The following is a 141,532-nucleotide window of genomic DNA, read 5'->3' as shown; positions in this document are numbered from 1 at the left end:
GATACAAACTTAAATCAGTGTCAACAGCAAAACAACATCCAGGTCAGACTGTATCAACAACTTGACGGTCATTCCTGTCTTGAGCGCCTCAACTCAGCTGATGGTCGAGCTAGTGAGGATGTTGGATCGGACCTTTCATATCTCGGTTGGACGAACCACTCGCCCGCCCGACCAGTGATAGTGAGACGTTGACCGTCTTGACTTTGACCTCTATTGCGGCGAAGACCTTTCCCAAGATGGATCCCTCCTTATCATCATATCAACACCTAATTTAATTCACTTATCATTCATCAAAATTTAAATTAGATTATTAGTAAAACTACACCAACAAAAACTTATGCCTTTACAATGGTTGATATTAAGAATTCTTACATAAGCCCACCAATGTTTACATAAAAAAAGTTGCTAGGTTAGCCTTTCGTAAGTCTTAGAGGATAACGTTAGAATATCCTTTCGTTCGGCACAATCAACATAGTTAGTCGTCCGTGACAAGGAATGCCCTCCGCCATCGTCCATACTAGATATCGTATTATTTGATAAACTACTTTTTTTTAGTTAATGTACCATATGTGAAACATGCTCGAGATGGTAGATGAAAGTTTCTTCCTAGAATTGGAGCTTTAGTTGATTGTCTTATTAGCTATGTGCACCCTCCCCTCTAACAGGAGCAGGTTCGCGATTAAACAATGACCGAGGTTAATGACCGCTCATGATATTTTAACAAAAGCAAGATGCTCTACAAGTTGCAAAAGGAACTCGAACAATAATTTATCCGATTATGAATTAAAATAATAATTTTAAGTTATGGGCTCGACTAATGATATTAAACTTTTAAACAAGTTGAAAGGGATGAATCAATTTTATAAGGAAGAAAATTTAGGGATGGGAAAATGACAATTTAGTAGTTGTCGGTGGGACTGGAGAGTAGAGAGGAATCTTTTTTGCAAATAGATGCCCGAAGTTTTGTTAATGATTAAATTGTTCAAATTGTAAATCTGTAAACATTGTGGGTTCAAATGCAAAGTCTGTATCGGCCCAGAAACACGAACCGTTTTCCCAACCGGACCTTATTGGATTAGGCCGGTCCTGAGCCCGTCGTCTCGCTCGCTCGGCCGCCCACAAAACGGCAGCGTAGGGTTTCGCGACGGCCGCCCGAAACCGGTGAATTCCCCAAATGGCGATGCTGTGTTTGGCGAAGACCGCGATGCGCCGGGTGGGGGCGCAGCAGCTGGCGGTGCGTTCCTTGGGGTCCTTGACGTGCGCTTCCTCGTTGGACGCGTCGGTGGCCGGGTTGGTGGTGCCGTGCGGTCGCGGGGACAAGAAGACGGAGCGAGGGAAGCGGTTCAAGGGTTCGTACGGCAACGCGCGGGGGAAGAAGAAGACGATGATCCAGCGGATCAAGGACAGGGTCGAGGTCCCCAGGTCCACCCCTTGGCCGCTTCCCTTCAAGCTCATCTGACGTCTGGCTCTGGGTTTCGTTCTCCAACTCTTCTGGATAAGATTTCCCATCTTAGTCTTCTTCTTGCCTGTGTTACTTCATCAACTATGATATTTTTCTTCAGGCTGTTGTCCTGATTTCTTCTAGCATCGGAGAAATTTCTCTGCTTTGTTTTAAGAAATAATTCATGACTATGAGTAATTTGAATTTCCTTCTTTATCGCATTCTGGTACGAAGTCCTAAATGATCCCAACCTGAGTTCATCATAATATCTTATCAAAATTCTTGGTGAAGTACACGGTGATTAGAAAACAAATCATATCCGATAGGAACAAGTCTCACTGAGTGTACGCTGAAAGAAAGAGGAGTTTGTTCTACTTTCATAAGCATGAAAACACCAAACAGTTGAGTGATATCAAATTGGTACTGACTCTAGAGGGGCAAAGTTTGGAAGATGGTTTATTTGATTTATATATATTTCCTTGAGCAATATGGGGGATAGATTTGAAGAAGTTACTTGATGAAAAACTTACATTCTTGCAAGGAACTATGCTTTGAATCTCACTGATTGTTTCCTTATTGCTTTAGCATGATTATGCTGCTGCAAATGATTTTTTGTGCGCGCACATGTTTATCATAATGACTATAGAGTGATATCAAATTGGTACTTGACTATAGAGGGGTAAAGTTTAGAATAAGATGGTTTATTTGATTCATAGATTTTTCCTTGAGGGAGTTACTTGATGGAAACCATACATTCTTGCAAGGAACAATGCTTGAATCTCCCTCATTGTTTCCTTATTACTTTAGTATGATTATGATGCTTCAAATGTTTGTTTTTTGGTGTGTGTTTATCATAATAAAGCTTTACTCACATGCTTTGCAGTATGTTATGGCATGCTGTGTAAGAGCCAGATAGGAATTTTCATTTATCCAAGTTTCAAAAGGTCTGTTGAGCAAAATCAACTAAGACCCTTCACTCCATGACTCTTTCTCCTGGGTAAAGTTAAGCCCATCTGTGTTAACAAATGAAATGGCCAGCATTCTGAAAAAGTGATTCAACTCTTTTAGTCATTCACAGCTTACCTCCTCTCTATCAGTTTTTCTATGCCTGTTTGTTAGTTATTTATCCTCCAATAAGCCTTTCTTTGCTATTCTGTCCTTTCAATGCTATCTTTCTGGTTTATTATTCAACCAAATCAGCTGAATCTTTGTTATAACTCGTTTTAAAGCATACCTACTTGTACAACAGCCCTTTGACTGCCTTTACACTATTGATCCAACTTAATTATATCTTTAAATTGTGGTGTTCTGAAGCAATCTCGTCAAAAGTATCATCAATAAGAGCTTTTAGTTTTTCAATTGTTTGCTCTTTTTTTTTTAATGTTTCCTCATTACTACTTCGGCTCAAAGATATCGTTGTTTCTTTGGTGTATAAAAGGGGAAGGTGGAGTCTTTCTTCTTCATGATATATGAATTAATAACAGACTTCTTCCTTTGGTAGTTTCGTATATCTACAAGGCTACAATTAGATACTAAGGCATGTCTTGGTTTGTTGAGTTTTTTTTTTGAAGGTTTACATGGTGTTGAAGGGGAACAAAAGCCATGTTAGACTCTGATCACCGATCTGATTGCTAGAACCGTAGAACGCATAAAACAAAGTAACTAATTTCTATCGGGAAAAATGAAAGGGATGGGCCGACAGTAGTAGCAGTAGCATTGTAGACTTGTAGTCGATTATTTGAAGATTACGGCAAGCGACGGCTGATGCGGTAGAGAGCGAACACCGAACTCTCTCCTTCCTCTGGCGTTTGCGAGGCCGCCGTCCGCATCAACGACCGAACGCTCTCCTCCACCACCGTCGCCTCGAACCCCTCCCGCTTCAGCGCCTCCAGACACTCGCCCACACCCGGCCTCACCTCGGTCGCCGCCCACCCCGTCGTCCCCGCCCCCCAAGCCGCCCTCATCGTCCTCCCCAGCCCCTCCATCTCCTCCGCGTCGAAGAACACGTCCGACATCAGCACCACGTCAGCAGCCTCCGCCGCTTCTCCCCACCGCAGCTCCCGCACCTCTACCCGCGCTCCTTGACCGTTGGCGGCGACGCTGGCCCGGAGGCCTTCGAGAAGCTGCCCGACGTCGGTGAGCACCACGCGCGCCGCGCCCATGGAGGCGGCCAGCAAACCCGGGAGGCCCGTCCCGGCGCCGACCTCCAGGACGGTGGCGCCGGCGAGCTGGGCTCCGCCGCAGGCGGCCATCCACTCGGCGAGGTAGACGGCGGAGTCCCAGAGCCATGAGCCGGTGAGGGCGCGGCCCGTGGAGGGGTCGACGGTGCCATCCCCCTCGTGGATGATGAGCTTGTAGCCGGAGATCTGGACTTCGCGGGAGCCACCCATACCCAACCTGCCTACGGCCCCAGGACCGCTCGCTCTTATTAAGGTAGGTCTTCTTACATCGTTTACCCTATTTCCCGATTTTTATTATATTTGATTTTACTGTTTTTGCTGCAGAATTTTCGAATTTGATTCTTCCAAGAATGTTTTGCTGTGCGAATATTACTTTAAAATTATCGTCACTTTCTTACAAACATCTGTTTTATTGAGTGGCAGCAGAATCAATTGACCTTAATTAACAACAAAATTAATGTCATGGATGGAGTTCCAGCAAACTTACATGAACAGCCCGGAGGGGAATTTGTCAGTCAAGAAACTGAGATTCGACACTAGAATCACAGCCACTGTCCTCCGCTTCACTTCTCAGATCACCAGCAGCAACTCTATTACGAAGACCATCTCTTCCCCTGCCGATAGTAGTCATCATCCTGTCCAAGTTTGCATTTTTAGAACTCGGTAGCAGCATTTCACCGAGCTCTCTCCTTGCTAGATACAGTTCGTTTGGTTTCAGGAGCTCCCCCTTTCGATATGCCTCCCTCAGGAAGACAGTGTGGAGCTTGCCCTGGTTACCCCTCGTCGAAATGTAGAATATCCCCTGGTGCTGCAGCAGGAATTCCTTCATCTTGTTCGGAAGGCCTATCGCCTGCCGGAAATGTGCGATCCGCTCCATCGTCAGTCTCTTCTCCACCGTCAAGGATAGCAGCTCGTGTATTGTCGCCACCATGCGCTTCTCCATCCGCCGTTTTGCCTCCAGTGACCGGAGGTCGTAGCCGGAGACGTCCTCGTAAGGCGACCAGTAAGGTAGCCGCTGCCATTTCCACACTGCGATCCGGTAGTACTTGCCGATCTTGAAGCCCGGAGGGAAATTGATGAGGAAGGAGAAGCGGGAATCTTCGGCGTCGGTGCCGCGCTCGCGGTACTCGCGCTCACGTTTGCGTTCGATGGCGCAGACTCGGAGATCGGCTGCGTCGTCGTCGGTGGCATCGTTGGGGGCGTCGACGAACTCGACGTACTTGGCGCGAGGATCGTCGGGGCAGTCGGACGAGACGACGAGGCGGAAGAAGGAAGGGTGGGCGAGGACGACGGACTGCTCGAAATCGTCGGGGAGGCCGAGGTCGTAGCGGGCGATGCGGATGTGTTCGAGGCGGATGCGGAGGGAAGGAGTGGCGAGGAGGAGGAGCTTGCGGAGGCGACGGACGGCGTCGGGGAGCATGGATAGCAGCGCGTCGGACTCTTGGAGGAGCCGGGCCTCGGCTCGGGGCGTGAGGCGGACCCAGAGGAGGCGCTGCACGGGGTGGTCGAAGACGTGGAAGACGTAGTGGTGTTTGATGAGGAAGTTGCCGACCTCGTCAGGGACGAAGTTGAGGTAGCGGCGGGCGAGGGCGTCGAGGCGGGCGAAGGGGAGGGAGGCCGAGGGCTGGGAGAGAAGCATGGACTGGAGGCTGAGGGCGCGGCGCACCTTCTTCTCGACCTCCATCACGTTGTCGAAGCCGTGGTCGCGGACGCGCTGCAGCTTCTTGGGGATGGACGTAGACTGCGAGAAGCGCCGACCGGCTACGGCGAAGAAAGGGTGGCGTAGGAGATCGGATCGCCTCCTCAAGTGGAGGAAGGCAAGCATCGGATTGGCCGTCGGAGGGGAGGAAGACGAGGGATTTGGGTTTCAAGGGTTTCAGTGAAGAATGAAAGTGCCAAAGGGGGCTAATATGGCAAAAACGGCCCAATAGAGCTTATTAAGCCAGCACGATTTGGCCCATTAACATAAGTACCAATTTAAAAATGTTAGGGACGAAATAATAAATATTTGAAAATTATAAAGTGTATTTTATTAGAACTCTTTGTGGTGAAATGAAATTTTCTCTTTCTGATTCCATCGAGAGATAAAGGAGCGAGGCTGAAGGGGAAGAGGCTGAAATTTGTCGGCAATGGCGTTGGAAGTGCTGGAGGGGTCGGTGCGCAACATCATGGAGCAGGAGACGCTCAAGTGGGTCTTCGTCGGTGGGAAGGGCGGCGTCGGAAAAACCACCTCCAGCTCCATCCTCTCCATCCTCCTCGCCCAGGTCCGCCAGTCCGTCCTCATCATCTCCACCGACCCCGCGCATAACCTCAGCGACGCCTTCCAGCAGCGCTTCACCAAGGTCCCCACCCTCGTCAACGGATTCTCCAACCTCTACGCCATGGTATTATCAGTTTTGCGGTTCCGCTACCTATTTTCTACCCTCCCGCCCCCGATCCGATCTACACCCATGTGATTAATTCTATCAATTTCTCCTTTGTTAAGGAAATTTTGACTCTCTTATCTTCCGCAGGAAGTGGATCCCAAGGTGGAGGACGACGATTTATCTGACGATGGCCTGGAAGGATTCCTTTCGGAGTTGACTAATGCGATCCCTGGAGTCGACGAGGCTATGAGTTTTGCTGAAATGCTCAAGTAAGTTTTCTCTTTGTTCGATTTCTGATGCTTATGGATTGGGATCGTTGGATGGATAACCGAAGCTGCGCATTCATGTAAAAGTCGAGTCTTTTTGCTCTCTTGATGATTTAGCTGATGGATGCATTGTCTGAATTGCTAGATTGAACGATGAAGTTTTGCCATTTGCAGGCTACATTGTAAAAATTTGGCAATAGATAGGAGAAGATGATGGCAAATGCTTTGTTACATGACATGTATAGTATTCAAATGCCATGATCTATGCTAGTCCGATACTTCATGGATTTATGGAGTACAAAATCAAATCTTTGGATGCAATTGACTCTGCATATTAGACTATTATTATGGTGTTGGATAGGTTTCCTTTAGTTATATTCTGATTAAGTAAACAAGATAAGTATTGGTTGATACCAAATTTGCAGTGTTCATATTATCTGAATACACTAACATTACTATTAAATTTTCAGACGATGCCATTAAATAACATCTTAATCTTGCTGGAATGTGGGTCCAATAACAAAAATACACAGGTTAAGCATGAAACAAACAATAATACAGCAATGGCTGAAATGCCTTAATTTATTCTACTCGTTTAACTATAATATTCATCAGTTATCTTTAAAGGCATACCTTCTTAACCATTTCCCCACTTTTGTTAAATTATATTATTTACTAGGCATCTACCTAGTTTATCGTGAATATTCCTTTTAGTAAATACACATCTATCTCAAATTTTTTTCCTCTCTTCTTTCCTAATCTGTTAATGCCATCTTCTAATAATTGAAGAAATGCAAGAGCATAACTTCTGACGTACTACTTACACTAGTTTAGCCAAACATATCATTCCTTTGGAACAAGCAGCGCTAAACTTAGCTTGATTGATTGCTAACCAAAAAGTTGAACAGTTTACAACTTAGTTTAGCACCCTTTTTCTGTTTTTGTTTTATTGAATCTGCTTTAGGTTCACTCTTGGTTCAAAATATATGCTAGAATTAAAGAAGCATAACTAGCAGTTACGAAGTTGTGATTTTCCTAGTTTTTTCCCTTGTTTAGTAGTGATCTTATTTTTTTATACTAATATAAGAAGAATGCCTCACCTTTTGGTTGTTGATTCACTTTTTGTCTTCCCTTTGTGTTTTATTGGATATTTAATTGTAGCATCTGTTATCTGATCAGAGCAAGTGTAAGTCCAGTATAATTACTCTTTGACTAAGGAACCAGGTTCGAGCACCCCTATGCGCAGACTCTTATCAATTAAGTGGTACCGTTCATCCAAAAATCCCTTCGGGGGTTTCTGATAAGGGGCCGTTTCCGCGGTGGTGTCGGTCACTGTAAAAAGTTTACCCATACAGTTTACAACCGAACCAGGGGTGCTCTGGTTATGACGTTGTACCCTTTGACTGAGGTGCCAGGTTCGAGCACCCTCTGCGCAGGCTCTTATCAATTAAGTGGTACCGTTCACCCAAAAATCCCTTCGGGGGTTTCTGATAAGGGTCCGTTTCGGCGGTGGTGTCGGTCACTATAAAAAGTTTACCCATACATTTTTTTTTACAACCGAACCAGGGGTGCTCTGGTTATGACGTTGTACCCTTTGACTGAGGTGCCAGGTTCGAGCACCCCATGCGCAGGCTCTTATCAATTAAGTGGTACCGTTCATCCAAAAATCCCTTCGGGGGTTTCTGATAAGGGTGGTGTCGGTTACTATAAAAAGTTTACCCATACAGTTTTTACAACCGAACCAGGGGTACTCTGGTTATGACGTTGTACCCTTTGACTGAGGTGCCAGGTTCGAGCACCCCCCTGCGCAGGCTCTTATCAATTAAGTGGTACCGTTCATCCAAAAATCCCTTTGGGGGTTTCTGATAAGGGGCCGTTTCGGCGGTGGTGTCGGTCACTATAAAAAGTTTACCCATACAGTTTACAACCGAACCAGGGATGCTCTGGTTATGACGTTGTACCCTTTGACTGAGGTGCCAGGTTCGAGCACCCCCTGCGCAGACTCTTATCAATTAAGTGGTACCGTTCACCCAAAAATTCCTTCGGGGGTTTCTGATAAGGGGTCGTTTCGGCGGTGGTGTCGGTCACTATAAAAAGTTTACCCATACAGTTTTTTTTACAACTGAACCAGGGGTGCTCTGATTATGACGTTGTACCCTTTGACTGAGGTGCCAGGTTCGAGCACCTCCTTGCGCAGGCTCTTATCAATTAAGTGGTACCGTTCACCCAAAAATCCCTTCGGGGGTTTCTGATAAGAGGCCGTTCGGCGGTGGTGTCAGTCACTATAAAAAGTTTACCCATACAGTTTGTTGTCCCCTCGGATGGGTCTAGTGGCTAGCACATGAGATATTGCTACAATGAGGTCTGGGGTTCGAATCTCGGCAAAGCCGAGGTAAATACCTCCCTTATGTGCTAGTCACTATTCCAAAGACTAGTAGCCGCCCGTGATTTACCTCCTCCGTGTTAGCCCTGAGACGGGTTGGCGGGGGCCTTTTGCTACAATATAGCAATAATTACCAAATCCGCATGTCCACCCATTTAGGGTTCTACATGGATCTTATGATGCCATTCATCTATATCTCAGGCCATATAGTTAGGTTATCATGCATAAAAGTTTATTTAGTTTGTTTGAAAAATTATATTCCCAAATTATTTTGATTATATACTTTTTGATGTTTACAGTGTTATAGTGATTATTACTTGTAACCTTTGCTGGGAAATTTATTGTAAATTCTGATTCTTGTCATATAAAGCTAGCTCTTGTTTTCCTGAATCATGATTCAAGTTCTGCCACAAACCATTAATAATCATGGATTATTATTCATATACTCACTGCAGATTAGTTCAGACAATGGATTACTCGGTTATAGTATTTGATACTGCTCCAACCGGCCATACTTTACGATTGTTGCAATTCCCATCAACTTTAGAGAAGGGACTTGAAAAAGTTATGTCTCTGAAGAATAAGTTTGGTGGCATGTTTAGCCAGGTAATTACACTATTCTTACACCATTCAAGAGTTGATTGTATAGTGCAGGACAGCAGGAGTATTGTTAGACTATCATGCTCTGCTCATTTTCTTGCTGGTGAAATTTGGTCAATTCAAATTCAGTGTGAAACTAGGAATATGTGCTCTATTTTTTCAAAAGGAAGAGGCTAATATAACCTAAACTTTCAAATTGCTAACGAATCTTGTTAAGTTTCAGCCTTGAGGTTGCCTTGATGGCAGCTCTATGTGCAGAGTTTAGGGAAAGATCTTTCTAGTGTTCTAATTTTCAAACTTTCTGTTGATGAACTCATTGAATTTATAATAACACCAAGGTAACCTTCACTAAGATCCATCTTCTCTTGGCGGTGTCTGGTTATTACTTTCTCGATAGGCCTGTATCGGTGGTAGAATTATCACTAGTCATAATGATGGGTACTTGGACATGCTACTTGTATATATGGCTTCAGACACTTGTTATAATCAGTTTCTTTGTTATTGATATTGACAGGCTACTCGTCTTTTTGGCCTTGGTGATGAGTTCAGTGAGGATGCTTTGCTAGGGAGGCTGGAAGGTATGAAGGATGTGATTGAGCAAGTAAACAACCAATTTAAGGATCCAGTAAGATCAATTCCTTCATGATATCCTGTACAAATTCAATGTTATTAAATTAACTCGCTAGTTTCCATTAGATATTTATGTTTTCAGTCTAGACTTAATATTGATCTCGTTACGTTCATCTTGTGAGCATGGTCATCCTCTTCTGGTACTAGTAAGGGTTAATTTATACACAATCCTGAAACATCTACTATTACTAGGCGATATGATGTAGCAAGCTTGAAATAGTTGAGATGATCTGTCGTATATCTCTGTTTGTTTGTCAGTCATGTTCTATTTTGTTGGTTTTTAAATACAAAACATGCATGGCAATAAGTTGATGAAATTACAGATTATTTCTTTACTCATGAACTTGTTGCAACAGGATTTGACGACATTTGTCTGCGTGTGCATTCCTGAGTTTCTTTCTCTATATGAAACCGAGAGGTTGGTGCAAGAACTAGCAAAGTTTGAGATAGACACCCATAATATCATCATCAACCAAGTACTTTTTGACGAAGAAGGTGCGTGACTACACTATCTATGTGTTTTCTCGAAAATCCTAGTTGATATGGCCTATCCATTTGTGTAGCTGTTGAATCGAAATTGCTAAAAGCACGAATGAAGATGCAACAGAAGTATATTGACCAATTCTACATGCTCTACGACGATTTCAATATCACCAAATTGCCACTGCTCCCGGAAGAGGTAGTTTATCATGGCGAACGATGAATCATTTATAGTTCAGCTCATCTTCCGTAGTGATTATGATGCGTGTTTTGCAGGTTTGCGGAATTCAAGCGCTTAGGAAGATGTCTCAACACTATGTCGTACCCTATAAGCCTTCTCTTGCCCGGGGCACCATCAAAGAAGTTCAGGAGAGAATATCTACCTTGAGATTACAGCTCCAAGAAACGGAGTTAGAGCTAGAGAGGCTGCAAGGGAAATAGAATATGCTCAATCGTTAGCGCTCTAAATTTTTCTCCAAGATCAATCAAAGTTGTCGATAGATCTTTCGCGGCCAATTTTGCTAAAGCTTGTTACCCTATGAGATTCAGGTATAACTAAACTACACCAGAGTGCTAGGAGATTTCTACCTTTAAATTTATGTTGTTTTACATAGTTTCAGCGTACACTTGTTTTTATTTATCTGAGTTATTATTGATTGATTGGGAAAATAAGGATGATAATAATTGTTTTCATATTATATTATGAAATTGTATTTCTCCTTTTTGGATTATGATTTGACCATATCAATTAAATTAATAGTTATTATTATTATTGCTAGCAATTTCTTTGAATAATAAGAAGATTGGAATCTTGTTAATATTCTTCTTGGCAGATGTTGCAATTACAGTTTGCATGTGGTTAGTTTTTTGTTTATTATTATTTAAATGCATTATTAGTCTTCATAAATTATGATAGGAGAACAAATAAGAAGATATGGATGAATATTTTAAAACTTGAACACTTGAATTATTAAATAAATAAAATAAAAACAAATTAGTCTTCAAATTTATCCGATAGATGAAAGACTAGATCAATCAGGAAGAAGACGGCCTATGATAAACTTGAACACCTGAATTATTAAATAAAATAAAATAAATTGTACTAGGATGATAATTTGATTTTTCTTTGTTGTAAATGAATAGAATATTCTCAAATATAATGAGGTCGATAAGAGCTCGTTATATTTGTTCAATATTTAAATACAAATCAAACAAATGAATAGACAATTATATTTGCTTATTTTTATTTTGTTGTTATTTTTGAATAAAGGAGAAGATTGATTTAATCGTTATTCTTTTAAACCAATGCTATTATAAAGATTGAATCTTTTTATAAAAAAAAATGTAATAGAAATCCATAGGAATACATCATAAAAAAATGGAAATTATGTAAATATCAGTAAAACAAACTGATTATAATCAACAATTATAATATACGGTTACGCTGTGCTCGAGGTGCAAATTGTCCTCCCTGGATAAATTTAACCATGTTGAGTTAGGTGTTTTGATATTTTAGAATAAAATGTTTACAAGCAGTTTATTTTTTTGACTTTTTATTAAATTATATTTCCCCATGCACCGAGGATTTAAATCTCAGTATCAACGAGAAATTGACTATCAAATTTGAACTACCAGGATAGCTGAGCTACTGGGCCACTGAGTTGGCCGCGCTTCCGCATTTATCTGATGGGAGAACTGGGGAAGACCGTCCAACTCCAGGACTAATTGGGACGAAAATCTGGATACCTAAATTATCAAAATATATACTGTCCACTTTCAAAATTAGTTGAGCAAAATTTATACTCCAAAAGTATTCCACCTGGAAGCGTAAACGAATCGAACCGAACAATAAGAGCATGAGTTCAGGCTTGGTTTGTTATCCTAAGCTCGAGCACAACTCAAGTTCGATTCTAATTTTAGTTCTTAAGTTTGAACTCAGCTCATAATAAAATTAAATAATTCAAACTCAGCTAAAAAAAGTTCCATTAAAAATTAAACAAGCTTAATTCAAGTTTGACTCGAAAAAAATTCTTTTAAAAATTAAACGAGCTTAGTTCGAACTTATTTAAGATAATTAACTATAATAATTAATAATATATTATTATATTTAATATATATAAAATAAGATAAACGAACCTCTTAATAAATATATTTATAAACCTCTTAACAAATACGTGCGCAAGCCTCTAAACAAATATATTTATAAACTAACGAACCAAATATTATTATACTCAAGCTCGACGTGATAATGTTTTTGAGCTTAAAATTAAGTTCGAACTCGGCTCGTTAACTTAATCGAATAAACTTTTTCCTGAACTAAGACCTAAATAGTGTTGGATCGTAAGCGTTCGATAGAGGGGGGGTGAATATCGATAAACAAAATCGTTCGAAAAGAGTTACGCGCAGTGGAAATAAAAGGACAATGCTAACACAAGCTGGTTTTACTTAGTTCGGAGCCTGTGACGACTCCTACTCCAAGGCTCGCACACAAGGGTGCTTTCGGTGGGCAATCACTAGCAGTTTGAAAATTGTTACAAATTAAAGTACAGGAATGCTAATGAAACTAAAGCAAATACCGACAAGAATTTAACAAAAAAGGAAAGGAGCGTGTTTGTCGGAGCTTTGTCAGCGTCGCAGGAGCGCAGAGCAGCAGAGCAAGCAGTAGAAGACTTTCTTTCAGTTGTTGTTTTTAAGCTCCCCTCTGACCCTCCTTTTATATGAGGCTCGGGACACCCCGAATCCTTTCCGGGCGCCCTGGTGAGACGTGACAGGTCCAACCAACGAGCTCCACGTGGCGACGCGCGATCTGGATAAAATTCACCTCCCGGGCGCCCGAATCCCCTCCGGGCGTCCGGACCACCTTTCTCCAGAAGACAGCTTTCCTGCAAGACAAGGTTAGTCCGAGACAAATAGATAAGGTATATCCTGCAAAACAAAGTGTTAGCACAGTTTATATAAAAAGTATGACTTAGATTCCATCTTTCCGAGACCGGAATCTAGTCACGATCTCGACTTAGATATCCGAAATGGATCTAAGCCGGATCGACGCCTAATGTTCTCTTCCCGGGAACGCGTCCTCACAGTCACTCCCCTCCAGTGACTTACCTTACCTGCCAGACGTCCGGTCAGCCCTTCGACCCGTCTGGACTTCTCGCCAAGCGTCCGGTCAGCCCGTCGACCCGCTTGGACTTCTCGCCAGCTATCCGGTCAGCCCGTCGGCCTAGCTGGACTTCGTCTGCACACTTGGTTAGAGTGTTAGATCACAACAAACCTAACTTAACCCGATTTGTCATTCATCAAAACCCGAGTTAGATCATTAGTGCTAACCGCACCAACAATCTCCCCCTTTTTGATGGAATGACAATCTGGTTAAGTTAGTAAAGATATGAGAGAAAAAACGGTTAAGCATTTTGTTCTAGCATGAGGTTTAAGTTAGTTTTTAATTTTATCTTGTTTTTCTAACTTAACCACCTATCCCTCCCCCTTTGGCATTCATCAAACAAGGATATATTTTGAACAAAAATACAAAATGCATGAAAAGAAGAAAAAAATATGTAGGAACCGATGTCATATTAACTTGGGGGAGTAATTTAGCGTTTGTTTCTTAACTTTTATAAAATAACTAAGTTTTGAAAAATAACTTAGTATATTTTGAGTAAAAATAATTTTGTAATATTAATTGGGTTTGCAAACTCAAAGAGGAAAAAGCTAGTTTTTAAGTATACGTCTAATTTTCAAACATAAGTATCCAAGTTTCAAGAAATTAAATTTTCAAAATAAGTTTCAACTTGAAATTCTTTACAAACATGAGTTTTTCAGACCAAAATTCCAAGGTTTAAAATTTTCAAAATCAATTTAAAAACTTATTTTATAGAGGAAAAAAATCTTAAGCATAAGTTTTCAGATCAAAAAATTTTAAATCTAACTCGATTTTTCAAAACTGAGTTTGTTTAGTTTTCAAAACTAATTAAAATTTATTTTTCAAGTCTAAGTTTGCAAAATCCAGATTTTCAAAATGAGGTGAAGTTTAATTTTCAACTCAAACTTTTAAAGTTAGATCCAATTAATGAAATTTTCAAAATAAGCTTGTAAAGTTAAAATACCTTTTTAAACATAAGTTTTATAAAGATAATTTTGCAAAGGTAAGATTTTCAAAACCAGGTTTGTCAAATTAGATTTTACAAAGATAAGTCAGATTTGTTAAATGGATTTAAAACATTTTTAAGAAAGTATTTTTGTAAAGACTAGTTAAAGGAAAAATAAATATGAGACTAATTAATCCTCCCCCTGAACCTGACATCTAAAATAGCTGTCTAACCATTTAGTTACTTACTGACTATCAGAAGATGACAGCTTTCACTTGGTTAGTCAAGTTAAGTTCATTGTGATCAGTTAGTGATTGACTAAGCTGACTAACTTAACTTGATTAATGTAGGTTTTATATTTAACGCTCAGACTTATATCGATGCACTGACATAAGCATCTTAAGTCCAGACAATTGGCCTATACATCTCACTCCTTTCTAAGTTTGTCAATCACAATCAAAGTAAGCCTAGGGTGTTGGTGAGATGCTCAAATATTAGTCCTGGGGGAACATGATTTCTAAGGAGATTTTTCTAATCTAAGGCTAAAGTTGTTTTGAAATTCTAAAAAGTTGGAAGGTTTTAAAATAAATGAAAACAAGTTTGACCTAGAATTTAAAACAGTCAATTTGAAAGCAATTTTGAATTTTGAAAATCCTAGTCTATTAAACACATTCCTAACTGTCTACGTAGATTGCTAAATTCACTTTCAGGGAGTGGTTTTGTGAATATGTCAGCTAAATTGGATTTGGACTCAATGTATTTGAGTTCAATATCCCCTTTAGTAACATGATCTCTGATGAAGTGGTGTCTAATTTCAATATGTTTAGTTCTGGAATGATGCACTGGATTTTTTGTTAGGTTGATTGAGCTAATGTTGTCAATTAAGACTTTGACATTTGTGAGGTTTAAGTTGAAGTCTTTTAGGGTGTGCATCATCCATAATAATTGTGCAACACACTCTCCTATTACTATATATTCTGACTCAGTTGTAGAAAGGGCAACACAATGTTGCTTTCTACTAAACCAGCTGACAAGTGATGGACCTAATAATTGACATCCGCCACTTGTGCTTTTGCGGTCTAACTTGCATCCAGCATAATCTGAGTCAGAGCATCCTATTAATTCAAAGTTATTAGTCCTAGGATACCAAATGCCTACATTTGTTGTTCCTTTAAGGTATCTAAAGATTCTTTTGACTTAAGTTAGATGAGATTCTTTAGCACATATTTGGTATCTTGCACACATACTTACTGCAAATAAGATATCTGGTCGACTTGCAGTTAAGTATAGTAGGCTACCTATGACACTCTTATAATGCTTTAGATCAACTGGTTTTCCATTTGGATCATCGTCTAGGATTGTGTTTACTGCCATAGGTATCTTCATCTCTTTGGTGTTTTCCATTTCAAATTTCTTAAGTAATTCCTTAGTATATTTTTGTTGATAAATGTAGTTACCTTCATTTGTTTGTTTGATTTGTAATCCTAAAAAGTAGGTTAATTTACCTACCAGACTCATTTCAAACTCGTGCTCCATTAAATTTGTAAATTCATCTAGGAAATCTGAATTTGTTGACCCAAAGATTATGTCATCTACATAAACTTGTGCTATAAAGATATCTTCGTTTATTAATTTGACAAATAAGGTTGGGTCAATTTGTCCTTGGTTAAATCCTTTAGATATTAGGTAAGATGTTAGTCTTTCATACCATGTCCTAGGTGCTTGTTTAAGTCCATATAAGGCCTTCTTCAATTTATAGACATAATCAGGATGTTCTAGACTCTCAAACTCAGGTGGTTGTCCTACGTAGATTTCTTCCTTTATTAGACCGTTTAGGAATGCTGACTTAACATCCATTTGGTATAGTCTAAACCCTTTGTATGCTGCATAACTTAGTAGCATTCTAATGGATTCCAGTCTAGCTACTGGGGCATATGTTTCATCATAGTCAAGTCCTTCTACTTGACTGAACCCCTTAGCAACTAGTCTGGTTTTATTTCGTGTAATTTCTCCAGTTTCACTTAATTTGTTTCTAAATACCCATTTTGTTTCTATTATTTTCTTATTTTTGGGTGGTGGTGCCAAGTCCCAAACTTCATTTCGCTCAAATTGAGCTAATTCTTCTTGCATAGCTATGACCCACTCTGGGTCAAGTAGTGATTCAGCTATGGTTTTGGGTTCAACTTTTGAAATTAAAGATATTTGACTTAGATTTCTGAAGGATGATCTAGTTTGAACTCTAAGATCTGGGTCACCAATTATTTGATCAGTTGGGTGATTTGGGTTGACTCTTATAGTTCTAAGAGGTTGACTTTCCTGAGGTTGTTCTTCTTCTTCAGGACTTAGGGTTTGGTTTGTTCCTTCCGAATTATTATTTTGTTGAACAAATTCAATTGGTTGAAGTTGTGTTTGTTCAGGGTTTTGTTTGGATTCTTCAAATTTCACATTAGTAGTTTCTTCAATTCTTAAGGTAACCTTATTGTAAACCCTGTAGCCTCTACTATTTAGGGAATAACCTAGAAAGATTCCATTTTCAACTTTAGAGGTGAATTTTCCTAAGTGTTCTCTTGTGTTTAGGATAAAAATGGGACACCCGAATACTCTAAAATATTTTATATTGGGTTGTTTATTATGATAAACTTCAAAGATGTTTTGTTATGGATTTTATTTAGAGTTGTTCTGTTTTGTACGTAGCACGCTGTACTGACAGGTTCTGCCCAAAAGTATTTAGGTAGGTTGTATTCATTTAACATCGTTCTAGAGGCTTCAAGTAGGGTTCTATTTTTTCTTTCTACAATCCCATTTTATTGGGAGGTTTTAGGACACGAAAATTCGTGATGGTGGTCATTTTCAAGACAGAATTTGTTGAAATTATGATTTTTGAATTCTCCCCCATTATCACTTCTAATCCTTTTAATTTTAAGGTCCTTTTCATTTTCAACTTGTTTGCAAAAGTTTGAAAAAATTTCAAAAGTTTCATCTTTATTTTTTAAGAATTTTACCCAGGTGAACCTCGAGTAGTCATCTATTATCACTAGACAGTATAGGCTTCCATTTATTGATTTGACTCCATGGGAGTCAAATAGGTCTAAGTGTAATAGTTCTAGAATTGAGTTGGTTTGTGATTGATTAGTTGGTTTGTGGGTGGATTTTGTCTGTTTACCTTGTTGACAAACATTACATATGGTTGAATCTAAGTTAGGTAATTTTGGTAGACCTCTAACTAGTCCATTTAGTTTACTTATATTTCTAAAATTTGTGTGTAACATCCTTCTATGCCATAAGCAGGTTTCTTCTTTTTGTGTTAAGTGACACTCAATTGAAGAAGTGGTTAAGTTGATTGCATAGATGCTGTCTTTTCTAAACCCTTTTAGGCTTATGTTAGGATTGTCTAGGTGTTTAATTAAGCATTCTGTAGATAAAAACCTAACCTTATACCTAGTATCATACAGTTGACTGATACTCAAGAGATTATATTTGAAATTTTCAACAAGTAAAACGTTTGTAATAATAAAATCAATTTTTAGCTCTATGTTACCTATATCAATTACCTTGAGTTTGCCATTGTTCCCAAAGACAACTGTTCCTAGGCTTTTGTAGGTGAGTTGAGTGAATTTTATGTGATCTCCAGTTATGTGTTTGGAGCAACCACTATCCAAAATCCACTTAGTTTCCTACAATAGGTAGGAATTGGGGTTAGTCTAATTATTGAACTTAGAAGATGTTTTAGTTAAAATATTTATGTTTCAAATTTAACATAAATTTCTAAGTTTAAAGAAAGTTTAAAAAATTAGATTAAAAAAAAGTAGGTTTATTTTTATTTTATTTAATTTTAATTTTATTTTTTTATTTTATTTTATTTTATTTTAACTTAATTTTATTTTAATTTAATTTAATTTAATTTTATTTGATTAGTCATCTCACCCGATCTATGTTTTCAATCAGGGAATCCTATAATTTTGTGAGATGACTTGGATTCAATTTTGGAGTTTGTTTTTAACTTGTGTTAGATTCAGGTTTAGCTTTGGGTTCAACAAATAGGCGTTCTCTGGATAAACTTCTGGGCTATGGTGAGTCACTCGGACATCATTAAAGTAACCATGCCTTCGAGGTTTTCCAAATAGTCCTATCCACTGGACTTAGTACAAAACCTTGGTCTAACTGGTTAGGATTCATAAAGGGTAGCTTCGGTCAGTTTCACTTAGCCAAATGCACAAGGTCGAAGTCATATCTTCCTAGACATGCATAGACTAAGTTTCTCTAACGTACTATCATCTAATATTTCACCAGTACTATTTTCAAGTTAAACTTGAACCCTCTTTTACTAGTCCTAATTACCCTGTCGGGTAGGTTGGTTGAGGTTACCCTGCCGAGTAGGTTAGTTTTGGAGGTGCCAGCTATTCTGGAGCCTCCCCCTGAATTAATGACCATTAATTTAATTTTTGTTCTTTGGTTTATGTCTAGTTCTTTTATAATTATACTTAACTTGGTGATAGTCTAATTTTTGATGGGTTTTAGATTTTGAGTTGTTTAATTTAGGTTTGTATTTTGGTTTTGGTTTATTTGAATTTATATAATATATTTTTTCTTTAGGTATGTAGAATTGGTTAAGTCCTGCTTGCGTGGTGAGACACGCTTTCGGAACTCAAGCTTTACGTGTTGGTTTGTGTTGGGTTATTAATGATTTAAAAGTTTTAGTTGAACTTGATTTGTAACCAAGTCCAGTTTTGTTGTAACTTGTTTTTTGATTGTTTAAAATTAAATCTAAGTTTTTGGACCTCGTTGTGAATTTTTCTAGTATTTCTTTTAAATTATTAATTTCTATTTTTAGTGATAGATTCTCCTCCTCAAGTGTTAGATATTGAGTTGAACTTGAGTTTTTGATTTGTTCCTTGAGGTCTTGATTTTCCTCGAGGAGTGACTTATTTTCTTTTTCTATTTTTACTAATTTATTATTTAAGTAGGAAATAATTTTAAAGAATTTTCTGTTTAGATTTCGGTATACCTCTTCAGAACCTTCGGAAACGAGTACGGACTCGTGGCTTGATTCGGGTTCAGACCCGTCTTCCGATTCATCCTCCGATTCTTCTTCGCGGGCCATCAGCGCGAGGTAACTCTGGTTCTTTTGTTCTTCGGCTTCTGATTCCTCCGAGGAAGTGTCGTCCCATGTCGCTTTGAGCGCCTTCTTTTTGATCAGCTTCGGTTTGTCGTTCTTCAGTTTCGGGCACTCGTTCTTGTAGTGGCTCTTTTTTTTGCATCCAAAGCACGTCACGCTCCTTGATTCGGGGGAGTTGATTTTCTGAAGGTCTTTCTTGGTGAAGCCCCTCTTTCTCCTGGTGAACATTTTCCTTACCAAGTTCACCAGGTGCTCTTCATCTTCAGAGTCCTTGTTAGAATCTGCTTCAGGCTCAGGCTTGTTCTTCTTTTCTTTGGAGGGACCTGCAAACAAAGCAATTCCTTTCTCGGCCCCGACGTTAGTTTGTTCGTGTAGTTCTAATTCACAAAACAACTTATCTAATTTAAGTTTCGATAAATTCTTAGAAATTTTATAGGCATCTACGATAGATGCCCACAAACTATTACGTGGAAATACGTTTAATGCATACCTTATTAAATCCCGGTTCTCCATTTGGTGGCCGATGGCGTGGAGTCCATTGAGGATGTCCTTGATCCTCGCGTGAAGTTGACTTACAGTTTCTCCTTCCTGCATTCTTATATTAAATATTTTATTTAATAATAAGTCTCGTTTTGTTACCTTAGCATCGCTTGTTCCCTCGTGCAGCTTGATCAGTTTGTCCCACAGTTCTTTGGCGTTCTTATGTGGTCCGACCCGATTCAATTATTCTCTGGTCAACCCGCACTGTAGGGTGTTGATTGCCTTATTTTCTGTTGACGCCTTCTTCTTTAGGTCTACCGTCCAATCTTCTGAGTCCAGTAGGTTTCCGGAACTGTCTACTAGTATTTTATATGGTCTGGTGATGCTCATCCACTGGTCGAAGTCCGTCTTGAGATAGACTTCCATTCTCTTCTTCCAATATGGGAAGTCATCCCCGTTGAAGAGGGGAGGACGCACTGTGCTGAATCCTTCAAGTTGAGACATTTTAATCCTGCACACAAGAAAAAAATAGACAAAAAAAATCCCAAGACTTGGTCTTGGATTAACAGTGTGGGAAGAAGAGAAAATATCTAAATGAGTGTTGCACCAATTTGGATAACAAAAAAAACTTTCCAAAAAGGTAAGATTACCGGTTTGGAATTATGCAAAAATAAGAAACCAAAAAAAACTTGACAGAAAGTTCACCCCCTGTCTGATTGGTAGTTGCACCAAATCAGAGCGGTACCTACTCTGATACCACTTGTTGGATCGTAAGCGTTCGATAGAGGGGGGTGAATATCGATAAACAAAATCGTTCGAAAAGAGTTACGCGCAGCGGAAATAAAAGGACAATGCTAACACAAGCTGGTTTTACTTACTTCGGAGCCTGTGACGACTCCTACTCCAAAGCCTGCACACAAAGGTACTTTCGGTGGGCAATCACTAGCAGTTCGAAAATTGTTACAAATTAAAGTACAGGAATGCTAATGGAACTAAAGCAAATACCGACAAGAATTTAACAAAAAAGGAAAGGAGCGTGTTGTCGAAGCTTTGTCAGCGTCGCAGGAGCGCAGAGCAGCAGAGCAAGCAGTAGAAGACTTTCTTTCAGTTGTTGTTTTTAAGCTCCCCGCTGACCCTCCTTTTATATGAGGCTCGGGGCGCCCCGGATCCCTTCCGGCCTCCTTGGTGAGACGTGACAGGTCCAACCAACGAGCTCCATGTGGCGACGCGCAATCTGGATAAAATTCACCTCCCGGGCGCTCGGATCCCTTCCGGGTGCCCGAACCTCCCGGCGCCCGGAGCACCTTTCTCCAGAAGACAGCTTTCCTGCAAGACAAGGTTAGTCCGAGGCAAATAGATAAGGTATATCCTGCAAAACAAAGTGTTAGCACAGTTTATATAAAAAGTATGACTTAAATTTCGTCTTTCCGAGACCGGAATCTAATCACGATCTCGACTTAGATATCCGAAATGGATCTAAGCCGAATCGACGCCTAATGCTCCCTTCCCGGGAACGCGTCCTCACAGTCACTCCCCTCCGGTGACTTACCTTACTTACCTGCCAGACGTCCGGTCAGCACTTCGACCCGTCTGGACTTCTCGCCAAGCGTCCGGTCAGCCCGTCGATCCGCTTGGACTTCTCGCCAGCTATCCGGTCAGCCCGTCGACCTAGCTGGACTTCTCACCAGCTATCCGATCAGCCCGTCGACCTGTCTGGACTTCGTCTGCACACTTGGTTAGAGTGTTAGATCACAACAAACCTAATTTAACCCGATTTGTCATTCATCAAAACCCGAATTAGATCATTAGTGTTAACCACATCAACAAATAGTTCGCGAACGACTTAGCTCATGTACCTTCTGTCTTCCATAGAATCCAAACATTAATTTCAACATTATCTTTCTTTACAATCTGGCTTTGTCTTATTCCATGATCACAAACTTAAACACAAATATTAATATAGTTACCTCAAACCATACATTGCTTTTTGTCCAAATGCAAATTCCTTGTGATTGGGAAAACTAGCTTTTGAATAATAGTGGTAGCCAATCAATATCGAAGATAATTAAATTTCACATTACTCAATCCTTAATAGTTAGAACAAACACGAAAATACATGAAGCTGTCGAGAAAAAGGCTCAACTCACCCATTTTTCTATGGCAGTTTGCATTTCACTCATTGGATGGGGGCTAGAAGATCGATCCATAGCTTGTAGTAGTTGTAAGCTATAGCAAGTTATAGGGCAACTCTCCTTTGGCAGGTCATTTCCCTAAAACAATAAGACCTTAATTGTGTGTTCAATTTTATAGGGGAACACACTCATATCGACAAGATTAACATTCAAAAAATAAAGACATGTTTAGGTTTGAATACATCATCAAGGAAAATGGAAAGCTAATATAGACACCCTACTTAAGAAATATAATGATGTGTGTAGTCATTGATCGAACAATCGATAAGTACCAATACATATTGTTGAAAACATGAATGCATGCATGATTTTTTTTTTATCCATAAATTTGACTTCCCAACTTTATAGCCTGCCAAGGAAGAGGAAGCCCTAAGACTGAGTTGCTTAAGTAAACCCTGAATTAATATCGCCTATTTGACATGTTCCTCTCCTTCCTTTGCTATCCCTCAACCTTGCAGGGTCCTTTTATAAGTAACAGGCAAGATGTTAGATGCCAAGAGCAATGTAATGGCATATGCCAAGGGCATGAAAGGTTATACCATGGATATTATTCTTCTTGCTTCCATGATATCTATGTCAAACCCTTCAAAATTCCGGTTCAAATGAAAGTCTATTACTATTTCAATCGGACCGGAACACACTTAGCAATAGGCTGGAGAGAAAGAAGAGTGAGTATGGTGGATGCTTTGAAAGAGATTGATGCCATTCCTTTACATCTCCTTTGTAAAGCTATAGGAAATAATGGGCAATGAGAGAGACCCTTGGGTGGCATATCCTTATGTAATATTCTTTGGAAGCTTTTGAGAATTCTAAGCTACTGAGGCTTTGGGATATACCTTGTCATAGTATTTGTTGGGCTCGGTGAGACTAAGCCATCTGTGCCGCTTAACTTGAGAGCCTTGGGATCTTGTTTGAGTTGGAGTTGAACTGAATAGCAAACCCTAAATCAATCTGAAAAGCATGCTTCAAAAACAAGATTAGCCTAAAGCAAAATTCCTATAGAAAAATAACTAACCAAATCCAACTTGTAAGAAAAAAAGCTGATTGGACTGGCAAAACTGACAAGCAACGAGGCAAATGGTTCACCCTCTAATGCAATTTTCAAACTTCTTTGCTTCGGAGTTGGCTGAAGATCAATGATCAGGTGGAATAACTTCCCTTCCTCTTGGAGCTGCCCTAGCAAAATTGAGCACAACTATGCCATCGCCAAGCTAAGAGAAATCATTACACGGGTTTAGATTATATAGCACAACATAGCATTAGGTACTACCATTACTTTTCAAATATTAAAGGCCAACCTTCCATAAGAGGCCAAGTTGAGATTAGCAAAAAATGGAAGACATAAAACCAAAAACTAATAGGTGAAACCAGCTTTATGGTAGCCCAAACACAAAGTCAGATTAAGCCCTATGTGAAAAGAGATCATCAGATCAATAACAACAGTCAAATATACTAAACCTGCAGTTCCTAATTGTTCGAACACGAAACATAATCATAGGGACGTAATCATATCCTACTCTTGATCAATGACATTATGCATAGAGATCGATCCCCCAGAATTTGGCCGGTTGATTTGTTCTGTACTTCCGATCAATACCTTTGATCTCCTCCATGTCCTCGTCTGATATGGCAAAATCAAACAATTTGAAATTCTCATGCAGCCTTTCGACCTTCGAAGTTTTCGGTATAACGACAGTGTTTCTCTGGATGCCCCACCTGAGAATGAGCTGAGCGGCTGTCTTGTTGTATTTCTCAGCCAAGGTCTGATCATTTCCAAAGAAAGAAAATATCAGATTATTAATTAATAGAATGATTAATAATTATGTCAGAATGCAAAAGCTCACTGAAAATAGGGGTATCAACATCTAATAGCTTCTTCACCTTTGTTACAGTTAACAAAGTTATTATATGTATTAATGCTTTAACTATAGGGTATTATGTGGAGTCGTATATGTATATACATGTCACATAATAATTCTCTTGATAACTGTACTACAATATTTCATCCCTCTCAATTACCTTTATGACTGGATCATCAAGGCAGGAAATGGTGCCAAACCATTCTGCATTAGCAGCAGCACCACCAATAGGTGTATGAGCAGTTACACAGATTCCATGCTTTTGGCAAAATTTAACAAGAGAGTCCCGTTGAAAATATGGGTGAGTCTCAATTTGGTTCACTGAAGGCTTGATTTTGGAGTATGCCAAGCAGTCTCTTGTGAGAAATATATCGTAGTTGCTGCACAAGTAGACTATCGATCAGTATAGACAATTAAGCCGTAGAAGCCAAGATTTATAACAATGGATTTAAGATTCATGTTACAAAATTTTGTTTAACATCATGCTTGCAGCAGACTGATAAACAATAGGGTTACATTATACAGAATTCTTTGGTATAGACCTAATTGCAGACTGATAATGTGAAATAAATTTAATTATAAGCAAACATATAACAATAAGCATGATGCTCAAAGAAATATTGCTTAAGCCATTTTTTTACAGAAGTTCAATTATCAACAAGCGTACATTCACCATTAGGATCCTTAAATCTAGGATCTTTATGCTTACATAGTGAGCCACAAAATGAGTGTAAAGCTCGCATTCCTTGTGCCTATCATAACTATGTCAGTTTCAAAATATACTTACGAACTGCAAAAAAGTATCTATCAATGCTAAACTTTTTATCATTATAACTTAATAATTTGTCACTAATGTTTGGGTGAGAATAATTTTGATGCTGCATTTGTCGGCCTAAGTCATGTGACATTAGTGACAATTTTTTCATCATTAATAGACAGTTTATTCTATAGTATCATCATTAAAAAAAACAACAGTGATAAAATTGTTATGGATTTTATCACATATATAATCACTATCTAAAAAATTTATCATTGAAAATACTTTTAGTAACAACTATGCGGTTAAAATCAAGTGGATTGGGACCAAAAATTTCAATGGAATCAGAATCAATACTAGCCTAAAAGGCAAAGAAAGATTGGATACACATCTTTACCGTTATGTACAAATAGAGTAGTAGTTAGACCTAAGATCTCAACTAATTTATAAAAGAGCAAAACCTTGCTGAATCAAATCTTTGCATATTGTGGTTTAGGCAAAACTATACACCTACTAGACTTTGGCTGTGTCAATAATATTTAATAACACAGATCCATTCAGCAGAGTAAGAGAACTTTCATCTTTCATCCTACATATCAGACATGAAAATGACTAATTTGCATTGTTAATACTCATGATTCATGTATGATTACTGAAACAATGCAATATAAACTTTAAAACAAACAGAAAAAGTAAAACAGAGGATTATTGAAGTGCAAACACAACAATTCACCTAATTCCAATGCTCCTAACCAATCCCAGGTTAACAAGTTCCTCCATTGCATGCCAAGTGGTCTCAAGCGATATGGTTATATCTATGTCGAGAACACCATCATCACCAAGAGCACTAGCTGTTGTTCCAACCCCTACATGCATGAATATCCAAATCTTGTACGTAACGTTTTAGGATGACAAAGTCAAGAAGGTATTACTTGCGCATATTGGGAATAATTTTACCAGTATGTCTCGTAGCTACTGGAAAGTGAACAAGGTAAAGATCAAGATAGTCTAGCTGGAGTTTCTTCAAGCTGTCCTTGCAAGCCTCGAGCACATGCCCGTGATCTGAATTCCATAGCTATCACAACACTCATAGACAAAATTAAGGACAAAAAAAAATAATAAAAATAGAAAACTGCAGATAAAGATTCACATTAATAGTACATTAAAATACCTTGGTGGTGATGAAAACTTCTTCTCTTTTGACAAGTCCAGTACGAAAAGCCTCTGCAAGTGCTTCCCCAACCTCAGCTTCATTCTGGTAATCAGCTGCACGATGCGGGACAATTTTAGCAGCAATTTTGGTTTTTTGCCAAATAACTTTCTAAAAATAAGGCACGGCTAAGATCGGGACTTCCGTTCGTAGAACGTGGAATTAGGGATATCCGTTTCCGATAAAAAGGGGCGAAAGACAGCAGAATCAAATCAGTACTATCTTCTTAGAGATAAGTCAGTACCGGCGCAGTCGAGATGGCGATAGCCGATGGTGAGGGCGGAGAGGATGAGATCTCGGATGGACTGGGTCTCCATCCGCCATACGCCGAGGCCGACGATGGGCATCCTGTGGCCGCTGCTCAGGGTGATCGGCTCCGCCATGGCTCCCCTATTGCTATTGCTGCCTCCGCCGCTTGCCGCTTTGGGTTCACCGTCGAGGGCTACCAATAACGCGGATAATGCCGACTGCGAGTTTGCATTTGGATTGAACCAAATCGAAACCGACCAATCCGTAGACTTCGGTGCAAATTGAACCCAAACAATATATATTATATATTGTGGATTATTACGAGTATATATCTCCTTGATCATTTTTTTATTTCTAGGAGATATGTCCCTCGCATTTATGGTTGGAATGTGATTTAATCATAAAATAAAATATTGTGATCTCTTTTTGGATTCGTCGTTCCCACTAAATTATAGTTTTTGTTCGGAGCGGGCGACCGGAGGTCGTCTGAAGGCCTCTGCTAGTGGATAAGTAGCCAGGTTACTAGGCGCCGAGCGAGGGTGTCCTCCGAGCGGCCTCCGATCGTCCACTCCGAACAAAAACTATAGTCTGGTGGGGACGATAAACCTAGGAAGGAATCGTAACCATTTGCGATTGGATCGCAGCCGTAATCTGACCGCAAATGTGAGTGACACATCCCTTGGACCACAAAAAGTGGTCCAGGAGATCCTACCTCGGATTATTACGAGTGGACCTAGAAAATTAGGGGGTGAGATCCTCTAGATCACCTTTTCTCTGGTCTGTTCTTGGACCAGAAAAATTGGATTGATGGGAGGTAATGACCCCCATATATTAAATAGATGGAGACCATTACCTCCGACCAATGTAAATGTTGGACCAGGAGATGGTCCAGCATTTACGGACCAGAGGTTCCCTTCCCGAAAATTACATGGTAGTCAAAATAAAAATGATAAGTAGTCAAAATAAAGATAATGTGGTAGTTTTGTTTGAAAAGAAACAATATCCCTTCACCTAGCTCTGGTTAATTGCCAAGGCCATACTAAGGTTTCTAGATTCAGCTAGAGTAGGTTATAATCCAGTTGGAAAGGGATAGTCAGCCCTTAAGCCGAGCGACCCAGAGAACTTAGTATATTGAGGCGGCCTGGGTGAAGACTTGCCGATCTCATGTGCTGGCCGGAATGACTGACTCACTCCACAATAGATCAATCATAAGTATGATCAAAGGGAGAGCTAAACTCCATATGTCATATGAATCGTCGGATGCTCACCCGGGCGACCTTGATTGCTAGTTGCCCTAATTGATTTCCTGACAATAATGTGTATGTGTATATCTGTCCGATCACAAAGGTAGACAAGTTTTAGATGCCCCAACCATACAGAAAACTGATCGGAGCAAAGACAGGGTGTGGCTCGATTTAGTATACTGACCGAACCTCTCAGGGTGTAGTTGCGTTTCTCTTAGTGACCCATTATATACCCAGTTGGGTAGAAGGACGAGCTGGCCTACAATGTTCATTCTCACAATATTACGTGGATAGAATTCCAGCAAAGCATAGATTATTAGAGAGATTTCCAGGAAGCATAAGGCGTTGTGTTATGTTTCTTGAACAGACTTCTAACATGGCCAAGACATTACATCATTCTCCAAACAAATATCTCAAGATTGGATAGAATGTAATCAAGCAGCTTAATGACCGAAGCAAGTATAATGGTCGGCCTAGATACAAGTAGTATAATACATAATAGAGCATATTGGGAAGAACACAACCGAACATTCCAATTAGGCGGTCAACCCAAGGATCAACCGAAATATATTGAACATACAATATTCCAATCATGCGGTCGGCTTAAAGACCGACCGAGATATATTCAGCAGACAACATCCTAACCATGTGTCAAAGAATATTTTTCTGGAGCCTTCTTCAGAAACCACCTTGTCCCCCGTCAGCCGACCACTTATAATAGCGTATTTCTTCATTAATCTCAATAATTAAAAAACTATAAACGATAAAAGAGATATACATATAGGTAAATAGAAGATTCCTTGGACAATCACTTAGGTCTACCCTCTCCTTTACCTAACAACCTCTGACACAATTTGTCACCTCATGATTGCGGAGATTATGTGAGGCGGTACATAAAGGGGAGTCTTTTCTGTGATGAAGGTACGCTCATAAAACATCTGCAACATACATTGGCGTGTGTGCCCTCACTGTTCTTCACCTACCTGTTCGGATCTAGACTGACTTGAGCATTGGAGAGCCTTCGCCAGGAACTCACCCTGGTTTCTAGGCATTGATGTTTTGTTGTGTAAAATACGGTACCCAAATAATAATTAAATAATAAGGCTAAGGGACGAATAATCTTATTGGAATTTTTAGAAATTTATAGAAATTTTCTGAGAATTAATTGGAGCTCGTATGAGGTAGGTTAAGGGGATTAATTATTGGGCCAAGGAAAAGTCTGTTTAAGTTATCCGATTTAAACGAGGAAATGTTTAATTTCCTTAAATGTTTTAATTTTCCTTTCCTTTAAAATCTCTCTCGTGCCCTAACCTTGATCGTCGAACTCCCTCTCCTCCTCACGCGATCCCCTCACCTCGCGACACCACAACCGACGATTTTCCCTCTCGAGTCCCAGCTGCCAGTCCCACGACACACTCGAGGATAGCTTCTTTTTTCTGGTTTTGGTTGCTGACGCAATTTATGTTTTGGTTTTGTGAACTTGGTATTGTATGCGTCGATATGGATTTTGGAGTCTAGTCTGGTGGTTGTAGGTATTTTTGTTAGTGCCATTGTTAGTTTTACGTTCGTATTATTTTGTGTCTTCCGCTGTGCATGTTTCCAGCCGTGTGGATTGTTGTTAACTGTGTGGTTGTTTTTATTCATTTTTGTCCAGCCGAGTAGGCTGAGTATATTAACTGCATGATTGTGTTGTTTCCATTTTTATATGTATATAATCCAGCCGAGTGTGGCTGAGGTATATTTTGTATGTAGTAATGTTTCATATTGTCCGCCGTACAGGGGAGGTGCTGTCGAAATTTCTTCGGACAGGGACTCCTTTGGGGGCGTGACAATTTAGTGGTATCAGAGCAGTTTCGATCTTGTTTTGATTTATGATTTTTGAGTTAATCTGATACCAATTTAGTAGTATCAGAGCATGGTTCGAGTCAAATGCGTTGTTTTGTGTTTTGAGATTTCGGTTTGGTTCCTATTTATGATTTTCGGTGTTCTGATTGTTTTGTTTTGTCCTTTGTAATTTGATCCCTCGATGTGACTTTTGAGTTTTGAGACTGGCAGCTGGGACTCTCCAAATCGTGCCCTAACCAAACCAGCAAGTAGATTCCCTTCGTAAGTATAATCCTTTAACATACTTTTGTTGGCATTTCTGTTGGGGTTTGGATTGGATGTTGTTCTTGCTTTGTAATGGTTTTGGATTCCAGTGTAGAATTGAAGGAGGTGATTGAAATTTGACTTTGGGTTCTTGACTGGTGATGGTCTCGGGTTACAGGGCAGTTCTGGTGAATTGATGATTGGGCTTTTGTTCGGAGGATTGTGATGCAGTTTTGTGTTGCTGGTTTTTCTGTGTTTACAGATTTCGGACAGAATTTGTTAGGTGGGTTATGGTTTTGCTGCTGTGTAGGTTCTTTGATTATGCAGGGAAATGGATTAGGAAAAAGTAATAATGAATCATTATGGTTACAAAATGAGTGGAATGTGCTATTGACTTAGGTGAATCGAGGTTCATAGTTGAATTGAGGTTTTTCCCTAATTAAGTTAAGTTTCGGTTTAGCTAGTGTCGTTTATGAAATTAGCTAAATTGTACATCACGTGATTTGCAGGACGTTGATTGAAGACGGTTGATACAATCTACGTATAAAGGCGGGTACTTCTTGCTTTGCTTTCTTTTAGTTCTTTGAACTGGTGCATGAACTTATTTTGGATAAGGACTATTTTACCTTGACTCCATTCTTATTTTCCTGCGCTTGATATTTCCACATGATCTTTGAGAAACTCGTTTCCATATCTATGCAGTCTCTTGTTGTTGTCCATAATCAATAGCAGATACTAGATACCATGTTTGTATGCTTTGACTGTTGTTTATTTATGTATTATATTGAGCATGCTGGCTTTATGTAGCATACCTGTTTCTGCTTATATATATGATGACTGTTGCATTGTTCGCATCATGTCATTGCATGCATGCCGCATCCTCGGCCACTCAAGAGAGTGGTAGCTGGAGTTGATGTCGCTTGTCCTGTCGTGCCGCACTCGGCCATTCGTGTGAGCGGCAGCTGGAGTACGAGCAGCAGGGACCCCGTCGCAGATGTAGCTAGTTAGCTACTATGCAACTGTCCCCTCGGCCATTTGTGTGGGTGGTAGCTAGAGTGGTGTACAGTCTGTCACTGACCCGGCCTCTCGACCATACAGGGGTCATGGTGCGGGGAGGTGGGCGGGAGTGACCATCCGTGCATACGCTATTGTTATTATATTTGCTATGATTGCTGTTATCTATATATGTTGTTATTGCTTACTTACTGTCGTTGTTCACATATGCTGATATGCTTACTTGTGTCGAGATATGTTCTCGTTGTAGATGTCTAGTCATTGAAAATTGGTATATACCTTGCTTATTACCTCTGTAGTTATGAACAGTAATGTAGCAGATTAGTACCAGTTCTGACCTACTATACCTAGCCTAGGATATGGTTTCAGGTATGAGTGATTACTTTGGTCCTATTGTAGTATCTGCTATTTCTTTTATGAGACTGTATACTCTCGGCTCACTTTCTAGTTGTATTTTATGTTCATGCACTATCTTCTTTACCCGCTGAGTTCCAATACTCACCACCTCGCAAAATGGTTTTCTCTCGCCAGGTAACAGGTAGATGAGTCATGGATGCTTGGAGAGATGTCGACTGCCAGTCCTGGGTCCTACGTCACACTCGAGGATTGATTTTGGTTCTGTTTCTCTTTACTTGCATTTCGTATTCGTTGGATTTGGTGTAGTGAGAACTAGGTTTTGATACTTGTGGCGTGGACTTGGTATTTGTGATGTTTTGATAACTTTGCAATTTGTGGGTTTTCTCTTCATTTTCTTTCCGCTGTGCTTATGTAAAATACGGTACCCAAATAATAATTAAATAATAAGGTTATTTAACAAATAGTTTTATTGAAATTTTTAGAAATTTCTTGGGATTTAATTGGAGCTCGTATGACGTAATCAAAGGGGTTATACAGGCATTGGATACAGAGTTCTGTTTTAGTAGAGCATTCATCTCAGACAGATGGATTGTCTGAGTGCACAGGACGAACATTGGAGGATTTGTCGATAGTGCGTGTTATGGATTTTAGAGGTAGTTGATATGCTCACAGTTGGTTAAGTAGTAGTGAGGAGTAGCGAAAGCAGGGTGAGTTCATAATCCAAGAGTCATGCTATACAGTTGGAGATTTGTTGAGGGTCGCTCTAGTGTAGCCCTGCCATTGACTCGACTAACCAGAAAAGGGGAGACTTGCTCATTATACTTGGATAGAGTGATATATGAGTATGTTGCTTGGTGGTTACCTTCGGATGAGGATCCTTGGGTTGAGCAGTAAATTTGGGGGCCAAATTTTTATTAGTGGGGGAGAATGTAAAATACGGTACCCAAATAATAATTAAATAATAAGGCTAAGGGACGAATAATCTTATTGGAATTTTTAGAAATTTATAGAAATTTTCTGAGAATTAATTGGAGCTCGTATGAGGTAGGTTAAGGGGATTAATTATTGGGCCAAGGAAAAGTCTGTTTAAGTTATCCGATTTAAACGAGGAAATGTTTAATTTCCTTAAATGTTTTAATTTTCCTTTCCTTTAAAATCTCTCTCGTGCCCTAACCTTGATCGTCGAACTCCCTCTCCTCCTCACGCGATCCCCTCACCTCGCGACACCACAACCGACGATTTTCCCTCTCGAGTCCCAGCTGCCAGTCCCACGACACACTCGAGGATAGCTTCTTTTTTCTGGTTTTGGTTGCTGACGCAATTTATGTTTTGGTTTTGTGAACTTGGTATTGTATGCGTCGATATGGATTTTGGAGTCTAGTCTGGTGGTTGTAGGTATTTTTGTTAGTGCCATTGTTAGTTTTACGTTCGTATTATTTTGTGTCTTCCGCTGTGCATGTTTCCAGCCGTGTGGATTGTTGTTAACTGTGTGGTTGTTTTTATTCATTTATGTCCAGCCAGGTAGGCTGTGTATATTAATTGCGTGTTTGTGTTATTTCTATATTGTTATCTATTCCAGCCGAGTCTAGTCTGATGATTGTTGTATGGACTCATTGTATCATATTCTTATGTATATAAAGGCATTTGTTTTGGTTATTATACTTACTTATATTGGTGCCAAATAACTAAGTATAATAACGTTCTTGAGTAGAAGGTTCTTATCTATATCAATCGATTGGTTGAATCGATAGTGAGATGGTATAGAGAACACTACTCTTAATTATTCCTAGTCAAGTATTAACATTCAGGGACAATGTTAATACGACGAGACTAGCATGTAGGTCGACTCGATGACTTGATCTCACAAGTCATGGATATGGAGATATCAAGTTGACACATGGGTATACATTGGAGAATGTATACTGAATGACCCGCCATGAGAAAGTATCATGGATCGTTATATGAGTGTCATATACTTTCTCATGTGGTTATTAGTACGACTATTAGTCCTTGGACCTGAAGTCACCATGGTTCCCTACATAAGGAGTTACATACTTTGGTTTCGTCAAACGTCACTCGTAACTGGGTGGACTATAAAGGCGATTACTAGGTATGTAGCAAATTATGCGGAGGGATGTGAGTGATGTAGATGAGATCTATCCCTCCTATATAACGGGAGTGACATCATTATTCTTGATAGAGTGAGACCACTGAGTGCATGGTCATGCTCAAATGAGTCAATATGACATATTGAGTTCATTTGATTAGAGTGAGTCTACTTGGAGTTCAAGATTTAAATTGATTAGAGGAATGGTCTATGCCTCGTATTGATCAATCTAGGTGTCAAGGATAGAAGGACATTGTCATATATTGTGAAGAGTCACAATTAGTAGTCACAAGGTGATGTTGGATCTCAACATTCTTGTAACTTGGGTAGTAATGATGTGTTGCTAGATACCGCTCATTACTTATGCTTCTAAATGAGTTTAGGAGCATTGCCAACGTTACAAGAACCTATAGGGTCACACACAAAGGACAATTAGATGGAGATTCGATTCATATGATGAACCAAGAGGATTAGGTTCATGCGATGAACCAAATTGGATTAAGAGTAATCCAAATTAGATTAATTAAGACTTGATTGAGTTAGACTTGAGTTAGACTCAAGTGAGGCTTAATGATGATATTCATTGAATTTTGAATTCAATGATAAATGGAATTCAATTTGAATTTTAGATTCAAATTTCAAATGAGTTTCAAAATGATCATTTAATGAAGAATGAATATTCATTAAATATTCATTAAGGCTCATTAATGAGGCTCATTAATGGTGTTAATGAGCATTAAGTATTTTCATTAGATGAAAATATTTAAGTCATTTTTTACTCTTATTTTATAAATTGATCATTATTATTCCTCCTTGCTTCTTCTTCTCTCCCTCTCCTCCTCCTTGGCCGAAACCCTTAAAGAGTGCTAGCACATTCTAAGGTTTCCTCTCCACCTAATTGTTCGTATGGATACACAAAGAGGGGTGTTCACTTGACACCCTTGAGATCCGGCTTCTTCTTGGACGAGCGAGATAAGCGAAGGGCTTCGCATCAAAGGTATAAACTCCTAAACATATAGATCTAAAGTAGATCTAGGATTAGAAAACACGTACATGAAAATTTTAATATTCGCACGGATCCGGTGGCATGGGATTTCGGGGTTTCCGCAAACCAAAAAGCGATTTTTGCGGCCCGAAAGACCCTACAGTGGTATCAGAGCCACGTGCGAACATGTACTTGTTTTTATTTTAATTTTTATGAAAAATTACAGATCTGTAAGTTTCTGTAAATTTATGATTTTTATGTATTTTATGGGTATTTTTCTCGTAGAAGCGAAGCAACAAGTATTTGAACACTTATAGGCTTCGACTACCGAGAAACACCTTCCGAAACGGCAAGGTCTCGCCCAAAATGTTTTGGGACAGTGGGTCAAGGCGCTGTAAGATCGTCATAGGACACTCGTGAGACTCATATCGCGAGAAGGGGCGCTGCCCCTAACCCCGCAAGGGGCATTGTGCAGCGATCGCGCCCGAAAATCACTATACGAGACCATAGGGAAGTTGCGACTCGTAAAATCGTAAAAATCAGTAATAAAATTATAGAAATTATGGAAATTACATAATTTAGAATTATGTATAATTTTTGTGATGGTCATGGCCCAAATACCCAATAAGATTTGACAAAATGTGTTGTAATTCATAATATGGCCTGCGTGTCATTTTTTTTGTTTGTGCGTGTTGTATATGATCGCGACCTGTGCGTCGTGTCTTCCTTTATTTTATATTCCTGTTGTAAATAGTTTAGACTTAAATGTAACTCGAGTTTCAAATTTGTAATGTACAAAAATTGAAGTGGTGGAAGGTCCACTCGAGGAGGAGTTACGAGGAGGGTGCGAGCAACACATGGTGGTCAAAGGGAGGAGCTTGGAGAAGTTGTTGACCTTAAGTTGACCATTCGATCTTCTCAAGCCATGAGAAGATCGTATTAGGGCCATGACTAATCACAATTTAATTAATTGCTTGTGTGTGTGTATGTGATGCATGCTAGAGTAGAGTAATTAATTAGTGCCTTAACGATTAGATTAGATCTAAATCACCTATATGATGCACCACGATTAGATTAGATCTAAATCGCGTATATGATACATATTAATGATTAGATTAGATCTAAATCATGTCAACTCAAAATGTCTACCATGCCGTGATACCCATCATTACCTCGATCACATGTTGTTGTTAAATCTGCCAAAGCAGAGCAACGCATATTATCTTGGTAGGGTGCGGAGGGACAATCTTGGTCCCGCCTATCAACGCATGGGTGACGACAAACTCAATTAAATTGAGTATAACTAGTTAAATCAGATTTAACTGTAGGCATTATCCAATAGTTGGAAGATAGGACAAAAATACATTTATATTAAATCTTGGGCGATTTAGCCAAAGCTAACTCAAGTTTTAATATACATGCGGATCTTGATTCTATAAACAAGAGTTGCATAGAGATATAATTGGTAATTAGTTATCTACCAATCATACTAAGTCTTAGGCGATTTAGCCAAAGCTAACTCAAGGCGTAGTATGATGTGGATCTTGTCCCACAAAATTATAGCTAGTTGGTTAGAATCTAGTAAGTGTGGTTTGACCACATCCCTGACTTGATTCTACAAAAGTTCTATAATTCAGTGGGAGCATCGTTTAATTAAATGCCTAATTAAATGATAATTGGAATATGATATTTATTTTCTGCATTTTTTTGTTGTAGATTGTCATGTCGTCAAACACGAACTCCTTCTCCCTACGTTTTGTCCTCGATAAGGACAAGCTCAATGGAGCTAACTTCCTGGACTAGTACAGGAATCTGAGAATAGTTCTCACACAGGAACGAAAACTGTACGTCCTGGAGCAGCCCATTCCTGAGGCACCTCTTGCCACTGCCACGCGAGCTGACCGAGATGCTTATAAGAAGCATCAAGATGGCGCATTAGATGTGTCCTGTCTCATGCTCGCGACCATGAACTCTGAGTTTCAGAAGCAACATGAGTTGATGGGTTCTTATGATATGGTTGAACATCTTCGTCAACTATATCAAGGACAAGCAAGGCACGAGAGATTCGAGATCTCTAAGGCACTGTTTCAGTGCAAGATGCAAGATAGGACTCCTGTAGGTCCATATGTACTCAAGATGATTGGGTACATAGAAAATCTACAAAGGTTGGGATTTCCCCTTGGCCAAGAGCTGGCCACTGACTTAATCTTGCAGTCCTTGCCAGAGAGCTACAGTCAATTTGTCATGAATTATAACATGAACGAAATTGACAAGTCACTTCCCGAGCTGCTTAGCATGTTGAGAACTGCTGAGCTCAACCTTAAGAAGGTTAAGCCTAATTCTATTCTGATGGTGCAAAGGCACAAAGGCAAGGGAAAGCCTAAAGGCAAGGGAAAGTCCCAAGCCAAGGGCAAATGCAAGGCATTGAAACCCAAAGGAGGGGTTGCCAAGGATGCTACTTGGTTCCACTGCGGTCAGATCGAGCACTGGAAGAGGAACTGTAAAGTGTACCTGGAAGATCTTAAGAAGAAGAGAAGTGAGACTTCCACTTCAGGTATATATGTTATAGAAGTCAATCTATTTATTTCTTCATCATGGGTATTAGATACCGGATGTGCTTCTCACATTTGTACTAATGTGCAGACGTTGAGAAATAGCAGAGCATTGACGAAGGGCGAGGTGGACCTACACGTAGGCAATAGAGCACGGGTTGCTGTTGTTGCTGTAGGGAGTTATTCTCTATCTCTGCCCTCTGGGCTTGTACTAGAATTAGATTATTGTTGTTATGTGTCTGCTCTTACTAAGAACATTATATCAGTTTCTTATTTGGACAAGAAAAACTTTTCATTTATAATAAAGAATAAATATTGTTCAGTTTATTTAAATGATATGTTATATTGTAGTGCACCTCTGATTAACGGACTCTATATTCTAGACTTAGAGAACCTCATCTATAACATAAATACCAAAAGGTTCAAATCAAATGAAATGAACCAAACCTATCTCTGGTACTGTCGCTTAGGTCATATAAATAACAAACGCTTATCTCAGCTCCATAAAGATAGTTTGTTGGACTCATTTGATTTTGAATCATATGAGACATGTGAGTCATGCCTACTGGGCAAGATGACCAAGACTCCCTTTAGTGGACACAGCGAGAGAGCGATTGACTTGTTAGGACTTATACATAGTGATGTATGTGGACCTTTCAATGTCACTGCTAGAGGTGGTTATAGGTACTTCATTACATTTACTGATGACTTCAGTAGATATGGTTATGTGTATCAGATGACACATAAGTCTGAATCCTTTGAAAAGTTCAAAGAATTCAAGAATGAAGTGCAAAACCAGCTTGGCAAGAGTATTAAGATACTTCAATCAGATCGAGGTGGTGAATACCTTAGCCATGAGTTTCATGACTATCTAGCTGAGTGTGAGATTATATCCCAACTCACTCCTCCTGGAACACCACAGTGGAATGGTGTATCCGAAAGGAGGAATCGTACCCTATTAGATATGGTGCGATCTATGATGAGTCACACAGATCTTCCTATGTCTCTTTGGGGCTATGCTCTAGACACAGCGGCCTTCATACTCAACTGAGTTCCATCCAAGGCTATGATAAAGACACCATATAGGATATAGACTGTGAGAGATGTCCAGGTGTATTTTATGAAGATTTGGGGTTGTGAGGCTTACGTTCGACGTCAAGTCTCAGACAAACTGGAACCCAAATTCGATAAATGCTATTTTATTGGATACCCCAAGGAAACCAAGGGATATTACTTCTACATTCCCAGTCAACACAAAGTAGTTGTGGCTAAGACTGGGGTATTTCTATAAAGGGATTTTGTTTATAGAAAAACTAGTGGGAGTACGTTCGATCTTGAAGAAGTTCAAGATATTGACCATAGCACTGAAGCCTCGATGGAAGTTGAACTGGAACCACAAAGTGTTGTGGATGATGTTGTCCCACAAGGAGTTGAGGAATAACAACTAGTTCAAGTAGACCTACCTCTTCACAGGTCTGATAGGGTACGTCGTCAGCCTGAGAGATATTCATTTCTCTTGTCTGACCATGATGACGTTGTGCTCATTGAGGATGAGCCTACCTCTTATTAGGAAGCTGTGATGAGACCAGATTCTGAAGAAGCCATGAGATCCGAAATGGAATCCATGTACACCAACTAAGTATGGACTTTGGTTGATTCACCTGAAGGGGTGAAACCCATTGGGTGAAAGTGGATCTTTAAGAAAAAGACTAACATAGATGGACTTATATATAAGGGTCGTCTGGCAGCTAAAGGTTTCAAACAAATTCATGGTATTGACTATGATAAAACCTTTTCTCCAGTAGCGATGTTTAAGTCCATTCGGATCATGCTTGCTATTGCAGCGTACCATGATTATAAGATCTAGCAGATGGATGTCAAAATCGCGTTTCTGAATTGAAACCTGCTCGAGGATGTGTACATGACACAACCTGAGGGTTTTGTAGATCCACAGCATACTGGCAGAGTATGCAAGCTTCTCGGAACTGGAATCTTCGATTCGATGATGCAATCAAACAGTTTGGTTTCATCAAGAATGAAGATGAACCTTGTGTCTACAAGAAGGTTGTAGGGAGCACAGTTATCTTCCTCGTATTGTATGTGGATGACATACTACTCATTGGGAACGACATCCCTTTGCTACAGTCTGTAAAGACTTGGCTAGGGGCTTGTTTCTCAATGAAGGACTTAGGTGAAACATGTTGGGATCGAAATGTAGTTAGAGGGAGGGGTGAATAGCTCTGTGTGATCTCGTGCTTGTCGTTGCTTGTTTCTTGAGATGATGTGCAGTGGAAAATACAAAAAAACAACACTCAACGCTAACACTAGGGATTTACTTGGTATCCACCTCAAGAAGAGGTGACTAATCCAAGGATCCACACACTCACGCACCCTCCACTATGTAAACACTCCTTTTCGGTAACTACTGAAGGCGGAGAAGCCCTACAAGCTCACAATACAAGAAGAAAGGGAAGGGAAATATAATACAAGCAAAAGCTTACAAGATATGCACAAGAAAACCCTAACTCTAGCTTCTTCTTCTTGTTGAAACTCGCCTCTTGACTTGGACGTGCACCAGCACTAGCCTCCAAGATCCTTCAAGATCTGGTGAAGAGAGCAGGAGAGGATCGCAGTGTCGTGTGGAGAAGAATCGAGGAAGTGCTACAGTGGGAAACGCTCGCCAACAGTTATATCCTGCACCAACGGTCAAATCTCAATCGATCAGATTGCTACCAATCGATTGGGGAGACTTTGGATTGATCAGCTGATCGATCTAGAGCGCCTCTGTGCTCTCGGGAATTGCCTAGATCGATCGACTGATTGATCCAGGGCTTATCGCGCGAAATCACAGCTCCCAATCGATCGCCCGATCGATTGGAGGCTCCCAATCGATCGGCTGATCGATTGGGAGGCTTTCTGTTCGCGCGACACTTCTCCCCAATCGATCCACTGATCGATTGGGAGGAGGCTTGTCGCGGGGACTCACCGAATCGATCCGCCAATCGATTGGGCATGAGCCAATCGATCGGCTGATCGATCCAGCTCAAGGTTTTTGCCCAAAACCAAGTCCAAAGTCCCCTAGACCAACATCCGGTCAACTATGACCTATTGGTACATCATGCCTAGCATCCGGTCACCCTTGACCTGCTAGGACTCCCTCACCAAGTGTTCAGTCAATCCCTTTGACCCACTTGGACTTCCACCAGATGTCTGGTCAACCTTGATCCATCTGGATTTCCTTGTGCCAAATATCCGGTCAATCCCTTTGACCTACTTGGACTTCCCAGCACCAGATGTCCGATCAATCTTGATCCATCTGAATTTCTTGTGTCTGGGTTCACTCACCAGGACTTCCCTTCTGCATAGCTTCACTCACTAGGTCTTTACGTCTGCTTGGCTTCACTCACCAAGACTTTCACCTGGCTTCACTCACCAGGATTTTCCACCTGGCTTCACTCACCAGGATTTTCTAGTCTGCCTAACCTGCCAGTTAGGACTTTCACCTGGCTTCACTCACCAGGATTTTCCAGTCAAGTATCCAGTCAGTCTTGACTTACCTGACTCTTCTTCACAATCTCCCCACATGAACAATCACACCTGCAATCTCCATGTGTTGTCTACATGTATTATCAAACATCGAAACTCAAACATCAAGACTCGAGCTTGAACCAATTCAAACTCAGTCAACCAGGTTAACCTTGACCTAAGGAATATTGCACCAACAAAGCATCCCACATTCTAGGCATAAAGATCTATAGAGATAGATCTAGGAGATTGCTTGGCCTAAGTCAGAGTGCATATATTGACAAGGTATTACTACGATTTGCCATGCAGAACTCCAAGAAGGGATTTCTACCGATGTCATATGGTGTGAGTCTTTCGAAGACTCAAGGTCCCTCTTCTAGAGAGGAGAGAGACCGCATAGATCAGACCCCTTATGCTTCAGCAATATGATCTATCATGTACGTCATGCTATGTACTCGTCCTGATGTCTCGTATGCTTTGAGCATGACGAGCAAATACCAGTCAGATCCTGATGAAAGTCACTAGATAGCGGTCAAAAATATTCTTAAGTACTTGAGAAGGACTAAAGAATATTTCTTGATATATGGAGGCGATGACGAGCTAGCTGTAAAGGGTTACAGTGATGCTAGCTTCTAAACTGATCAGGATGATTATCGATCGTAGTCTGGGTTCGTGTTTTGCATAAATGGTGGTGCCGTGAGCTGGAAGAGTTCGAAGCAGGACACAGTCGCTGATTCTACAACAGAGGCCGAGTATATTGCTGCATCAGAAGCAGCAAAAGAGGCAGTTTGGATCCGCAACTTCATTACTGAGCTTGGGGTGGTTCCTAGCATAGCCGATCCGATAGAGCTCTATTGTGACAACAATAGAGCAATTGCACAGGCTAAGGAACCTCGCTCACACCAGCGGACCAAACACATACTACGGTGCTTCCATCTCATTTGAGAGATCATCGATAGAGGAGATGTGAAGATTTGCAGAGTACCCACAGAGGCTAACATCGTTGATCCCTTGACCAAGGCTTTGACATAGAGAAAGCATGATGGTCACACTAGGTCATTGGACCTTACAGCCTACACTGATTGGCACTAGTGCTAGTGGGAGATTGTCAGTTAGAGTCCTAGAGCCAATCATATGATGATTGTTGTATAAACTCATTGTATCATATTCTTATGTATATAAAGACATTTATTTTGGTTATTATACTTAATTATATTGGTGCCAAATAACTAAGTATAATAGCGTCCTTGAGTAGAAGGTTCTTATCTATATCAATCGATTGGTTGAATCGATAGTGAGATGGTATAGAGAACACTACTCTTAATTATTCCTAGTCAAGTATTAACATTCAGGGACAATGTTAATACGACGAGACTAGCATGTAGGTCGACTCGATGACTTGATCTCACAAGTCATGGATATGGAGATATCAAGTTGACACATGGGTATACATTGGAGAATGTATACTGAATGACCCGCCATGAGAAAGTATCATGGATCGTTATATGAGTGTCATATACTTTCTCATGTGGTTATTAGTACGACTATTAGTCCTTGGACCTGAAGTCACCATGGTTCCCTACATAAGGAGTTACATACTTTGGTTTCGTCAAACGTCACTCGTAACTGGGTGGACTATAAAGGCGATTACTAGGTATGTAGCAAATTATGCGGAGGGATGTGAGTGATGTAGATGAGATCTATCCCTCCTATATAACGGGAGTGACATCATTATTCTTGATAGAGTGAGACCACTAAGTGCATGATCATGCCCAAATGAGTCAATATGAGATATTGAGTTCATTTGATTAGAGTGAGTCTACTTAGAGTTCAAGATTTAAATTGATTAGAGGAATGGTCTATGCCTCGCATTGATCAATCTAGGTGTCAAGGATAGAAGGACATTGTCATATATTGTGAAGAGTCACAATTAGTAGTCACAAGGTGATGTTGGATCTCAACATTCTTGTAACTTGGGTAGTAATGATGTGCTGCTAGATACCGCTCATTACTTATGCTTCTAAATGAGTTTAGGAGCATTGCCAACGTTACAAGAACCTATAGGGTCACACACAAAGGACAATTAGATGGAGATTCGATTCATATGATGAACCAAGAGGTTTAGGTTCATGCGATGAACCGAATTGGATTAAGAGTAATCCAAATTAGATTAATTGAGTAAGACTTGATTGAGTTAGACTCAAGTGAGGCTAGACTTAAGTTAGACTCAAGTGAGGCTTAATGATGATATTCATTGAATTTTGAATTCAATGATAAATGGAATTCAATTTGAATTTTAGATTCAAATTTCAAATGAGTTTCAAAATGGTCATTTTATGAAGAATGAATATTCATTAAATATTCATTAAGGCTCATTAATGAGGCTCATTAATGGTGTTAATGAGCATTAAGTATTTTCATTATATGAAAATATTTAAGCCATTTTTTACTCTTATTTTATAAATCGATCATTATTATTTCTCCTTGCTTCTTCTTCTCTCCCTCTCCTCCTCCTTGGCCGAAACCCTCAAAGAGTGCTAGCACACTCTAAGGTTTCCTCTCCACCTAATTGTTCGTGTGGATACACATAGAGGGGTGTTCACTTGACACCCTTGAGATCCAGCATCTTCTTGGACGAGCGGGATAAGCGAAGGGCTTCGCATCAAAGGTATAAACTCCTAAACATGTAGATCTAAAGTAGATCTAAGATTAGAAAACACGTACATGAAAATTTTAATATTCACACGGATCCGGTGGCATGGGATTTCGGGGTTTTCGCATCGCAAAAAGTAGTTTTTGCGGCCTGAAAGACCCTACATATTTTTCCTTTGTATGGATCCTGAAGTACCAACACAAGAGGCTAGCAATCTTGTGCTTTGATTGAGGTCTCTGTAGTTTAACCTAGGATTTACTGTAAGGAGTTTAAATATTCAATTTCTTTGAAAGGTTTTGACTAGGAAGTGGTGGATGCTCTCATACCCAAGAAGGCTGAGTGTCTTGCCAACGACCTGGAAGCCAATCCTTGAAATAGATATTTAATCAACTTCTGTAATATGGTTTAACTTCTGATGAACACATGGGTTGAACTTGGATTAATAATGTTAAGTTTTGTTTGCAATCCAAGTTTAACTTCTGAAAAGCACATGGGTTGCTAGGAAAAGTTTTGTGCTTGAACAACTTTTTATACAGGGGAAACAGAACGGAATTAACTTGAGTAGCACCAACAATAATCATGCTTGAAAACTTCGAACCGGCTAGTCTCCCCCTCTTTATAGATCTTGAAGGACATCAGGATGCCTCCAACTCAGTCCTTAACGAAGTCAGCTCGACATCCTTAGCGGTGAGCTGGACTTTCACTGAGGCTTGTTCAACTGATCGGCTCTCCCTCTTGGTGATCAAAGCGGCCTCAGTCTCCTTCAGATTCTGAGCCAAGACCCGAGCTTCTTTATTCTTGATCTCCAAGTTTCGATGGCTCGGAGCTTCCTAGTGTTAGCAGAGTTAATTTTGGACTCAGAGTTGTTTGCCTGTTTGTTGAGCTGCTCCAACTGTGAGGCTTGCTCGACACTCTTGTTCCTCTCTGCTTGCAACAGCTCAGAGCTCTTCTCCAGATCAGCCTTTAGTTGAGCTGCCTCGGTGATTAGTTGTTCAAATTGAGCACGGGAGGCCTCAGAGACGTCGCTCGGGGCACGAAGCTGTTAGACCTCGTACTCTAAAAATGTTAGCCTTTGGCACATGGTCAGGCTCTCGATCCAGTACTGCAGTGGCAATAAAATTGTAAATGTCGAGCAGGGTATAAGCAAGTAAATCTAGAAACAATATACATACTCCAGTGGCCATCCAGGTGTGGTTGTCCACGAGCTCTCCCGGGGAAATGACCGCCGCGAAAGGCCCTAGCATCGGCCCACACCTAAGCTAGTGGCCCCTGGATCCGAATTTGGTACTAGGGAAAGGGCCTTGGCGTCATCCGATTGACGCCATTCAGTAGTGGGCAAGTGGATAATGGTCGTTATATGCCTCTAGCTGCTCAGAGCAGAGGACTCAGAAGTCGCTTTGCCCATGGACTTGGGCATTGGGGACGGTTAGATGGTGGATACTTATGCGGCTGACAGGGAGTACGGTGGCATGAACGCGATGGACGATGCATAGATAGTCCCCAATAGTAGCTAGGACAGAGAAGGCTTCCGGTCGGATGACATAGATGTAGGGATCGGGACGTCTGCTGGCTCGAGAAAGGCGGGTGAGGAAGTTTCACCCCACTCGGAGAGGAGGCGCAAACTGGTACATGTGGGGGTCTACAAGGCGGAAGTGGCCGATCAGGAAGAAGCTTCCCCGCAATGCCTCTTGCGTCGTATTAGAGGCTCGCATGATGTGGCGACTCTGAGGGCACCGCGATCGGCAACATGGAAGGCCCTTCGGGAGGCAAGTCTGTTGTAGCAACCGCAGCATCACTAGCCGTCGTCTAACTCCCTCCACCCTTGCTGCTAGCGTGTGTGTCCCTCCAGCCTCGCCGAGCGGATCATCGGAGTGAGTGACCGCCTGTAAGCCACGACTCTCTAGCTCGGCCACACCCGCAACATTGATTTCGGCATCTGCAAGATTGCTTTTGTCGCTGAGACGCGCCCTTTACATGATTTGGGCTGCAAGAAAGGAATAAAAAATAGTTAAATTCAAATATGAGAAGAAGAAAGAGCATACCTAGGCTTCGGTATCTACTCAGCGATGGAGGCTTCATCACTTCCATCTACTAGCTGGTCGGGAAGTCTGGCTGAATGGAAAAAAACAAATGACAAATAGTGCTCTCTCAGTTCTTATTGGAGGAAGACATCTTATAAAAAAGACGGAGTCGACTCGGGCTTAAAAATAGAAAGGTCTCTAGCTCGAACAATTTGGGAAAATAAAAAAAAATGAAATACTCGAGGCATTAGGGGAATGTCATGCAGATGGAACAGCATGACCACCCCGCACAACAACCTAAAGGAGTTCGGGACTAATTGATATAGGGAGATGTCAAAATATTTACAGATGGTAGAAAAGAAAGAATGAACGAAAAATCGAAGACCGACATAAAAATGGTCCTTAAAGAAGGGCAGGAAGTCGGTTGGAGGCTCATGGGGTCGGTCATATGAGGAGGGAATGACTATCTGATAGTCAGAGGGGAAATGGTAGGTGGACCTCATCTGGTCTATCTTATCTCCATTGAACTTCAATTCGATAGAAGTATACTAGAGCCCGGCGATGGACATAGGAGGTTGCGGAGAATCGACCATCAAAAACAAAGAAATCGAGAAGAAGTGACGCACGAATTCAACAAAAGAAAGGAAGAAGAACCTTATTGAGAAAGATTGTCGGAGAAGATAAGGAGGCGAAGAAGCTTCACAGAACATGCTCGAAATTGAAAACATGAGAAGGAATGGAGATGACGATGAGTGAGTAATGACTTATAAAGCCCAGTGAGCGATCGCTCTAAACCGTCTGATCAAGGGTTAAGAAAAATAAGGACAAAATTTGGCTGTGGAATTCAAAAAGGCGTTTGTCACATCATCAGTGGATATCCGTCTGTCACGTCAAACGTGCAATGACAAAAAGTGGGACACATGGTGGTCGGCTACCGGAAGACATTAATGGGGCTTAATTAAAAGGCATGGGCAGCGTGTTCGGCTATAATAATCAGATATTTGCACGGTATTCTAAAAATTGAGATAACGTCAACCACTATCATTGGGTGCTCATCCGAGAAAGCATAGAAAAATTCGATAAGTGTTGTCATCAACCATCCCGATCGGCACAGATATCTGACCATGATATAGCCGAGCAGCTGATCCTCTACCAACCTTAGGAGGTATGATCCAAGCGGCAGCTACAGACCTAGGTCAGTAAAATGGAGCTGAACAGCAAAGATTATGTGATATGATCAGGAGCTCGAGAATAAAGAAGGTCTGGTCAGACTTGGAAGTCACCAAAGACGCTACTTGTCTAGTCAGTCAGACTTGTAGTCTTCTTCGACTAGACTTGAGGGGAAGGCTTGTGATATGATGATAAAGGGGGGCCCACTAAGTGTGGGTCAAAGAACAGAGATAGCAACCGACGTAGAGGTCAAAGTCAAGGAGATCAATGCAGAAAACCAACAGGCTCACCAAAGGGGGAGCTGAGCGGAGCTCTCCTATAGTGCCAATCGGGCATGAGTCACCCGATCAGTAAAGGGTTGGTCCAAACAGAATGTCCGTATAGCCAAGATCATCAGACGCTCATCACGGAGCGTTAGTCTAGTCGGGCGGAAACAAGCTACTGAGTCGAGTCACCGCAGGGAAGAGCAACCGAGTCCGTCCGAGAAAGGGAGTTCCCAGCTGAACGGCTATCCCGCTCGGCCGAGCAGAGGGATCATTGATGTATCTCTTAATATCTTTCTGAGAGATAGTGCCACTGACACAAGGCATGGTCAACAGGTGGATCGTACGGTGGAACTTCTACTGTTTTGTCAATGATATGGATGCCCTGTTATGATATGATCTTAGAGGCACTTTCTTGATAGGTCCTTTCATAGGACAAATTGGAGAACATACCCACGTCTCGAGGAGTGTGCATGTCGCCCACTGGGGTGCAATATAATGGGGGTCCATGCACCAACAGAGGTACGCATTATTCACTATTCATGCTTGCGCTCACTGTTGCTCTACTTTCTTCTACTATTCCGGTGACTGACTTGAGTTTCAGAAGGCTAACACCGGGGACCCCTTCCTTGACTTGGCATTGACGTTTTTTGTGTTGTAGAGCGGAGTGGAGTCTACATCGAGTCAACATAGTAGCTACATCCCTAGCTAACCATCTTTCTAATTTTCAGACATGATCATGCATCAAGATGTTTTTCAATACCAAAATAAAATTAGCCAACTCCATAATAATTGACTACAAATAATAATTTTACTAAATAGCATTACAATAATCAATATGCTTCAACTTCAACTCATATAAATTGTCTTTAACACAAACAACACCATTATCGTACCACAATTACAACATCAACATTATTCAATAGTGTTTAATGTTGCCGATACCGTCAACTAGAGCCGTCAATTTGGGTTGGACCCGTAAGGTTGGCATGCCCTGCCAAATAATTTAAGCAAGTTGGGTTGAAATTTTATTAACCCAAGCCCGCTGTGGGCCGACCCGCCTAGGCCCGTGACCCGCGTGGGTCGGCCCGCGATGGGCTTGGGTTGGCCCGCGGGTTGAGAAACACATGTAAACTAAGTTTCATGCTAATTTATTATCTTTCTTTATTATAATTTTAAAATAAAAATAGTAGTTTTCATCCTACATAAGTACTCATTAGTGTCTATTTATATTTAAAATATATATTTATAGAAACATTTGATTGATAAAATCTTTCCAAAGTAAAACGTCGAAGATATAAAATATTTTTTAATTTTTTTTTAAAAAAATTGATGGGCCCAGGGGTTGACCTGCCTAACCCGCAACCCGCCTTGGATTGAATTGGGTTCGAAATTTACTAACCCGCCAAGTTGACGGTTTGGCCTGCCCCGCCCTGGCAAATGGTTGGCCCACCATGGGTCGACCCACCTCACCACGGGTTGGTCTGTCTGACAGGTCTAACACCATTTAACAAAGCAAGTTTGCGTCCATAATTACAAACATTTCCAGTTATATTACAACACCAACATTACTTAACACTACCTAACAAGATGACCTAACAACACAATCAGGTTTTCAGCTAAGAGAATCAAGTTTACCATCACTGATATCTAAATGAATTTTGGTACATGGATTATTCCAAGATTATGTCCATGAGAAGCATTGTGTTTACTTTCAATATTGCCAGATGAACTAGTATCGGTCGTCACTCACTTTTACCATCCATGTTGCCCACATCTATAATATCGCCTTTCAGGATTCTTGGTTGATCTAGAAACACACGCCAATGTTCTTTGTCCACAACTCCTACATGTTACAAGTTGAAATTATAAGTACCCATGGTAGTTTTAATATGATCAACCAAGTTAAGGTAGGTCATGTGTATTTGATCCTTGTGTCTAAGTATGTAGGAGCTTAGGAACACAAGAAGTCGAACGAAAGACACAACTAGTGAGAAGGATAGCACGAGAAAGGAGCTGTCAGACTCAGTGCATCCGAGAGATGAGAGGCTGCGGAAGAGTACACCGACGAACGAGAAGGACGCGCGCGATAATCCGAGGGACGAAAAACTAGGAAGGAAGGCTGCTCGAGGAGAAGGTCAGAGTTGGGTTCGGGTGAGCTCAACTCCGGTCAGCTAGATCATCACCCACATGTAGAGATCAAAAAAGGAGTTGATCTGCCGTATGGAGGCGCCTTCCAATAGCCTTTAGTGACGGATAGAGTTTTATCAACAGCGAATAAAACTTATTTGATGGAAGGTGCCTTGGACTATCTTGGACGCGGCTTTAAGCTGCAAATAGAGTTTTCCAAGGGGTATAAAAAGACCCCTGGATCTAGAAAATAATCATCAACTCTTGTATTTATTTCCTAGCAACTTTTTGAGTATTCAACCAGTGTAAGAGGCTTCTCCGCCTTCAACGAAGGAGATTTTTAGTACTTTCTTTTGCCTTGGATTAATAACCACCTATGTTGTAACTAAGTAATTTCTTTGCCACTTCTTTTTAGTTATTAATTTAATTTAGTATAATTGTGCTACTAATTAGAGTTGAAAGATCGAAAAAGATTTATTTTATTCTACAGACAATTCACCCTCTCTTGCCGGCCCCACCGCGCGAACAGAAATCTCTTATTATCGATACTACTATAACTTGATGATGTCATGAAATAACAACCTAATAGTTATGGAACTACAAAAAATTATACCATTAAAAAAAATTACAACATTCTGCAAAAGGAATACTAAAGATATTTTGTTATGGAACTAATGTTAGGACCAAAAGTAGCTAGAGGGGGGAGGGGGTGAATAGCTCATCGCGTTCGCTCGGTGCTCGGCGTTGCTTGTTTCTTCAAAGATATGGCAGCGGAAAATACACAAACAATCACACAACGCTAACACGGTTGGTTTACTTGGTATCCACCTCACAAGAGGTGACTAATCCAAGGATCCACACCAACACACACACCCTCCACTAATAAAACTCTCCTTTATGGTAACTACCAAAGGCGGAGAAGCCCTACAAGACTCAATACAAGAAGAGAGAGAAAGGATACAAGAAATACAAGCTTACAAGCTTACAATGAGTATAAACCCTAACCCTAGCTTCTCTTCTTGGCTTTGATCTGCCTCTTGACTTGGAGAACTTCCAAGATCCTTCAAGAACTGGCGATCTGAGCTGTGGAGGAGTTGGCGAGAGATCCGGAGTGAATCGGTGAAGAGGTGCCGAAGACAACGTTCGCTGTGGCTATAAACCCGACGCAACGGTCGGATCCCGATCGATTCAATGTTCCCAATCGATCGGGAGGCTTTGGATCGATCCACGGATCGATCCGGAGCGCCTCGTGCTAAGCGCTGGATCGATCCATTGATCGATCCAGCTTATACCTCCAGAGGCCCCAATCGATCCACTGATCGATTGGGACATCTGGATCGATCCACGGATCGATCCAGAGGCTCTCTGTTCGCTTAGGAAAGGCCTGGATCGATCCATTGATCGATCCATATCCTGGATCGATCCACTGATCGATCCAGCACTTGGTTTTTGCCCAAAACCAAGTCCCAAGCCTCTCAAACCAACATCCGGTCAACCTTGACCTGTTGGTACATCATGCCTAGCATCTGGTCACTCCTTTGACCTGCTAGGACTTCCCACCAAGTGTCTGGTCAATCCCTTTGACCCACTTGGACTTTTCTATTCATGCTAAGTATCCAGTCAATCCTTTGACCTACTTGGACTTCCCAACACCAGATGTCCGATCATCCTTGATCCATCTGGATTTTCCCTTGCCTGGCTTCACTCACCAGGACTTTCACCTTGTTAGAGTGTATACTAAAAGCCTAGCTTTTGGTATAAACATTAATCTAGAAATAAGAATCGCATTGGTCAAATGTCTACATTTATGATAAATGTAGTTGCTCAATTAATTTATATTGTAGATAACATGGTGTGTGGTGTCACATACAGAAGATCATGTTATCGGTTCCTTATAAATTATAAACAGTAGCTCACGACCAAGATGGAAAGGAACAAACCATTGGAAGGTCGTAGTGTAATTAGGTATTAGTTTATCTTAACTATATGATTACACTAGTACACTTAGAGTGTATTGAGTAGGACCATTTGAGGTCGTTCCTTTTATACTGACTTTATAAAAGAATAAAGACCTCAGTTATTATGGAAGTGTGTGCTCTTAATCCTAATATAATAACAAGCACATATATTTGATATTTATTTCTTTAATTTATCAATGGGTGAGATTTAGTTCGATAAATCAATAAACCCGATAAGTTGGGAAATGGTATCACTTATAGTGTGTGTTGTTGATTATAGAAGGAAACCGTGTCCTAGAGATACTAGGTTGATAATGTCCTCAAGAGGAGCTCATAAGGATTGTCATATTAAACCCCGCAGTGGACTTAGTCCGACATGATAATAAGGTTGAGTGGTACTACTTGGACTTAGATATTAATTAAATGAGTTGTCAAGAACTCACTTAATTAGTGGACATTCGATATCTTAAACACGTGGAGACTAACACTCATAATAAGAAGGAGCCCAAATGTAATTTGGGATTGGTACAGAGTTCAATAATAGTTCTTTAGTGGAATGAATTATTATTGATGAAATTAAGTTGTGTGTTCGGGGCGGATGCTTAATTTCATCGGGAGACCAAAACCAATTCCTCATCTCGGTCCCTATCGTAGCCTCTAGTATATAGAGATTTATACCCACCGATACCCACCTTCTTACCCATCCAATGGGGTCGGCCAAGCTAGCTTGGAACCCAAGCTAGGGCCGGCCAAGATCAAGTGGATGAGTCATGTAGGTGGCCAAAGCTTGGGTCCCAAGCTTAGGTGGCCGACCACTAGAATATTAAAAGGATTTTATTAAAATTATTTCTTATGTGGATATCATGATTTTAAAAGAGAGTTTAAAAATTAAAATTTCCTTTTATAGTTTTCTACAAAAGATTAAGAGAAGAGATTAATCTCTTTCCTTATTTGTAGTTTAAAAGGGTGGTTTTAATTTTGGTAAAACTTTCCTTATTTGTAAATCATCTACATGTTTAAAAGAGAGTTTAAAATTTGAAATCTTTCCTTATTTGTTGATTAAAGGAGGATTTTAATTTTAAGAAAACTTTCCTTTTAACCATATTCATGATTTAAAGAAAAGTTTAAAATTAATAATTCTCTTTTATTAGTTTCTACAAAAGATTGAGAAAAGATTTGATATCTTTCCTTATTTGTAGATTAAAAGATATTTTAATTTTAGAGATAACTTTCTTTTATCCACATGTTTAAAAGAAAGATTTTAATTTATTAAATTTCCTTTTATAAACCAATCATGAAGGGATTAAATTATTGGAGAAATTTTATAAATTTCTGGAGACAAATTAGGAAGTTTTAATTAATTAAAACTCTCCTTGTTTGTAGCTTTGGTGTGGCCGGCCATGTAAATTGAGAAAAGGAAAATTGTTTTTAATTAAATAAAATTTTCCTTTTCATGGCAAAAGAATTAAGGAAGTTTTTAATTAAATTTCCTTATTTGCCAAGACCAAGGATTATAAAAGAGGGGGTAGAGAAGGCTTCATGGTGAACAACCTCTATTATTTCTCTCCCTCTTTTCCTTGGTGTTGTGGCCGGCCAACCTCTCTTCCTCTCTTCCTCTCTTCCTCTTGGTGGTGGCCGAACCTTCTCTATTTGCTTGGAGCTCTTGTGGTGGCCGGATACTACTTGGAGAAGAAGAAGAAGAAGGAGAGAAAGCTTGTATCCCTTGGAGCTTGGTTGGTGGAAAAAGATCTTCATCTTTTGGAAGCTTTGTGCTTGGCCGAAACTTGAAGAAAGGAGAAGAAGGTGCTTTGGTGGATTCTCATCTCGGAAGATCGTTGCCCACACAACGTCCGAGGTTAGAAGAGGAATACGGTAGAAGATCAAGAGGTCTTTCTAAAAGATATAACTAGTATTTTTTCTTTCCGCATCATACTAGTTATTTTTGGAAATAATACCAAATACAAGAGGCTTACGATTCTAGTATTTCGAATATGTTTTTCGAAGTTGTGTTCTTTTGTTTTATTTTTCCTTGTGATTTGATTGTTCTTTTCGGTTAACCTAAAGTTATTTTAGGAAATTAAATATTAGATTTCTATAAATGGTTTTGTCTAGTCGGTGGTGGTTGCTCCCATATCCAAGAAGGCCATGTGCCTCGCCACGTCAGTACTGGGAACCAATTATGGAAATTAATATTTAATGGAATTAATAACTTAAGGTGATTTGGGTCGAACGTGTTAAGTTCCGCAGGAGATCCAAGTCAAAACCTAAAAGAACAAATAGATTAAGTTTTGGATCAAACGTGTTAAGTTCCGCAGGCGATCCAAAATTTAATTTAAAAGAACACATGGTAGCTAGGAAAAGGTTCAGACCTTTATACAAAATTTTTGTACAGTGGAACCTCTAGGATTTTCGAGTAGCAACCAACACACCTAGCTTCACTCACTAGGGTTTTCCATCTGCCTAGCTTCGCTCACTAGGGCTTTCACCTGGCTTCACTCACCAGGACTTTCACCTAGCTTTACTCACTAGGGTTTTCAATCTGCCTAGCTTCACTCACTAGGACTTTTCTTCTGCCTGGCTTCACTCACCAGGACTTCCATTCTACCTAACATCCCAGTTAGGACTTCCCAGTCAAGTATCCGGTCAACCTTGACCTACTTGACTCTTCTTCAATCAATATCTTATTGTCAAACTTCTAAACTCAAACCAAGACTCAGCTTGGTCAACCAGGTCAACCTTGACCTGAGGGATGTTGCACCAACAATCTCCCCCTTTTTGATGTTTGACAATACCACAATAACACTTACAATACTACATGTAAGTTAGGCTAATCCTATAGCCTCAATCTTCATGTCACTAGGTGATGAACACATAAATTAAGCTCTTCATTTTCCCCCTAAGAGGGCACACTCCCTCTAGGTAATGAAAGCCTAACTTACACCAATTCACAGGTCCTTTCATTCTCCCCCTATTGGCACACAACAACCCATCTTTGGGCATACATTAACCCATGCCCCAATTTTGGGTACACATCAACAAATCCATTTGTTGACGACTCTCCCCCTGAAGAGTTGCTCATCGTTGTTCACAACATCACTCGTTGTGATCAATACGATAAAGAAGGTCTCATACCCTTCATTTATCCTTAACTTCTCCCTCAATGTAGACAAATACCCAACCTTGAGCATTTTCTAACCACGTGAGTTCCCACTTGAAATAATGAGGATATCCACTCCCCATTTCAAGTTCAAAAGCTCATACATGAGCATTTTCTTTAAAGAAGTTTAACCACCTTCCAAGGTTCATGAAAAATAATTTTTCATGTCTTTAAAGAGTCCCTCCCCCTAAAGACATGGTGGTAACTTCTGTCATTGCACCAACAATGACTTGGAATCCCTAAACCTTTAGGAAACCCAAATTTAGAAGTTTTGAGGTTCAAATACTCAAAATTTGAAACAAACCTCGACCTAAACTTCAATGAAGCCTTCCTTAACCAATCCATCCTTGTTTTCACATGAAAACACCCTTTGTATGTATACAAATGTATTTTAGGGTTTTGAATTGGTTACCTAGACTCAAAGAGGTTCAAAGATGCTGAAATTAGGCCTTCCCAGCCAAAATCACCAACTTGGATCGATTGGAGTTGGGTTTCAATCGATTGAACCTTTCTGAATCGATCCACTGATCGATTCAGACTACCTGGATCGATCGGCTGATCGATCCAGCGAGCTTCTGCTCGCGGGAGACTTGCCTTCTAAATCGATCCACAGATCGATTCAGGCACTCCAATCGATCCATGGATCGATCGAAGCTCTGATAGTTGCTGAAATTCCATTTCAGTCAACTTCAGAAACCCCTAGAAAATTCTACAAAAATCCAAAAATCATAAAATTTCGTGTAGACATTATTTAGGGCATACTTAATCATGGAAAAATAGTTTTCTATGAAAATACATCATATTTTCAAAGATTGAGACAAGCTTGAAAACTTGCTAAAACTTTAGCGTTTTCTTCAAGTTTGTGTCTAACTATTCAATGGTGATTACTATCAACAGATAGCCTTCACCATGATTTTCCAAAAGCATTTTGAAAACATTTTCAAAACCAATATTCCATCATGTTCCTTGGGCATAATGCACATGACTTGTACATTAGTTTTCCCAATGATGGGAAAACACATAACTATGTGTTTTGATGAACCTAAAAACTCAAAAGAATGCACTAAATCAACATCTTGAGCTTTGTTCATCATCCTAACATCTCACTTGTATCTAATGTGCACTAAAGCACATACAAGTCACCTTATAGTCTTTGTGAGATGTAGATTTTGGTTTTGCCCTAATCTAGGGATCATGCATATCTATCTAGGCATTTTAAAGATATTAGACATCCACCTAGGATGTCACTTGTTAATAAGTGTTGTTAAATGTCATTTGTCCTTAATTACAAGGAATTAAACTAATGCATGATAATGTTATGGCATACATCAAAATAAAATAACTTTCAAAAGAAAAATTCCTATAACTACATAATGTATGAATGTCATGACATGGTATTTTTGGATTTTGCATAATAAAACATGAATGCAAAAGTAGACATGATGTCATGGCATATGATGGACAAACAATCATGGCAAGATTTAGCATAAATAAAATATACCTAGATTAACTATCTAAGTATCCTTAAGATCTTAGCTAAACTTACAACTTAAACCTAGATTGCCCTAAAGTGCTTCAAGAAAATGCCAAAGCCTAAATTGGCATTTCTAATTCCCTTGATTAATTTATGCCAGTCGAAAATAAGCATATCCTCAAATGTTGGCATATTTCATTTTTCACAAAAGTAGCACTTTTAAATTTAGGCCCGGATTGCCTTAAATTTCCTAAGAACATACCAAAATCCCAACTTGGTAGTTCTTATGAATTTCCCAATATGTGCCATTTAAGATTAAAATCAATTTTTCACCACTAGGCACATTTTACTCTTTCAAGGAGTAAATAATAATTCCATTCCATTTTCAAAGGTTAACAAAAACCTTGAAAATGCTCCTTGAGTGTCAATTTCCTCAAAGTTGGGTTAACTACCCTTCTAATCGGAGTTGACACTCTCTAACCCATCTATGGGGTAGAGAAGATGCTTCTAGGAACCCAACACCTATTGGTGCTCCTTGGATACTCTAGGTATTCACTAGGGATTACTTCCCTAGATACCTTCCTAGTGACTTTGTTGGGCTTCTTAAAAGCCTTGGTCACATTTTCTAGGTCAACTCTAGGAATATCCTCCCTTGTGACCTTGTTGGTGACTTTCTTAGACTTCTTAGAAGCCTTAGTCACTTTTATTGCAAAAACACTCTTAGGGATGACCTCCCTAGTATTTTTGACTTGACCACTAGACCTAGGGTTTGTTCCATAACTGTATGGAACTCTATGGTAAGAGGGAGCATCCTTCTTAGCCTTTGGTTTGTATCCCAAACCTCTATGGCCATTGGATGACCTTTGTGCTCCTAGCCCTAGGTATTTCTCATTTTGCCCTTTTAGGATATTTTCCATCCTTTTTAGGGTCTTTTCCATTTTATCAAGTCTTGACCTCAAGACTTGATTTTCTATCATTAAATCCTTAGGTTTTGGTCCATGAGCATTTTTGTTCTTGGGCATGTATCTATTATACTTAGTGTTCCCGCCCAAGTGTCTATCTACCTTCCTAACCTTAGGTTGGGTAGCTTTAGCATGTAGGGCCACATGCTTTTCCTTAAAGCCCTCATGCTTTCTATTCTTATGGTAAATTACATTAAAATGATAAAAATTAGAACTATCATGTTTTTTACCATAATGTAAAGGGGTAGGCTCAATAAAAGTTATCTTCCTTTTTACCTTAGAAGCTCCCCCTTGACTTGAGCTTCCTCCTTGAGCCTTGACCATCTTCTTCTCCTTAGGGCATTGACTCCGGTAATGCCCCTTTTGATTGCAAGAGAGGCACACAATGTGCTCCTTGCTCTTCTTTGTTCCGGGGGTGGTCTCCTTGGGCTTCACCTTGCCCTTTTGTGCCACTTGGCCGTTCTTCTTGGCTAACTTAGGGCACTTGCTCTTGTAGTGCCCATGTTCCCTACATCCAAAGTATATAATATGATTTTTATTATTAATTGAAACATTTATACCTTTGCTTGTAGGGGTGACATCTTTTCCTTTGGATCCGGAGGTAGAAGCTTCCTCTTGATCGGACCTTGATTCTCCTCCATTTGATTTTGCTTGACTTGTGGAGGTAGAATCTTCCTCCTCCTCTTCGTCTCTTGACCCGGATGTCGAAGCTTCTCCTTCTTCTTGATCCGGTGTCACCAAGGATTGCTCCCCCTCAATCCTAGAGGTGGAGGCTTCATCATCTTGAATATGAAACAAGGAGTATACTCCCTCCTTGTTCCCTTCGGTGCATTCCCTTGAGGATGAAGCTTCTTGGATTTCCTCTTCTTCGGAGGTTGAGCATCTCTCAATCTCGGAGTCCTCCTCTTGGTCTTGCTCCAAAGAGTCACCCTCTCTGGATACTTCTTGCTCTTGTACAGTGGAGGGGATCTCTTCACGAAGCTTGGCCAATTTGCTCCATAATTCCTTTGCATCTTCAAATTCTCCAATTTTGCAAAGGATGGTGTTTGGCAATAAATTGACCAAAAGCTTGGTCACCTTGTCATTTGCCTCGCACCTTTGGACTTGCTCTTGGCTCCACTTGCTCCTCTTGAGAACTGTGCCCTTTGAATTTCTTGGAGCCTTGAAGCCTTCCATTAGAGCAAACCATTGCTCTATCTCCATCATAAGAAAATTTTCGATTCTTGATTTCCAAGAATCGAAACTTGTGGAAGTGTATGGTGGAGCCACTCTTGTGTCAAATCCAAGTCCATCTTGGAATTGCATCTTGAAGTTGAGCTTGATAAAGTCTTGAACTTGAAGAATTTACTCCAACTTCTTCACCCTCTAGCTTTTCTTGATATGCTTGACCCTTCCGGCGATGATTCCGGTGAAGAGCGACCTTGCTCTGATACCACTTGTTAGGACCAAAAGTAGCTAGAGGGGGGTGAATAGCTCGTCGCGTTCGCTCGGTGCTCGGCGTTGCTTGTTTCTTCAAAGATATGGCAGCGGAAAATACACAAACAATCACACAACGCTAACACGGTTGGTTTACTTGGTATCCACCTCACAAGAGGTGACTAATCCAAGGATCCACACCAACACACACACCCTCCACTAATAAAACTCTCCTTTATGGTAACTACCAAAGGCGGAGAAGCCCTACAAGACTCAATACAAGAAGAGAGGGAAAGGATACAAGAAATACAAGCTTACAATGAGTATAAACCCTAACCCTAGCTTCTCTTCTTGGCTTTGATCCGCCTCTTGACTTGGAGAACTTCCAAGATCCTTCAAGAACTGGCGATCTGAGCTTTGTGAGTGCTGTGGAGGAGCTGGCGAGAGATCTGGAGTGAAGAGGTACCGAAGGAATCGTTCGCCTGCGGCCTTTATCGACGCTAACGGTCGGATCCCGATCGATTCGAATGTTCCCAATCGATCGGGAAGGCTTTGGATCGATCCAGAGCGCCTCTGTGCTCTGGGAAAAACGCCTGGATCGATCCATTGATCGATCCAGCGCTTATCGCGCGAAGCAGCCGCGTCCCAATCGATCCACTGATCGATTGGGACATCTGGATCGATCCACGGATCGATTCAGAGGCTCTCTGTTCGCTTAGGAAAGGCCTGGATCGATCCATTGATCGATCCATATCCTGGATCGATCCACTGATCGATCCAGCACTTGGTTTTTGCCCAAAACCAAGTCCCAAGCCTCTCAAACCAACATCCGGTCAACCTTGACCTGTTGGTACTGTTGGGTTTTTCGGGCCGCGAAAACCGCTTTTCGCGTCGCGGAAACCCCGAATCGCCCAAGCCACGGATCTCGTGCAAGGTAAAACCGAACGAAAATACGAGTACGAGTTTGAAAAACTTTAATCTACAGTAGATCTACATAAGGATAAACCATTTATACCTTTGTAGCGAAGCCCTTCGCAATCCCGCTTGTCCTTGGTTCACCGGATCTCAAAAGTGTCAAAGTAGACACTTCTCTATTTGTATCCACACAAGCAAGAGATGGAGAAGAAACCTTAGAGTGTGCTAGCACTCAAGTAAGGTCTCGGCAAGAAGGAGAAGAGGGAGAGAAGAATTGTGAGCAAGAGGAAGAAGATGAAAATCAATTAGCCTTGAATGAAAAATAAAACATTCATTTTACACTCAAAGTGGCCGGCTACATTAAACCTTGTAACCCCCATGGAATATCAAGAGTCACAACTCTTGGTAACTCCCATGAGGTGGCATTTGGTCAAGTCAAACTTGACCAAATGAAGAGGCCTTGATGATGTGGCATTGGTCAAGTCAAAGTCAAGTCAAAAACATGACTCTTCATCTTCCTACTTAAGTCAAGTCAAACTTGACCACTTCTATCCCTTGGTTGATCTAATCTAACCATTGGTTCAAGCCAATTTTAATTTAATGAATCTCTATTCATTGAATTAAATTAATTAAATGAGTCTAAGTCCAAATTAGACTCACTTAACACATGAACCAACTTGAGTCCAACTCAATTATCCTACTTTGGATTACTCTTAATCCAATTTGGTTCATCATATGAACGTAATCATTTAGGTTCATCAAATGAACCTAGTCTCCATCTATTTGCCCTTAGTGTGTGACCCTATAGGTTCTTGTAACGTTGGCAATGCCCCTAAACCCATTTAGGAGCATAAGTAATGAGCGGTATCTAGCAACACATCATTACTACTCAAGTTACAAGAATGTCGAGATCCGACATCACCTTGTGACTACTAATTGTGACTCCTCACAACATATGACATTGTCCTTCTATCCTAGACATCTAGATTGATCAATATGAAGCATAGACCGTGTCATCCTCTAATCAATCTAAATCTTGAACTCCAAGTAGACTCACTCGATCAAATGAGCTCAACATCTAATGTTGACTCATTTGGGCATGGCCATGCACTTAGTGGTCTCACTCTATCAAGAATAGCGATGTCGCTCCCGTCATATAGGAGGGATAGATCCCATCTACATCACTCACATCCCTCTGCATAATTCGTTATATACCCAGTAATCGCCTTTATAGTCCACCCTGTTACAGGTGACGTTTGACGAAACCAAAGTACATAACTCCTTATGTAGGGATTCATGGTGACTTCAGGTCAAAGGACTAATAGTCATACTAATAGCCACATGAGAAAGTATATGACACTCATATAACGATCCATGATACTTTCTCATGGCGGGTCATTCAGTATACATTCTCTAATGCATACTCATGTGTCAGCTTGATATCTCTATATCCATGACTTGTGAGATCAAGTCATCGAGCTGACCTACATGCTAGTCTTATTGTATTAACATTGTCCCTGAATGTTAATACTCGACTAGGAATGATTTAGAGTATTGTTCCCTATATCATCTCATTATCGATTCAACTAATCGATTGATATATGTATGAACCTTCTACTCAAGAACGCTATTATACTTAGTCTATTTGGCACTAATACAAATAAGTATAATAACCAAACAAATGCCTTTATTAATATACAAGAATATGATACAATGAGTCCATACAATCATCAAATGATTGGCTCTAGGGCTCTAACTAACAGGTACATCATGCCTAGCATCTGGTCACTCCTTTGACCTGCTAGGACTTCCCACCAAGTGTCTGGTCAATCCCTTTGACCCACTTGGACTTTTCTATTCATGCTAAGTATCCAGTCAATCCTTTGACCTACTTGGACTTCCCAACACCAGATGTCCGATCATCCTTGATCCATCTGAATTTTCCCTTGCCTGGCTTCACTCACCAGGACTTTCACCTAGCTTCACTCACTAGGGTTTTCCATCTGCCTAGCTTCGCTCACTAGGGCTTTCACCTGGCTTCACTCACCAGGACTTTCACCTAGCTTTACTTACTAGGGTTTTCAATCTGCCTAGCTTCACTCACTAGGACTTTTCTTCTGCCTGGCTTCACTCACCAGGACTTCCATTCTACCTAACATCCCAGTTAGGACTTCCCAGTCAAGTATCCGGTCAACCTTGACCTACTTGACTCTTCTTCAATCAATATCTTATTGTCAAACATCTAAACTCAAACCAAGACTCAGCTTGGTCAACCAGGTCAACCTTGACCTAAGGGATGTTGCACCAACAACTAACACTATAGATTGTGTTTAATTCAAGGAGATTCAAAGCTTTGTTGGCAAAGCTTGTATTTGCAAGGAAAAAAACAATGCGAATAAATTTTGTTAGAGAATTGGGCATCAAGATTGAATTTTAGGATTGAGGAGGCTTTGGAGGAATAAAGTGATGAGTTTCTTTTCTTTTTCTTTTTTTTTTTCAAAGGGCTACATGGTAGCACAATTATTAGCTGCATAAGGTAACTATTATAACTATAATGAATCAATAGATTATTAAGAGAAACAAAGTCCAAGTTGATAATTATGATGAAAATTAAAATAAGCTTTTTTCATATTAATTAATCTGGTAGTTAATAAGTAAACAAGAAAATAACCCAGTAGTTATTTTTCCATATTAATTAACGATGATGGAAGACTATACAATTGTTAATAAGTAAACAAGAAAATGCATATAGAATATCAACATATCAATTGGAATCCTAAGCTAATCAAGTTTGAGTTAAACATCCAAGAATAGAGGTTTTGAAATTCGCATCTCTTTATCGGCAGAAACAAACACGGTGTTTGCAGAATCGATTGCAATGTCAATTTATCATTGCACGATGAAATCTTTATTTGGAGTGCTACAAAGCATTGTGAAATAAAGGATAACAATGAATGTGAGAGAGAATCGATGTACGCAGAATCAGAGGGATAATCTCCCTAAACCCTTGAACAACCACTAGTCTTCGAAATCCAAATCAAAGGAAACAAGCTTAATCTATGAATGTTGAATCAGAGCAAACAAAATGCCTCGTTGCGAGAGAGATCTACAGCGAGGAACTGAGGTGAGAGAGGGAGGTCGCGACTTGAGAAAGCTCGCTGTGAAAGAGATCTACCTCGTTCCTACCAGCAACCAATAAAGGAAGAAGGGCGCCTATGAGGCTTTGTGGTGGCGAGGAACCCAGGCGTGGAGAGAGAGAAGTTAGGGATCTTGTCGATTGAGAGGGAAGCGACGACGAGGAACTGAAGTGAGAGAGGCGAGCGCGAGAGGGAGGTGTGGCGGGCTAATCGTGACGAGAGAGGGGGATGCGGCGATTCAGAGAGCTTCGGCTAGGGTTTTTTGGGAGAGGAAGGATGTGCAGCATTTTGACGCGTTTCGTTTCATGAGTTAATGTGTTTCCTCTCTCACGCACTCCACGTCAACCTCTAGTTCATCTCCACCTCACCAAACCGCAAGGAAATCACCACAAGTGAGATTTCCTATATATATATATATATATATATATATATATACACACACACGCGACTGTGCTATGCTGTGGACCATTCGTTGCACGCCCGTGTATGATAGTGGTCCATGCGCTTGGAACGAATCTAAGCGTCTGGATTCATGCATTAACCTTTTATTTTGTTTTTTTAATTTTTTTTGGGTATATTATATATTTAAGGTTTAAGATTTAGAATTTAGGAGTTGAGTTATAATAGGTTTGAGTCAATAAAATTTTTCCTTTAAGGTTCTGGCTTCCTTCTTAGATTATATTATTTAAAATTAAAAATTTTAGATATTCAAGGACTATATTATATGTATTTAGGGTTTAAGATTTTAGTATTTAGGGGATGAGTTATATTGGGTTTAAGCTAATAATATTTTCCTTCCAGGGTTCAGGCTTCCCTCTTGAGTTATAGTATTCAAGATTAAAAATTTTAGATGCTTATGGGGTCTAGTATTCCTCTTTAAGGAAATGTTGATTTTTTTTAAAAAAAAAATTAAATCCAAGCGCCTGGATCACTATAGTCGCTCTACGTTTCATTCACATCAGAGCTTCCCTCGCTCTCTTTCTCTCTATATATATATATAGTCTGTACCCTTATCTTGCATACTCCGGGTGTCCCTCACAGGTCTGGGCACTCAGAGCACCTTCCATACGCTCTGATTCACTTTTGAGAGTCAGACTTCTAGGAGAAAATCTGGGCACCCAGATCTATGAGGGTTACCCAAGAGTATACAAGGTAAGAGAATGCATGTTAATAAATATATATATATATATATATATTACAAAAGAAAATTTTAAAGAGCACCTCAAATTTTACAAATATGACATCTTATGAAAAAAAAAAATCAAAGTGACATTTCTTCAATATTTTTATTCCAAAAATATACTTTTACTGTTTGATATTGTATTACCGAATTGCTGCTATAATATATTTAGGATGATTAAAATTTAGGATTTAAGGTTTATAATATGTAAGTAGCTGTTATAATATATTTAGGATGATTAAGATTTACAATGTGTAGAAATGATTAAGTAACTGCTATAACGTGTTTACAACGAGTTTATAATTTAATATTTAGAATTTAGGATTTTTAAATATTATTATATTAAAATATTATTTATCAATGTAAAAATTATTTAAATTTTATTAAAATTATTTTAAAACCGTTGAAAAAATTATTATATAATTGTTACAATCATAAAATCTCAAACTCACCCAAAATAAATCATAGTAATTAATGAGTAGCTTTTATATATTATATGAGCTATTTGATAATTTTTATATAGTGTAAATCTTAAATTTACCTTAAACATATTGTAATAACTATTGAATAACTTTTAAACGTTATAACAGTTACCTGTTAATTTTTACATATTATAGAAATTAATGATAGTTGTTATAATAATGTTGAATAAATATGATGACTAGTTTTAGTTTTCTTATTTACTCATTTACAATAGTTGGGGCAGTCGTGGAGGCCACGAATTTTATTTTTTGCAGAATACAACAAGGTTGGATAAAAGAATATTTTTAGAAACAAATCGTTGAACCATAGTCTATAAAAGACGTCCATTTATTTTTTTTTTAATTTGAGGTGTCTTTTTATTTTTTATTATATATATACTATTTAAAATTTAATAAAAAATATTATTAAGTAGTCTCAGGGTCTTAAATAAGGGTGCAATTGACCCAAGTTACTGGTGAGCTGTTCATGAACGGTTCGATTAAAATTTGACTCGAGCTTAAAGTTTATCGAACTTGAGTCGTCTTGATTAGAAATCAAGCCGAACTCAAGCCTAGTTATTACTCTTTCGGTAGCTCGTTGAGCCAAATGAGCCCGTCCTTATATATATTTTTATAATATATAATATATTTATTAAAAAAAATAATAAAAAAAATTTGAACTCATCTGGCTCGAGCTCATAATTCAATATGGAGATCGAGTTTGGTCTTGGGACAGGTTGACGGAAGCGCTGAGTATGAATATATTCATCTTTTGTTATAATATGGAGATCGAGCTCAACTGGGCTCGAGCTCAACTGGGCTCGAGCTCAATTTTACATGTTTGAGCGAGTTCGAATTAAGCTAGTATAAATCAAATCAAGCTGAGCTCGAGTCTAGATGGACTCGAGTTCAATTCCATTCGACTCGTTTACTGCCTAGTCCTAAATTGAATTATTTAAAAAATAAACAAATTATAATTTATGATTATCTTTTGAAATCATGTGCTTGATTTCTCAATACTGAAGGAAATAAAATAAAATATTTTTAAAATCACGCTCAAGAAAAATTTTCACTGTCTCTATCACTTTTTTTTTTAACTTTTCCTACGTACCATCAAATCTATTCTAATAAAATTAGAGATTAATTTTCGATGAATATATACACTTAGAAAAAAAAATTTCCCACTTTTTAATTAATTTGATGGTCAATTATAAATTAATTTTATAATTTATTTTTCTTTATATAATAATGGACCAACTATAAAATCATCTGAAATAAATATAATCACCTTCAACTATACTAATTTATTTCAACTTTGATCAATTTATTATCAAACCTAATTTATGTACCATAAATAGGTTCGATGTGTTCAATAGTGTCTTATTCCATCAAATATAACAAAATAAGCTTAAATTGTATTCCTGCACAGTTGAATTTAAAGAATCTTATTCTGATTTTATATTTGTAGTTTCATCCTTAAATAATCTGGTTAATTCAGTTTTCCTCAGATATATTGGTGCAAAATGACTGCTCGAATTGTAACATATGTTTTTTTTTTTTATAATTCATGTATCTGACTCTTATGGGCCCATGGGATAGTGCGAGATATAAAATATTATCATATGAAATCTTAAGATTAAAATTCAGCACGATAAAGTATATTTTTTATATATCTTGGCTACTTGTACTAATAGTTAATAGACACTCGTGATTTATCTCCTTCGTATTAGCCTAGGAACAGATTAGCAAGGGTGCTGGGGGCGAGCGAATCGTCTTTTGTCACATATATCCGACTCTTATGATATCTGAATAAATTGTAACATATTTTTTTTTATAATTCATGTATACGACTCTTATGATATCTGATTAATTCAAAAGATGATTGATTCGATCTCACAAAAGTTTTTCACCGACTATCATGATAAGTAAGAAAACATAGATGAATGATGAATCTCAGCGAACGACCTAGCATCACAAGTAATTCAAACTCCTCGGATGTAATATGACCTAGGTAAGATTTGAACTCTCGTTATTTATGAATCTTTAATCATTACACTTTGTTTCATAACCAAGAATAATACGAGCTCTATGCGACTCTAACAAAGACATGATATCTGATTGTGTTCAAAAATGATGAAGGTGGTTAGCTAGGAGCTTGACTTTGTTGTTGACCAAAGGAAAACTCTATGCTATCTTGCGTAACACAAAGAGCGTTAATATTAGACCAAGGAAGGAGTCTCCGACATTGATCCTCCGACGCTCAAGTCAATGATCAATTTGTGAGAGAAAAAATGGTAGAAGAAAACTGTAACAATGAGTGTGTAGAATTATAGAGCATCGCATACCTCTGTATGTAGATGGAGATTTTTTTTATAGTGTTACTATTGTGTTGATGCACGCATTCCAAAACACTCCTAAGAAAGGACATGTCATAAGGTGACTTTGATACCTTTCCTAAAATGAGTTTGTAAATCTCTATGATTTGACCGTCTGGAAGCTTTGAAAGCGCGATTTATTTGTAGGATATCCTTTTGTTAGATTATATAATTTAGATTATATAATCTATTAGAATTATTTGTTATAGTCTTGAGGACAATTTGGTCTTTTACCTTTTCAGTTTAGGATTTAGGTATAGTCTTTTACCTCTTCAGTTTATGGTTTAGATTTTTTCTTGTAATTAACTATATAAGGCCTTGTACTCTTTATTTCTCAATTTAATTTGGATTCAATAATATGACTAGTTTTTCCCTTCTCTTATTTTTTACATGCTATCAGAGCGATTTTCCTTCTTTGATCTAATTTTTTCTGCCGCCCCCTGTTATTGCTTCATGTTGCGGTCCTATTGCTGCTATTGATTTCTGCGCCGACATCTATTTTCTGTCCTGCTGCTGTTGATTTCGACGCCGACATCTATTTTCTATCGATTGCGCTGACGTCCTATGTTGCCGATTTCTACATTTGACATCCTTTTTTGTCTCAGATTCTTTGTGTGACCACGGGTCATCCTGATATCAGTTTTTACAGATCATACAAATGTATATCCTTACAGTTTGGTTATTCTGAGAATTATTTGCTCTGTCATCATGCCTGGTTGTGCAGATGCTTCATGAAAATCTGATTCATATTTGTTTGAGCAGTTTCAACAGTTCCTTGCTTCACAACCCTCTGCCAAATCAGCTTCCTCTCATATAGGTTTATCGTCGTCTGGTATTTCAGGTATATCTTCATCCTTATGGATTTTGGATTCTGATGCCTCCCATCATATGTCATCCAATTTGTCATCTTTTGTTTCTTTTTCTCCCACTTCATCTATATCTATTGTGACTGCTGATGATACTCCTATGTCATTAGTAGGTGTTGGTTCAATTGTTACATCTTCTTTATCTCTTACTAATGTTTATTATATTCTGAGTCTTACTTTAAATCTTGTTTCTATTAGTTAATTATGTGATTCTGGATACCTAGTCTCTTTTTCTTCATCCAATTGTTATGTACAGGACCCGCAATCTCAGAGGCTAATTGAGACAGGGCATAGGCAAGGAGAACTCTATATTTTAGATCAACTCATATTACCAGAAGTTGTAGCTTCGAGTGTGGATTTATCGTCTTTTCATCTAAATCATTCATCTTCTGATTTTTATTTGTGGCACTCTCGCTTAGGTCATGTTTCAGCGTCTCGTTTGCAGTTTTTAGCCTCTACAAGAGCATTAAGATCTTTAAAAAGTTCTGATATTTCTGATTGTAGTGGTTGTAAACTGACCAAATTTTCTGCCTTACCATTTTCTAAAAGTCTTTTTTTTTCTTCTGCTCCATTTGATCTTATCCATTCTGATGTGTGGGGACCCTCTCCTATTCCTACAAAAGGGGGTCAAGGTATTATGTTTCATTTATTGATGATTGCACTCGTTACTCTTACGTCTATCTTATGAAACACAGGTTTGATTATCTTACAATTTTCAACAACTTTAGAGTTCTTGTGAAAACTCAACATTCTAGTGTCATAAAGTGTTTTCGTTGTGATTTGGGGGGTGAATACACTTCGAATCAATTTTCACATTTAATTACTTCTGATGGTACTATTCATCAAACCTCGTGTACAGATACTCCTGAACAAAATGACGTGGCTGAACGAAAATATAGACATCTTGTTGAAACAACCCGTTCATTTTTATTGTCTGCCAGTGTTCCTAGTGCCTCTTGACTCATGTCATTAATAGAATTCCAACATCACACAATTCAGGTTTGTCATCTTTTGAAAAATTATATGGGTATGCTCCTGTCTATTCTTCTTTGCGTGTTTTTAGTTGTACTTGCTTTGTCCTTTGTCCACATGCAGAGCGTAATAAGTTAGCCTCTCGGTCTGCTCTTTGTGTCTTTCTGGGTTACGTGTTAGTCAAAAAGGATATCGTTGCTTTGATCCCGTTAGTCAAAAATTATATGTCACTCGTCATGTTGTGTTTCTTGAGCATATTCCATTCTTTTCTATTCCGGCTAGTTCGCATAATATAACAAAGTCAGATCTGCTTTGCATTGATCCTTTCAATACTGATACTGAGGAAGATTCACCCACAAATCCTACTAGTAGTTCAACTGAATCTGGTACTTTGGTTCCCGAGATATCCGCTCCACATGTTCCTCCTTCTACCACTACCCAATTATCTCCTGAGGTTGCGAATGATCCTTCTCTCCACCGTCGTCAATCCACTCGTGTTCGTAAGTATACTAAACTACCGGATTTTGCTTACTCTTGTTATTCTCATTCTTTTGCTTCATTTGTTGCATCTATTCATTGTCTTTCTGAGCCTGAGTCCTATAGATAAGCTGTTTGTAATCCACTTTGGTCGAGTGTTATGGCTGAGGAACTAACTGCTTTGCATCAGAGTCATACATGGGATATTGTTCCATTGTCACCAGGAAAACATACTATTAGTTCTCGTTGGGTATAGAAGATCAAAACTAAATCTGATGGATCTATCGAACGATACAAAGCTCGTCTTGTTGCTAAAGGATATTCTCAGGAGTATGACATGGATTATGAAGAAACATTTGCTCCTGTTGCAAAAATGACAACTGTTCGTACTCTGATTGTTGTTGCTACCGTTTGTCGATGGAGATTATCTCATATGGATGTCAAGAATGCATTTCTAAATGGTGATCTTCATGAAGAAGTGTATATGACACCTCCTCCTGGTATTTCACACAAACCTGGTGAATTTGCAGGCTTCGTAAAGCGCTTTATGGTCTCAAACAAGCACCTAGTGCTTGGTTTGAAAAGTTCTCTACAGTAATTTCTTCGTTTGATTTTCATCCTAGTAATCATGATTCAGCATTGTTTATCAGATGTACGAGTGCAGGTCGTATTCTTTTATCATTATATGTTGATAACATGATTATTATTGGTGATGATTCTGATGGAATTGCTTCCTTGAAATCTGAGTTGGCTCATTGTTTTGCTATGAAAGACTTGGGTATACTACGCTACTTTCTGGGTATTAAGGTTGCTTATTCCCCGAAAGGTTATCTTTTATCTCAGTCAAAGTATATATCTGACCTGTTTGAGCGTGCTCCTCTTACTGATAATAGAGTTGTTGATACTCCTATTGAGACTAATGCTCGATATTCTCCATCTGATGACTCACCTTTGTCGGATCCTAATTTGTACAGAACTATTGTTGGAAGCTTAGTTTATCTCACCGTGACTCGTCCAGATATTGCGTATGCTGTTCATGTGGTTAGTCAATTTGTTGCTGCACCAACTACAGTTCATTGGGCTGCTGTTCTTCATATTCTCAGATATCTTCGGGGCACTCAATTTCAAATCCTTTTATTTCCTTCTACGTCATCTCTTGAGTTGCGTGCATACTCTGATGCGGATTGGGCTGGTGATCCTACGGATCACAAATCTACCACTGACTTCTGCGTTTTTCTTGATGATTCCCTCATTTCTTAGAAGAGTAAAAAGCAAGATGTTATTTCTAGATCTTCCACAGAAGTTGAGTATCGTGCCATGACGTCAACTACTTGTGAGATAATTTGGTTGCGTTGGTTGCTTGCGGATATGGGTATCTCTCTTCATCAACCTACTCCGTTATATTGTGATAATCAAAGTGCTATTCAAATGACACACAATTCAGTTTTTCATGACCGAACGAAACATATTGAAATTGATTGTCACATTACTCGTCACCATCTTCAGATTGACACCATCACATTGCCTTTTGTTCTTTCAAAGCTGCAGATTGCTGATATGTTTACCAAGACTCATTCCGCTTCGCACTTCCGATTTTTATCTAACAAACTCTCAATGCTTATGGCTGTAGCATCGTGAGTTTGAGGGGGGGGTGTTAGATTATATAATTTAGATTATATAATCTATTAGAATTATTTGTTATAGCCTTGAGGGTAATTTTGTCTTTTACCTTTTCAGTTTAGGATTTAGATATAGTCTATTACCTTTTCAGTTTATGGTTTAGATTTTTTCTTATAATTAACTATATAAGGCCTTGTACTCTTTATTTCTCAATTTAATTTGGATTCAATAATATGACTAGTTTTTTCTTTCTCTTATTTTTTACACCTTTGTCCTTCGTGACATAAACTTCCAAAAGAGAGTACGAAGCCGTTGGACCGTGGGACTCACAATGGGCTGACTGGCCATCACTCAGGAGGACCGTGAGCTCGGACTTGCAGAACGTGATGAGTGACTCGGTTTTCACTCGGTCTTTTCATTAATTTGCATCAAGGGCGTGATATGTCCAATCGGCCTGTAGGTCCGATCGACTGATCAAAAGGCCTAGTTGACTGAGTTATCATTGTTTATTGCACCCTGAGGCCCGATCGGTCACCCAAAGTCCGATCAGCCGCTTGAGGGCCAACGTCCATATGATCCGTTCAGGTATGTCCCTACCCTAGTTGGTAACTCTGAAGGTTGATCGTTTTTTGACTTTGACTATCTCGTCTATCAATCTTTCTAGCCTAGACCTACCTTTTGGGATGGGCTGCCTCCCTTGTTGGACAACCTTGGCCACAATGATTTGTGATCCAGCTGAGATCGGGGATGGGTTAACTCTTTGAGGGATTAGAGCACCATAAACCAGTCGGACACGAGTTGAACTACTGCTGACTGATTAAATCCTTATCAAATCCACAAGTAATTAGAGCACCCTCGTGCAACCAGAATCAGAGATCATCAGTTGTCGACCTAGCGCTTTGAGCCCCGACGGAGATTGGAGGAAGAAGAGCGACTGCCGGACGAGCAAGAAACTCTCCCATGAATGTTGGACGAGCACGAAAGATAGCTGCAAACACCTGATAGAGTTAGAGCGCTAGCACGGACTTTAGCCGGATCCCTCCGACACTAAAATCAAATGCAGGGAAATAGAAGCAAAGACAAAACAAAGTAGTTGAAGCAGACCAATCTCATTGGAAGACATCAGACCGACTCACTCACTGATATAGTTGGACAGAAGATGCTCAGCGTGCCTCGTGCTCTTAACATTGTTCTTACCTTTTTGGGTTGCGTAACTTGAGTCAACGATGGATACGTAAATGCTTGTGCACGTCGTCCAGCACCGAAGGAGTTGGCCGATCTGCATCACATAAAAAAAACCAACTAGTGCTAGACCGATCCCGTCCCGTCTTTCATTCGGCCAACTAACTACTCTCAAGTCATATCCTCCATTAATTTATTATCTCTCTCCGTAACCGCATCAAACAGATTCCGATCCCAAGCCCATCATCCAAGCACCAACAACTCATCCAAATAAAGTAATGTTATCACAATAATTTCAAGTTAACATTGAGGGACACGTACAAACATTGTAGTTGTTGACGTTTGAAAACACCCCGAGTATGATTATGATACAGCGATAAGGTATTCGATGGATTTATAAAGTATCACAGTTTAAAATTCAAGTGAGGACATACTTTATATATAGCAGACCCTGTCCAAAAAAGAAGAAGAAAAGAATGTTATCCCAATAATTTCAAGGTCTGCTTGAGTTTACATTGAGGGACAGTTGGAGAGGTTTGAAAATGACCTTGACACGATGCAGTAGTGATAAGGTGTTGGATGGATTTACGGAATATCATGGTTCAAAATTCAACTGGGTGAAGATAGATTTTATTGTGGCTTTTTTAATTGTGGAAGTTGGCTACCGGACGAATTATCACGAGCGCTTTCTTTCGAATTTACTCGAGGACGAATCAAATGAAAAATGATCTACCTACGGAATTAATTGGGTCTATGAAACTTTTCCTTTGTCCTATCTTTCTTATGCAACCACCAAGCTTCACTCCCTACTATATAAATTAAAAAGTACTATTTATATATATAAATATAAATTATTTTTATGTTGGCATAAATTCTATATATAAATTATTTTTATGTTGGCATAAATGTTATATATGGAAGTAGAAATTAGATAAAAACAGATGAAATCTGATATCTGGTGGTCTCCTAGCACATCCACACTATTCCACTATTAGGAGTGAGTAAATTAAGAAAACGAAGTTAATCATAATTTATCTATTTTTATTGAGATTACTCAATTCAATATACATGTCAAGGGCTATATATGGCAGTAGATGTGTCTGTGGAGTGTGAATTGAATCATGAGAAGGCTCGTCATTGGGGTGGTTAAAGTTGGTCTTCTTTTGCTTCACTACTGTTGCCTTTTAATTCCTATGCTCCATGGCCGCGTTGTGAATTGCAGCCCTCCGCCGGAGCCCGTGCGGTGCGCCCGCGGCGGCACCGCCAAGTGCACCTTCACCAACGGCTATGGCGCCTTCCCCGACCGCTCCGTCTGCTCCGCCGCCGAGGTCGTGTACCCGTCCACCGAGCAGGAGCTCGTGGCCGCCGTGGCCGCCGGCGCCGCCGCCGGCCGGAAGATGAAGGTCGTCACGCGCTACTCCCACAGCATTCCCAAGCTGTCCTGCCCCGGCTCCGGCGACGGCTCCGGGCTCCTCATCGGCACGCGGCGACTCAACCGCGTCGTCGCGGCGGCGGGAGGGACGACGATCGCGGCGGAGGGCGGGGCGGTGCTGGCGGACGTGATCGCGGCGGCGGGGGCGGCGGGGGTGGCGCTGCCGCACGCGACCTACTGGTCGGGGGTGACGGTGGGTGGCCTGCTGGCGACGGGGTCGCACGGGAGCTCGCTGTGGGGCAAGGGCGGCGCAGTGCACGAGTACGTGGTGGGGGTGCGCCTGGTGACGCCGGCGACGCCGGCGGAGGGGTACGCCAAGGTGAGGGTGCTGGAGGCCGGAGACCCGGAGTTGGACGCCGTCAAGGTCTCCCTCGGAGTCCTCGGAGTCATCTCGGAGGTACGCCGTCGCCGACGAACACCTTAATCATGGGTTCTCAATATAGTCCCTGAAATTTTACCAAGGGTAACTAGGAAACCGGAAAAAGTTTGCGGGGGGCAAAAAGTAAAATTTCCCGCGGTGAAAATCACCGGATTAAATTTGCAGGTGACGTTGGCGGTGCAGCCACTGTTCAAGAGGTCGATCACGTTCTCGACCCGCGACGATTCAGATCTGGCGGCGAAGCTCGTCGCTTTCGGCAAGCAGCACGAGTTCGCCGACGTGGCGTGGTACCCCGGCCACCGGAGAGCTATCTACCGCATCGACGATCGGGTCCCCAACGGAACTCCCGGCGACGGCCTCTTCGACTTCGTCGGGTTCCGTTCCACGGCGACCTTGGTGGCGCAAGCCGTTCGGTCAGCAGGTAATTAGTTTAAATGTTTTAAAAAAAATGATTTTCTTCTCGATAAATTGCTTCTTCCAAAATACTCCCTGTGTTTCCTATATTTTAAACATTTCACCTCTAAGTTTTTGTCGACGCTGTGTGACTGGATTGCAAGCGATCATAGTGAACATGAGGCATCTGACACTTCATTTATTAGATGAATCGACTAATATTAATGATTGAATTGAAAAATAAAATAATGAATGTAGCATTAAAGGAAGCAGGGAAAAACAGAGGACAAAATAACAGGAAATCCATAGATAGCAAGTGAGCATTTGGGACTATGGTGGAAACGAGACCGACTAATAAAATTTTTTATAGGATTAAATTGGTCATCTTAAAAATTAATCGACTAATTTTGACCTTTGATTTGATCGACTTCGTTCCCTTTCATTCATTCTGCTACTTCTGATTAATTTCCTCCCAATTAAACAACAGTCAGGAGTTTTTTTTAGAAAAGGATAAAATATAGGGGCGAAATGGAAGTTTCGCCAATGATTTGCTTTTTTTTTACCAGAGGAGATCTCGGAGGCCGTCGGAGACGCCGCCGGTAAGTGCCTGAACTCCAAGGTCACGACCTCCGCCATCCGCCTACTCGGATACGGCCTCTCCAACGACGGGCTCCTCTTCACAGGCTACCCGGTCATCGGCTACCAGCACAAGCTCCAATCGTCCGGCGGGTGCCTCCGCAGCCCCGCCGACGGCCTCCTCACCTCCTGCCCGTGGGACCCCCGCATCCGCGGCGAGTTCTACCACCAGACCACCGTCAGCCTCGCCCTCCCCAACGCCTCCGACTTCATCCGCGACGTGCAGAGGCTCCGCGACCTCGACCCGGACGCCCTCTGCGGCCTCGAACTGTACGACGGCATCCTCATGCGCTTCGTCAAGGCGTCGACGGCCTTCCTCGGGAAGCAGCAAGACTCGGTCGACTTCGACATAACGTACTACCGGAGCCGCGACAACCCGATGACTCCGCGCCTCCACGAGGACGCGCTGGAGGAGATCGAGCAGATGGCGGTGGTCAAGTACGGCGGGCTGCCGCACTGGGGCAAGAACCGGAACCTGGCCTTCGAGGGGGCGGCGAGGAAGTACGCCAAGGGGAGGGAGTTCCTGAGGGTGAAGGATGCCTTTGATCCGGAGGGGTTGTTCTCGAGCGAGTGGAGCGATCAGGTGCTGGGAGTGCAAGGGAGGACGCCGAGCATCGTGAGGGAAGGGTGCGCGCTGGAGGGGCTCTGCGTCTGCTCGGAGGACGCGCACTGCGCGCCGGAGAAGGGGTATTACTGCCGACCGGGGAAGGTGTACCAGGAAGCCAGAGTATGCGGCCGCCTCCATTGAGATGATGAGCAGGGCAATAACACCAACAAAAGCTAGGAAATTTATTTTAGTTAATAATAATAATTATTATTAAATAAATGTATTAATTTGTCCGATCTATAAAATATAGGGCAAAAGTTAAAAGGCCTATTTTTTTTAATCAACCGTCCCATTTTAATTATATATATATATATATATATATATAGATCTTATTATCTACGGTAATTTACTAAATCACGCACCTAGATATCTTAATTGACAAAAAGGCGTATGTTACTTTGGTATTTACCAAAAGATGCATTTTTTCAAGTGTACTTCCCTTTTTATCCTTCTGACCAATCAAACTTTTTTTTTGTCGTTTTTCTTTTCTCCCTCTTCTCTTTCCTATCTCCTCTTTCATCAACGACATTTAAAATTTAGTTAATTTTTTGATAACATTTTAATACATTTAGATAAGCTAAAATAAACTATGAATAGCAAATTTGAACTCCTTGCAACATCAGGAATCTACAGGAACTGAAATGAGTATAATCTGAGGTCTTTAGATCCATCAGTGAGTTTTAGTCAAAACCCACTTATGGACCTAGAGAGCTCCGATTGCACCCATTTCAGTTTCTATAGATTCCTGGTGTTGCAAGGAGTTCAAATTTACTATCCATTATTTATTTTGACTTTTAGAAAGTGTTAAAATACAAGAAGAAAAAATCAGCAAAAAAAATTCATATCAGGCCCACGTTGGGCCTGATATGGAATATGGGCCTGATATGATTCCATATCAGGCCTAACGTGGAGCCTTTTTGTTGATTCTTTCTTCTTATATTTTAACACCTTCTAAAGTCAAAATAAACAATGGATAGCAAATTTGAACTCCTTGCAACATCAGGAATCTACAGGACCTGAAATGAGTGTAATCTGAGGTCTCTAGGTCCATCAGTGGGTTTCGGTCAAAACCCACTTATGGACCTAGAGAGCTCCGATTGCACCTATTTCAGTTTCTATGGATTCCTGGTGTTGCAAGGAATTTAAATTTGCTATCCATTATTTATTTTGATTTTTAGAAGGTGTTAAAATACAAGAAGAAAGAATCAGCAAAAAAGCTCCACGTTAGGCCTGATATGATTCATATCAGACCCAATGTGGGCCTGATATGAATTATTTTTGCTGATTCTTTCTTCTTGTATTTTAACACCTTCTAAAAGTCAAAATAAATAATGGATAGCAAATTTGAACTCCTTGCAACACCAGGAATCCATAGAAACTGAAATGGGTGCAATCGGAGCTCTCTAGGTCCATCAGTGGGTTTTGACCGAAACCCACTGATGGACCTAGAGACCTCAGATTACACCCATTTCAGTTCCTGTAGATTCCTGATGTTGCAAGGAGTTCAAATTTGCTATCCATTGTTTATTTTGACTTTTAGAAGGTGTTAAAATATAAGAAGAAAGAATCAGCAAAAAGGCTCCACGTTAGGCCTGATATGAATCATATCAGGCCCACGTTGGGCCTGATATGATTCCATATCAGGCCCAATATGGATCCCACTCTATTAAGAATTCTCAATTATTTTAGGAACTCTTCATTTCCAATGTAGCATTTTATTTTGACTTAAATCTCAGTTCATGATGTATGTCTTTGTTGGGGATTTGAAAAATTATGCGAAAAAACCTTAACTGTTGAATACCTCTTCAAATATGTTGGATTGGATATTGAAAAGTAATGATTTTTGCAATTCTTCTACCTTTTGCTTGGTATCTTTTTCCCATTTAAATAATTGACACACTTTTCTTTCAACCTTCAGAATTTGGAATGGTGTCTCTTTGTCCTTTTCTCTTATTTCTCGTAAGTGATCTCATTTTCTGGATTAATTTTCTTTTACAAAGAAAGAAGAAATAAGTGAGTCATGACTTATTTGCAGTTACATGCTAATAGAAGAATTAGGTCTATCTGGTATTGTGTCAATTCTATTTATTGGAATTATACGTATCTTCTCTTTTTTCAATAACTATACTGATCCGGTAGTAAGAGCGGCCCCCCCCTTGTGAAGTCAACGCTAAGTGGAAGTCACCGGGACAGCCGCCCATCCGGGTCCGACCGGACGGCCGGCCGGTCGGTGTAATTGAATACCCGGATGGGTCCGGTCGGCTTGCCGACCGGACGATATACACTGATGGTTGGAAGGCACCCTGTCAAATCAGGGTTCCGGCGCTCAGTTGAAAAGGTCATGGGCCGAGCTGACCTCTAGGCCGACCAAAGCCATAAGGCACCACTGCTTATTAGTCTCCACAAAGCACAAGTAAACTCCTACGGATGTCTAGCCGGATGTTGAGGGAGCTGTCCGCCCGAGCGACAGGTTTGGAGCTAAGGGGAAAAGGACAAGGGACTTCTTTTTCTGACAACTGGTAGGTTTCACATGTGGGTCATGCTCCAAATTTTGTGATAGGGGATTCTGCTGTCCCATCGAGGACATGCTTTGACTGTAGCGGTATGGGTCAGGTGAGCTTTCTGACAACCGCATACCGAGGAAAGGACAGAGGACACATATGCACCTCGGTATGCGTGCCCTAACTCTTCACAACTCTATATAAAGAGCCTCAGACTTCGCCGGAGGTACGTATTCTGAGACTTTGGGAGCCACCTTTTTCATCGTTGCTTACCTGACTTGAGCGTCGGAGGGTCGCCGCCGGGAATCCCCTTCCCGGCTCGACTTCTGTGCAGGTTCGTCGGAGCTTCGTTCCAGCAGTTGAAGAGCCACGTCAGCAGTCAAAGAGCGCTCCGTGCCCAGCGTCCATTGATTCAGCCTTCGGACAGGATCAATTTGGCGCCGTCTGTGGGAACGCTCCTGCATCCGACTGGAAACAATGGATGAGGCTGGACGACAACACATGGTGACGCTTTCGACGGAAGAACTCGACGCTCTGGTCGAGATAAGGGCCGCCAAACTTGTGGAGCAAAAACAGAAAGCATCTGCCGAGCGGCCGGAGCAACAAGCAACATCTGCGTCGGGTGGCCGAGCGGAAGCACCTCAAGCCACCGCTGCATTCCATCGGGCCTTATTTCGCACCCCTGAAGCCGTACCAGCTCGAAGAGATAGAGGATCTTCTTCAGACGAAATGCCTAAGCGAGATGACAGAAAGGGGAAAGCCCCCCGAGCGGACGCATCCCCTGAGCGGATCAATCACCAATTTTCGGAGGCTATTCTACGAGACCCTCTGCCCAAGCACTACGTGCCTCCGACGATCGGCGAGTACAATGGAACAACGGACCCGGATGATCATCTGGGTAAGTTTGATAACACAGCTACGCTCCATCAATACACAGATGGAGTAAAGTGCCGAGTCTTTCTTACCACTCTCTCGGGATCGGCTCAACGGTGGTTTCGGAGGCTGCCAGACGGATCCATCACAAGCTTCAAGGACTTCCGAATGGCCTTCCTCCACCACTTCGCTAGCAGTCGGCGTTATCAGAAGACAAGTGTCAGCTTGTTCGCCATCAAGCAAGAGCCGAGAGAATCGCTTCGAGCTTACATCCAGCGGTTCAACAAGGTGGCAATGGTTATTCCAACGGCCACCTCGGAGACGATGATGAATGCCTTCACGCAAGGCCTGGTGGATGACGATTTTTTCCGATCACTCATTCGGAAACCGCCCCGAGATTATGATCACATGCTACACCGAGCCAATGAATACATCAACGTGGAGGAAGCGCAAGCGGCCAGGAAAAAAGAAACACCAACCGAACGGGCTCCACCTGCCGAGCGGAAACCCTTCGCCGCTCATCAACCGCCGAGAGGACCAAGGGCCGACGCAATCCGCTCCCCTCGTGGGAGGTCCCAAGTGCAAGAAGTAGCTGCCGCTCGGAGCAAGCCAAAGAAGAAATGGACCCCTATGTTCTGCTCCTTCCACCGGACGGATACGCACAACACGAGGGATTGTCGAAGTCTTCCCTTCGTGGCTAATCCCGTTCCCAGGAGTGCCGAACGACGGTCTCCTTCCATCGACAGGAGACAAAGGACCCATGAAGCCGACCGGACCCGCACCGAGAGGCGACATCAACAGACGCCCGATCGACACCGATCTCCAAGAAAGGAGAATCGCCGAGCGTCCAGAGATCGGTCCCGACCATCCACTCGGGAAGAGGAAAATAGGAGCAATACTTCTCGAGGCGAGATCAACGTTATTGCTGGTGGGCCGACCGGAGGAGACTCCAACCGAGCCAGAAAGGCGGGCGTCCGGCAGCTCCAGATCCACGCGGTCGGTTGCAGCCAGGAGCGGGCAAGTGGACCGGAAATCACTTTCAGGCCCGGGGACTTAGAAGGAGTTGAAGTGTCCCACGACGACGCTCTGCTCATTAAAGCGGTAATAGCAAATTACACTATTCACCGCATATTTGTTGACACAGGGAGCTCGGTCAACATCATATTAAGAAGGCGTTTGATCAGCTGCAAATTGATCGAGCCGAGCTGCTGCCCATGACAACTCCGCTCTAAGGGTTTACGGGTAACGAAGTTCAGCCGGTCGGACAGATCCGGCTGGCTACCTCGCTGGGAGAAGAGCCGCTCAGGAGGACCAGGACAATAAACTTCGTGGTGGTCGACTCCCCCTCGTCCTACAACATCATTTTGGGGCGACCGGCGCTCAGCGAATTCCGAGCGGTCGTCTCAACCTTCCACCAGAAGATGAAGTTCCCCGTCGAAGACAAGGTGGGAGAAGTACGGGGAGATCAGTTAGCAGCTCGGCGATGCTACATCGAGATGGTCCGAGCAGAATCCAACTCCGCTCGGAAGGCGCCCCGAATCGAGGTAAATGCCATCACTGAAAAGCCACCCTCTTTAATTTATGAAGAAAAAGAGGAAGTGCAGATTCATCCGACCCGATCGGAGGCCACGACTTTTATTGCCTCTGATCTGGAGGAGAAGCAGAAAGAGGAGTTGATCCAAGGCCTCCGGCAAAATCATGATGTCTTCGTCTGGTCGACACATGAGTTGTCCGAAATTTCGCCGAGCATAGCGCAGCATGAGTTACATGTCCGACCGGACGCTCGGCCGATAAAGCAGAGTAAAAGAGATTTCAGTGCCGAGCAGAACTCCATCATCCGGGCGGAAGTCGAGAAGCTTCTAGAGGCCGGCCATATACGAGAAGTACAGTTCCCGAGTTGGTTGGCTAACGTAGTATTAGACTCTAAGCCGGGCGGCAAGTGGAGAGTCTGCATTGATTTTCAGGACTTGAACAAAGCATGCCCCAAGGACTTTTATCCTCTACCCCGGATAGATCAGCTGGTGGACTCTACGGCCGGCTGCGAATTAATTTGTATGCTCGACGCCTACCAAGGCTATCATCAAGTGCCGCTCGTCCGTGAAGATCAAGAAAAAGTCAGCTTCGTGACGGCCGACGGCACTTATTGCTACAATGTGATGCCGTTCGGATTGAAGAATGCGGGGGCCACATATCAGCGCTTGATGAATAAAGTATTCAGAGAGCAGATTGGGCAAAATCTAGAAATTTATGTGGACGACATTCTCATCAAGTCCGTCCGAGCGGCCAATCTCTTCAAGGACATGGAAGAAACCTTCCGAACACTGCGCAAATATGGAGTCAAGCTAAATCCCCAAAAGTGCCTGTTCGGAGCGAAAGGAGGACGTTTCCTGGGATACGTAGTGACCGAGCGGGGAATTGAAGCAAATCCCAGCAAGGTGAGAGCTCTCCAAGACATGCCCGCCTCCAAGAAATACAAGGGAAGTGTAACGTTTGGCTGGTCGGATAACCGCATTGTCCCGATTCATCTCCAAAACTGCCGACCGAAGCCTCCCCTTCTTCAAAATTTTGCGCAAGGCCACTAAATTTCGCTGGGACGAGGAATGCGACCGAGCATTCGAAGAATTGAAGACATATCTTACTTCTCTGCCTGTACTTGCCAAGCCGATCGGGGGTGAGTCACTTTATATTTATCTGTCTTCAACTGAGCATGCTGTAGGCTCGGCACTTGTAAGGTCTAGCGGCGAAGAGCAGCCGGTGTATTTTCTGAGCCACATTTTAAAAGATGTCGAATCTCGTTACACTGGGCTCGAGAAGTTGGCCTTTGCTTTGGTTCTGGCCGCTCGGCGCCTTCGACCATATTTCTTGGCTCACACCATCATAGTCCGGACGAACAGTCCACTAGGAAGAGTACTGTTGAATCCAGAAGCGTCCGGACGGCTCATCAAGTGGACGACAGAACTAAGTGAATTTGACATCCAATACCAGCCCCGCTCGGCGATCAAAGCGCAATCCTTGGCTGTTTTTGTGACCGAAGTGCAAAGGCCAGAGCCGGAAGCTATGTGGAGAATATATGTGGATGGGTCGTCCACTCGGCTCGGGAGTGGGATTGGAGTATTGCTGCTCTCACCTCAAGAAGAGAAGATGCATCTATCCGTCCGGTTGGATTATAAAGCTACCAACAATGAAGTAGAGTATGAGGCCCTCATAGCCGGATTGCAGGCAGCTCAGCATGTTGGCGCCGGTCGGGTAACGCTTCATTCTGATTCGCAATTGGCCGCGCAGCAACTCTCTGGCGCATTTGAAATTAACAGCGCCCGGCTCAAGCTCTATGCTGATGCATTTGGGAAACTTAAAGCCAATTTCAGAGAAGTTATCGTCCAGAAGATACCCAGAGCAGAAAACCAAGCAGTCGATGAGTTAGCCAAACTCGCAAGCTCAATAACGTCGGTCGCCATTCAGCAACCAATTGAAAAAGTACTGCTGGTTGCGCACGTCGACCGGATGGAAGGCCTCACGTTTCCAAGCGACTGGAGGACACCCATCATAGAGTTCCTCCGCTCGGGAGCTACATCGGCCGACCGGAATGAGGCCCAACTACTAAGAAGGAGAGCCGGTCGGTTCACACTCATCGGCGATCAGCTTTACAAAAAAGCATTCTCACGTCCGCTGTTGAAATGTGTAAGCTCGGAAGACTCAGCTTACATTCTCCAAGAAGTACATCAAGGATCATGCGGAGCTCATCCGGGCGGACGATCATTGGCTAAGAAGATCTTGCTAGCTGGATACTTTTGGCCAACCCTACAAGCAGACGTCGCTCGGACCGTATCAACATGCCTGTCGTGCCAGAAGTACCATAATTCTTACCACCGACCGGCAGAGGAAATGAAGGCATCAACAGTTTCATGTCCGTTCGACAAATGGGGAATGGATATCGTTGGTCCGTTCCCGATGGCGACCGGGCAGCGAAAATTTTTGCTAGTGGCGGTTGATTATTTTTCCAAGTGGGTGGAAGCCGAGCCGTTAGCCAGGATCACCGAACAGATGGTTAAAAAATTCATATGGCAGCACATCATATGTCGGTTCGGTATCCCTCGTCGACTGATTTCCGACAACGGACGACAATTCACAGGCAAAATTCTCGAAGATTGGTGCCAAAGCTTCGGCATTGAACAGCACTTCACATCTGTAGCCTATCCCCAAAGCAACGGTCAAGCCGAAGTAACCAATCGGGAAATTCTTCGTATTCTGCGCGCTCGGCTCGATCATTTAGGAGGAAGTTGGGTAGATGAAGTGCCGGGCGTTTTATGGGCCATCCGAACGACTCCTAAGGAAGGAATGGGCGTCACACCTTTTCATCTGGTGTACGGCGGCGAAGCGATCATTCCGGTTGAAGTCGGCGTCGAGTCCGTCCGGGTCCAATGTTACGATGAAGGCAACGCCGAGCGGAGGAACATGGAGCTGGATTTGGTTGACGAGGAGCGAGCCAAGGCATCCGTTCGGCTGATGGCGTACCGGCAACGGATGAAGCAAAACTACAACCGGCGAGTCATTCCCAGATCATTCCAAGTCGGCGATCTTGTCTGGAAGAAAGTCAAGCCGGTCGGCGACGTCGGCAAGCTTGAAGCTCCGTGGGCAGGTCCCTTCAAAATCATCGAAAAGCTCCGCTCGGGCGCGTATTATCTGGAGGATGAAGACGGTCGGCAACTAGATAGGCCGTGGAGCGCGAACCACCTCCAGCCTTACCGGGCGGGGTGAAAGGTGTGCCAATGTAAATCATCCTGTGTACTTTTTTCGACTGAATACTTGAAATGCAGAAATGAAAAATCAAGAGAACAAATATAAGGCATCGTCAACAAGGAACGAAGGCCCCGAGCCTTTCGGCCGGAGGTAAATTAATCGAGGCAAACGCTCGAGGACCGAAGGCCACGTGCAGGAAGCAAAGTGGTATAATATGGCGCTAATTCTTTGTATATTTCCTGTTAGCCTGTATCCTCATAATGCAGGAAGCAAAAGTGATAAAAAGGATGGCAAAAAGCTTTGCCGAACGGCAGAGTCAAAATTAGCCTGGAAGACCGTCGAGCTCCGACGTTAAATATCGAGAGACGAGCCGGCGTCTATAAATAATCCGAGCGGAAGACCGTCGAGCTCCGACGTTAAATATCGCGTAACCCGCCGGCCCCTATAAATAATCCGAGCGGAAGACCGTCGAGCTCCGACGTTAAATATCGAGAGACGAGCCGGCGTCTATAAATAATCCGAGCGGAAGACCGTCGAGCTCCGACGTTAAATATCGAGAGACGAGCCGGCGTCTATAAATAATCCGAGCGGAAGACCGTCGAGCTCCGACGTTAAATATCGAGAGACGAGCCGACGTCTATAAATAATCCGAGCGGAATATCGTCGAAACTGCGATTATCCATATTTTCCGTCGATATCGTTCGACCGATTCCAAGTTCCGCTCGGACTCAAGGCACAAAGGTTCTGGTCGGTTTATAGCGAGCGACTCTTGATAGCAACACAGAATGATAGTCGTCCGATCGGAAGGGCTTGGCAAAGTACTTGCAAGAATGCCTCTCAAATGCCGAAGGTGTGATAATAGGCAAGCGGGTAACACACATATTAGCAAAGGGACAAAGTGCAAGAAGATAGAGTGCACGAAAGGAAAGCATTTCATTGAAATTAAAACCTTGGGCCGAGTGGCCTAAGTACAAAAAGGTTCATATTCAGCCGAGCGGCCAAATTACAAGAATTACTCAATATAGTCGTAGAGGTCCCTCGGAATATTGCTCAGGAGCTCCACCTGATCGCCGGCTGGAATATTGGTGGACTCCAGAAGAAGGCCCTTCGACTTCAGATAGGTCATAGTGGCCGTAATGGCCAAGTCGAAAGCTGAGTACATCCGCTCGCAAATTTTCTCCGAGAATTCAGGCGATCGGATGTGGTTTTGTCGAAGAGCGGCCACTCGGCTCGGCATCCTGGTATTCTTTGAAGGCCGCCTGGGAGCTTGTGAGGGCCTCATTCAGATGCTCAATCTTCTCCGTGTCGGCCGAGCGGCCCGCCTTCTCCCGGTCAAGCTGCTCCGTCAGCTCCTTTATCTTCAACTCCAGGCCTCAGGCCTCAACATTCTTTTTCTCCAGGTCGGAGATAGCAGTATTCTTCCGAGTGGTGGCCAGAGTTATTTTTGTGTCAAGCGACTTGACTTGTCGCTCGGACTCGGCCAGGGCGTGGGCCTAATCAGCTGTTTTCTTCTGCTCGGCCGCCAGCAGAGTTTGAGCTTTCTTCAGCTCCTTTTGTAACTCGGCGTACGAGGGGCCTTGAGAGCCGCTCGGACCGTCTGCCGCCTGCAGTTGCCTTATCTCCTCGTCCGCCATAGCCAGGCGGCTGGAAACCGCTATCTCTTCCACCCATCTCTGAAGCAAGAAGGCGCAGTTGTTAAAAGCCGAGCGGAAAAAATACAAACGAAACTTCAAAAAAAAAAAAAAACGAACTTACCCCCGTAGCCTCCTGCATGTGGCTGTTGGCTAAGTTCCGGAGGGGGATCATTGCAACTCACGCCCGAGCGTCGCCCCACATCTCGGCTAGGGGCCCTTTCAAAGTAATGGTGTGCTCGGGCACGGTTGGTCGATCGGCTTCTGGTAGCAACTCTTCAGTCGGGAGATGAAGAGTGACCCGTATTGTGCGGCCGTGACCAAGGATCGCTCGACCAGGATCAGAAGCCGGCGCGGAAAACCGCGAATGGATGGTCAAGCGTTGGACTGAATGGCGAGCAGGGGGGAGAGTGTTGACCGGAGTGGCCTCAACCGAAGCAGTCAGCTCATCCCAGTCAGAAGGAGTCCGGTCGGAAGAAATGGTTTCTGCCATAGGCGCTTTGCCTCTAGCAGTCGCGGCGGGCCGACCGGAGGGTTGGACCGCTGAGGTAGCCGAGCGCAGCGGAGTCTCCACCCGACGCCTCTTTTGCAGGGGCTGTTCCTCCTCCCGAGCGGACCCTTCCTCGGGGGCCGTTGGTTCCCCGGAGGGGATAGCTCCGCTGGCCACCTACTGTTGAGAGGCCAGAGCGGCCGATTCAGCCTGGGTGCCGCTCTCTCCTTCGTGTGAACCGACCGGCTGAATACCCAGCGCTTCCATTTTCTTAGCCGCAGCGGCCTCCAACGCCGCTGCCTTTCTCTTCAGAACGCCGGCCATCACCGAGTCCATGACGATGTTAGCTGCATGGAAAGGAGAAGAAATCAGTTAGCAATTAAAGCAAATGCCCAAGCAAAATTCTTACCGAAGCCGGTCGGAAGTGGGGTCCGTATAGGACTCAGCCCGAAAATGTACATCACTCCCTCGTGAAGAAGTTTGTTGATGTCAAGTCGCAGACCGGCTAGTACATTTGCGGCATGAAGATAATCCGGTCGGGTCTTGAATTTCTTCAACTCGGGAGTAGGAGGCAGACTGACCTGCCACTGGGTCGGGAAGTTTGGCTGACTGGGCATGCGGATGTAGAAATAATAGTCCTTCCAATGTTTATTGGAGGTGGGTAGTTTGTTGAAGAAGACCAAGCCGGGTCGAGCTTGGAACATAAAGGTGCCCGGCTCGGCTTACTTAGGGTAGTAGAAATAAAAGAAGACCTCCGGTCGGAGGGGGATGTTGTGAATCTTAAACAAAACAACAACGCCGCAGAGGAGACGGAAGGTATTGGGTACTAAACTGCCGAGCGGCACACCAAAATAATTACAGACATCTACTATGAAAGGATGTACAGGAAACCGTAGACCGGCGGTAAATTGGTCGCGAAAGACACAGAAAGCGCCGCGCGGCGGTCTGTTTGGCCGAGCGGAGGGACCAGCTAGGCGAACTTCGAAATCCTCAGGGATTTCGAAATTGTCTGTCAAAATATCGAAATCTCGTTGTTCGAATCGGGACCGCATGGTAGTGTACCATGGGCCGAGGGATTGTTCTTCGGGATGAGAAGAACTGGCCATGATCCGGACGGAAGAAATCAAAAAAGGAGCGGAAAGGCCAGAGGAAAACAACCGACGAAGAAAAGAAGTTTCAAAGATTGGAGCTAGGGAAAGAAATGCGAATGAGACACCGGAAAAGAGGGAGGAAAGATATAAAACCTTACTGCGGGGAGAGGGATTAAGGAAAGGCGCCGGAGAGCGTCGGAGGGCAGAAACAGGATCGTCGGAGCTCCAAAACGCAGAGGGCAGTAGCAGAAGTCGCGGAGGCGAGTGAGGGAGAGAAGGAAACGAAGAATTTATAGGGTGAAGGTCGGGCGGCCTCAACCGTCGGATCCAGGTCACGGGAATCAAAGCATGCATCTAGCCGTCCATTTCGAATTGCTTCGATCACGTCAAAATATCATGCTACCGCCGCCGTACTCTGATGGCATTGCTCCACGTGGCATTCAATCATTCGGAGCATTTAATGAGAGCATGATCAACCTTGATGTCGAAGATTGGCGCAGAACACGAGGAGATCCGATGAAGGCCATCATTGATTCGTTCAAGGATATCTCTACGGCTGACCGGGCGAAGAGTACTAGCACGGAGGGGCCGTTCGGCTAGATTCATAGTCCAGTCAGTCGGATTATTCGCCTCCTTCGACTAGACTTGAAGAGGAGGCAAGTGATCCGGTAGTAAGAGCGGGGCCCCCCTTGTGAAGTCAACGCTAAGTGGAAGTCACCGGGACAGCCGCCCATCCTGGTCCGACCGGACGGCCGGCGGGCCGGTGTAATTGAATACCCGGATGGGTCCGGTCGGCTTGCCGACCGGACGATATACACTGATGGTTGGAAGGCACCCTGTCAAATCAGGGTTCCGGCGCTCAGTTGAAAAGGTCATGGGCCGAGCTGACCTCTAGGCCGACCAAAGCCATAAGGCACCACTGCTTATTAGTCTCCACAAAGCACAAGTAAACCCCTGCGGATGTCCAGCCGGATGTTGAGGGAGCTGTCCGCCCGGGCGACAGGTTTGGAGCTAAGGGGAAAAGGACAAGGGACTTCTTTTTCTGACAACTGGTAGGTTTCACATGTGGGCCATGCTCCAAATTTTGTGACAGGGGATTCTGCTGTCCCATCGAGGACATGCTTTGACTGTAGCGGTATGGGTCAGGTCAGCTTTCTGACAACCGCATACTGAGGAAAGGACAGAGGACACATATGCACCTCGTTATGCGTGCCCTAACCCTTCACAACTCTATATAAAGAGCCTCAGACTTCGCCGGAGGTACGTATTCTGAGACTTTGGGAGCCACCTTTTTCATCGTTGCTTACCTGACTTGAGCGTCGGAGGGTCGCCGCCGGGAACCCCCTTCCCGGCTCGACTTCTGTGCAGGTTCGCCGGAGCTTCGTTCCAGCAGTTGAAGAGCCACGTCAGCAGTCGAAGAGCGCTCCGTGCCCAGCGTCCATTGATTCAGCCTTCGGACAGGATCATATACTATGACTATTTGTTCTAAGTGTTTGCATATGTATTTCTTATAGGTAATGAAACATTATACATTCTCTAATTTGTCAGAGAACTCTCAACGTTTTGCTACTGCCTTTTTCCACTTGATTTCATCACTAGCTGAAATATTTATGTAGGAGGATATGCATTGATGCCCTTATCTATTTTTCTACTTAGAGCAATCATAAACACATCCATTATGAAATGAAGAGTTCCTAAAATAGTTAAGCATTCCTAATAGAGTGAGATTCACGTTGGGCCTGATATGGAATCATATCAGGCCCAACGTGGGCCTGATATGATTCATATCAGGCTTAACGTGGAACCTTTTTGCTGATTCTTTCTTCTTGTATTTTAACACATTCTAAAAGTCAAAATAAATAATGGATAGCAAATTTGAATTCCTTGCAACACCAGGAATCCATCGGAGCTCTCTAGGTCCATCAGTGGGTTTTGACCGAAACCCACTTATGGACTTAGAGACCTCAGATTACACCCATTTCAATTCCTGTAAATTCCTGATGTTGCAAGGAGTTCAAATTTACTATTCATAGTTTATTTTAGCTTATCTAAATATATTAAAATGTTATCAAAAAATTAACTAAATTTTAAATGTCGTTGATGAAAGAGGAAATAGGAAAGAGAAGAGGGAGAAAAGTAAAACGACAAAAAAAAAATTGATTTGTCAAAAAGATAAAAAGGAAAGTGCACTTAAAAAAGTGCGTCCTTTGGTAAATACCAAAATAACATACGCCTTTTAGTTAATTAAAATATCTAGGTGCGTGATTTGATAAATTGCCGTATTATCTATGCACATATTATAATTATAACTACTATATAATATTCAAAAACCATAACTATTATTATATATACTTAATTTATTTAAAAATTCAACCTTATTCGTCTACCATTCAACATCTATAAAATCATAACAACTACAACACAAATTCAACTTGCTCATCTAATATTCACATTGAAACAACTATAAAATCTTAACTATTATCACATATATAATAGCTATGAGTTCATTGTTACTACAACACATCCAATCAATTTAGAATTTAAATAAAAGATTTAAACAGAAAATAATATTGAAAGTATTGAAGAACAGTTGAATAATTATACCTGAAAATGCCCTTTTGATTTTTGCCATAAAATTTAAAAGTCTTGAACCAAAAATAGGGGGAAAAAATTAAAATGGATTTTAGTACGACATTCATACAAGAAAAGTTTCTTTTTTTTATAAAAAAAAATATTTTTCACAGAAAATACGTTTGGCAATCAAGTTATCAAACTAAAAGTAAAAGGATTGTTACGACTAGCTAGACATTTAGTTTATCGGGTACAATGTTCTGAAAATCACATGTCAATGCAACTTAAAACGCCTGAAGCTTGTTGTGTATCATGCTAACAACAATTGCACCACCTCAATGAGCAACGAATTCACCCTGTGAAAAGTGGAAAACTACCATTAGGAATAGAACAGTAATTTATCAAGCAAAGGCTTCAGTGAAACTGATCTAAAGATAGTTACAAGGTTGATAGCACATCCTGAACAATTCATTCATTAGGAATCAAGAAATCAGTACCTGTTACAGTAGCAAACACCATCAAGAAGCAAACATGGCATACTACTCCTGCCAAGTATAACAAATGCATCCTAACTGAACACACCAAACTGATCATTGATCCTCACTGTTTATGACTTCCCTAACCACTAATGTTCGCCCATGAAATACCTGCAAGATATATATATAAAACTGGATATATATGTTTAAAACTACATGCTCCGAATTGAAATGTTACAGGAAACCAGGAAACTACCGATCCATCCGTCTTCACTGCCGCCTTAAGTTCATCATCAGAAGCAAATGAAATAAAACCATAGACGCGGTTTTTCCCTCCTTTGCGATCATAGAGCACCCTAGTACTTAATACACTTCCAAATTCACTAAAATATTTCCTCAAATTTTCAGGTTTCACGAACCATGAAAGGTTACCAATATAGGCTTTGTGTGGGCTCTCAAAGACTATGTTCTTTTTTGGTGTTGTATATAAGGCCTTGATGTTTGTTCTTCCAGAAGTCATATCGGCTGAAAATTTGACACACATTTCTCTCCCACCAAGGTCCTGCAGGAAGACAGGTATATATAAACACAACTAACATGGTAGAAGAAAAGAATTTAAAAGCTTACTGAACCATCCAAAGCAGTCATTGCTGCTTTAGCTTCTTGTATAGAGCTCATTGTAACAAAACCAGAACCTCGGCTAAGACCAGTCTTAGCATCTCTGGATACCTGAAATAAGTCCATGCTTCAGTTAAGAACTAATAAGAACAAATTAAATTAAAGCGTGATCACTAACATCAAGGTTAGGTGGCTCTGGTAAGACTTGAGTGACTAATGTACAAGCTATTAAAAAATTCACGGGAAGCACTTTTGATTCATAGGAAAGCCAAATTGAACGAATCAGTAAAAGAAGTTTCAGTTCTAACAAATATAATTGAATTATCAAGCCATTGTATCTTCTTGTAGGCAGACAACATGTGAAAGATACATGTCTAAGAAGTCATTTTAACTGTGAGAAGTACTTTCTCCTCTAAGGAACCCATACAAGCATAGCTGCAACAACTCAGCAGGAAAACTATATGCCAAGAAAAAGAAGACACTGAATCATTAGTAATTGCAGTTTCAGATAAAAAAAAAATCAATCAAAGATCTTTACAAGGCCAAATATTTGTAATCAACGGAGAACGATCAGCTTATTACCGTTTAAGAAAATGTCAATTAACTACTGTCAATCCTCATCCCGAAATCAAACACAACCCATTTCCCACAAAATTGGAAACTTGGAAGAGTGGAACATCTGAAAAGGGAGAAGAGTGAACCTCGACCGAAACCACGGTGCCGTAAGGTTGGAATAGATCCAAGAGCTGGGAGATGTCGCAACTCCTGGGAAGATTGCATGCGTACAATTCGCACGGCCGACGCTCCTGTGCGTTCACCTCCTGGGCCACCGCCGCATCGGAGTCTTCTTCAGCCTTCGCTTCCACTGCTGCGTCGAAGGAAGCGCCTAGATCCTCCTTTTTCTCCTCATCCACAGCGACTTCAAGGGCGGCCTCCTCGGCTCTGGCAGGAAGTGGCGAAAGCGGACGGCGACGGTGGGAAATGGAGAGACTAAAATAGGAGGCGGCGTGGAAGCGGAGAGAAGAGGAGGAGGAGGAGGAGGGGAGGAGGAGGAATTTGGTGGGGAAATGGAGGGTTGAGGGTTTAAGGAAGGAAGCCGCAGCCATGCGATCGATTGGAGGAGACAGCAGGGCGGCCGCGAGCTACGAAGATAAGGAGAGGGCGGAAGAAGAATAAAGGGCGATTTTGTAAAATATAGAGAAATTGGGGGATTTATATGTCATTTCCCATCATCCGGGCTGGGCCGAACTTGGGTTTGAGTTTGGGCCGACAGCCGGTTTGGTTCGAGGGTCTCTACTTTCTACTACCACCGCCATCACCGACACCAAACACACCGATCTGTGTCCGTAGATTTCGGCGGAGCGGGCGAAGAAAGCGGAGGACAAGATGCCGATCGGGGCGCCGGAGAAGGCTAGGCCGCAATTCGTTCTTTTTGGGGATTCCATCACGGAGCAATCCTTCAAGCTTGGCGGGTGGGGGGCTTTGCTTGCGAACACCTACTCGCGAAAGGTTACGCTCTTTTTACTATTTTTCTCGTTAACGCGATCCTCCTATTGCGAGTTTTCTGTATGGATCCGATCGTAAAGTGTACTAAATCTTCGGCATCTGTTCCTTTATAGTTTTCAAACTAGAAATTCTTTATTTTTCTTAAAAATCTTGGTCTGTGGATGCGATGAACATTCTATGCCTAATGGTTTCTTTCGTAGATAGTGGAATTTTCCTTAAGAGGGAGTAGTTTATTCTCTACTATGTTGGCGGAGAATAATAGGTTGCTTATTTCCAAAATTTGTGATTGTTGGGGCCTCTTAAATATACATCAATCTCTCTTGTTTAATCATCTTCTGGTATTGCATCAGAAAGTTAACTAGAATGTAATGTAAATGGAGAAGTACATTATAGAAAAGTTCAAGACAATTATGGTGTCGTCTTAGAATATTTAGATTTAACTTCATTTGTTCATGCATGTTCTTTGAATTTTCTGCTGTTTGTCTTATCTGTTTACATTTTTCTCAATTTCAAGGCTGATGTAATTGTAAGAGGTTATGGTGGCTACAACACAAGATGGGCTCTATTTTTGCTTAATCACCTCTTTCCCCCGGTATGTCTTTCATTATCATTTGAAAATATGCAGTTACGTTTCACCCCATTTTTTCCATTGTTTTAGTTTTTAATTGTCTCTTTGGACCAAACTATTCTATTAGTTCAGGTCCACTTTACCAGACATGGGGAGGACTAAAATGGTTTATATTTATTTTAATTCATACAAAACAAATCAGAATATGAAAAATAAAAGAAAAAAGAAGCATTATCACTGTGATGAACTCAATCAATTTATGTATATATATGAAGCTATTTGCACAGTCAATACTTATTTCAGCTGTTGGCAAATGTTAGAAACTTAATCATATTCCATTTTATTATGCCTTATTTGGTATTATAGATTATTTATTGTTGATATTAGCAATTATTTATGGTTATATTATTTATAGCGATAATTTTCTTAATACAACCATGTGTTAGTCTGACAACGCATCTAAACTGTTTTAACTATTAACTAGATCACGTGCCTTGCTTACAGTTTTCGGAACTCAAAATTTAAATAATTCTAAGTACCTTTGTCTTGTTCCCATCATCGTATGGATCTTGTTTATGCTAATTTAATGTTCTGTGGTGAACTGAAAGCTTTATTCTATGTTTCCACTTTCCAGAACTCCTTGACACCTCCTGCTGTGGTAACTATTTTCTTTGGTGCAAATGATGCAGCATTGTTGGGACAGACAAGTGAACGACAATATGTTCCTCTTGAAGAATACAAGGAGAACCTAAGAAAAATTGTCAAACATTTGAAGGTTACAATTCTTTATCTGGAGAAGTGCAATTCCCTCGTCAAACATTTAAATGCAATTGTGTAGAAAAGTAGCAAATAGATGCAGCTTGAACATATGATAATGGTTAACTCATAAATCTATCAATCTTTGAATGGAATATCAAATCTATTACAATATTAAGATTTTAGTTCTAGACAGATCATGTCTTCTGTCTATCTGCTGTTAATTTGGTGACATGGAGCTGACATGGCAGAATGTGAGATCAGTCAATCTGCCTACATAGTCTTCTGACTGGGTACCAAATACAATCATGCCAACGTAGTGAAAAAAAGTACTTAGGTGAGGTCGATTTTAAGGTTAGGGCCAACTTTAGAGATAAGTGTTAAAGAGTTATTTTCCTCTTAAATTGGTGGCATGGCATGGCTGGTACCTAGTTGACGAATGATGTTAACACTAACCTGGACAAAATAATGCAGAAGGATGAAGGAATTTAAGGTAAAGCATAAAAGTTTGATATATGTTAAAACTTTTAATTTTTATGAGATTTGAAATTCCATACAAAAATAGTGATAAATTTATTAATTAACCTATGATAAAATTAATGAAAAATATGTAAATATTTAATTCAAAGACAACCGATAAACTCTATAATTTGACAAGTTAAATCAATTATAATTGACCGTCAAGGAATAAAAGTAAGGAATAAAAGGAAGTAGAGAAAACATCAGTCTTGCATAGTTCAAATGAGAGATAACATCCCTAGAGTCCACACGACATAGTTAGCAGTGTACTAAATGACGATCGAGACGACCGCCTAAGCTCCACCTAGGTGGGAGGCGGGCATCAACCGCATCACCTTTGTCTGAGGCGATGCTTTAGGCGGTAACTCACCTCCCTCCGCCACCGATGCGCCTGGAACCACTATCGTCGCCGCCGTTCTGCCACCACAATGCGCCCGGACGCGTTGGGCATGACGATGAGTTCGGAAGCGTCGCTCGAGTCTGACGATGGGACTGGACTAGGCACCAAGGCCCCGTAATGCATTGCCCGAACCTTGTGATGCATCGCCCGGGCCTCGTTATGCGTTGCTCGTACCTCGTTATGCGTTGCCTGATCCCTGCGATGCGTTGCCCATGCCCTATGATGCGTTCAGACGCATCGCCTGAGCCCGGTGACACGCCCATACACGTCGCACGAGCCTGGAAGCGTCGCCTAGGTTAATAATTTTAATCAACTCCTAATTATGATTGAGATAATTTAAATAAACTTAATTAAAGCATAATTTTTAATTAATATATTTTATTAAAAGTAAATATTATAAAGAATAATGATTATTTATAATATTAACCTGGGACGGGTTGTGAAGGGTGCCTGGGGTGAGTGTAATCACCTTTGCTACAATGATTATTTATAATATTATGTAAAAAAATAGTAAAAAAATTCAACCGCTTAAGCACCGCTTAGGCACCGCCTAGGCAGTAAGTGGTAACTAATTGCCACCGTCTACCGCCATTTATAACACTGATAGGTCGAACTAGCACGACTAAAATGATGAAGAAATGGAACTATCACTTTCTTAAAATCTATGCTTGAGTATTTGCGACAGTAGCAGTAATGTTTAACAGAATTTATAGATTTCGTCAAGGCTATAAATATAAGGTTCAAGTGTATATTCCTGACAATAAATATCCATAGGATATAGTTGTTTATGGTGATATCCATATTTATCTGGACATGCTTAGATAAGATGCTCATTGTATCTGTTGGGCTAGAGGAAATCAAACTTTGTGGAGTATAAATGCTAGACTTTGTGCATTGACGTTTCTGTAATTTTATTATGAATTGGTTGGTGGTGTTATATATCCTGAAAAGTGTAGATCAGCTTTAAACAAACAATACTAAACCATCTGTTGAGCTAAAGTTTCAGTTTCACTTCTTGCATGTAACAGGTACTAGTTTTTCTGATTCATGTTTTGATGACATTCACTAAATATTGTTGAATGCTTTTGTTATTCACGTATGTTTTCCTTCCTGATCTTGTGCATAATCTGATATTTTAGGATTGTTCATCCACTACATTGGTAGTACTGATCACTCCACCCCCAATTGATGAGGATGGGCGGAAGGAATATTCAAGGTTGGTTTTCTTCTTAATTCAGCTTTACACAATAAAATAGCATATTCTTCTGTAGCATGTTTGTATAACTAGTGAGTTCAAATGCATGCTGCAGGCATCATCTCTGTTTGGTTTCTTTTCAAAACATTTTGAATTCATAGGATGTGTAGTTCAACACATCCTGTTGAGGAGTTTGTTTGGGTAATCATGCAGTTGTCTGTTCATAGAATTAATGCAGTTACATTAACGCAGATAAACAATACTCAGAATTAGATTAATTAACTGGTTAAAACAAAGGATTTTTGTTTCTTTAACGTTACTAAATCTGGCCCAACATGATCAATCTGAAATACTCCACATCTTCAATAATAGCCCAGATCAATTTTCGATCTGGTGTGCTTGAGATACATTGCAGTGTATATAGTTGGTCAAATTTGAATTTTATACTTGCCGAAAGGAAACATTCAGATATGTGATGATGGAGTGTAACCTCACACAATACCTTTCTTTGTATAAATATATATATATATATATATATTTTAAATTTATTTGCAAGGCTGTCCAAGTTATACTCTAGTAAACACTTATATTTGTTCATCAAACTGCTTTATTTAATCATGTAATGCAATATTTGGTCTGTAATATCCTGCCATTTAACTTCTTTTTCACGAATTAGATCCGTATATGGTGAGAATGCAATGAAACAACCAGAAAGGACGAACGACAATACTGGCACTTATGCAAGGCAGTGTGTGGAGCTAGCTAAAGAGTTGAATGTTCCCTGCATTGATCTGTGGTCGAAGATGCAAGAAACAATAGGATGGCAGGAAAGGTTTCTAAGGTAATTTGCAATAGTGCTTCACAAGTTTAGTCCTTTTTTTTACTGTCTCAAGTTGTTTTCTCTATTTTTATTGTTGAAGTTCTTACCAATAGTCTGAGTAATACGAGGTTACTAAAGCAAGATACCCTATTTGTTAAATCATTTTTACAGTGACGGCTTGCACCTAACAAAAGAGGGCAATGCAGTGGTCCACCAAGAAGTGGTACGAGTACTCGTTGATAACCATCTCCAAGCTGAAAGAATGAAACACGATTTTCCTCACCACTCGATGATTGATGGTAATCACCCTGAAAAAGCATTTGCAGCAGAGAGCTAGGATCTTTATTTACCTCCCATGACAGAGTCATGCAAATTCTTCAAACTTTTCATTTCATTTTCTCGTGCTAATTGGTCGTCATTCCAACATTCTTTTGAGTTTGTGCTATCCGTTGTCATGGCAAAACAAGTCTCAAATAAATTCAACTATTTGCGAGCTAGAACCGTGATTCATCCAATTTTTTGGCGTGGCTTTTATTCCTTATCATCTCCCTGTTTCAGGTTGGGCCACAGTTGAAAACGGATGCGGTCGAGTTTGACCTGCATGGTTTTATGACCTGAAAGTTCCAAAGCTTGATGCAGTGCGATCGATCGTGTGAAGAAATGGCATTAAAGTCACGTCACGTCTTTGAATTAGTGGCAAAAGGTGGAACGTCACCTTAGCGGCCCCCCTGATCCCGGCCCCATAAGATTCCAGAGGAAATAAATCATGGTTAATGCTGAACAGGATAAGTGACTGGGGGTCGAAGGAATTTTTGACGCAGCAGATCAGGATTTTATCCCCAAGTGCAACTGGCGACCTTCGACCCCACGACTTCAGTGGCAAGCTGCAGATACCTAACCAGCTAATCCAGTCCATGGGAGCCACGTCTTTGAATTAGTGGATGATCATAAGAAGGATATCGTCCGTCTAAAGCCTCTTGCACCATTTGGGATGCAGATTTATTATTATTAGGTGGAAATCAATCTCAACGGGTGTATATCCTTGAAGATTTTTTTCCCATCCCCCTAATCACTTGACTCGGCTCCCATAATTTATCTTTTTTCACATCATCTAGGAAACGGATTCTGAGGGGCATGTGGATTGAGCATAATCCTTTAGTATTGTGGTAAATTTCACCCTGCCTGTACAGGCACTGTCCCAACCTCTCACAATGAGGTGGTGGGACCCACTACTTAAGTGTGGATCCCACCATCCCAATGTGAGAGGTTGGGGCAGTGCCTGTACAGGCAGGATCGAATTAACCCAACATTTGAGATGACATTATACTTGCACAGTGGAGGGTAGCCTGGCATGCACTAAGCTCACAAAGCAGCTTTCACTTTTGGGCACACTTCCAGTTCTCCACCATCAGATAATTACTTGCATTCTAATTTCATTTCCGAAGGTTAGAATTCACTTTGCCATACGAGGAAATATTCCAATTTGCTGCTGCCTCAGACAGTCAGACCCACTATCTTCTCTTCCTTTTCCTCGGAATAGGTTTCAACACCATGTTATAATCTTTTTTACTCTTCTTAAGAAATCCAATTAATATATTTGTTTTTTTTTAAATTTTACTTTAATGTATTGAAAAGGGCAATGGATAAGTAAGTTTGCACTACAAGGAATCATCTTGGAACCATCATTTCATTTCTCATTTCTCTCTGCCACAGAAAAAGACCAAGTTGTCTACTTACTAGAATTTTTTGTTTTTTTTTAATGTTGGCACTAACTAAATCCTCTCTTTGTAGTTATGCTCATGTATAAATGTTTGGCCTTTGAAATCCAGATTTAACATGAAGAAAGAGGAGGTGGATTACGTTTTGGTTCCTTTTGGCCTTGCAGTGATGCTGTGTTACCATCTCTGGCTCCTCTACAGGATCCTCCGCCGCCCCACCACCACCGTCATCGGCATCAACGCCGTCAACCGCCGCATCTGGACTCGAACCATGATGGAGGTGCATTCCTATAACGGTATTTATTCATTAATTTTGTTAGTCGAATGATTGCTATATGTGCGCGTGTATGTGCATCCACACAGGATTCGACGAAGAATGGAGTGTTGGCGGTGCAAACGTTGAGGAACAACATCATGGCGTCGACGTTGCTAGCGTCGATGGCCATCACGCTCAGCTCGCTGATTGCGGTGCTGATGACGACCATGGCCGGCAGCGGGGGGCGTCAAGAAATAAAAATAGTACTGGGGGACACGAGCGAGGTGGGTCGGTCGGTGAAGTTCTTTGCGATCCTGGTGTGCTTCCTGCTGGCATTTCTACTCAATCTGCAGTCAATCAGGTACTATAGCCATGCCAGCATGCTGATCAACGTGCCAGCAGAGCGGCAGCGGCCAGAGGGGGCGGAGCTGGCGGTGGAGTATGTGGCTGCGACGGTGAACAAGGGAGGATACTTCTGGTCGCTCGGCCTCAGGGCCTTCTACTTCTCCTTCCCACTCTACTTGTGGGTCTTCGGCCCCATTCCTATGCTCTGCTGCTGCTTCCTTCTCGTCTCCATGCTCTACTTCTTGGACGTCTACTCCTGCCAGATCCACCAACAACAGCAGATCATAAAAGAAATGGAGAGGAATTAGTTAGTAAACAACAATCTAATCTAATGGAGGAACACTTTAATTGTATTATCAAAGCATATTATTTTTTTTAAAAAAAATATTATTTATTTATAGTAATTCTTCGTGTTTAATCAACTTACGCCAACACTTGAGATAAGTATGTCATGTAATACAAACACTGGAGTAACGTTAAAGAGAACAGCGTCGAGGCTGGAAACAATTCGAACCAATCAATCTCAACTAAATATATAAATACTGGATGTTAACTGAACAGCTTCCCGGACTAACCATCAGACAAGTTCATTCTCACCTTCTGCCGCCCTTTTGAGTATCGTGAATGAACTCGGGAATCATCCTGAGTCGGCAGTTGCGGCCCTTGGGTTAACTCATCTTCTTCTGTTATTCTGCGATTTATGATGATCCTGCGCTGCAAAAGCCTAACCGTCCTTCCGTTTGGTTCCCCGTTATCGTCGAAATTGTGATTGTCCTCTCGTTGTGGATGGCTTGTTGGGGTCGTCCACTCACTATCATCGTTTGCATTCGACTGGATGCTTCGTCTGGGCTTCCTTGGCTTTGGCTCAATCCTGTAATCTGAACTGCTGCTCCCTCTTACAAAACTACCGCTGCCACTGTGACTTGGTGACTGGCCATCCCAATTTCTATGAAAGCCTGCATCGCTAGCGTGCTGTTGCCTGTCTTGGAAATTCTGTACCTGTTTAGTTTCACGGCGCCTGCCCTTTCTATTTTCTCCTTTCTTGAAGCTTTGACTCTCTATTTCCAGTTGCTTGTACTTCTCCGGACGGGGAGATCTGCTAGCTTCTAACAGGGGATATTCGAGTGGTTTGATGTTGTGCAAATCTGATTCCGGTGTAAACCCAATCGGCCATTTTGACTCATCCATTTTTCTGAATGTGATAGAAATTCTGTAATTTCCAGCGGAAAGCACACGGGCAGTCAGTTCCCCGACCAAAAGGAAAAAGGATATTTAGATGGAGTTGAACTTACCTTTTGGTTGTAACAGCTGGGACACAATGCTTTGCTACGTCAGCTCCATTACCATTGATAACAAGTACCGACCTAGACATGAGAGGAAACCAAGGATCAGCCAGGAAGAGATACAAATTCTGTGGCGTCAAATGTAGCAAGTCGATCATAAATTTATGGGATGCATTAATTATTGAACTTACCCAACTGGCAAGGGGATTGCAATAGGACCTTTGAAGTCGCCTGGCCTGACAATCTGTAATTTTGATCCAAAGACTATACTGCACTCACTAAGAAATGACACAGTACAGAATGGTCGAACAAAATCATGGCTGTCGATATGAGGTGGTATGCAGTCTCCAGGTTCATAGATATTGACAATACAGCTGTCAGGGATACATGTTGTTGGAAGCACATGCCAGCGAACTAGCCGTTTTATTATCACCTTGAAAAGTTGAGGAAATGGATCAGCAAGGACTTTCTTCATAATGCCTGGAGGATTTCCATTCTTATCCTACAACAAAATACTTATTAGTTTGATCAAATCTTCTCTCCAGAAACGTGTACAGTCAAAGAAAAAAAAAATACAGTACCACAGCGTAATTATAGCAGCATCCGAATTGAATTGTCACTCGTCCTTTGCCACGCATCCATTTCGGTGGTTCAGCATACGTGTGTTCTACAAGTACAAACGTTCATGATGTAATCAAAAACTTGCATGGATGTGAAAGGAAATAAAAATTAAAAGTTTAAAACATGATCTTAAGTAGTGACGAGTATACCAGAATGCAAAGGATAATCCAATTTCCAAAGAACAACCCTAGCAAATAATTATCAGTGATGTAATGCTGAAGTGCAATTCTCTTCAAGATAAGATGATTAACTTAAGTATCAAAGTCACCCTTAGGAATTAAGATTCTAAAAAATTGTAATGTGAAATCCTGAAGAAGACAAAAAGGGAATCAAGAATCCGGGTCTGAAATATTTGTGCAAATGGAATTGTCAAGGATAAGGTAATAAGAATGCAAAGGATAATCCAATTTCCAAATAACAACCCTAGCAAATAATTATCAGTGATGTAATGCTGAAGTGCAATTCTCTTCAAGACAAGATGATTAATTTAAGTATCAAAGTCACCCTTAGGAATTAAGATTCTAAAAAATTGTAATGCGAAATCCTGAAGAAGACAAAAAGGGAATCAAGAATCCGGGTTTTGAAATATTTGTACAAATGGAATTGTCAAGGATATGGTAAAGGCTGCTTATTAAAATATGACTAACTATATTGCTCTTGCAACAGAGGTAAAGACAGATTACAGCAATCTTTGAGCCTATTCTCTCAGCGTTTATAGTAGTTTAGTGCTTAATTAAGTGAAACAGTTACTTTATTTGAATCATCAAAATGAAGCTGAAAACAATTTTTTATACTGACCTTATTGCACAAATTACTCAATTGATGGAAAAGAAAATGAACATTGTTCATACTGACTCTTAAATAAATACAATTAGAATGTTGGCCAAATATGCTTGAAAAGATTTCAAACTTGATTATTAGATTGTACAATTTAGCGAGTTTATAAATTAATTTTACAAGAGACATTCCAAAAGAAACATAGGCTGAGTTTTTCCTTTAATGAATTGAGTTAGGTAGGGGATTTGAGAAAAGGACCATGAAGTATATATATAAGCTTATCTCGCTAAACTATATGCAAGGTTTAATCACTATTAATATCCAAATCTTCAAAATTTGCTTAATTGCAGGCAGCAGCCAACATAATTTCCTTTACAGTTTTAGTAGATTTAACCTGCCTAACCACAATTAATTAATGGTCTTGAACATATATATATCAATTTAATTTTTTTCTCATGATCTCATCTATCATCCATTGGAGTTTACATAATTACACTCAGATAATATCATTCTTGTTTTTATCTTTTCTAATAATCTCACAAATTCATTTTAGCATTTACATTCTGTTATTCTAAAATTTTAAGCATGTTATTTACTAGCTACCCAACATTCCAGTCCATAAAGTATGGTTAGTCATACCAGTCATATAAAGTTTTATTTAATCTTAAGAACACATCACGATTGTAAGATTCTTTAACATCTTCTCTATTCCAATCACTCACTCTTTCTATTCATGATTTCTTATTTAGTTATTTGGCACCCTAGTTTAGTCCCACAGAAAATTGAGTTAATAAAAGGGTTTATTAGCCTAGACAAATGAGCTACAGCCATCTTGAGCTTAAGAATTTTGAATAAATGGCTGAGCTTGACAAGCGTGTCATTTTCTCATCTATACAGACAATGACAAATCAATTAAAGTGGATGTTATCTTAGGTACAAATACAATCATGTTTGTCTCTTATTTTTCTTAAAATCCATATCAAACAATGATAAAATCTTAAAGAAATTCTAAATTTGCAGTTTGCTCTTTGTTCCTTTTTCCAAATTTAGAGGCTCTGGGTAACCTTTGCATTCACCAATGCTCCAAATAACAAAAGGATAAAAAAAGTATAGGATACTTATTTCTTGCTCATTAGAAGGGGCATCCAAAAGACATGATGACAGACACTTTATGCTATGTGAAGGAAAAAACTTAACCGGAACTATTATTTTTCCTAACACATTGGAAATGATGACCTAATTAAAGATGTTTACAACTCATTTATAGTTGAGTTCTCCTAGGTGGGGGAATGATGCAAAGTGAAAATTAATTTTAATTAAATATATCTGATTTTGATAATTATATTAATTTGGGTGTCAAAATTTACTAATTTAGTAACTTTTAATTTGGTAGAAGATCATTTTAATTTGGTTATAGTTTAATGGGTATCTTTTAGCACAAAATGGTTCTTTGATTTGGTAAGACTTTAATAGGACTATTGTGATGGTATTTCATTCCTAATTTAGCTGGTATTAATTTATAAAAGCAGTGACATGTTTATGTAATATTCAAGTTTTTGTTGATAAAATTGTATCCATTATCTCAAGATAGTTACCCCTCTGTTTCATCAATTTATATGCCATATTCCTTAGTGGTTCAGCTGTTCAATATTAGTGTTGCATCAATTTTTCCCAACCTTCTTTCTTTCTCTAATTGTTTTCACACTATGTAGGAAAAGACACAAGGATGTTGACCTAACCCTATAACAAATACAATCAAAATCCATACTTTTATAGTTTTCACATTATTTACGTTTTGCTGATAAGGCTTAATGCAATGCTTAACTTTTTTGAAGAAAGCTCAGAAGTGATGTTGCAATTTTAAAAATAAGTATGCATATATTTTATATGTTTAAAATTTGAACAGTTATAAAATATGTAAGATTAAAAAGAAGAAACTTAATTTAATTCAAGTCAATCCAAATTATCTTTCTTAACTTGATTTAAATTCTCTTAGAATGTCATGGGCTAGCAACTTAGAACCGTGAATGGAAATGAAAAATCCTACCAATTAGCTTCTTAAAAAAGGATAATTGATATTTAATCTAACCCAACTATCATGAAGTCTTGTTTCTCTATCGACATAACTCACAATGACAGGTCAGCATTGTGTAGAAAATTAAATATTTCTTACAATTAGCAAAGTGCTCAAATATGCTAGAGACAAAAATTAAGCTCAATCAATGATGTATATACTAAAAAGAACCTAATGGATCATACATGTTCTTTGAAAAAGATTATGTAATCAGACTCAAACCCCATCACCTTTGAGCAGAGACAGACTAAGTCACCAACTAGTGATTCCCTTACACCCTGATATTCCATTTCAGAAATAACTAAACCTTCAGATGACTTTTAACAAGTGTAGTTAATTTGTTTCCATCCTTCTAAAGACCAAAAATAATCTAAGCAATTATGTGTCTGATTGCAATAGAAAATTGTTTAACTTCTGAATACGTCACACCCCTAGGTACTGTCTATGAGACCCAGCAACAATTGAAAGAACTTACCAGAAAAAAAATGGCTAATAATCATAACTAGAAATCAAGAATTCAAACAGCAATTTTATCTGCTTCGAAAAAATAAAATAAGAATCATGTGTGCACTATAATCTTTTCTGGATCAGTGTTCATACTATTAGTTCAAGCGAACAAACAGAAAGCACAGATTGATATACTTGAGCACAGAGAAGCTGTTAGTCGTCCAAGAAAGTCTTCAACATTTATGAAGTGAAACTACAAATATGGCTTGATGATGATGATTGCTTCTCAGTTCTCATATCTATTGATCTTGTTTACATTATTTCTAAAAAGGTGTCCAATTTCCATTAGGGTTCTTGAATCATTAGCTTAGGATTGACAATAAATAAATAAACACTGCTTAAAGCTAAGATTTTTATGCTGCACTAACCTCCCAACTCATGATTCTTCCCTTTCTCTTGCAGTTCATAGACCAGATCCACAATTCTTTTCTGCTCGGCAGCGCTGAATACTCCAGTATGCAGCTCGAGGCCATTGAGGATATTAACGATCTTGTCATTGACCCTCTCCAGGCATATGAAATCCTTCTTCCTGACAACATTCCTAAAGCGTATTTCTTCCCTCTGCTCCCTCGACAATCCCGTCTCCTTCTTCGCAATCTCCCTTTTAACTCTTGCCGCTCCCTCAATCGAAGTTCTCCCTGACTCCTCCGTCTTTTCCTCCTGCGCCGCAGCCTCCTCGAGCTCATCTTCTTGAGCCATGTCGGCCCAAGACATCCGGATTCGAGGGGACTCCGGCGAAGACGTCGGATCCGGGTCCCACCCAGTTGGCTGGGCATCGGGAAAGGGGGCAGCGAAGCTAGCGGAGGCGTAAGACGCCTGATCCTCCGTGGTAGTGGACCCGGAGGCATCCGCGTCGGCTTCGGCAGCAAACCCTAAGCAAGAACACCACCCCAGCGAACTAAGTAATCTAGCATTCTTCCAAAGGGAAAGGGAACAACAAATCAAGAACCGGGAAGGGAAAGGCGATACCTGGGCGAAGGGAGTCGATGCGGCCGCGGAGAGTGGCGGAGCAGCCGTCGCAGAGGGATCGGGTGAGGAAGGGAAGCCAATTGGTGAGGAACTCGGCTGCGATCTCCAAGTCTTTCGGATCGAACTGTTGGAGGAATAAATCGTCGTCCTCCATGAGCAGCTGCCTTCTTCGTTCAACAAACACTTCTTTCTCTCTCTCTCTCCCCCCTCACTCTCTCTGTCGTTTGAGTTCTTTATTTGGAAAATTTGGATTAGACCGAAGCATCAGAATATCTTTAGTCTTTACTACTCCCACTAAATATCGCGAAGTTTCAGTTTGGCCTCCCCGTATATATTTGACCTCCCCCGTATATATCGAATAGTTTATAAAATGAAAACAAGATACTCCTATTGTTAATTCGATCTAAGAAAAAGGAATATTTCGACTATAGCGTGTTGATATTTTCCCCTTTGTTAAAATTATGATTTTACTTTATTATTATTATTATTAATCTCGCCTCATCCAAATAAATATAATATTATAATAGATATATTATACATTATTTAAATCTTTAGTTCTCTTATTTACATGCAATTAATAGAGTTCAATGGAATTCTATTTTATTTTTATATAATTTTAATTTAAAGAGTAACTCTAACTAAACTTAAATTTAATTCAACTATATTCCAATTAAAATCCAAACCATTCAAATGTGTATTTCATTTGAACCGAACTCAAATCAAAACCACTTATATTTTAAAACTAATATTTTTTATACTATTTAACTTAATTCAATTCAATTCATTGACACTGTGCTTTCAACTAAACTCTTTAAGAGCACTTTCAGGCATTTACCAACTTTCTGAAGAGACAGCAACGATATTAAAAGATCTCAAACACAAACTGATTTTTTTTTGAAGGACAATTAGTTTACCTTATTATTTGTTTTGTTTATTTGACTTGTAGAAATGGAGTAGAAATGTTTCATGAAGCTAAAAAGAGGGATCAAGATGGTCATATAATATAGAACCAATACTAGTCATAGAGATTGCTACTGGCATAAGTCGTATATATAGAGCAATCCCAAGGAGAGATATGATTAACAACGCAAGCTTAAGCTCATCTAAGTTACAACAGTAAAGAAGAGTAGCCGGGGATGTACTTACGGTTGGATAGATTAATACAGATATTGTCCTTGATGTACCAAATCCAGAGTCCTACCAATACCATTAGTTTTATTCTCTTCTCACACAGCAACCCATCCACACGAGGACATGACATCATGGAGACAATCTCGCACAGGTAACCAGACAACAAATAATGATTAACAAGCAACCGAAAAAGAAAAGGAAAAAAATTGTTATTTTTTACAGGTGGACGGACAAAAGGTTCGATAGCAGCAGATCCCCAACGCTAGCGCAGTGTATAATGCTAAAATGCATCCCAGTTTGTAGTTCCTTTATTTGGGCTATTTTGACTATCTGAGGATCTGAAAGGTCCTGAGCCAAACAAGTCAACACTGTCGAAGGACGAGAAGCCCCCGCCGTAGTCTGCAGTGCTGCGTATCGAGTCAAACCTCGCAAAGTTACCGCCCCTATTGGGATCAATTGTGCTGTTTATGGAGTCTAATCTTGCGAGGTTGTCGGGCCTGTTGAAGTCGGTAGTACTGCTAAATGAATCAAATCTTGCAAAGCTCTGGCGTTGACCAAAGGCATTGGTATCATGTGTGCCGAAGTAATCATTTTGGGAGAAGCTATCGAAAGAGTGATCGTCTGGGCCCTCAGAGAACCTCGGAGAAAAGCTAGAGTTGTACATGGGTGTACTAGGAACAGAATCAAAGAAAGGCCCTTTCTCCTTTCCAACCACACTGGCACCGCTTGGAGAATCTGTCTTGATGGGAGGGAATAAGCCGAAGTCATCAGACCCAAAAGAGTATTTTCTTTGAGTATGATGATCACTTTCCTGAGACAGGATATGGGGCATGATATGAACTCTTGCAGAACTTTAAAAAAAAGGATAGAAACTCGTATGGAATTATAATTTTTTTACCTTTAGATTGTGGCTCCAGACAGAATCAGTGTCATCATCATTGCGATCGAAACTCGGACCAGAATTTTTTACATTTGGATTGTAGCTCCAGACAGAATCAGTGTCATCGCTTCGATCAAAAGTTGGACCCCATGAAGGCTCAATAGCATGCTTATCCTCTGAAATACTTGATTCAGCAGTCTCATGATCACTAAAACAGAAATAAATATATTCACTAAAATATAAAATGATATGAAATCCACAGAGATTAATAAAAGGCCAAAACCACATTATTACAAGTTCCAAAATGAACATGGCATAGCTTTATACAATTCAAGAATCTGAATTAGCAACGCTCTCATCCCTGAGGTTGCAGATTCAAATGTCAGTGTGAAAATTAAAATTAAATGTATTTTTGGGGATTGAGTCCCATGATGTAAGAGGATCCATGTAGCATTATAGCCACTTAGAGGGATAAGACTTTGGTTGTTGGTTATTGGTAATCTAAATTAGTAATAAAAGATGCTACAAGTGATAGAAACGATGAATATTGTACTGAGCATGGACTATATTTCACTAAAAAACTGGCCGGCCGATGTTTAATGCTTGGACTACCCTTTACTTGGTGGTACTGTTGGACTGATGTGCTACCGAGTACAGAATGTATAATATGCACACCACTTTTTGTATGAACCAGTATTTGATATTGCTTGCCCCCAAGGCATAGCCGAGTTGGTTATCACATGGTAGGTTTGTAGAATATCTAATATTGCTACTTGGCAGTCGGTTATAAGCTGACCTATAATTTACTTCCCTTCACATAACCTAAGGACGGACTGTGAGAGACATGGGATGAGCGTAATTACCTTTTTGCTATAATAGTATCTGATATTGTTCTATTTAACCCTACAAGGATCTTTTTTTTTTTTATCCATTTTGCTACTTCAAAATTAGATTTGGAATAATTCAAGCAATACAGGATAGGTTTCTAGGTTATACTAGTAAAGAAGCCAAAGCCAGTGGAGTGGTGCATCTGATGAAAGGAAAACCCATGTACATCAGATTGTAGACCACAACTTATGCTCCTATGAAAACATTATAAATTACATCAACTAATTGCTTGGGTCAGGTCTTCCAAAAGTGAATAGTATCTGAGCCCCTAATACCATGGTAACATATTCATCCCCCATTTACTTGTGATTTTGGCCGGACTCCAAATAGTTGGGATTAACATGGCTTGATACCAATTGATGATGTTTTTTTGATTAATATCATCCAATTCCCCCTAGCCGACCCCACCTAGTAGGATAATACTTGGTTGTTATTGTATCATCCAAATTCCCCAAAATGTCTTAAATAACCCATTTTCTTTAAAGGTGAAACAATCCTTGGGGCATTACTTGAGAGGGGTTGGATCAATTTAACATGATATCAAAGATGCATTGTCTTGTGATATTCCAACCTTTTTAGTTTCCAATGTATATTCTGATTTTCATGCAACTAAAGAATCAGTTTTACCTGCTATTTTCATTTGCACGGGGTGAATCATCAAGCCTAACAGGTACAGCCTGACCATCTTTAGGATTTTCTGTGGTCCTTAGTCCAGGACTTGCAGGACTTTTACTTATGGTTTCAGAGCTATTAAGATTAGTTGATCCATTTTCAGTCATTGGCTCCAGTTCCACAGTTGTAGAAGAATGAGGCTTCTCATTTGTGCCCTCGGCGTTCAAGCTTGTTGTCACAGACTTGTCCTCACCATTCAAAGATGTTTCTTGCACCTCCTCAGTAGAAAGTTCATCATTTTGAACTTGAGGCTTTGGTGTTCCAGTGGGGATATCCTTTTTTACTTCAATCGTAAGCTCTTTTATGACAGAAAAGCCTGAAAACAAATAGTCAAGATAATAGTTGGATGGCATCTAGTGGAAATTATATGAAAAAATCATTTATTTTCAATAGCACTGCACAAAACTACTATCAAAATTTCACTGGAGTTGCACACACACAAATATTTTTCTCACGCTCTCATTCAAACATGAGAATTTCAGAGATCTACCATCTTCTTCAAATTTGTCCCAGTCTTCATCCCAATCTGCAGCTCCTTCCTGTATACCAGGTTGCCAACCTTAACAAAATGATACAGGGAAAAATTATTGTCAGTGAGTTGATAGTGAATGTGCAAGTAATCATAATTAAAACAAGTAACAAATGCAAATACGACAATCGATGGCTCAAAAGAATAACTAGGGATATAGCATAAAACTTCAAAGAAGATCAATAAGTCAAACAACTTTTATTTAAGCTATAGTAGCATTTTAAACAACTTATTTTCAGTCCATGAAATATTTATGTGACAGCATCATAATAGAAAAGTGAAAATCAAGGCATCAACACAAGGTCGACCTTCTCAACAAAGGCAACATCCTCCATGGGCTAATCATTAATTATGAGTTTAAGTACTCTGATATCATAATAAATAAGCCATCACAATCTATGAATTATTATCCAAAACAAGAAAGCACTAAATCATACCACCGTTATTCACCTATATCCTGGGATATATTTAATACATCGTCTATCTGATCCACATTATTATTAGGGCCATTGCTAAATGGTGGAGTTTACAACTACAATGGTTAGGACTAGCCTAACATAAAACTAACAGCAAGTTAGAACTGCTACAAATCCAAAATAGAGGGTAGATAATTAGATTAATCCTTTTTGAAAATTTGGTTGGCATTGTTAAGAAGACTTACCAATTATAACTTGTTAGCAATGCCTTAATTCCTTACTGGCCTTGATTCTAGACAAACGGGACAAAAATCAAGTCTATTTACACTAGCTTATAATCTCCAGCCCTAAAAATCTCAATCGTACTGCAAAGAGTATTTAATTCTTAGGTTTTCCTACCACTCTTATTCTAGCTGGATGTTTACTTTCTTGAAGTGGTAACTAGTATTTTACCTAGCGCTTATGACTCACCAGTAATTTGAATAACACTCAACAAAGAAGTAAAATCCACATGAAGTGGACCTATTTTTAAGGAAAAAGGGTGGTCCAATTACTTGGATGAAAGAAATGAGAGGAAAAAAAGTGACCAAAAGATGTGAGTAAAATGATGGAACTCCATATTAATTTTCTAAACTTCCCTCCTCTCTCCTTCATATCTTCCACTGAAGTAATGGAACCCTACAGGTTCAGCAGAAATCTAGTTCAACAAAATCATGACATTAAATTCTAACTCTGCAACCAAAGGTAATTCAGAAAGATCAATAAGCAAGATGAAATCCATTATATGAAATTGTACATTTGTATTAGCTATTGACAATCTCAGCAGTAAAATATGAACACTGAAGACAGCGAGACTCAATGAAACTATCTGTTAGAAACTTAAACAGCAACATCATAATAAAATATTGAAAAAATATGATTATATATATATCAGAGTACCGAATGGAAGCTCCATCAATGTAGTTGGCTTAGCACGTAATCCATACTGTTTGGACCGTTCATTAAGAACTATAATAAGCTCCTTAAGATCTTTCTGTATATGATCAGCTCGTGCCTGTACAACCAATACATGGATGAACCAAGTTAACTTGATCACAAAAAATGGCGCAAACAAAGCTTACCTGCAGTGAACCTTCTGTAGTTTCTCCTTGTTCAATTTTCAATATTGCATTGTAAATTTCTAGCTTTTTATCCTGAAAACAAACCAGATTCAGTTCATGGGGAAAAGGTAAGAAAACCATTGGTATAATACCCAGAAACTAAGCCCCTACTAACCCACTATCAAAGCCAAATATATACCTGAATATCACGAAAAGTTGCCTCTTCAATAGTTAACTTTGAAGCTACATCTCCAACTTGCTTGCATTTTTGTTCATATCTTTTGGTCAATGATTCAACCTAAAAAAAGGGTACATTGCCATTGCAGAATATAAACACTAAGCTAAATTAACAACTTTCAGAAAGCAATTCAGATAAATTTACAAGGAGTTGCATATCCTTAATCACTCAAATGGAGTACTTTGTTTCTTGATAGCATAATCACTGTAATTTATCATACAGACATCCATCCAAGTTGGCGTACAAATAGAGCATGGATAAGGGAGCTCCAGGTATATACATCACGAACTCATATTTGTGTTTGATATCCAAATACGTTGCACTTCCACTTCAAGCTTATGCATAGCCCAAGTTATCATCAACAAACTTAAACATATTCTAAGTTTCTACTATACATAAGACCAATCTTATGTCAGTCTCTCAGGAGCTTTAAATTTAAGTGAATGCTTTGTGTTTGATTTTGGGTCAAGTGTGTACGTTGGCTTTATTCAAGGTAGGATGGTGAATGCATTAAATTGAGTATAAAGCTATGGAAGGCTTTGGAATCTAGAAGGATGCCATTAAGCTTGAAGTGAACTCAAACTCAAAAAATGTCCATTGTAACAAGGTTTAAAATTTCGACCCGTGCCGAAGTTTCAGTTTTGGACCAGAACGATACGATTTCGATACTGTATCGTGCCGTGCCGATATAATTTTGGTATTTTTTAAATATAAAATATATTAATTAAAAAATAAAATATTTTAAAAAATAAACAATATAAAAACTAATCTTTTAAAAAAGGAAAAGATATGAAAATAGATAAATAAATAAATAAATACAAATTTTATTATAATTTTTAAATTAAAATAAATGAAATATAAAATTAATTAGATAATTTTATTAGGGTTTAATAAAGTCTCTTTAGATTATCTCCATCATAGCTAGGAGTTGCTTAAAATAATTAGCCTGAGTTTAATTTAAAAAAATCCGAAATCCGACACCACTCGCGAACTTGTGCGACTTTGGCACTGCCGCGAGGTTGCGCGATCCCTTAACCATGGTCACGAGGATCGCGTGACTCCTCCGGTGTGACCGCGGTGGTCATGCGACTCCTTTGCAGCGGCCGCAGGGTTACGTGGCGCCTCCGCGGCGACAACGGAAAAGTTATGCAACCCCTCCACTGCTGTTGCGGGGTCAAGCGACCCCTCCATTGCGGCCATGGGGTCGTGCAACACGTCGCAGCCGTTGCGGGTATGGTGTCGGGGTCGTGCCGGTGCCGGTTGTCGAGCGGAACGAGATGTTTCGCCCGTTTCGATCATCTCGACACGACACTTTAAACCATGCATTGTAATGGAGTAAAATGTAATTGAATGTAAAATAGTGCATCTAGGTAGGAAATCATTACCTAGTAGCCCTAGTTAGAAGTTGAGCCAAAGTTATATTACTTTGTGTCAATTCCTAGAAGCCAAGTATTGAGGATCAAGGAGGAAGTTCTAGATCCAATAGGTTTGGAGCTAACAAAAATCAATATCAAGTTGTAAGTGACTTTAGAAAGATCGAGATCATGGAATGTTATCTTTGACCACTTTCTATGAAGTGCAGTCGACAAAATTGAAGTGAGTTCAACCAAGCATCCATAGTTTTTAAATTTTCAACTTTTAAAATTCTAACGGATAAAATCTCCAGTTGTGGCTGAGATAATTGTTATACCAGCTCCGAAGTCAGCATTATTAGAAGTCTGGCTGAGATACCTACAATTTTGGCCACCCAATTACAGCATCAATGTTATTTGTCTCTCTGACAAAATGAATCAAAACATAGAACACTGCCAAATTAACCTTTTAGACTAGTCAGCTTGATCAAGTGTATTTTCAATATCCAATAAAGCTTGTGTATTGATGCAAATCTAAATTTTCCAGCATTTTTGGCTTGTTGCTAAAAAAAGTCAAACTAATTGTGAATTGTGGCAATAGCTACACTCCTACACCCACATTGATTTTATCCGGATAAGTTCAATAGTAACCATAAATATCATGTTCTTATAGTATCATTGCTTTCAACATAGGAGCTTAACAAATCACCAGGCATGAAAATTGCAAGAAAGATAACTAGAATCAAAGCAAGAAAAATTAGGGCTCTTGCACTAAAGACAACAATAAGTAATAGAATTATGAAAAAACAAATCCAAAAAAATAGTACCTCCTGTTTGTCAGCAGATGCCCTTTCAGTTACCTCATTCAATCGATTGTCGCACCTACTTTTGTAAAGAACCTAACAACAATGGAAAATGAAATTTTATGATACATAGTCATAATCAAGTGGATATTTAAACAATAAACACCTTCACATCTTACTGTTTTATATGTAGATTATGGGCTCAAGCCAAACTTACATCACATATATCATAGACAAGAAATTTAATATTTATAAACAAAACTAATAATTTTATGTTTAAATTTATAATTTACAGATAACATTAATTTAATATGCATATTTGTCTAATTTCAGTAATCAAGAAAATATAATATATGTTCTTTTTTTTTTGAAAAAAAAACTGGAGTAATAAGGTAATGTAGATATCATAGCTTATCTGTTAGCAAGTTTTGCTATCATAGTATTGACAGAAACCAAGTTTATGTTAGTTTCCATTCATAGATATAAATGGAAGTCTCTTCAAGATTAATACTTCTAACAAAGTAGCAAGATGTGAAAATATTGCAAAGGAGGCATCAGCAGCAATCTCCTCTCCCCATTATTCTTGCCAAAAAAATTCCTTTAATATTTGGTTCACTCTAGCATGAGTGGCCCCCTCTTACACCATTTTTTTAATGTGTCACAAACAGCAGCAGCCAATGCAGTTTTGACAAATCTGAATCAGTTTGATTCCAAATGAAGGGCAGTATGAATGATTAGTAGAGAACAAGTTGAACTTTACAGGATTCAACCTATCCTTGCAACCCAAAATGAAACTCCCTAAAATAAAATCCAAAAAATACACTGGGAAGAACCAGTAATATGTTCTATTATCAATCCTGCTCGGCAACACTTTCCACTTGGTATGAGAAATCATGGTTAGAGATAGAGTAATTAATTATCACTAAACACACAAGATTTCTAGTTTTCTACAGAAGGAATTTTTTAAATGTAGTTGCTGAAACCTACATGCACATTACCACCATTACTGACAATGTTCAGCTATGGAGAGATTAACAAAGTTTGCACATTAACCAACATTCAGTGTCAATCACAAAACTAAGTTTGTTTAGTAGTGAAACAAGAAAATATAAAGTTCTTCATAGCATATATTTACAGCATCGTACTAAAATTCTTATATAGCAACAACGACAAAGTTATCTCATCTACGGACAACAATTCAGTTTTCTGTAGTAGACTTGAGTCAGTTGAAATAGTAACTTATGAAACAAAAACACAGAGACATTGATTTATTATAACTTATTGTCAATTAGATAATGAAAAAAATGAACTTACAAGTTCTTGCATTTTGGAACGGTAAAATTCAGTTTTCTCTCTGGACTCTAATATTTCCTTCTCCAGTTCTTGAACCTTCATGGGAAAAGGAAGGATGATTAATTTCTAAAAACAAGATTTTTTTTTAATTATATTACAAATTTAATCATCAGGAGATGGAAATCAAGAAACTGTGTATGAAACTTGAAGAAATCTGTGTCCACGGCTATAACATGGTATAGATATATAACAAGTAAGAGTATAGGAATTGGTGTCCAACATAACCCTTGCCATCATCGTATTATATCTTGGATTCATCAACTGTGTATGGTACATGAAATCTGTGTTTTGCAGCTTCAACATGGTATAGATAATATAATAAGTGTATAGGAACAGGAGTTCAACATAATTAGTGGCCATCAGTTGTATTATATATTTTACATTCATATCTACAGTCTCTATCTTACATTCATTATCTACTATCTGCAATCTCTAACATTCATTATCTACTATCTACAATATCTTATATTCATTATCTACTATCTACATTCTCTGGGATGCATATAAAGAGCTTTAGACTAATATGAATATCGAAATCCTAATGCATGAGCCTTGATCTGAAGATGTAATTATTGGTTCCCTTTGTAGAAATTATGCCTTCTTTCATATTCTTCCCATTACCAGGTATTATGTTTCAAGCCTGATGTATATCAGTTTCCATTAATACAGCATCAGGACCACAAATTTAAGTAGGTTTAGACGATTTTAAATTTTTTCCATAAGTTACTTAATAAAAAACATTAGGACATCACACATGCATCACTTGGTTGAATCCAAATAAAGAAATATATTACATAATCATAAATTACTAAAATTATTATATCAGTTGAAGAAAGTCACAACATCATGTCAATATCATTAATAAACCTATGTGTTTTTTTTCTTAATTATTAAACTAGTATTTAATATTTTTACGGCTTCTCCAATAATTACTTGTACATGATCATTTGAATCTGCAAGCAGTGTTTACAGTTCTTCAATGTCAAACTCCCATTGCAACTAGTGGGACAGAACCAAACAGCTACAAGTGAGCTACTTGCTGCAAATGCCATGCGTGAGCAGACTTCTCTTAGTGAAGGAATTTTATTGAAAACAAAGTTACTCCATAATAGGCTACAAGGAATTATCTTATAGTAGAATGTCAAAGATAAAGCATATTCTTCTGTGCATATAATAAGAGAAAGTTACATGATAAACAAAATAAAAGATTTAGCAATTATTACCAATTAATTTGATATTTCTCAACTTTCTCCAATTAAGTAGCCCTGAAGTCAGAGATGTTCAAGTTCTAAAAGAAAATAATGACATGATTAGAAGATAGACCTTTTGGTCTGCATCGGAGGCCTCCTGAAATTTGGTGTTCAGTGCACTTTGTTCTTCCTTGCTGAGTTGGTCGACCAGATATTTTTCCAGTACTGGTACTCTTGATTTAGGTTGCACAGCCTCAATTGTGTCCTCAGACTGAAGTGCCCGTTTGTGCATTTGTGGCTTTACAGTAGCGGGCATAGAAGGTTGGGGCATAGCCATACCTTGTACTGACACGTGAAACACAAGATATATTTGAAAATGACAAAAGTAATCCCTTATATTAACCAAGTGACAAGATCCTCCAAGATACAGAAAAGGGTAACAGATGGGAGGATTTTATTTTAGCAAGCATACCAGGAGTTGATTGGCTAACTGGTGAACCATATCCAGTCCAAGGTTGATTTGTAGCTAGTAGCAAAGTTTGATCAGATGCCACGCTATTAGGAAGCGCGACAGGAAGAGGACATTTTTCTCGGTGTCTCTCCATCAAATAGAGGGCAATGCAGAACTCCCTTAGTGAAAGCATGCTATCATTGTCCTGATCTGATAACTCCCATATCTGTTTTAAGACCTCTGGAAATGCAGGAAACAAAAAGCATCTCTACAGGTCAGAAGCAAGTAACAAAACAAGGCAACATGCTTAGTAAATAGCAAGAAAGCGCCTCCCAACATACAAACAAGAATAACACAATCACAAAAAGAAGTAAAGGAAAGATATGTCTTATTGGACAATTAGACAAAGAAGGCAATGGAGAAGAAAGATAAAAATAACAAGTTGCAGATAAAATAGCATCTAAAATAAAAGATTGGGATGTGATGAAGGCTCAAAATGAAAAATTCAGTGCCTACCTCTTGGTAGCCTCCAGCTAAGGAACAAATTGCGTGCCTCTTCACCTGTAATTTTACCATCTCTATCCTTGTCTACTTTTATAAATATTGCAAGATAGCTCTGAATATCAGACTGTGTAAATTTTGGCCATGAAAACTGAGGCTGAGTGGAAGTAGAACTAACACTTCCAACTGGACCACTTGAAAGAGTCATTGCTAAAGTACTTTGTTTCATGTCTAGTTGATTTTGCTTGATCTGTGATTGAGTTGGTTGTAACTGATTCTCACCAGATGGAACCAATGCCATACTATGCCAACTATCAGCTTCAGGCACTTTTCTGGAATTCTGAGATCCAGAAATAACAGGGGCGTTATTGGAAGAGTTAAGCATAACATTTGCAGAAAGGTTAGTCAAAGGCTTTTCTTGCTTTGTCTGAGTTGCAGAGAACACATCACCGCCTAAATTTGAATCAGAAGAGAAGCCATTTTCACTTAAAACTAAAGCTTTTGAATCCATAGGATTTGATGAAATTGAGGTTGTTGCTGCGGCTTGAGGTTTAGAAACTGTTCTGGAAGTTGATCCAAAATTGGATATGCCAAAACCATCTTGGTTTACTGAGGGGGGAACCCTTGCAAAAGAAGCTTGTTGAGTCCCATGTGCCATCACTCCCTTATTCTGACCACTGAACCAATCAGTAGAAATGCTTGGTGTAACAGAACCAGGAGGATGCAAAACTGTTGAGCTATTGCTGCCCTGCAAAACTTGACCACCTTCCTTATGTGAAGGTAAAATAGCAACTGGTGTGGTTTGAAGTGGCCTCACTAAATGGTTTCCAGAGGGGAAAGCATGCTGGCTCATACCAATGTGTGCAAGTGGTGGCTGAGTCCTTAAACCAGGATTTTGATTAGTTGGTCCCACACCACTCATCTGGGGAGAGGGGGAGCTGGTGGCAGCAAAATTCATCTGAGACGCAGGTCCAGGCAAAGTATTTATCTTTGGTGCAGGAATTTTAGCTGCATCAGGGGTTTTCAAAGCTGCCTGGACGGTTTCAGGAGTAAGTGGTATACCTCTTTGCGCAACTGTTACAAGCCTCAGAGCATTGTAAAATTCCTCACGCCCAAGGAAACCAGCTTGTCTCTGATCAGCATACATCCATATCTGCATAAGACAATAATGACAGTGGGAAAAACCATTGAATATGAAGTATCAATCCAACAGTAGGACCTTGCAAAATCTAAGTTCACTTCTTTTCATAGTGTAGATTAGAACACCAAAAGAACCTGGACAGCCACAGGAATCATATAGTTGATCTAGTAATTTAAATAGGAAACAATAAATTCAGGATGAGTGTTGAAAAAAAAAATTGTGATCATTCAATGCATCAAATAATATCAATTCTTAGTTTCTGTCAAACTATAAGCAGCATGACTTGTATACTTTGCTTGAGATATGGATTTCAAAAATAATCCAATCTTAAAATTTTGGTCCCGTACCAATACACGCACAGTATTTGCAATCTGATCCAAATTTGTTGTCTTTTCCTTGAGATACAATTGACCATTGTACTTGTAAATATTGATTCAACCATCAAACCAAAAACCTATCCCCCGGCCTTGATGATCAACAACAAATGAAGAGTCTTCTTGGTGAATCTTCAATCAGTTTTGCAAATCTTACCCTTTGAATATCTTATATATCTTGGTGAATGAGGACTTTGAAATGCATGCATGTCAACCTATCTCAAAAGGTTTCTAGCAAATTAACATGTATTGATGGTTGAAACACCAACAAAGGGGACTACAAAAAGGGCAAATAGATTTCCAAATCTAAGTCCAGCAAGGGCTCACTCATAAAGGAGAAGAAAAATGGATTGGATTGTGATGAAATACCGAATATCAGCAGCCATCTGCTTTTATTTCCTGTTATTTAATCCTCTGACCTAAGAGATGTCTTAAATATGACAATCCCATCGAATCACAAAATAGTGATGTAAGTAGGAAGTTTCTAATAACTATAATAGGCTCAGCTCCAATCAAACAGCTACACCAAACACATATAACCAAAGATAAGAACGGGGATTCATAAGAATATGGATAAAATTAATGCTTGGACCTGGCTAAGTTAACACAGCAAGAAACAGGCCTCAAGATACCCAATTCAATTGAAGTCCTTGATCCAGATGATTGGATACAACCTCAAAGACATATATGTTAAGACTATTGAACTCTCATATGGATATAAATGGCAACAAACCTCGTTCAATGTCCAATGTGGAATGGCTATTTTTTTTACAAATAAAAAAGAGGAAACGTTAAACATACTGATAACCCATTAAAAGCAGGTATGACACAGGATGATTTCTCATGTTGACAGCATGACTAATCGATATTAGAGAAAACTCAATTATTATCGGCATAGTTTATAGGATTAACAATATCCAAAGATGAAATGGTTCTTAAATCTAATTTTACCTAGTAAAAAAAAAAAAACAACTACAAACAGATCTGTCTTAATCAGAAAAAGTTATTTTCCCTAGTCATCGAAGGAATTGAACCGATGACAACTTAAAGCAGAAGGCTTCAGACTGCAAATCGAACTAGCCGAGCAGAGCTGGAACAGATTAATGTATAAAATTTAGTCATACCTGAGCCAAAACGGGTCTCGGCAAATTGGATCCCTCAAAGAAAGTGACCGCCTCCTTGCCGCTGATCCTCCCATCCCGATCCACATCTGCTCTCAGAAAGTAGGCATCGAACAGCCGCATATCCGGCACCTGATCCGGCCGAGACGCCATTTTCACACGAAAAGAAGCCGAACTAATAGAAAACCAGTCTCGGATCGGCCACGAGGCGGAGCTACAACCGAGGTGAGCTTCAAAAATCGAAAGCGAAGCTAGAACTCAGAGCCGCCTTCTTCCACAAGATCGAGGAGGAGGAACCCGAGAGGAATACGACCGATCTATGTTCCTGGATCTGGATTCCTCCGATCGAGGGGACGAAGCAAGAATCGAGGGAGGAGGAGGGCTTTCGCTCGACCAGGAGACGGAGAAACGGGGGAGATCATCGCGGACGTGGAATTTTGGCAGCGGCGTTAGAAATGGCGATCAGCCTTGATGGACGGTCGGAGATGGGCTTGGATAGAGATCGAACTATAGACGGTGGATGATCATAATGGATCGGCGCTACATTGGATTTTAGTCCCACATCTGTAAGTTGTGGTGGGAGAAAGCGAGCCGAATTGCTTAAGATACAGGCCTCGTCCAACTTTAGCCCATACTTACCTGGACGGGGTCGACGGGCAATCATGAAGGTCCGTGGCCTAGATCAACGGCCTCCATTGCACTCTGGAGGCGCGTTGGTTTACCATCTCCCCAAGTGGGAGAGTGGACGTCATAATTTGTGATAGAGGGGGATTCGCGCCTGCGCGGCCCCTGCAATTTTTGATAATTAAATTTTTAATGTCTAGGCTACCAACTCGTTCCAGAAGGCCTGTTTCTCTCAGCCAAAGAAGAACTATCAAAATTCCATCGGCGGCTTTACCTTCTCTATTGCAGAGGCCATTCTCTAGATGCCAGTCCATTCCTTTTTTCCAATGTGACTTTCTCTCATCCGTTAGTGTTGATACATTAAATAATTCACATGGATTGTTTTGAGGACATTGATCACTTAGTCGGCAACTGTTATGAACAGCTTCCTTTAGTTTTTAGCTTTGAGTAGGTCTCGAGAATTGGCGTGGTTTATCTATTATTTTTTTTTTTTGATAGATTGATTTGCTCGTGAACAGAACTGGCATCGACAGAACAAGAAAGCAGCCAGAGAAAATCAAAAAGCAAACCTAAGATTGCTCTGAAACAAGCATAGATTAATGAGCTTGCAGAAATTTTTTAATGATAGTATAAACATCTTTCATATCTTCTCCAAGATGTTCATCAGTATCAAGTAATTCAATGTTAAAGCAATTAACACTTGTCAACCTTCTGCTCAGGTGTATCAAAACAGTGGAATTGTTATAGTTATGCAGATTTTCCTGCGATAATGGCCAGAGAGTACACAATTCAGAAATAAAGAGGTCTTCTGCTGCCTGGTGCAAGCCTGTAGCAGATACAATTGCCACACAAATAAATATGACAACGGAGTGCTGCGAAGCTGATCTCTTAACCTCAGCTAAGTGCTTCTCTTGGGCGTGCCATGACCAATATTCTATGAAGCATCTTGCACAGCATTTTGACTTTTCAAGAATGAAAGTAATTGTGTAGCTTGGAGGCAACCCATAGATCTTAAAATCCTATCAAGAATGTAAATGTGAGAACTTGGAAGCCAACCCGTCAACCGTATGATCTGTAGTCTCACTTGTTTCCTCCTGAAAGAATACAAGACCGTAATTTCTCCTGGTAAAGAATTTCACATAAACCCAATGCATCATGCTAATTCTTTATCCTTAAGTGCACTTACTTCTTTATCCTTTCTTTGTTTGACCACTACACACTTGGAGGCACTGATGCTTTCACTCTTCAACAAGCTACGTGCACCAATCTTTGATCTGTTTACATCAGTGACTGGCGGCTGATCCGACCTCTCCCCACTCTGTGATCTAGTATGACTTTCAAGAGTAGAGTGTCCTTCATATTGATTATTATCATCTGCAGCTCTGTCTCTATTGGCACCAACTCTCTCCCTAGGAAAGCATGGCATGTGCTAAGAGAATACAGAAAGAGTTAATAAAGCTATAGCTATTGTTTTAGTAAGGTACCTTGGTAAAGAGGCATTCTGTCGAATAGCAACATTGGCATCACCTTTATTACCACAATGCTCTTCAAGATGAGCAAATTGCCGCTTAAAGCGGTCTACTCCACTGACAGAGAGTAATGGATTTAGATAAATGCAAATTGATGCAGAACACATACAGCAACTATCGAAGGAGAGTAATTTAGTATGACCTAGGGTACATTAAGTTAGTTTGATTTCCACCGCGTAGATACTCTTGCAACATCTGTGGATGGTATTCCAAGATCTAATCGATATCAAAAGCACCAATGTTAGTAGAACACTAATTCAGAAAAGCATCAGGTAACATATTCACAGCGATAGTGTTATACCTCTCGATAAATCAGCTCCCGCACATCATCTTTTGCCAATTTTCTCCTTTCAAACTCGAACTCTAGTTTCGATATTAGTTGTATCGAAGGTTCACGCTCAACATTTGCCAGGCCTCGGAAATAAGGATCAGCCAATGCCTAAAAAAAGGATATATACGATAGTTTCATTGAAGCAATTAGAAAAAAATATATACATTTCATCTTTATTTGGAAAATAAATCGCCGAGGTATTTCATTTAGAAAAACCCACCAAACTAATTGAATACCTCCGCAGCAGTAGGCCGGTCTTTAGGATCAAATGCTAGAAGATGTTCGAGTAAACGCAGAGCCAAAGGATCTACACCACGAAACTTTTGATGGAAAGGGATAGGTTGTTTCTTCTTCATACTACTTAAATACCTTTTAGCTTTCTCATTTCGAATCTGCATGTTAAACAAAAATAACAATGAGAATACTAAGAGACAATAACATAACATGTCTCCTTTTTCTCATATGCATACTGCAATCTTGGAGATTTTGATTATATATTGCAGTTTAATTCATTTGCTAGTATTTATAATTATACTGCAAACTATAATATTATCATATAAGTTACAGTTTAATTCAACATCCACATACAAAGCTTAGTGATTGGATAAAGATGTCAAATAATTGGGATGAACACTTCTTGACGATAACAACGATAACCTAGCTAATTGTCATGGAACAACTAATTGTTGTTTTTTCTCTGAAATGTTATGCACAACATCTAAGAGATCTCTTGACACAATTTTGAACCACTCTTACAATCCCACATACATTCAATAGCTAAGATAGGTGGAAAATGAGGGAGCTTGCCATTAGGATTAGCAGAAACTTAGATTGAAAATATATGTTCAAATTGTATAGCTAAATGGATTTAAAACTATGTAGATGACAAATGCATTCAACAGGAAAGTCATGCAGCCTATTCATCTAAACCGAAGTTCCTTAAGGATCATGTACCATCATATTGTAGGCCAAAGATTTACTAGGTTGGGATATAAGATCATAATCTCTACTTCGAAGCTTCAAAAACGTTGATTAAGCAGCATCCAAGCTAAATAGGCTAATAGACGTAGCCAATTAATCATAACAACTGATTTAACACCAGGGCAATTCAGTTAATGGGCCCATTTCCCATTACTTACCCTCGTCAGATGAATAAAAAGTTCTTTGTGCAGGATGCTCTATAAACAAAGATTTTCGATTGAAGTTTAATTATTTGGCAACAAGTATACATTTACAGTGTAGATCTGACTTTATATAAATCAGGCTAATTTTGGAGAAACTAAAGCAAAAAAATATTAGATAGGTTCTTTGAGATAAATGATTAAATGAAGAACAAACCCTAGCAATAGATTCAGCTGAAGGTGTGCCAAGCAGATCGGTCATGAGATCCAGCTGATCCACTACATTCTTTCCCGGGAACAGAGGTCTCCCTGTGAGCAGTTCTGCAAAGATGCATCCTATGCTCCAAATATCAATTGCGGGCGTGTACTATAAACATGAAATGTCATAGATGACAATTAGTAAAACTACAAAGCATAATTGGTTTACGTATTGTATCTTTAGTTATAACACTGGATTCAACAAGATGGCAAACTAGATGGATTATTTAAGCAATTAGGTAAAGCATGGCTAAACCTGGATTACAATGGAGCCAACCTAAAGCTTATCCATGCAGATGAAAGGACAGAAAGTACATGTCAAAACTAGATTAGCAAAGTACTTATTCACAAGTTGTATTTCTGAAGCATTGTTTGATAGGTACAGAAACAACCTTACTTTAGATTAGCAGTGTCTTATAGATAACAACTGTAGGACCAGAAACTACAAACCATCTTACTTTAGAAAAAAATGAGCCACATAATTCAGGAGCACGATACCACCTTGTAGCCACATAGTCCTATGGGAGGGAAAAGACAGGTTAGCAACATGCCAACATCAAAATTAAGCAACTATCCAACCACATTGTGACCGAGAATGCTTAATTACAAGAAGAGAGCACATACAGTCCAAAATATAGCTGATGGAGCATCATTGAATGCTACTCTGGCAAGACCGAAATCACAAACTTTCAGTTTGCAGTCTGAATTGGCGAGAATGTTCTTTGGCTTCAAATCTCGGTGAAAAACATTGCCTGCACATACAAGAGAAAAAATTGTCTGAATGTCCTTTGACTCCGCTATAAGTCTCATGGAATATAAGGTTGGTAGTGGGCTTTGACCTGCATGGATATACTTAAGCGCTCTTAGAAGCTGGTACAAGAAGAATTGGTGGTGTTCAGGTGTGAGATCATCATTTGCCTTTATAACCTGATGAAGATCTGATTCCATTAACTCAAAAACAACGTAAATGTCTTTGAATTCCCTTCGCGATGGAGGAAGCATTATATGCTTAATTTGTACAATGTCAGGGTGGCGTAGCAGCCGAAGCAACTTGATCTCTCTCAGAATTCGAGTGGCATCAGACACATGTTCAAAGACGTCATTGATCTTCTTGATGGCCACCCTCTCTCCGGTGTGGGTGTCAATTGCAGCCCCGACTACCCCATAGCTTCCTTTTCCAATAACCTCTTGCACATGATACCGGCTCCCTTCACCATATTCTGTGAAGAATTCATTGTCTAGCGTTCCCTGAATGAACGTGATGAGTTATGAAGTCAATGATAGAAAACAAAGCAATTGACCAAAAATGAAATTCAAACTGAAAACAAAGAATGTACTTCGAACAAGCTTGTAAATGATTAAAAGTCAACAAATACCCTCAAAAACTAATTTATCTGTAACATAAAAGCTAACTCTGAAGAAAGAATTCAACGATCCAAACAGCAGCATGCCCTTAATGAAGGAAAGCAATCAGAATTGGGCATTCAAGAACAAATTTTCAGAAAGCGCTGATTTGTGGACCGTTAGCAATGCTTCGAGCAACGAAAAACTCAATTGCGACAATGTCAACAAAAACAAAACAAAACAAATCAAAGATAAAATTTAGAAAGTAAAGAAATTAAAAGACCATCTTTTGAGGTTCCATGGCGGCCTCCTCCAGAATTCGGCTCACTTAGAAACCCTTGTTCTGATTCCTCCTCCCTACCGCGTTCCGGATTGCTTTGTCTTGATTAAGGATGACGCAACAACGACTCGGCGGAGATGGCGCGAGAACCAGCGACGGAATCCATCCAAGAGGGATCGAATCCCTATAAAAAGGCGATGATCGAGCAGCGGCGAGGATGAGGGAAGGTGGGCAGCCAACGCGGCATTGCCAACCCTACGGATCTCTCGCCCTCTTCGTCGCCTCCTCCCACTCCGAGACATTAGGAATTTTTTAAACAATGGGAGGGGAAATGAAAACTTAAATAAATAGAGATTAACAATTAATAAAAAAATATTGTTAATTAATTAAATTCAATCCCTTCAATTTGAGCACTTTATATAATATTTAAATTTAAAGGATAATTAAAAAACAAAATCGTTAATAAACTTTGGGGTCTTTTGACATTTAATAAAGATTTAAGAGTATTTTGAAAAGTAAATAAGTTAGGGAAGGGGCGGTCTGAAAAAATTCGAAGCGATGCATCTTTTTCTTCTCCCACTGGAAGCCGTCGTCGTCACTGCCGAGTCCAGTCATCGCACTCCTCCCCCCACTTCTACTAGCTTAGCCTCTCCCGCCGGCGGCGATGCCCGCCCTCTCCTTACCCTTCTCGCCTCTTCGATCTCTGCGGTATACTTCCATCGTCGCAGCCAACATCTGGTCCCCCTCGTCCCTCCTCCCGCCCCTTCTCCGATCCTCGTCCCGGTTCGCCCGCCCATCTCTTCGGCCCTCCAGTTCGATCTTTTCGGTTTCTACCAAGTACGTCGGAAGGAGCGTTGCAGTAGCCGTCGAGTCGATGGCGGTGGAGCCGCCTTCCCACCCCACCTACGATCTCAAGGCCGTCATCGCCCTTGCTCTCTCAGAAGACGCTGGAGATCGAGGTTTTCTGTCTACCTTATTCTACTGGTTCTATATATATACGTACTCCTATAATCTCCTAGGCTAGCAGAATTTTGATGTTTCATATTGGTGTTCTCTTGCGGCTTCAAATTCAAACCTTGATCTGCGATTAAGTCTTAAGTGTTTTTTCTTCGTCGTTTCTATTTATATAATATGCTTATGATAATTTATTTAAACAAATGAATCTTGAATGCATTAGGCATCATTACTGTTTTTGTAGTATCTAATGGGTCATGGTAAGGTAATCCGTTTTTGTTAAATGTATATAATTCATTTGAATGCATGAGCTTGTGAATTTCTGTTGAAGTGGAGAACATTGGGGAGACATTGGTTTAATAAGGTAGAGTACATACTGATACGGTGATGAGTGTGGGCCCTCCGGAATCGGTTCAAAGTCGGAAGGATTGGCCAGTGTGGCGGTCAAAGTCAGCATGGTCAACAACGTATGGCAGTATGGTAGACTCCGACACCGGGCGGAAGGCCGAGTGAGCGCGGCCCAAGGCCGAGCGGACGGGGCCAAGGCTGAGCGGACACAAGGTGGACTTTTGGCAACGAGATCACCGAGCCAACTATGGAGTTGGGCGGCCCAGCCGGGCGCACTAGCCGAGCGGACACAAGGTGGACTTTTGGCAACGAGATCACTGAGCCAACTACGGAGTCGTGTAGCCTAGGCGAGCGCACTAGTCGAGCGGACACAAGGTGGACTTTTGGCAACGAGATCACCGAGTCAACTACGGAACCGAGCCGACCGACCGGGCGCATGAGCCGAGCTGACAGCGTGTCCGATCGGACACATGATATCCCTCAGATCGGCCAATGGCGGGACCCACATGTGTAGCTCCTCGTACACGTCGCATACTATTTTGGAGGTTTGCGCCATTGACAACGGAGCAAGTCGCGCAGACAAATCGTCCTTGGGAAACTTCCAATCTACCATGTCAGGGATTTGCACGCTCGCTTAAGGAAGGGTGTGAGGAACACTTTTTGAGCAATCTTTTCATAGGAAGCTTGAGGAAGTGCGTTTCTGCTTCGAGATGCGTGCGTGAGCGCTACAGGGACACTATAAAAGGGGGGCACCCATATACAGGAGGAGGCATATGAAATCAACTACTGGAACAGTTTATTACTATTCTTCTCCACTTGTGAGGGTAGCTGACTTGAGCGTCAGAGGGCCAACGCCGAGAACCCCTTCCCGGTCGACACTGACGTTCCTTGTGGTTGTAGGGTGGACGCAAAGTCTTCTTCGAGTCTTCAGCAGAGCCACGCATCCAGCTTGCCATCTCCTCAATTTTTGGACAGGATCACATACTATAAAGAAAAGACCACTAAGGCTCGAAAAAAGAAACGTAAATCTAACTACTTAATACTTACATGCCCCACTTCATCTTTTTATTGAATAGTAGGTTGTTGAAAGTTCATTGTGTTAGTTGTGTATAAGTTGCATTTGCAGGTTGTTTCTTTCCTGCCATCCAGATAAACCATGATCAAGTTGATCAAGTAGCTAGTTGGAACAAGGGATCTTTTTGGTAGACAATTTCTTTTCAGCCGCATGAACTTGTGGGTACGCATGCCCACATTTGAGATGGGCGCAACTCCGATATTGTTGTTGATTCATTAACGTCTAGAGAACTAATGGTGATGAGGACTTGGAACTTTAAGCTAAATGGTTAGAAAACTATTTGATTAAGTACTAACTTTAAATGCAATAAACATTGCTTAGTTCCTCATGAGGACATATTTTGTTTACCTGCTTGTACTTGAAAGCCTCATCTGGATGCTAACATTCAGTTTTATGACACAGTGAGCTTGTAACATGCAGTATGAGTCTTGCTGCTTACTCCTATATTATAACCAGAAACCTCATTTGATGCAAACTTCTACCAGTTTAATATTGCAAGTGAATTTAAGAAGGGTAAATATGGCAGTCTGAATAACAAAATATCAAAGAACTAAACCAAGAATTTTCTTTCTTCGTCATTCAGGTAAATCACTATTTGTGGCCTAGGATTTTATTCTCAACAATCAAATCTCCATTCACCCCTTTCTTTTTCTTATCATAAATAGATTTCTTCTACATTTTAGATGTCTCATATTTCTCAAAAAAGTGATTCATTAATGTGGTTTTATATGATGCTTCTAAGGCCAATGAGATTTATATTCAAATATTTCTTCTTAGAAATCTTTTATTTGTCCCTCATAAGCAGAAGTGTGTTGCTACCCGAAGTAGAAACTCGTATTTCTTTTGAAAATCTTCTAATTGTTCTAGATATGATACACTATCTTTAGAAGCATCCCAAATATAAATCTATATTTCAATGTATCTGTTTGTATATTGCATACATAAATATATGCACAATTCAGTATCTCTACTTCTGAAGTTAATACTAAACTCTCGTCTACTCCATGTCTAAATAAAATAAATGGTAATAAGTTCTAAAAAATCATTTGATTCATTGTCAAATCCCCACACATCATTATATTTCTATTTTGACTAAGTGAAGGATTAGTGTAATTATACTCCTCAAGGATGGTATTGGAATATAGTCAAACTATGACCAATAAATTTCTCAAAATTGCAAATATGGTAAAGATGGTAGCTTTCAATTCATAGTTTTGGCAAGATAAAGTCTTTTAATGTTAATCTAATGAAATTTGTGCTGAATGTAGTTTCATGTTCAACTCCATTTATCAAGGTATAGATTCTCAGTTGTGTTTGGATACTTTATGTTTCAAGAATTCGGTATCCTTAGTAAATTGTAGAAGCACAGGATGAGCATGCCGTATGGTGCTTATCTGATCTCTTTGTTTGTTCAGGAGATGTGACTTGCTTGGCCATTATTCCAAAGGACATGAAAGCAGAAGCTCACTTCATTGCAAAGGAAGATGGGGTTGTTGCTGGAATTGCTCTTGCAGAAATGATATTTAATGAGGTTGATCATTTCTTGAAGGTAAGAAAGTAGGATTGTAATTTTTAGAACTACACGACTATCATTTCAATCAGAATAATTTTTATGCTTGACTTGATAGGTTGAATGGTCTGTAAAGGATGGCGACCTTGTATGCAAAGGCATGCAGTTTGGAAAAGTATATGGTAAAACAACAAGTTACCCTTTGCTCATGGCATAATAGTGGCTGAGAGGGGTTTTCTTAATTTTTGTTGTGCAAATTTTCTATTATTTGGAAGTGATTAGTGATTGTTTCTCTTTTGTTCTTCAATTGAAGGAAATGCACATAGCATAATAGTGGCTGAGAGGATTGTTCTTAATTTCATGCAAAGAATGAGTGGAATAGCTACACTTACAAAGGTAGAACAAATTCAGCCGTCAACAAATATTTTGTTCAATTTACAAATTGGTCGAATGACGTTGTTATGCATGTCTACAAAAGGTTTTAGTCTCATATGCATGTCTATTTAGTCTCATATCGCATGAAAAGCTGTGGGTTGATGAGGGGGTTATACAGCTTAAATATTAACATGGATTTGTGCTTTTTTTCAGGCTATTTATTGGACATTTCATTGTCAATTTTTTCGTGTAGAAAAGTTAAATTGGTATAGAGCAGACCTAAGGCTAGTCATTATAAGATCTGCTTGTGATGGTGAAATTGCTGTCAGTTGAGTCTCATATGCGACAAACTAGGGACTTGAGATTTTGATGAGGACATCAAGTCTTAAGCTAGGTTGATTGTGATTCCTGAGTTTAGTTTCCAATGAGAGTGAACGGGTTACTAAGTATTTAGCTGGTGGCTACTGAGTTAATATAGCAATTCTCCCATTTGCCCAAATTATTATGTATGACTTTAGCATAAGGGATACGATAAGGTTACAAACTCTAGGTAGTTTATATTTGTTTGAATGGACGTGAACAGTTTCTAATCATGTGTTTTAAGATCAATAAGATAGGAACCACCTTCTCTTGCAAATTGTATTTGTATCTAACCACATTACTGCACACACGAATATTGGTTGTTGGGTCAACTTGTTAAATTTCCCTTTCCCATGATGCATTCTCTGATTTTTTGGAAGAACCTATTCAGATTTTTGTTCACCATTGCAAATTCCTTTATCCTTCTTGCGCATTGACTATTTTTGTGTACAAGATTCTACTTGTCCATTTAATTAATTTGGTTAGACGGTTAATTGAATTATTGGGAACTAGTTTGTTAGTTTCTTCTTCAGCATCTTTTGCACACATTAAGTTGATAATTTGTCTTTGATATGGACACCCATTGGATTTCTGATGTATATCAATATAGGGAAAGTTATCAGTATGCTGACATGAATGATCTCTAACGGAAGCCTTGAAAAAATGAAATAAAGGAGATGATACCAATATAGAATATTGTTTATTAATCTTTGGAAACTTATTATTCTACATTCTGGATTTTTTTTCCCATCTTTTACATAATTATCAAATGGATTAAACTGGGGTACAACAGGATTTGAAATATTTGTGAACTTTTTCCTCTTGTTTTTCCTGTTTTTATCTCTTAGTAGATTACATTGTTCCATTTTGCATTGATTATGAAACTAATTAGATAGAAGGGTTGATGCTTAGACTGTCACAATTCATGTGGGAATTTAAGCATTATTACTTTGGATCTCCATTAACAACAACAACAACAACAACAACCAAGCTTTTTCCCACTAGGTGGGGTCAGCTGTATGAATCCTTTTACGCCATTGAGCTCTATCTCCTATTATATCATCATCTATATTTAAATAAATTTTATCTTGTTTTATTGTTGCTAACCAAGTCTTTTTTAGTCTTCCTCTTCCTCGTTTGGATCTCCATTACCAATGGAACAAAATCATAATTTAATTCAATGATAATTATAAATGACATGCTTAAATTCCACTAAATTCTATTCGCATCTGATGAGGGTTATCTGCCAAAAGTCATTTATAATTATTAGCTTCCGATTTCAATCTTCCACCTGGCTTGTATTTTTTTTTTCTCTGCTGAATTACCCTTCTCTATGTAGTCTTTTGTTTAATCATAAATCATATTGCATTATATATGTAGATACTTTATTTCACTAACCTTTTTGCCTTTGTTACAAGTTATAATAAACTGTCGGATCCCACTTTAAGAGTTTCTTGATCCTTTGGCCATGTCTCTGTATTATCTAGTAAATTGGCTCTTCCTACAGGCCATGGCAGATGCTGCACACCCTTCTTGCATCTTAGAGACTAGGAAAACTGCTCCTGGGCTACGTTTGGTGGATAAATGGGCGGTAATTGTTATATCTCCTTTTAACAGTCTTTTTCTGATGGTTTGATGGTTCGTTAATTATCATGCTTATAAGATGACAAATTTTTTTTGAACAGGTACTGATTGGAGGAGGGAAAAACCATAGGCTTGGTTTGTTTGATATGGTAATGATAAAGGATAATCATATATCGATAGCTGGTGGTGTCGCAAATGCATTGAAATCAGTGGATGAATTCTTACAGCAAAGCAATCTCCAAATGCCTGTCGAGGTATGGTCTGTATGACACCTCATTTAATAACTAGAACCGGTAAATTATTTGGAAACTTTAATGGTGTTATCATTTGTTTATTTCATCTCAACAGACATGCGGTCTTAAATTTTTGACCTTTTGTGTCGTGTTTTAGCCATTCATAGTATAGTTGAACATCTCAGTAGCGCTTGATGTTCACTCAATAGCAAGGATTGTGCTACACTATGCATATTTGGGTGTCAACCTACTTATGTGACCAGACATACCTAACTTCTAAAATCACACAAAATATTCCATTCATTTGTTTTTTTTCCTTATCCCATGAGCTTTGAATGTATCACATGGACTTTAATTGAAAGAAAGATTGTATAATGAAATACTTTGATTCAATGAATATATGGTTTAAGGATCTCTTTAAGATTAGGAGGTGATTGTTATTGTTCTAAGTCCGTTTTGCAGTTGGCATCCATCATCCCATTTAAGCTGATGATGATAGGCTCAAAATTACTTATCTGGGCGAAAGCATGTTGACTGGGGATTTATTCTGATTAGGATATGAAGCGGAAGCAGTACTAGTTTCTTTGGAGCTGGTAGGGTAGAACTACCTAGTCAAGGGGATGACAATGTAATTGGCACTTTTTCTAGTCAATGCAACTAAATTCTTAGCCATTGTTTTTCAAATTTCCTTTTACAGAACAATATTTGCTTAGTAGAATAAACTTTCATGAAATACTTTTTCCAATGATTCCATCTAAGATTTCTGGTTTCCAAGATCCATCATGTTAAAACCCTTTGCTTCTTGTGATAGTTATGTCAAATGCAGTGCCATGATCCAAATATAGTGCAAACATTCAAATATATCCTACGAGGCAAAAAAATTGAAGATGTGCTAATAATCTGTTTTGCTCTTTTACCCTGTCATCTGTATGCAACATATACGCCTCACAGTATCATGCCAATCCTTCTACCATAATAATGGATGTTGAAACAGGTGGAGACAAGGACTTTGGAAGAGTTGGAAGAGTTATTGGAATTTTCTAGTCAGAATAGGACATCCTTGACTCGGATTATGCTGGATAATATGGTGGTTCCTCTTCCAAACGGAGATGTGGATGTCTCAATGCTGAAGGATGCAGTTCAGTTGGTTAATGGTAGATTTGAGACTGAGGTAATTGATGTTTTTATGAGAATGGTGCATGCCCATCTAATCAGTATCTCTTTTGCCTGAATTTTCATAATTTCTCTCTTTCAACATCTTCTTACTCGGTTCATGTTAAGGCGACTTGTGTGATCCCTGACATTGAGAATGCTCTTGTAAGCTCATGTACCGGATTGATGGTTCAGAAAGCATCCAAATTGAGTTATTACTGAGACATTTTTTGACTTTGTGTGAATTCGCTTGGCCCACAAGCAATTATTGTTTTCTGCAATTAACTTGGCAAATACAGCAAACCATTTTCTCTATTTGTGTTTAGTTTAGTTTGACCTGCATTTAACTCATTTGAAGTTAACAATAATTTATTGATGACAGGCATCTGGAAATGTTACCATTGAAACAGTAAAGAAAATTGGGGAAACTGGAGTAACCTATATTTCCAGGTAAACCACACCTCTGTTGATATCCCACTATTAGAACAACTGTTTGAATTCTAAAATTGAAGTCACTCTTTTTAACCATTCAGTGTACCTTGCTGTACTTGTTCAACAAAGATATGTAGAACCTATTTCTTGAATAGGTGGTTTTAACAAAATGTTAAATGCACCAAAGGGATAATCTGGCTGTGTTGATCATTTTGCAGTGGAGCATTGACGCATTCTGTGAAAGCACTTGATATCTCACTCAAGATAGATACAGAGCTCGCCCTGCAGGTTGGCCGCCGTACAAACCGTGCATGATCCATTTAGTAAGTAAAAGAACACACTTCATTTCAGTCATTGTCCACCGAGTTTATAACAATACAAATTATTTATATATCTTTTTCAGGTATTATGTCTCAAGTTTCTGGATTTGCAAGGCCTATTTTGTTTTCTGGTATCATAACCGGCTTTAGATGCCTATCACATCCTTAGAAAACAAAAGGTTCTACCATTCGCGGTTAAATAAAAACCATTGCTTGTAAGTTGTTGAAGTGTAAATTTCATGCAAATGCAATTACCAAGTAACTAAAGATGGTTCTTCTCTAGTATATACATCTCCCCTCACTTTTTTCATCCACAACTTCCTCTATTTGGGACTAAACTCTAATGTCATAGTGCGACACACAAACATGCAAACCTCTAACTAGTCCATCAACATCCACCTTCCAACGAGCACAGGTCTCCCAGATCACTTTTTTGTGGTTCAGGGGATATGTCACTTGTATTTATAGCCGGATCACGGTCGCGATCCGATTATAAATGGTTGTGATCTCTTTCTGGGTTCATCGTCCCCATTAGGTTATTGTTTTTCTTCGGAGCGAGCGATCGAAAGTCACCTGAAGGTCTCCGGTGGTGGATAAGTGACCAGGTTACCAGGCGTCGAGCGAGGGTGTCCTTCGGGTGGAGGTTGTCCGTTCCGAACAAAAATTATAATCTGATGGGGATGATGAACCCAAAAAGGGATCGCAACCATTTGTGGCCGAATCGCGATCATAATCCGGCCGCAAATACAAGTGGCACATTCCCTGGACCATAAAAAGTGGTCCACGAGATCCCGCCTCCCTTCCAACAAATGGCATCACTATATTTTAAGCAACCAAGCTTGGGCAGTAGGAATTGTTATCGGGCCTATAATATCTGAGTTGTGCTGGTGTCGCCCCCTCGACATGAATCCTTTGATGGTGTCAAATAAACTATGACATAATACATCCTAAGATATACTCAGCTTTGCACTAGGTCAAGCCACAAGTGATCCATCAAAACCAATTTGACTTGAGTTGTGCTTTATATTATTTTTGGGCAGTTTACCGTATAATTAATCTATCAATAATTACATATAAATTTTATATTCATTCAAATTTTAATATATTACATTTAATATCTTAAATCCAAAAATGAAATTATACATCTTTTATATTTTGTAAATTATTATTTAAATTTATATTAAAGTAATATAAAAATTTTTCAATTGTGGCATCCACTCTCCTACTCAAAACGATCGATTTAAGGTTGGATGAGGCCTCTTATTTAAACACCATCACTCGCTTTTCTTCATCTATAACTTTCAAACGTAACGTTGGATTAAACTCTAATGTCAACACAAAAATGTCACCAAATAATTATCATCATCCACTATCCAACAAATGACGTCACTATATTTCAGAAGACCAATTCCTCTAAAAGATCATACATTGACGTCCCACGCGATAAGCCACCAAAGCTTAGTTGGTAGGTTGTAACATGTTTGATATTGTGTGAAGCATTACTCAAAACCATAGTGCACCAAATTGATTGTACGTGGCCGATTGCAAGTATATCAGGAACCCATGTCAAGTGACATTAGTGACAACCTTTCCACCATTAATAGACAGTTTATTCTATAATATCATCATTAAATTAAATAATACAACAGGGATAAATCTTTGTACAAGTATTTGATACATTTTCGATTTTCTATTACCTAGCTATAAATTAAAGGTTTCATCATATGTAACATCAGTAAAACTTGATAGATATGAAATGATACCTACCTAGAAATTCCCATTATCAGCTGACCTTGGCTCCTCAACCATTAATTGATGAGTTTGACGAGCCCTTATAAGCTAGCGCTTGCATTCTGATAATGGCCTGAATACACTGCAAATTAAGTTCCAAGACCCTGCCTCCTATACAACCAAACCAGATATCCACGTACAATTGCTTGCAACTTCATAATTCACTTGAGTTTGTGTAGTTACGTTCTTCTTGGGCCAAAATTTAATTATCATGAAAATCAAGATAAGCAAGGCGTAAATGATACAAAATAGTGTAGGCTCACAAAAGTTAAGAATGTACCAAATAGTCCCTCCCTCCGCCTAGCTCGAAGAACTAGCTAGAAGCCCATCGCTAGCTGTCCATCACATCAAAAATCGTCTCCATCGTTTATCTACATCGTTGTCTATCACATTTGGTTCCGTCGTCTCCATTGCTCTCCCTCGTCTATCTACATCGCTGTTTGGATCCATCGTCTCCATCGCTCTCCATTGTCTATCTACATCGCATTAGAAATCGTCTCCATCGTCTACATCGTTGTGCACTAAATCGGCGTTCAATAGCTGTCGATCGGTCGTTGTCTGTTTGTGCTCTCTCTAGGCTCCAGTTATCCGTGGCGGTAAACTCCTCTTCGTTTAACTTAACAAAGATTGACTAGCTTTTGGTATATTAAAAAAATGAAAAGCCCATAAATTGATACACTATGAGATTGTTAACTGTCCAGTTGAGTTCTTTCAAACAAATCGTTGCAAAATTTCCAACAGTTGAATTCTTTCAAACAAATCGTTGCAAAATTAGTTGGAAATTTTGCAACGAAAATAATATTCGTTGCAAAATTCGTTGGAGATTTTGCAACGAAAATAAATATTTGTTGAAAATGTCGGCAGAAAAGTTGAAAATGTCGGCAGAAAAATCTGCAACGAACCCCAAATTTGTTGCAAATTAGTAACAAAAAATGTATTCGTTACAAATAAATTTGCGACAAATGATTATTTGTTGCAAAAGTTACAAAATATAATTTTCGCAACGAAAATACATATTCGTTGGGATTTTCCAATTAATGAAAAGAAGAATTCGTTGGAAATTTCCAACGAAAAAAAGATTTGTTGGAAATTTCTAACGAATTTATATTTCCGTTGGAAATTTCCAACGAATTCTTCTTTTTGTTGAAAATTTTCAATGAAAAAATGATTCGTTGGATTTTTTCATTGAAAATTTCCAATGAAATTATATTTTCGTTGGAAATTTCCAACAAAAATATAATTCGTTGTAGTGTATTTCGATAAAATATGATATTTTCAACAAATTTAATTTCGTTGCAAAATTCGTTCCAAAAGTAAACAAAAAAATCTAGACCCATTCAATTTCAATATTTTTTCCTATTATAATTTGTTTCCAAACAGATTCAATATATATTGAATACACAACTAAACATAATAACACAAATATAAACCAAATATCAACTAACATATTAGTGTACAACAAAATGAATACAAACATCAATAATATAAACCCAAACATATACATCATCAAAACATGTTCCATATACAACCTAAACTAAGAACATAAAACTAACAATACAACAAACATAATCATCCAACAATACAAATTACAACAATATACAACTTACAACTAAAACCCTAAACCAAACACTACAACAAAGTTATAACAAACATGTCATAGTATCCAAATTCCAATCTCATACAAAAACATGAAAAAGATAGAGTAGAAGATAATTAATCTCATGGAGATCTTTCTCAATCCAATTCCTTCGTCTACCTACATCAATAAATAAACAAACAAAAAGAAAATCTTATAAACCAATGCAAAAATAAATAGGTAAAGACTTACATATTTTTACGTCAATACCACCATCATCTTCACCTACCAACCCTGTTTTAAACAAAACTAATAATACTAATCAAAATATAAAAATAAAGAATTTACAAAATCAATAAAATAAAAGAATTCAAAAATTCTAATTACAAACACTCATCATCATCAACATCATCGGCGTCATCATCATCATCGTTGACATCATCACCAATACTAGGAGGAATATAACTTGGACCCCAATACTATTTGGAATATAACTTGGATCAATCTAAATTGTTGAAATTGTTGCAAAAAAAAAGGCTTGTTGTTTGCTCATTTCAATTATATCCAGATCTCTTTGTGAATTTTATTGTTGAATTTCTAAAATTTGCTAATCCCTTTGAGATATTATGCCTTTCAAATTGTCAACCTCTCAGTTAAGCTATGAATCTGTGTTGTAACTGCAGATGGGGTAGAAGAAGATAAAGATCTTCGAGGAACATTATGGATTCTGCTCATATAACTCATATCTATTATCCTTCCCCCTTTGACTCCTCCACTGGCCTCCAACTATAAATCCTCCAACTATAAATCTAAATTATTAGTAACAGACGGCTCAACTCTCTCAATATTATCGCACCTGAACTTCTTTGTGATAACGATAGCTTATCATATCTCTCCTATGAAAAATTAAAACCTTAATTAGAGCAAATACATAAGTAAAAAAATCAAAGTTAAAAATTAAGATTAAAGATTAAATCAAGCCTTAATTATTCTAGCTCTATCTCCGCTCCAAATCTTGTCTTTTTTTTTGAAAAGTATGGACGAAAATGTCTATAAAATTGGGCTCTTTTCCCAAATCCTTATACTAAAAATAATATGGTTAGAAATAATATAATAACATGAAATATATTAAAAATCTAATTGTAGAGTTGAAAATTTACCAATCTACGTAAATGCTCCTCAATATTTATAGATCCTCTTGCATATATTGCAAGTCTCCACAATTATAAGCTTGATTTATTTTATTCTATAAACTCCTTTGTTTGCACTCATCAGTTTGTCAAAAATTGCATAACTTAACCCAATTATCCGACGTGATAAAGGCAGGGTTTTTTCCACAACTTTTGGCATGGTTTAATACATGCGATTACCACATTTCTTTTTGAAAATTCTTTTAATTTCCATCTCATAATAAGGGTCCCAAGTAAATAATCGTTGAAAGGAAAAAAACAATAGATTATACATTAACTTAATTGTTTTAAATATAAAATAAATTAGTTATACCTTAAACTTGCACCACCAGAGTTCTTTTGTCGGTGCTGGAGTGCTTGAGTATGACATTGTGTCTTCTCTTAAAAAATTATTCACAATTTGATTAATCTCGCGAACAACAGTTACTAAATTTTCAAATCTATCATAAAATTACAAATAAACAACGTTAAATAATTAAGATAGAATAAAATGTAATAATTTTAATACTTACGAGTCTCCAAGAGGGACTATATGCAGTCAAGCGTCGGTAATATCAACGGATGAGTGTTTGGCAGGTATTAGGGACTCAAGTGGGGAAGTGAATGGGAAAATCCTACCGGCAACGGGTCATGTGAAGGTCCTGCCGGTGACTGGTCATGGAAAAATTATTTTTAATTCATGGATATAATCATGAGAACTTTATGAAACATACAATATAATTTCATCTTGTTCTGAGCACTCAAATATTATTTTGTAAATCTAACAAGTTCAACTAGATCAATTTGTTTTAAAACTTTAACACTTTCAACAAACATTAAAATTCATCTAATTGACCTAGATGTGAAAAAAATCATCCTATATCAAAAAAATATTTGAGATTATTTATAGAATTAAGAGATCAAGAGGAGCACATAGAAACTTGTTTCAACCGATTCCGAGGTCTCTATGTCCATCAATCGTGTTTTTAAGAAATTGAATATTTTCCAACGAATCACGAATTCGTTGGAAATTCGCAACGAATCTGCAAATTTGTTGCAAATTTCTAATGAATTCATAGATTCGCTACAAATTCTTACATGTAAAAACACTCGGGAACGAATTTATTATTTGTTACAAAATTACGACAAATTATGGATTCGTTGGGAAATTCCAACGAATAATATTTTCGTTGCAATATTTGCCATGGAAATATTATTCGTTGCAAAATTTGTGACGAAAATATTATTCATAGCAAAATTTGTAACAAATTTTATTTCTTGTCGCTAACTTGTAACAAAATTAGCGACAAAAAATGTTTTGTTGCTAATTTGCAACGAATTAAAACATTCGTCTCTAAAAGATTGTTTTTTTTTAGTATCACTATAGTGCACATAGGAAATATAAAATAAAGATATTATTCTGCTGCGTTAAATAAGAACGGATGTATGTATTGTGTAGTTTGTAATTTTCTTAACTCTTGAGACTAGGTTTGATGAGTTAATATCTGAAGCTAATACATCTTGTGGAAGGAGACAAGAACGTGATTTAAAAAAGGGACCACACTGATTAAACAAACACTTGGGAAATTTGGTCCTCATTTTTAGTCTGTTCTACTGTATCTCATATTTAAGCATGTGTGATACATGTTACTTGGATTTAGCTATAAGAGTCCAACATAGGTGTAGATCAAGTGCTCCACACAGTTGTATCAAAAAATTTATAGATTATTGAGATTGTCGAGTGTGGACTGGTAGTGTCATTGCTGATATTTGGTGTCTGATATGAATACGGAAGGGATAAATAAAAAGTTGAGATATAAGATCGAGGCGAATTAGTTTGTCTATGTTATCAATGAGTTAATACAAAAAGTTGAGATATAAAGGCTCCGTTTGGTAGGAGTGATAGGATTAGGATTATGTTTTCAAAAAATTATTAATATGTCGATTAGTAGGGTTGATTAGGGGTAGGATTAGGGTTGATTAAGAGTGGGATTCACAATCCCTAGGTATGGGGAGTGATTATTAATCCTACCCCCAATCCTATTCTAATTAACTCAATTTTAATCCTATCACCCTTACCGAATAAAATATTAATGGACTAAATGAGAATAACTCTATACCCCTAACAAAAAGAATTAATTCGGGATGATAAAACAATAAAATTTACATTTAATTGGTTTTATCAAAACTTTTACTCATAGTAATATCATCCTAATAAATACAAAATCTAATAAATAAATGATCAATTAAATTATTATTATATTAATATAAAAGTGTCTTGTCTTAATACTGAAATTTGCTAGAAAGATAAGCCTGTAATTTTTACAATTTAATTGTCAAAATTATCATTCATAAATACACATTTCACTAAATACACAAAATACCATCAACTTCAAGCAATTATATTCTATAATCATGTTGGTAAATAAATTAGGTATAATTCATATATAATAATGAGCTGGTACTCGATCGGGTTTCAGGATGGAAAAATCTTATACCTGAGCCTGACCTGACAACAATAAATTCGGTTTCGGATATTATCTGAACCCGACTTTTTAAAATAATTACTCGACCTAATCGAGTCGGATGAGGTTTCAGATACCCAAACTCGAATTCCCACCCCTGATTGCATTAACTATCAATAGGATGAATTTAACCCTTAAAACAAAACAAGATTGATTTGAAATGTGACTTAGAATAAAGATATCCCTATGTATGACGGTGTCAAAGGCTTCTTCACGACCAAGAACCATTTCATATTCAAACGACTATAGAGCAAAGAGATAGATTCCAAGTGAAGGCAGATTGCAATGTTATTTTCATTTTCATTGGAACATTACCTATTTAAAATTGATAATGGAGCTATAGGCAACATTAAGTCCAAAAACCTACTGTTTTGGCACATACCCTTGTTTTTCGTGTTAGTGAATAAGGGTTGTAGAGCTTAGCTGATTCATTTGGCACATACCCTATTTAACCATTACATTTCGTAGGTTAATGCAACATTGACTGATTCATTACAGATGGTTCTATTTCAAATGATCTGGAACTCCAAATATTCATGGCAAACGGTAAGAGTTTAACTTAACAAAGATTGAGTAGCTTTTGGTATATTAAAAAAATGAAAACCCCATAAATTGATACACTATGAGATTGTTAACTGTCTAGTTGAATTCTTTCAAACAAATCGTTGCAAAATTAGTTGGAAATTTTGCAACGAAAACAATATTCGTTGCAAAATTCGTTGGAGATTTTGCAACGAAAATAAATATTTGTTGGAAATATCGGCAGAAAAATCTGCAACGAACCCCAAATTTGTTGCAAATTAGCAACAAAAAATGCATTTGTTGCAAACAAATTTGCGACAAATGATTATTTATTGCAAAAGTTATAAAATACAATTTCCGCAACGAAAATACATATTTGTTGGGAATTTCCAATGAATGAAAAGAAGAATTCGTTGGAAATTTCCAACGAAAAAATGATTCGTTGGAAATTTCTAACGAATTTATATTTTCGTTGGAAATTTCTAATGAATTTATATTTTGGTTGGAAATTTTCAACAAAAATATAAATTAATTGTAGTATTTTGATAAAATATGATATTTTCAACGAATTTAATTTCGTTGCAAAATTCGTTCTAAAAGTAAACAAAAAAATCTAGACCCATTCAATTTCAATATTTTTTCCTATTACAATTTTTTCCAAACAGATTCAATATATATTGAATACACAACTAAACATAATAACACAAATATAAACCAAATATCAACTAACATATTAGTGTACAACCAAATGAATACAAACATCAATAATATAAACCCAAACATATACATCATCAAAACATGTTCCATATACAACCTAAACTAAGAACATAAAACTAACAATACAACAAACATCATCATCCAACAATACAAATTACAACAATATACAACTACAACTAAAACCCTAAACCAAACACTACAACAAAGTTACAACAAACATGTCATAGTATCCAAATTCAAATCTCATTCAAAACATGAAAAAGATAGAGTAAAAGATAATTAATCTCATGGAGATCTTTCTCAATCCAATTCCTTCGTCGACCTACATCAATAAATAAACAAACAAAAAGAAAATCTTATAAATCAATGCAAAAATAAATAGGTAAAGACTTACATATTTTTATGTCAATATCACCATCATCTTCACCTACCAACCCTGTTTTAAACAAAACTAACAATACTAATCAAAATATAAAAATAAAGAATTTACAAAATCAATAAAATAAAAGAATTAAAAAATTCTAATTACTAACACTCATCATCATCAACATCATCGGCGACATCATCACCAATACTAGGAGGAATATAACTTGGACCCCAATACCAGGAGGAATATAACTTGGACCCGATCTAAATTGTTGAAATTGTTGCAAAAAAAAAAAGGCTTGTTGTTTGCTCATTTCAATCATATCCAGATCTCTTTGTGAATTTTATTATTGAATTTCTAAAATTTACTTATCCCTTTGAGATATTATGCCTTTAAAATTGTCAACCTCTCAGTTAAGCTATGAATCTATGCTGTAACTGCAGGTGGGGTAGAAGAAGATAAAGATCTTCGAGGAACATTATAAATTCTGCTCATAGAACCCATACCTATTATCCTTCCCCCTTTGACTCCTCCACTGGCCTCCAACCATAAATCTAAATTATTAATAACAGACGGCTCAACTCTCTCAATGTTATCGCACCTGAACTTCTCTGTGATAATGATAGCTCATCATATCTCTCCTATAAAAAATTAAAACCTTAATTAGAGCAAATAGATAAGTAAAAAAAATCTAAGTTAAAAATTAAGATTAAAGATTAAATGAACCTTAATTATTCTAGCTCTATCTCCGCTCCAAGTCTTGTCTTTTTTTTGAAAAGTGCAGACGAAAGTATCTATAAAATTGGGCTCTTTTCCCAAATCCTTATACTAAAAATAATATGGTTAGAAATAATATAATAACATGAAATATATTAAAAATCTAATTGTAGAGTTGAAAATTTATCAATCTACGTGAATGCTCCTCGATATTTATAGATCATCTTGCATATATTGCAAGTCTCCACAATTATAAGCTTGATTTATTTTATTCTATAAACTCCTTTGTTTGCACTCATCAGTTTCTCAAAAATTACAGATCTTAACCCAATTATCTGACGTGATAATGGCAGGGTTTTTTCCACAACTTTTGGCATGGTTTAATACATGCGATCACCACATTTCTTTTTGAAAATTCTTTTAATTTCCTTCTCATAATAGGGGTCTCAATTAAATAATCGTTGAAACAAAAAATAATAATAGATTATACATTAACTTAATTGTTTTATATATAAAATAAATTAGTTATACCTTAAACTCGCACCACCAGAGTTCTTTTGTGGGTGCTGGAGTGCTTGAGTATGACATTGTGTCTCCTCTCCAAAAATTATTCACAATTTGATTAATCTCGCAAACAACAGTTACTAAATTTTCAAATCTATCATAAAATTATAAATAAACAACGTTAAATAATTAAGATAGGTTAAAATGTAATAATTTTAATACTTACGAGTCTCCAAGAAGGACTATATGCAGCCAAGCGTCGGTAATATCAACGCATGAGTGTCTGGCAGGTATCAGTGACTCAAGTGGGGAAGGTGAATGGGAAAATCCTGCCGGCGACGGGTCATGTGAAGGTCCTGCCGGCGACTGG

General features: G+C 39.6%; 13 protein-coding genes, 1 long non-coding RNA gene and 1 other non-coding gene across 19 annotated transcripts; 8 read left to right on the top strand and 7 right to left on the bottom strand.

Annotated features, from left to right (window-relative positions):
* Positions 1–1,174: 1,174 nt before the first annotated feature.
* On the top strand, positions 1,175–1,876 carry LOC121972789 (30S ribosomal protein S31, mitochondrial-like). The gene has a single exon (XM_042524424.1). The coding sequence runs from the start codon at positions 1,175–1,177 to the stop codon at positions 1,457–1,459; it is 285 nt and encodes a 94-aa protein (XP_042380358.1). The 3' UTR covers positions 1,460–1,876.
* A 1,122-nt stretch (positions 1,877–2,998) lies between these two features.
* On the top strand, positions 2,999–11,128 carry LOC121972764 (ATPase GET3A-like). 2 transcript variants are annotated; one of them, XM_042524410.1, is made up of 8 exons: positions 2,999–3,874; positions 5,712–6,005; positions 6,135–6,256; positions 9,092–9,242; positions 9,751–9,861; positions 10,223–10,361; positions 10,430–10,545; positions 10,623–11,128. In XM_042524410.1, exons 2-8 carry the CDS (start codon positions 5,751–5,753, stop codon positions 10,785–10,787), a joined length of 1,059 nt encoding a protein of 352 aa, XP_042380344.1. In that variant the 5' UTR covers positions 2,999–3,874; positions 5,712–5,750; the 3' UTR covers positions 10,788–11,128. The 2 variants fall into 2 exon arrangements, with proteins under 2 accessions (XP_042380344.1, XP_042380337.1); XM_042524403.1 differs by having other exon boundaries at positions 3,741–3,874; positions 5,706–6,005.
* Positions 3,187–3,831, bottom strand: LOC121972780 (protein-lysine methyltransferase METTL21D-like). The gene has a single exon (XM_042524417.1). It carries the CDS (start codon positions 3,829–3,831, stop codon positions 3,187–3,189), a length of 645 nt encoding a protein of 214 aa, XP_042380351.1.
* Positions 4,047–5,446, bottom strand: LOC121972753 (protein ROOT PRIMORDIUM DEFECTIVE 1-like). Its single transcript, XM_042524395.1, has one exon. It carries the CDS (start codon positions 5,444–5,446, stop codon positions 4,133–4,135), a length of 1,314 nt encoding a protein of 437 aa, XP_042380329.1. The 3' UTR covers positions 4,047–4,132.
* Positions 11,129–23,561: 12,433 nt separating the features above from the next.
* LOC121972743 (NADP-dependent D-sorbitol-6-phosphate dehydrogenase-like) lies at positions 23,562–26,573 on the bottom strand. Its single transcript, XM_042524388.1, has 6 exons — positions 26,290–26,573; positions 26,007–26,101; positions 25,793–25,910; positions 25,569–25,701; positions 24,239–24,458; positions 23,562–23,982 (listed from the first exon to the last, which is right to left on the bottom strand). The coding sequence occupies exons 1-6, from the start codon at positions 26,426–26,428 to the stop codon at positions 23,752–23,754; spliced, it is 936 nt and encodes a 311-aa protein (XP_042380322.1). The 5' UTR covers positions 26,429–26,573; the 3' UTR covers positions 23,562–23,751.
* Positions 26,574–71,642: 45,069 nt separating this feature from the next.
* LOC121972732 (probable L-gulonolactone oxidase 4) lies at positions 71,643–74,282 on the top strand. Its single transcript, XM_042524377.1, has 3 exons — positions 71,643–72,384; positions 72,532–72,787; positions 73,326–74,282. The coding sequence occupies exons 1-3, from the start codon at positions 71,677–71,679 to the stop codon at positions 74,141–74,143; spliced, it is 1,782 nt and encodes a 593-aa protein (XP_042380311.1). The 5' UTR covers positions 71,643–71,676; the 3' UTR covers positions 74,144–74,282.
* Positions 74,283–88,023: 13,741 nt separating this feature from the next.
* Positions 88,024–90,157, bottom strand: LOC121972721 (28 kDa ribonucleoprotein, chloroplastic-like). The gene is made up of 5 exons (XM_042524368.1): positions 89,692–90,157; positions 89,000–89,101; positions 88,629–88,934; positions 88,394–88,543; positions 88,024–88,252 (listed from the first exon to the last, which is right to left on the bottom strand). Exons 1-4 carry the CDS (start codon positions 90,094–90,096, stop codon positions 88,487–88,489), a joined length of 870 nt encoding a protein of 289 aa, XP_042380302.1. The 5' UTR covers positions 90,097–90,157; the 3' UTR covers positions 88,024–88,252; positions 88,394–88,486.
* A 150-nt stretch (positions 90,158–90,307) lies between these two features.
* On the top strand, positions 90,308–95,454 carry LOC121972687 (GDSL esterase/lipase At5g62930-like). Of its 2 annotated transcripts, XM_042524338.1 has the most exons (7): positions 90,308–90,499; positions 91,011–91,088; positions 91,699–91,839; positions 93,879–93,955; positions 94,611–94,775; positions 94,926–95,053; positions 95,313–95,454. In XM_042524338.1, exons 1-7 carry the CDS (start codon positions 90,377–90,379, stop codon positions 95,348–95,350), a joined length of 750 nt encoding a protein of 249 aa, XP_042380272.1. In that variant the 5' UTR covers positions 90,308–90,376; the 3' UTR covers positions 95,351–95,454. The 2 variants fall into 2 exon arrangements, with proteins under 2 accessions (XP_042380272.1, XP_042380276.1); XM_042524342.1 differs by lacking the exon at positions 95,313–95,454 and having other exon boundaries at positions 94,926–95,251.
* A 173-nt stretch (positions 95,455–95,627) lies between these two features.
* LOC121972702 lies at positions 95,628–97,477 on the top strand. 2 transcript variants are annotated; one of them, XM_042524358.1, is made up of 3 exons: positions 95,628–95,766; positions 96,584–96,752; positions 96,836–97,477. In XM_042524358.1, exons 2-3 carry the CDS (start codon positions 96,591–96,593, stop codon positions 97,379–97,381), a joined length of 708 nt encoding a protein of 235 aa, XP_042380292.1. In that variant the 5' UTR covers positions 95,628–95,766; positions 96,584–96,590; the 3' UTR covers positions 97,382–97,477. The 2 variants fall into 2 exon arrangements, with proteins under 2 accessions (XP_042380292.1, XP_042380285.1); XM_042524351.1 differs by lacking the exon at positions 95,628–95,766 and having other exon boundaries at positions 96,064–96,752.
* On the bottom strand, positions 97,303–103,589 carry LOC121972672 (RNA demethylase ALKBH9B-like). 2 transcript variants are annotated; one of them, XM_042524330.1, is made up of 7 exons: positions 103,305–103,589; positions 102,704–103,207; positions 98,938–99,023; positions 98,548–98,858; positions 98,366–98,437; positions 97,671–98,283; positions 97,303–97,329 (listed from the first exon to the last, which is right to left on the bottom strand). In XM_042524330.1, exons 1-7 carry the CDS (start codon positions 103,456–103,458, stop codon positions 97,324–97,326), a joined length of 1,746 nt encoding a protein of 581 aa, XP_042380264.1. In that variant the 5' UTR covers positions 103,459–103,589; the 3' UTR covers positions 97,303–97,323. The 2 variants fall into 2 exon arrangements, with proteins under 2 accessions (XP_042380264.1, XP_042380257.1); XM_042524323.1 differs by having other exon boundaries at positions 97,303–98,283; positions 103,305–103,588.
* Positions 103,590–104,412: 823 nt separating this feature from the next.
* Positions 104,413–117,892, bottom strand: LOC121972634 (actin cytoskeleton-regulatory complex protein PAN1-like). The gene is made up of 13 exons (XM_042524288.1): positions 117,448–117,892; positions 114,824–115,961; positions 114,329–114,547; positions 113,990–114,201; positions 112,628–112,702; positions 111,338–111,409; positions 109,120–109,218; positions 108,942–109,013; positions 108,760–108,874; positions 107,366–107,434; positions 106,831–107,191; positions 105,334–105,523; positions 104,413–105,246 (listed from the first exon to the last, which is right to left on the bottom strand). The coding sequence occupies exons 1-13, from the start codon at positions 117,595–117,597 to the stop codon at positions 104,716–104,718; spliced, it is 3,303 nt and encodes a 1,100-aa protein (XP_042380222.1). The 5' UTR covers positions 117,598–117,892; the 3' UTR covers positions 104,413–104,715.
* Positions 117,893–118,075: 183 nt separating this feature from the next.
* Positions 118,076–118,237, top strand: LOC121993018. Its single transcript, XR_006115050.1, has one exon. It is a non-coding gene; the product is annotated as a U1 spliceosomal RNA (small nuclear RNA).
* Positions 118,082–119,184, top strand: LOC121972665. The gene is made up of 2 exons (XR_006109349.1): positions 118,082–118,396; positions 118,567–119,184. It is a non-coding gene; the product is annotated as an uncharacterized LOC121972665 (long non-coding RNA).
* LOC121972643 (mitogen-activated protein kinase 9-like) lies at positions 118,753–123,259 on the bottom strand. The gene is made up of 11 exons (XM_042524297.1): positions 122,935–123,259; positions 122,147–122,555; positions 121,932–122,059; positions 121,766–121,825; positions 121,267–121,416; positions 120,165–120,320; positions 119,899–120,036; positions 119,740–119,813; positions 119,553–119,654; positions 119,255–119,477; positions 118,753–119,162 (listed from the first exon to the last, which is right to left on the bottom strand). Exons 1-11 carry the CDS (start codon positions 122,950–122,952, stop codon positions 119,091–119,093), a joined length of 1,530 nt encoding a protein of 509 aa, XP_042380231.1. The 5' UTR covers positions 122,953–123,259; the 3' UTR covers positions 118,753–119,090.
* Positions 123,260–123,503: 244 nt separating this feature from the next.
* Positions 123,504–131,559, top strand: LOC121972654 (nicotinate-nucleotide pyrophosphorylase [carboxylating], chloroplastic-like). Its single transcript, XM_042524308.1, has 10 exons — positions 123,504–123,890; positions 126,724–126,857; positions 126,937–127,000; positions 127,132–127,214; positions 129,061–129,144; positions 129,239–129,391; positions 130,365–130,541; positions 130,905–130,972; positions 131,173–131,277; positions 131,358–131,559. The coding sequence occupies exons 1-9, from the start codon at positions 123,596–123,598 to the stop codon at positions 131,267–131,269; spliced, it is 1,155 nt and encodes a 384-aa protein (XP_042380242.1). The 5' UTR covers positions 123,504–123,595; the 3' UTR covers positions 131,270–131,277; positions 131,358–131,559.
* Positions 131,560–141,532: the final 9,973 nt, after the last annotated feature.

Source organism: Zingiber officinale, chromosome 1B, assembly GCF_018446385.1.
Source record: "Zingiber officinale cultivar Zhangliang chromosome 1B, Zo_v1.1, whole genome shotgun sequence".
Lineage (NCBI taxonomy): Eukaryota > Viridiplantae > Streptophyta > Magnoliopsida > Zingiberales > Zingiberaceae > Zingiber > Zingiber officinale.
Note: the sequence above shows the minus strand (reverse complement) of the source record. Positions and strands in the feature narration are given on the sequence as shown.

Coding starts and splice junctions, on each gene's coding strand:
- LOC121972634 (XM_042524288.1), bottom strand. CDS start 117,597: ATGGCGTCTCGGCCGGATCAGGTGCCGGATATGCGGCTGTTCGATGCC. Junction 109,014..109,119: donor CAACTTTTCGTGATATTCAG/GTATATATTTGG, acceptor GTTTGTTTTCAG/GATAAAAAGCTAGAAATTTA. Junction 107,192..107,365: donor GGACAAATTTGAAGAAGATG/GTAGATCTCTGA, acceptor ATTTGTTTTCAG/GCTTTTCTGTCATAAAAGAG.
- LOC121972654 (XM_042524308.1), top strand. CDS start 123,596: ATGCCCGCCCTCTCCTTACCCTTCTCGCCTCTTCGATCTCTGCGGTAT. Junction 129,392..130,364: donor ATCTCCAAATGCCTGTCGAG/GTATGGTCTGTA, acceptor ATGTTGAAACAG/GTGGAGACAAGGACTTTGGA. Junction 130,542..130,904: donor ATGGTAGATTTGAGACTGAG/GTAATTGATGTT, acceptor TATTGATGACAG/GCATCTGGAAATGTTACCAT.
- LOC121972789 (XM_042524424.1), top strand. CDS start 1,175: ATGGCGATGCTGTGTTTGGCGAAGACCGCGATGCGCCGGGTGGGGGCG.
- LOC121972764 (XM_042524410.1), top strand. CDS start 5,751: ATGGCGTTGGAAGTGCTGGAGGGGTCGGTGCGCAACATCATGGAGCAG. Junction 9,243..9,750: donor TTGGTGGCATGTTTAGCCAG/GTAATTACACTA, acceptor TGATATTGACAG/GCTACTCGTCTTTTTGGCCT. Junction 9,862..10,222: donor ACAACCAATTTAAGGATCCA/GTAAGATCAATT, acceptor TTGTTGCAACAG/GATTTGACGACATTTGTCTG.
- LOC121972702 (XM_042524358.1), top strand. CDS start 96,591: ATGAAGAAAGAGGAGGTGGATTACGTTTTGGTTCCTTTTGGCCTTGCA. Junction 96,753..96,835: donor GGACTCGAACCATGATGGAG/GTGCATTCCTAT, acceptor GCATCCACACAG/GATTCGACGAAGAATGGAGT.
- LOC121972753 (XM_042524395.1), bottom strand. CDS start 5,446: ATGCTTGCCTTCCTCCACTTGAGGAGGCGATCCGATCTCCTACGCCAC.
- LOC121972721 (XM_042524368.1), bottom strand. CDS start 90,096: ATGGCTGCGGCTTCCTTCCTTAAACCCTCAACCCTCCATTTCCCCACC. Junction 89,102..89,691: donor GCACCGTGGTTTCGGTCGAG/GTTCACTCTTCT, acceptor GACTTATTTCAG/GTATCCAGAGATGCTAAGAC. Junction 88,935..88,999: donor TGACTGCTTTGGATGGTTCA/GTAAGCTTTTAA, acceptor GTCTTCCTGCAG/GACCTTGGTGGGAGAGAAAT.
- LOC121972743 (XM_042524388.1), bottom strand. CDS start 26,428: ATGGCGGAGCCGATCACCCTGAGCAGCGGCCACAGGATGCCCATCGTC. Junction 25,911..26,006: donor AAGTTTTCATCACCACCAAG/GTATTTTAATGT, acceptor GTGTTGTGATAG/CTATGGAATTCAGATCACGG. Junction 23,983..24,238: donor TTGATGATCCAGTCATAAAG/GTAATTGAGAGG, acceptor GGAAATGATCAG/ACCTTGGCTGAGAAATACAA.
- LOC121972687 (XM_042524338.1), top strand. CDS start 90,377: ATGCCGATCGGGGCGCCGGAGAAGGCTAGGCCGCAATTCGTTCTTTTT. Junction 90,500..91,010: donor CGAACACCTACTCGCGAAAG/GTTACGCTCTTT, acceptor CTCAATTTCAAG/GCTGATGTAATTGTAAGAGG. Junction 91,089..91,698: donor TTAATCACCTCTTTCCCCCG/GTATGTCTTTCA, acceptor TCCACTTTCCAG/AACTCCTTGACACCTCCTGC.
- LOC121972780 (XM_042524417.1), bottom strand. CDS start 3,831: ATGGGTGGCTCCCGCGAAGTCCAGATCTCCGGCTACAAGCTCATCATC.
- LOC121972643 (XM_042524297.1), bottom strand. Junction 121,417..121,765: donor GTGGCTCATTTTTTTCTAAA/GTAAGATGGTTT, acceptor TCATGTTTATAG/TACACGCCCGCAATTGATAT. Junction 119,163..119,254: donor AACAAAGAAAGGATAAAGAA/GTAAGTGCACTT, acceptor GTATTCTTTCAG/GAGGAAACAAGTGAGACTAC.
- LOC121972672 (XM_042524323.1), bottom strand. CDS start 103,458: ATGGAGGACGACGATTTATTCCTCCAACAGTTCGATCCGAAAGACTTG. Junction 99,024..102,703: donor GAAGAATCATGAGTTGGGAG/GTTAGTGCAGCA, acceptor TTGTACTTGTAG/AACACACGTATGCTGAACCA. Junction 98,438..98,547: donor GCAATCCCCTTGCCAGTTGG/GTAAGTTCAATA, acceptor TCTCATGTCTAG/GTCGGTACTTGTTATCAATG.
- LOC121972732 (XM_042524377.1), top strand. CDS start 71,677: ATGAGAAGGCTCGTCATTGGGGTGGTTAAAGTTGGTCTTCTTTTGCTT. Junction 72,385..72,531: donor TCCTCGGAGTCATCTCGGAG/GTACGCCGTCGC, acceptor TTAAATTTGCAG/GTGACGTTGGCGGTGCAGCC. Junction 72,788..73,325: donor GCAAGCCGTTCGGTCAGCAG/GTAATTAGTTTA, acceptor TTTTTTTACCAG/AGGAGATCTCGGAGGCCGTC.